This window comes from Centruroides vittatus, unplaced genomic scaffold (genome assembly GCF_030686945.1).
Source record: "Centruroides vittatus isolate TY-2023 unplaced genomic scaffold, ASM3068694v2 contig_620, whole genome shotgun sequence".
NCBI classification, from domain to species: Eukaryota; Metazoa; Arthropoda; class Arachnida; order Scorpiones; family Buthidae; genus Centruroides; species Centruroides vittatus.
Window position 1 is genome coordinate 1,577,576 of NW_027122381.1, and position 121,529 is coordinate 1,699,104.

General features: G+C 32.4%; 4 protein-coding genes across 8 annotated transcripts; 3 read left to right on the forward strand and 1 right to left on the reverse strand.

The window, feature by feature from the left end:
- Positions 1-2,757: 2,757 nt before the first annotated feature.
- Positions 2,758-9,984, forward strand: LOC136979365 (uncharacterized). The gene is made up of 4 exons (XM_067275306.1): positions 2,758-2,974; positions 4,562-4,809; positions 8,366-8,440; positions 8,523-9,984. Exons 1-4 carry the CDS (start codon positions 2,914-2,916, stop codon positions 8,895-8,897), a joined length of 759 nt encoding a protein of 252 aa, XP_067131407.1. The 5' UTR covers positions 2,758-2,913; the 3' UTR covers positions 8,898-9,984.
- A 4,412-nt stretch (positions 9,985-14,396) lies between these two features.
- On the reverse strand, positions 14,397-43,729 carry LOC136979435 (uncharacterized). Of its 4 annotated transcripts, none has more exons than XM_067275419.1 (4): positions 42,703-43,729; positions 19,008-19,258; positions 15,491-15,601; positions 14,397-14,829 (listed from the first exon to the last, which is right to left on the reverse strand). In XM_067275419.1, exons 1-4 carry the CDS (start codon positions 42,884-42,886, stop codon positions 14,482-14,484), a joined length of 894 nt encoding a protein of 297 aa, XP_067131520.1. In that variant the 5' UTR covers positions 42,887-43,729; the 3' UTR covers positions 14,397-14,481. The 4 variants fall into 4 exon arrangements, with proteins under 4 accessions (XP_067131520.1, XP_067131522.1, XP_067131523.1 ...); XM_067275421.1 differs by having other exon boundaries at positions 42,490-43,728; XM_067275422.1 differs by lacking the exon at positions 42,703-43,729 and adding an exon at positions 31,849-31,903.
- LOC136979437 (fucose mutarotase-like) lies at positions 25,201-63,091 on the forward strand. The gene is made up of 6 exons (XM_067275429.1): positions 25,201-25,282; positions 58,648-58,716; positions 59,186-59,256; positions 60,947-61,081; positions 61,166-61,242; positions 62,842-63,091. Exons 1-6 carry the CDS (start codon positions 25,201-25,203, stop codon positions 62,939-62,941), a joined length of 534 nt encoding a protein of 177 aa, XP_067131530.1. The 3' UTR covers positions 62,942-63,091.
- A 5,923-nt stretch (positions 63,092-69,014) lies between these two features.
- On the forward strand, positions 69,015-114,651 carry Slu7 (Pre-mRNA-splicing factor Slu7). 2 transcript variants are annotated; one of them, XM_067275415.1, is made up of 15 exons: positions 69,015-69,118; positions 73,486-73,644; positions 81,416-81,563; positions 86,555-86,635; positions 87,906-88,070; positions 89,263-89,341; positions 89,763-89,878; positions 89,964-90,058; positions 93,225-93,292; positions 98,145-98,341; positions 101,533-101,637; positions 103,194-103,304; positions 106,139-106,261; positions 112,401-112,583; positions 114,327-114,651. In XM_067275415.1, exons 2-15 carry the CDS (start codon positions 73,490-73,492, stop codon positions 114,507-114,509), a joined length of 1,809 nt encoding a protein of 602 aa, XP_067131516.1. In that variant the 5' UTR covers positions 69,015-69,118; positions 73,486-73,489; the 3' UTR covers positions 114,510-114,651. The 2 variants fall into 2 exon arrangements, with proteins under 2 accessions (XP_067131516.1, XP_067131515.1); XM_067275414.1 differs by having other exon boundaries at positions 89,263-89,337; positions 89,744-89,878.
- The last annotated feature ends 6,878 nt before the right edge of the window (positions 114,652-121,529 follow it).

A 121,529-nucleotide genomic window follows, 5' to 3' on the forward strand; every position in this document is an offset into this window, starting at 1 on the left:
ATACACAAAAGAGGGGATTTACCTGTATCATATTTGGTAGACTGAAACAAAAATAAAACGAGGAAGTTTAATTTATATGAAAATGATGTGAGAAAGGCCATCAAAAATGATTTCAAAGTGTTTAAAATCAACATTAAAAATTCGAAAATAAGTTAAATACAATAATATAAAATTCTAAAGTAAAATATCAAGATTTGAAGCTCAAATTTTAAATTTTATCCACGTGTTCTGTTAATAAAACAAGAACTGAACTAAAAAATAATAATTTTTGAAATATTCAGATTATTATTTATTGTATTGGAGGCCTTACGTAAGAAGAAGGCCTCTATACGAGCCAGGAAAGACATGTGTCGAAGGGGACTAGGATCTGAAACCCTTGAGGCCCCGGGCCCTTCGATACAGGTACAGTGGAAGTTCCATTACGGGCCAAGGAAAGCTACCTATCCCTATAAGAGTCGTCTTTATTATTCCTCTATATAAGTCATGTATATTATTATTATAATTGTGGAAGGAACAGAAGGATAATGCTATACACGTGATCTATAAATTTATATTCGGCATTGGCACATAAGGTAAACGAGTTGAAACTGAGGGCCTCACGTTACGGGTCTGTAGATACACGTATCATTATTTGATGGAGGGGAAGGGCCTTTTATATTTTATAGCTTAGAACCTGGCTTAGAACAAGTCTAAATCCATTCCTACTTATACAATTGTTATTAATAGATATGATTCATGGATCATTCTTAAGTCGAAATCAAAAGTTGTTTCGATTTCATTTATTTTACGTTAGATATGTTAATGAATCATAATCAAGTAGAAATGTCGATTAAAAGCGTAACAATTGACAAGTTCCACATCAAAACTGTAGAAAATTAGAAAATTTTAATCAAATTCCAGTCGAAATATCCATCCAAATTATATTATTAATATAATTTCTTAATATTTTCTTTAGAAAAATAAGTTAATTTGAATTAATATTTATAAAAATTAACTTAAAGAAGACAAAATTCCTTTATAACTTTCGCAGGAAAGCCCGCTTACAGGCGCCATTTAACACGATGTATCGCGGTTTTAGACATATACGAATTATCTGCCACTAAAAAGTGTATTTTTGAATAGAAAACTAATAAAAAAGAAATATTTTCGGATAAAGATTTACCGAATTATACTGTAAATTTTACGTTTATACGTGTGTTTAAACGGATAAATTCAAGCAAATCTATGAAAATGGATTGCTTTAGTGCGTAGTTTGTATATAAAATTCAATTCACTAATGAAAAATCTTGTTGAAGTAGAAAAAGTTATTGATTTAAAGCCATATCTTGTATAGAAGATAGAGATTAACTGTCAAAGTATCAGATAACATTCTATTCACTGTTGAATGACACATCAAAAACAAAACAGTAAAGAAAACCAATCTTATAATTTTCCTTAAGTTTAAATTGTTTAAAAATTAATTAAAATTTTAAATAATTATACAAAAATAATTTCATAATAATAAAATTAAGTTAGAAATGTAAGAAAAAAATACAGAAGATAGAAAGAAAATTTTGTTAAAAATATAGAAAATAAAATTTATAACAAATAAAAAACAAGTAGAAAATATAAATTACAGTCAAAGATTTAAAAAAATTTTTTTTAATTACAAAAAATATTAAAAATTAAATTAAAATATAAGAAAACAGAAAATATTTTAAAAAATGTAAAAACGCACAGAAAATTATTTAAAAAAATACAAAGGCAGAATGGAAAAGATAAATCAATTGTTTATGATACAAAGTAAAATGTAAGTAAAGTTCACTAACAGAATCATTCTAAAACCGAACACAGATTTGGGTATTTTAAACTCGAACGATCAGTTCCTGCTCCCGTATTTCGGGTGGGGAAGTAAACACCAGGAAAGATATTATGTTACGTCGATCAAAAATTATGAAGCCACTATTCACAGAATGACAAGACACATAATAATAATTAAAAAATATTTTACTTTAGGTTATTCCTTCGTATTTACAGAACAATTCTTCGTCGCGAAGTACGAATGACAACCACAAATTTGTATTATTCTGCGTTAAAAGTTTATTTAGGCTATACTTGATCATTTCCTATTTAAAAGTATTAATTTTGCTAAATAATCCTTAATTTTTAACAATAATTCCGTTAAAACGTTACACTAATATAATTCAATTATTGTGTTAATCTCTTTATAAAAGAGTTTTTTTTGGTACAATAAATAAACAAAGGCAAAAAAGTGTATTAAAAAATAAATAAAACGAAATTTTACTTCTTTTTAAGTAAAATTTTTGCGGTTATATAACGTTGAATTTATTATTTGTACGAATATTTATTACCAAGAAAAAGAAATTAAAATAGACGAAAAAAATTAATAATAATATAAATATACATAAAAAAAAGTTTTATTTTAATTAGAAAAATCACAAAATAAAATTCCACTAATGGGATATACATCAATACCGAGAATAATAACGATTACTATATGAGCTAGCAAACATTTACACAAGTAATCCTATAGAATTCTGTATGTAATTTCCACATTACATCATTCGCTACAGGCCTACATATTTTTTTTATTTTTTATTTTTTTCTATATACCGGTCCTTTTTTTTGTTCTTTTCTCTGCAGTTCGCTAAATGATCCGAAAGAGGCGTGGAACTAATGTACGTCGTCACTAAACATCCTCTGACGTCACCGGGTGACGTCACTACTCGAGGTACTTGTTAGGATTGCGGTCTGTTATCAGTATAACAGCCGTGCTGGAGAACATATAAAAGGTTGGAGTGGCGAGTGAAGGGGTCAATCGGGACCGAAAAACCCCGCTCGTGACTCTACAAAAGTTAATATTAAAATATACGAAATCTACGGGAAGTTTTTTTTTTAAATTATATATCGACCATGGATAGTCGCCTATCAAGGACAATAACGGAATGGCCTTGTAAACAACTGCCTGTTACCGGTAAGTGTTTGCCCACATTCAAATTGATCATAGGTATAAACCCCACACGAAATTTTTGGAGCGAAATTTCGGTTAGGGACCGCGTTAAATAGGGAGACGGGGAGAGGAGGAGTCGAAGGTAAAACGCTCCCGGTATAACGTATACCCAACAACGTGGTTAGTTTCGTGCCACGTGCTCTATATCGATCTGTTGGTTCGTCTAGTGTCGTTTTACTGTGTTAGAAAGTAACTTGAACTAATTTTAAAAAGTTCACGGACCGATTACTCTATTCGCTTTAACACTACTAACTTGTTTTCTAGTGTTTTTCCTATCGAGTTTTGTCTTAAGTCGACAAGTGTTTCGTTAACGCACGCTTATTTTTTATTTTTTTCGTCTTTTTCTTCCTTCCGTTGTTGCAAAATTGGCGCGAATTATAAAGGTGAGTGTGTTGAATTTCAAACTAAATGAAAATTTTGGAATTTCCCCACTTACTTTATTTTATATTCGTGTGTTTTTCTATCTAAAATCCGGCTTCCTTTCCTATATTTACCTTGTGTAAAACTATTGGAAAATCCCAATGGGCTCGAAAAAAGTGCGTAGAATGGTGTTTAAACGTGTAAATATTTTCGAGAATTTCTTTATTTTTAATTTTTTTTAAAAAAAAATGCGCTATTTTTTAGTGTTAAAACCTGTATTGATTTAGGCGTTAGATATATAAATTCTAAATAATAAAAAATTAGAAGAGTTTAGAAGAAAATAAAACGTTTTTTATTTATAATATTTAATTATTTTTATTTATTTAAAAACTTCGTTAAATTGCAGTGATTTAACTCGTTTTGTGGGCATATTTATAAGTTTTTTTAAAAAGTAATTGATTAAAATAAATTTGTAGATTATAATTAACTTGCTTTAATTAATTTTTAAACTCTTTAATTGCATTTTTATTCATATAAAATAATTGAAAGATGACATTTTAATTATCAAATTAAATCTGATACGTATCATAACCTGTAAGTAGGTTACATTTTACGCATTTTTAAGTATCAAATTACAAATGTTAGTAATTTAATAATTTTTATATTATTTGAAATTATTATTATTTAAGGAATATTATTATTATTGTAACCTTAAAAATGTAAATAATTTACACACAGACGGGTTAAAGAAAACCATTTTAATAATTACGTGCTTTTAGAGTTGGTAATTTAATTATAATTAATACTTTTTTATTAATTATTATTAATTAATTGTAATTAATACTTTAATATATAGCTGAATCAGTTTTTTAATATTATCTTAATCTAAAAACACGCGAATTTTGCCAGTTGCAAGAGTTTAAAATGAACGTTTTTTTAAAGCGATTTTAAGTTAAATTTTTCCAATTTTAGTCGATTAAATAATATTTTAAACGATATTTAATTATATTTTAAAATTTAATTGCATAATATTGAATTGTAAGCTACATAATTCATCTTAAAAGTAGGTAGTTTTTGAAGCAGAGTTAGGCTTTGAAGTATTGTTTTGATAATTAAATTTCCATGTTGTATTAAGAGAATAAGGGTTTTAACTCGTAAATTAATTGTTTTTTTATTTGTTTTTTCTTGCAGTAGTTTTTGTAGCACTAATTTTATCGTCGCTATCGAGGTGTAACCCCATCTCGACGTGTGTCGAAGAAGACGTTTTAGTAAGGAATCAAGCGTTTAAAGATAGAATAGTTGATACGTATAATCGCAAATTTTATATACTTTCACAAACGACAGAAGAACAACTGGAAAGTTGGCGTAACGAAACACTGAATATTCTACTTGCGAATATCCAACAACAAAGAAGTGTTGCAGAAACAATAATCAACGAGGTGAGTATCCTATAAGCTTACATTATATATACACACACAGTATAGAGATAAATGTATAAAAATCCATTCAGATAATGGGATTTTTAACCATAACAAAACATATTTTCGAATTCTTTTGTTGTATGTTTGGTTAAAACGTTACGACATCCGTAAAATTCAAATTTATGTCCCTGTGAAGAACATAATGTACAGTATTAAAAAAATAATAACCTTTTAAGTAGGTTGTTGGCTTTTTAGTGCGCAGATTTATACACAAAAACACTAGAACGTAACACGGTTTTTTCAGAATTAATTTATTATTCGTGGATTTTTAGTGTTTACCATACCGTCTTAGGGATTAAATGCCGCACGACGTCACTACTTTTATCAATTGTCCGGGAATTTGAATTGGCGACGAGAATACTTTCGATTTGGCATAATTTATGAAGTGGCGAAGTGTATTTTTAACACCGAAGTCGAAGATCGTGTCAATGAAGCAGCACATTGAAGAAAAACGAAAATAATGGATTAAGTTACCTCATCAATCAAACATAAACCCGCAGTTCGACAATAATCACGCCGACCAGTCACGAGATCAGGCATACGTGGGTGTCACAATCACGTGAACCGGCATAAAGAATAGATCAGAACTCATCCCCGCTGGAAACAAGAATGAGAAGGACAAAATACCAACCCCCTTCTCGTTGATGGCCAGACATGACGCCAGCCACAAAATTTTTGCTTCTTTAAAAAGGCAGAGAACAATGAAAAAAAGAAAAAAGAAAGAAAAAAAGAAGGCCTTCACTAGTCAAACGAGTTTCTCTTTCGAGGGTATATTTGAACGAACGCGCCGAAAAGTACATTCAGAAAGTTGTAAAGGTCCAAGATAATATTCATTATGGCTTCTAACACTTTAAAAATTGCGTAATTTTTCAAAAGTTACTCTTTCTTGCCGGACAACAATCGTGGCACACTGCCAACTTGTGCGTGTTTGTGCGTGCGTGTGTCCGTCCGAGAGGTGCAATGGACCCTTCCGTGCCATAGAGATGGCACAGACAAAATGATCGTCACTCCTAAACAAAGAAAATTTACCGATGAGTCAACACTCCCCATTGGTTTAAAGTTATACCATTTGGAATTTTGTGTAGCATCCGCCTGTACTTTTTAGGCATTTAGCCGGAAATCCATTTTCGGGGGGTGATTTTGCATCGCGTGCTACGATGCAATGTCCACTTCCTGATGACATGTTGCATGCGGTCGGATTGTTTCTGTAGCGTACGATGTTTTATTCCGAGCGCGACTTGTGTGAGAACGATGTTTTGTACGTCACGCGATCCGGCAAAAAATATGCGTAATTGCTCAAACAAATAGCGTATGCTAATAACTATTTAAATATTTAGCATTTAGATGCTTGCCATTAATCTGTAGCATTCATTTCGCTGATAATCAGCTGAAACTCTATTGTTACGTCGCCTAGATTGATGCTGTTAGGAAAAAACAAGCGGACTTGAAAACTTACTCTTTCTATTATTCACCGTTAATTATGTCGCAATACAATTAAAAAATGCCGTTAAAATTCTTTTCCATTGTTAAATAGGCCTACACACCGTTAGTCGGTCACGTGTTACTGTTTACCATTTTCATTAACTTTCTATTTAACTAATCACCTTTAAATGAATTCGATTGCTACGTTACGTTCTATTTAAAAACATATTCCTGCTGAATTTTCTTATATTAAGTGGAGTAACAATACTAAAATTTAAAAACAAATTCCAATTTTCTAACGTTAAGTGACGTATAACAATGCTAAAATTTATTAATAGAAACGAAACTGAATTTTTTAACATTAAATGGCGTAATAATTCTAAAATTAGAAACAAGAAAATTAGTAATGTACTGTACATCATTTTAAAATTTTGCTGTTTATAGGAACAAAATAAGCAGTCGTTGAAAATAAAATTAGCGCCAAATGTTTTGATTTTTATATGAAAAAAATACAAATAACAATTGTATTTTTTAAAAATTAAAAACAATATTTGCAACTAATTTATTATTATTTACAGATTTATAAATTTTATTTTAAACTAAAGGGGGCATTTTAGGAATTTAAAACATTTAAACATAATAAAACATAAATAAAATTAACTTAACTATAATTAATCATTAAATTTTTTACAAAATTAATTAATAATTAATAAACATTAAAAAGTGTGAATAAAGTAACAAAAAAGGAGTAAAAATATTAATAAAAGGAATTAATTTCAAGAAAAATCTTTTTAAAATTTATATACATAGAGCAAATTTTAAAGCGATTAAAATAGATAAAAAGCGCTATTGATGTATAATTCACGATTTATTTTTAGCTGGTATAATCGGAAAGAGTTTAATTTAATGTTCACATTGTCCAAAAATTTAAAATAAAAATGTATCGTGACGTCACATCCCGCAATTATTTCCGGTTTTGACAGGTGAAACGGACAAGCGACAAAATTGTGACGTTAAACCACGAAGCAACAATATTTCGACAGTATGCTGCAAACAGGAACCGCGGGTTACTGAACTCGTTACACCTATACTAATACTGTATATGCCTTTTGATTATCATCAAAAAAACTACATAAGAATTACACGTGTTCAATATACACATAAAATCGAAGAAATGCGCCGAAAAATCTTCTGTTTTTATGTAGTATTTATATTATTTTGTGGTAAAAAATCACTTGTTTAAGTTAGTTAAAGGGTAAAGTCATTTCTAAAACACTCTCTGTATTTGCAAGTATGATACATTGTAAAGATACTTGCGAGTGCCTCAGAAATAGAAAATTCCTTTAAGGAAAGTAGTGGACTTGCAACTTTCTGCCTTTATACTGCCTTCTGTTAAGATATAGCGTATCAAATTATGCCTTAACAGGTGCCGTAATATGCCTTAAAGCATCGATAATATATTTATACTATTGAAATTTTAGGGTACAAATAATCTTTAATACATAACAATTTATATAATATTTAATAATAAGATATAAATATTATAAAATTTAAATACTGTGCCTTATTTATGTTACTTTATAAAAGTAAAATAAATATACAAGAAAGGCGAAAGGATACATAAATGTTTATAATGCACACGAAATTGTTTTTATGCAGTTATGACACTCGTAAACCTTCAAAATAATCTTTAATTGCTGTGAAAAACGAACGAAAACTTGCCGAACTTGTAATTTTTTAAACATAATTTTGATATATTTTATTTATTAATCATTTTTACTCTTATTACTGATACCATTGTCCATATAGACCCTTGCTTCTGAACTGACACATAATTTAATCAGATTATTCATCGAGTGTCACTTCTGAAGCAATGGTGCGATATATAGGGGTGGTCCATTTAGAAATTTAAGAAAATGTGTTAAAAACGTAGTAATTTATTGAATAAGCATTTCGGTTTGAACAAGTTTGTAAGTAATTTAGGCCCTAAACCAGTCGTTGCAACGGTTTTGAGTCGCGGATTACATTTATAAATATTCGTAGGCAATTTTTCAACGCCGTAAATTAATTAATTAATTATTATTTTTTCTAGATGACGAGGAGAGAATTTTGTTCTTCATCGGACTATGGGAATTTATCGAACACACCAACAACAGACAGCCTTCTGGTAGGTACAGTACAGTACATTTCGAATGTTTTACAGATTTTTTTAAGCGGCAAATTTCACTAAATTCTCTTACATCTTGCAGAATTTAGCAAAGGATGCAGCTTTGTTGAAACTTCACATTTCATTAGTCAAACATTCGTCCAACGTATTCTTTACAAGTCAACAAGTTAAACCATTGATCCAAGAAGATTCGGACACGATAAACTCGAACACCAACGAGAAAATCGAACAGCTCGCTGCAAACCTACTGGAAAGCGCTCACAGCCTTCAAAATGTGATCAAGACAATGAACAATGAGACAAACTTTACAGAAATGTTGAACAGCGCGTTAGACCAGAGTCTGACTAAACATTGTTCTCCCTCCAAGAAGTTTCTACGTTTATGCCAGACAGTCAAAAGCAGCTATAAATTATTACAAACGGTTTCAGATTATGTCAAAGGTAATTTTGTGTTGTGATCCATTTTTTTTAAATTATTAATATATATATACGTATACATTACAAGAATGCGCACAATACTTAAGAAAAACAACACGAAACATAAATTGTGTTCTTCCTTCACACGAGGAAATTACGTAATTGTGATATACAAATGTATATTTATATATATATATATTTTTATATATAGACTAATACAGTCTATATGTACTGTACGTATATAAAAATGTCAGCCAAGCGGATTTTATATTTATATACATATATATATATTATTTTTTTAATCAAAAAAGATATACCTTTGACTTGTTTCATAAACCCAATTCGAGTAATTTTGATACACCGGAATATTCATTTTTTTAATTTAAGAAAAGAAAAAGAAAAAAAAACACTACCCACCCCCGTGTCTAGTTCCTTTGTACGTCAACAGATGGCAGAAAAGATGTAAAGGTTATGCCAAAGAATACACTTGAAAAATTCGCGGGAAATGGTGCCTTTTTCAAAATGGCGGATATTTTTTACTCTGTGATTTTGTAGTACACAGTTAGGCCCACTTTTCTTTTGTTTTTTTTAATGTACATTAATTTTTTTTTTAAATGCCCACTTCTTCATTGTGTTTGTCTGCATCTCTTAATGTTGTTGACGTCCATTAGAGATGCGGAAAATAGTTCCTAAGAAAATCGAATTGTTGTTGATATTTCTGTACTTAGAAATTGAAACAAAGTAGATTTTAAAAAAGAAACTAGTCTATCGACAATCAACACCGAATTTGTATTAATTACAATTAATTAATTTAATAATAACAATTAATAATTATGGCATTATTCATCCGTCCTTGGACTATGCAAAAAAAGTTGTTCTTGTTTTTATATATATTATATATATAAAACAGGAATCATTTTATTCATCTTTCATCGAAATACACGAAGAAAAAGAAAGTTTAAAGTATGCTTAATTGAAGAAAAACAAAATGTCAATGACAAATTATTTATCACCACGTCATTTATTTATTTTTAATTTATTTTTTCATCATTGATGCTCGTTCTTTTTATAATTGTCCGACGACTTTTTACTAGAAAAATAAAAAAAAGGTCGTTATTTTTGTAACGTGTGCAATTTTCAATTTTGTAAATAAATTTTTATAATATTTAAATTATTATTATTGTTGTTTTTTGGTCTTCTTTTTTTTACACGCAACCGAGTGCATTCGCGGGTTTGCGCTGGCCACGTGCAGCTTCCCGAGTTTTTTTTCACGTGTCGAACACTCGAATAGGGGACAACGTCCGTTAGAAAGCCCATCCGGAATGCATTCGATCTCCACGTGTTGCCTTGCCTTACCCTATCCATTCTCTCCCGTAAGAGCTCGTGTAGGCCCACACTAGGGGTTTTAAGGGCATTGGCGCGTTAAGGCTTCGTGGGGCCAAGGAAAATTTGAATTAGAATTGACTGCAGACATTTGGCACCATTGCAATCCCAGATATGACTCCAAATTATACAGTAATAATGGTTCTGTAAAGAAATACAGAATATTTTAGGTTAAGTTAGCTCGGAAGCGTGGGATTTTGGATGAAATGTGTTATTGAGGAAATAATATAGAATTTCATTATGATAAAGTATAAAACTTATAAACGCTCTACTTCTGAAATTCTTGAATAAGTGTTGTATATAAACAACGTGCATTCTCATTTAAAAACCTCTGTTTGTGAAGTCAACTCATGTTACAAGAAAACTGTTTTAGAGAAGAAATTCCTTTCTGTGAGAAAATTTGGAAATATAATTTATGAAATAGTTTCAACATGTTTTAATTTTAATTTTTGAAGTAAAATTCTATATCTAAGGCTTAAAATGGCAATATTTAGCCTCTAAGACAGAAATAAAACAATATTTAGCTGTGATTTAAGAATATAGAAGTTTGATACAATTTTGCTATATACAGAGCTTGAAGTATATGAATACAAAAGTAGAAGGCTTTTTAAGATAAAATCTGTTTCATCATTAAGAAAAATCATAAAATATTAGCAGAAAATAGTAAATTCTAATTATGAACAGTGCAAAATACGTTATCTTTGACTAGAAACATTAAAGTAGAAACATTTAGAAAAAAAGACAAAAATTTACTTGTAATTTTCTAATAAAAATATAAAAAAAAGTCCATAAATATGGAAAGAAATTGCGTAAATCATGAGTTTTATTGAATTTATAGACATTTAATTGTTAAAAAAATGAATTATATCTCCAATTTTAACACTATTGACACTATCCATTCCAATTTTACAAAAATATGTCTACTGTTAACTACGGACCAACCTGTATAGTATCTATATATTATTTATATAAAACACTACAATTTATTTATTATAATTTAGCTTACATTTTTTTTACATAATTAGACTCTACATGAATATACTGGAATGACGGCGTATAAACATAGTACTACATTGTTTCAGTTAATGTCCAGCACGTTCGTACCTGTAAGCAGGTGACAAAACACCGTTTTAAAAGTACAAACAACGCCTATAGATTAAGTATCGTGTGTTATATGGAAAAAAATCTAACACGAATAAAATAAAATATGTGGAAAAAAATCACAACTCGATACATGGGATACACGAATTGTTTTACGATTTTTCGGTGTAAACCTGAATGAGTACAGGTAGAAAGGAAAACCAGTTAAAAATCTATCGTGTTTATGTTTGCTCTGACACTAACTGCCGTCATTTCCTGTCTAGGTATGTTGTTAATAGTAAGTTAACAATTGTGACCACCGACTCCACCCAAATAACACAATGAATAAAAATAAAAATAAAAAATATTTCGGGTCGGTCCACTAAACGACGTATGAAACTAGAATATTTGAAATTATATAAATAGTTACTTATCTTTTATTATATAAGTGTGTTGAAGTCTGCTGGTAAACAGTATCGAAATCCCAGTAGTCCTTCTGCTTAATATATGATACTAAACTGGTTATGAAACTATTACTTAACTTACAAAGAGGCTCTTTCATTGACTTGAATGTCGACCTAGATATTGTCTAGACGAAAGTTTGACCAAGGATAATTTTAAACTAGGGATTAAATTACTGAATAATTTGATTAATGTAAGCCTACCTACGCTTAACTCTATACTTTTTTCCCTGTGATGTACTCTGATTTTTTCTAAATTCCGCTTTAAATGTTCGTTAACCTTGCAGCCTACGAATTTCCAAGGTAGTTATATAATCTAAGTACAGTACCTTATTAAATTCATTTATGTAGCTATGACAAGTATCGAAAATTATGTACGAGATGAAATGACCAGTCCAGACAATTTTGACTTTGATTTTTCACTCTCGCGTACTACAAAAAAATTATTTGTAAACTATTAATAACTCGTAGATTGATGACAATTATGTGTAAACTGTCGATTATCCATTACATGATCGTTTGTAAACTATTAATTAATCAATAGGTTAATGACGATTACGTGTCAAATAGTTAACAATCCGATAGGTTAAAGGCAAGTGTGTGTTAAACAATCAATGACCCAATAGGCTAATGACAATTATGCGTTAAAAGTTAACAACCCAATGGGTTAATGGTAATTGTGTTAAACAATCTCAGTAGGTTAATGACAATTGTGTTAAACAGTTAACAACCCAATGGATTAATGACAATTATCTGTAAAATGATAATTGAGTTATTATTGTGTAAATTATTGATTATCCATTACACGATTATTTATAAACTATTAACAGCCCAATAGGTTAATGGAAATTATATGTTAAAAAGTTAAGAACTCAATAGATTAATGTAATTATATATTAAAGAGCTAATAACCTACTCTCATAGATTAATTCCTAAATTATCAAAACACCAGCAAACTTTGTAATTTGTAAACTGTCAAAATAACAATACCCTTTATATTATTTGATTGTTAAATAAGTCTGTAGATTCTTTAGTGATAAGCATAAATTTTGCTCAACAGAACTAATCACACAGGGAACACACCAGTAATTGACTATGCCAACTTTATCATACAAGGAAATGCATTTTTTCGGCCTTCTGTTCCTCTTCAATTTCTTATTACAAATCTACTTAATGAAACAACAAATTCTATTATATAATTACACTGAGTACATAATTCACGCATTTACTGTATTTAAAACTTTTAATGCGTATGTTATATATTCAGTGTGATGTATTAGAATTATATAATAGAATTTATTGTTTAATTGAGTAGATCTATAATAGAGGATTGAAGAGGGGCAGAAGGCCCATTTCGGACTTTCTGCCCCTCTTCAATCCTTTATTATATGCTATTATATTAGTCGCACGATTTGGTAATAATGTCCTTTACAATGAAGAATTTGGTAACTCGATCCGTTCACGAGCATCGATTGGGGGTAGCGCTATAGAAAAGGCCGTTACATCGAGGTTCGACCGTTGTAAATTGTTATTAAAGTAGAAATAAAAAAAAACAGGTTTAAAAATAATCATTTTTATTGTTATTTAATGAATTTTTCGAAAAAAATTCGAAAGTAAAACACTTTTTTAGACCAATTCTCGTTTTATTGTTATTTAAATATATATAAGAGAATGAGCGCTTTTTTAAAAATTTTTTCGATAACCGATTTTTTTTTACTACAAAAAATATGTTACACGTCACTTCATCGCTTACAATTAATTACTCTTTGGTATAACACCATCAAAAAATACTGGAATAATAGGAAAAAAAATCATTAAACATAACATCGTAGGAACTTTTCATTTAAGTTGGTGTAACCTTCTAAAAATCTTCTACACTTTAAAAATTATTGCTTTGTTTTTTGGAGATTATAATTATGGGAAGAAAAAGTCGTGACTCTTAACTTATAAACGCGAATACTTAAAAAAATAATGTTCCGCAAATTACACGTAACGAACGTAACTTGTATACACGAGACAGACGATGTAAAGTATATGACTCGAAGATAAAAAAAATATAAGTTATATATAATTAACGATGAACTCAACTGGCCACAGTTGTTAAAAAAGACATCAACACAACCTGAACGTAACTCATTGGTCTCGAGTTGCACTTGTTTGAATCTTCAAAAAAATGCAGTTGAGAAGAGGTAGGCAAATATCGTTAAGATCGTGTGAATTTTTACAAAGTTTGTTCTTTATTTTACATTGTCTTTGGTAGTCTCTTCGTGTCGACGATTGTTAAAAATTAAATTTATTTGGAAGAGTTATCATCTACGTCGAGTGTTGTTGGCAGTTTACACGCACGTAGCCGTATACCACTTTGGTCCTTTTCACTACTAAGCCACGTGTCTTGGCTTTAAATAATATACTCTTTACACTACTTGGTCTTCGTAACACCTTATTTCACAACTTTGGTCTTCGTTACTACTTCATTACACAACTTTCTCTTCGTTACTGTGTTCGTTACACAACTTCGGTCTTCGGTATCATGTTGGTTTACACGACGCAATGTGATTTTAAATACAATATTCGTCACGCAATTTGGTACTCGTCCTATTATTTGCGTACTTTTTTAAATAAATAAATTAAGAAAATAAATAATGTGTATATTACGGATCACAGAGTTTCCTTTTGTACACAGATTAATAGTTTTTTTCAATTAATTACTTTCGTGGGTAGATTTTAGATAATCGAATACACTAACAACGAAGTCGACAGCTTTGATATAGTCCCGCAATATAAGATAATCCCTCAAATTACGATGGGTTTCTACTGTAATGTTTCTGCGGGTTTGTTTCATTATTTTTCTTTCCACGTCTGCATTTGGTTTGATTCCGAGGATGATCATGCTTCTTTGAAGTTCGCATAAAACTTGTACCAATTCATTTTCAGCATTTCTGAACAGTTGTAGATACATTTTCTGATCCAGTTGATCCAAAATTGCTTGCTCCAAACCAACTGCAAAATATTGAAGAGTTTGGTACGATGTTCTAAACGCTTCGTCTCTCTGAAAAAACAAGGAAACGTTCAGTTCGGTTCGTATATTACGCTTATAATTAGAAGTAGACCCCCGCTTTTACACTATGAAATGTCTTATTTGGGACCGTTTAAGTATTACGTCGGCGGTTTATGTTTGTGTCTGACAATGAGGAGGAATGATAACGTAAGATTTCACCCCGGTCGTTACAGAATTAGAAATAATTCCTGTGTATTTGCGAATAGTTTAGACTTCTGCCTGATGACGTGATCGGGAAGAGGAGTATTTTGATTTCTGATGATTGATGGAGAGGATCAAAAAACAGCGAATTTTTGCTGACGTAATTCTTGAACAGTGTTTAATACGATGAAACCTCCATTAACGAACACTCGCGAATAGTAGACACCTCTACTTTAACGGACATTTTTACAATACCCAGACCTTTCTAATAGGACATTTATTATATTTACCTCTAAATAGCGCACGAATGTCTCGGTCTACATTCACCCCTGTAACACTGTATTTACAGTGTTACAGGGGTGAATGTAGGTTTGCAAGTTCTAATTTGGGCTTCCCCCGTTAAGCTACTGTCAATTTATATTAAGTTTATGGGAATATGGTTGTTCGGTAACAAGATATAAAAGCAGGATCTACATTATATAATTAAATTAATTTAGAAATTAATACTAACTTTTAATTGCTTCAGATACTCGAAAGTTAATTTAGGTATATCTGGGAGCCAGACTTCTTTTTGATATTCCACCGATAGTTCGAATTCTGGTTCGTTGAATACTTTGTTCAACTAAAATATAAATAAATAAATTAATTAATTAATTAATTTTACATCTATAATTTTAATTCTATTTTTACAAAATTCTAGAGTTTGTGACATTTTAAAAAAAGGTAAAACCGTTATTTTGGAGTATAAATTTTATGTAACATTCATTCTTTACAAATATACTTAAAAATATTTGATATTAGATTGTTGGAACGGTTGAACAGGCAGACAAACTAACCGATTTAAAAAAAATTAAGAACTTTCATTATTTTCACTACAAAAAAAACTTTTTAAGAAAGTTGTAAAAACTATTTATAAATACTTTTGTTAAATAGCCCTATATATTTAACCATACGTCAGTTTGTATACGAATTTTTATTATGAAACTAATTTGAGGATTTTATAAAAATAATACAAAGTTTTTAGATTATTAATCTTACTAAAGGTAGCATTAGTTTATGCACACGAGAATTTATACAAATAATGTTTTCTATCAGAAATATTATTAAATTTTAAAAAGTGCAAAAATATTAATTATAACATAAATTATATAAACAGAGGCCCAGAAGCCAAATAACCACTGTAAAGACCGATTTGTTGTCTTATTTAAATTCTTTATTTACGTACAAACAACGCTTTTCGCTAATTGCTGAATCGATTGTAAAAATATACAACACTAACCCAACTTTTCGGCTACCCCATAAAGAATACGAAGATTTGTTTATCTGATATCTCTAGAATGTAATTTTTGGAATATAAATCAGGAATTTCACACGAAATTTTTGGAAAGTTTTCAAGGTAAAGAATAATTTACAAAGTGGAACAATTAATTAGATTTCGGTTTCCTTTAATAATAAAGTAAACATTTCACGTAGTAACTTACATAAGTGTAATTTATTCAAGATTCATAGAAGGATTTCCCTAAAGAAATGTTAAAGATGTTAAAACATATACTGTATATATATATTTTTAAAAAGTCAAAAAATTCCCTAATAGTTTGTATGGACGAAACTTACTTTTTTCTAATTTATTAACGATTTATAACAATCAAAAAATTACGAAAGAAGGCCAAGGATATCTAAAAATATCACAGAATAATTGTGTAATGTCTTTATTTCCTTTCGACAGATGGAGCTGAGCTTCTGATTTCAAAAAAAAAAAAAAAATACTTGACGATGACCTCACGGGGTCGGGGGCAAGGTCACTCGCACTCTTTCTACTTAAATAACTCGATCGAGTGAATAATTAATTTTATTCGTTTAAATATTCGTTTTGTTAGAATATAAAGCGAGTGAACGGACTTAACACTACAGAAAAATATAATTGTATATATCCCGTGTTGAATGTAGTGTTATTTTGTAGTGCTATTGTGAAAGCGTTGGGATATTCGGAAATTGTGCAGTTGTAAGCAGTAAACAATGCCGTAATACGGGGGGAATTCTAAAGAAAATCATAAGTGTAATGTGCAAAACGTCGTCTGAGAGAAAAACAGAGAGAAGAGGGGAGGACGCGTGTGACGTATAAGAAGATACGATAACAATTATCTTGGATATATTACTTCGTGCAGACTTTAATTGTTTTGTTGTGACTGTGCATCGGGGAGGAACATCTCTACGTATTTTATGAATATGCGTAGGAGTATTTTGTACTTTTTCTCACGGTAACCTTGGAAAATGCCCACCAATGTCTATCCGAATCTAATCGCTTCGCGTTTTTAACGCCCACCATTTTTGTGAATCTTCTTCTAAGTCATTGGTCTGGGACTTCTTCTCTTTGCGGGTTCTCTATGCGCCCTTCGCCTTTAATAATAATAATAATAATAATAAACCATATCTTGCGCTATATTACAACTATAGCATTACGTCACGGATCTCGCGTGAAATTTCCTGAATATTAAAATACGCTGGCTTAACACGAGAGTCCGTAACACCGGTTTAAAATGGTTACTCTGCCAATTTTTCACAAAGCTCCTCTCAATTCTTAAGAGCTTCAGAAACTGATTTTTAGAAGGCTTTTCTTAGGCTCTAAGGCATTGAGAAATTAACGGACCCTACCGAATTTTAGAAGGGATTATTAGCTTTAAGAATGTTACTTTTTTATGAAGTTCCAAGTGTATCGTGTGTTGCATATTGCATATTATGGGCGTTAAAAATGATCCCACTTAATTAATTTTTTACAGTCGTAATTTTATAGGGCTTATGTAATGATGAATAATGCTTTATAATTAGAATATACGGGATTTATAATTAATACACATTAAATTATTTTAATTTTAAAAAAGGCCTGAATTATTAGTAGGATTTCTATGTAATTTGATGGCTTCTGGTAAAAATTAATTGTTATACGATGTTCTAGAGTTCTGGAATTTATTCTAAAGCAAAAACAAAAAAAATTATTCAGTGAACGTGTCTATAGCATACGAGGGTTATAATGCTTTGTTATAGCCAAATCTGCATCTATGGGGTGTTATTTTTAGAAGCGTAACAACTACAGGCGTAACTGTTACAAAAGTTTGATAGATTAATGCCTTAATTTAGACGAATTTACACCTTTCTAAACTCATCTTTCGCTCTAAAAATGCATTTCAGAAAGTCTGGAATACTTTAAAACTTTGTCACTGTTCTTATCTGTATAAAAATATTAAGCAATAGCAGTGTCAGAAAGCAGCTCTCGTCATAAAATAACACGTGTTTTTTTTAATTTATAAACAAAAAAATGAGCCGTAGTATTAAAATCCCGCGCCGAAACTAAATTTACAAGGCAGAAAGAAAAATAGAAACGGAATAAAAGATCAAGTTCTTCTTTTCTGCGCCGGAAAATAGGGTTTAAAAACGGGTTGTAAAAACAGTAAAATCATAAATAAACTTCTAAAAACGTTAACGAGATAAGAAACGAATATTTGAGTAGTCGGCTAACCTCAACTCTCAGGGTTAACATCGTTAATGACACCTGTTCAAAAGACGTACAGTTTTTTCCTAGTCTCCACAACGCATGGTGGAGATAAACCCTAAGGCCAATTTCTATTGTGTACAAAACTGTATTCCCCTGTGTTTACCCACCCCCTTTCGCATTATATCGAGGTCGTTTCCATGTGTCTTTTTCTCGCTTCGGCCTCACACAACTAGAGCAGAAAAGAAAGCTGCTGGAAGAAAGAACTTCTTTATTTTTATTTAGCATTTTTTTAATGTTGTAGAATGGCGTACGCACGTACGCTTTGTTATTATTTGTCTCTACTTATACACACAAGCGCAGGTTATGACGCTTAGATAAACCCTTATCCTTTCACGATAAACGTACGGTTTCCTCTTTTCTGGATATTCATTTCGACATAGCGAGTGTTTCTGTTTGATATTCGAGTTTTTAGAAAGGAAGACGAGACGGTAACACCAGAAAGGTGTTAAAAATAAATAATTAAAAAAACACTACTTACGAATGCGTCTTTGGTCCTCATTCCGTTCTGCCTTGCCACTTTGGCGGCGTGGAGGATGTCGTCGAATAACTGTTGGACTGTGGCGGGGGGTGCTCCTACCAAGTCTTCTTTTGCATTGAACACGTGACCGGGGATGCCGCACGGGTTCTTCCATCGTGGCTTGTTCGTTGGACGTAAGGGATTTTTCATCGGTGCTGCCGTAACGAAACTCGTCAAGACGGCTGCCACTATCCAGACACCGAGACGACATTCTGAGAAAGAGAAAGTTTATCAGAAACAGACAGACAGACAGATGCGTTATCTGTTGCTATTAAAAGCATCACACACGCGCGCATTCGTATACACCGTATACTCGGACACCTACTTGTTAAACAATGTGAGTAGCGACTAGACAGCATCAGTAAACGTTGGATATCCACAACCATTCTCTGAGGTAGCGTAATAGGTAAAACAACCCAACTAGTGCACGTGAAGGTAGTGACTGACCACGCTCCACCACGACCATTAAATACATATGGCCACTTCGAGATATATAATGAGTTACTAGTGGGAATTACCTATAGTGTGTCCATTTCTCGGATTTACCCCCCTCGGCAATATTTGTATCGGCTTCAATGAGTGGTAGACGACTTGTGTATCAACTCGGTTCGAGGCGGCGATTGGCTAACCGGATAAGTGACGAATGCGTGACGTCAAAAGAAGTGAAGACGTAGCCTACGGTTCATTCATAATTTCTTGAGAGAAACAGGGGATCGTCCAGTGGCTAAACGCATCTTTTACTATTTTCTAAAGAACCGATTGACAGTTGTGGGCTAAAAATTGCTCAATATTATAAAATCGTACGTGTATACACACACATATACGTACATAAACACACGAAAATTCGTTCGTGTCAACGTCGTCCTTGAAAAGATCTGAACGATCGTTAATACCTCGGTACATTCTTCCGAAAAGGATGACTACTCGCAGGTGTGCCGCTTCTTCCTTATAAATATTATAAGTTAAATATTATATACAAAGAAATTAAAAGGGGGGATTATCGTTTATGACGTAACAATATTAATCTATCGATCTGTATATTACAAATGAGAGTTCTTGTAATTGTTTCCACACCAGAAATGTCATTCTGACACTTAGAATATTTAGTCTTTTATTGATTTTTCTTTTATGAATTACATTAAAGTTCAATATTTTAGGCGATGAGGTCATCCAAAATAGGAACTCTGCCTACGTCTGTGGTCAGTTTTTTCATTGTTTAGTTCGTTTTTCTTAGAACTATATTCTGATAATGTCTAACTAGATTAAGGTGGAGAAATAAATGTCAAACTAGGTCATTTATAATAAGCTTAAGCTATAACATTGTTATAAATAGATAAACAATGTTTTCGGTCGTGTTGCCTGCATTGTTATGCAGTCGCTCAGAAACTTTTTTACTATCATATTATGTTTTAACCTCTTCAATATCGACATTTTTCCGTTTCTGCATCCTTAAACTCTTCAATTTTAACATTGTTTTTATTTTTTATACCTAAAAGTACTTTAATATCACGGTCTTTGCTATTATATCCTTATAAAAGCCCTTTAATATTAAGATAATCGTTCATTTTCGTATCCATAAACCTCCTGGGAGCCCTTTAAAATCATTTTATTCGCGATTTAAATATCAAAAGTTTTGTTTTTTTTTAAATATACATAAACCTTATTAAAATCCCATAATATTAAAATTTTCACTATTTTATAATCATAGATCGGTTAAAATTACGCTCTTCGCTATATATAAACACAAATTATTGCGCGTAACTTCTGTTTATAAACAATATCAACAAGCCTCAATGTCAAAGATCTAACATTATAATAATCTTCAATATCAAAGCTATTTTTATAGCGTATTTCCTATTCATAGGTTAATATCAGGAAAGTCCAAGACACATATTTTACTTATGTGTTGTGGCATTTCACAATTACTAGGTTTACGTAAGGGAATAATTTATAAGTACGTTAACACTTTCGTTTCTTGTTTATAAAACACAATTCTGCACCAACACAATGTTGAAAAAGTAAATATTTTTTAAAATTTATTACTTTACAAATCTGGAAACGTCGAAAATAGATAAGGTTACGTGGGTGTTTCGATTCTATAAAGATTGTTCAATGTTTACTTGTGCCTATAATGGATAGAGATGGGTCCTACCTGTCTCTGCATTCCTCTTACTAGTTAATAGATTGATTGACTGCCCGGGAGTTTGGAAGTGTGCCTCTGGGCCTGAGGAACCAGTGTCAAAAACATTGGACACGTGGTTTGATGTTATAATACACGCGGGCATTAAAAGAAACACCGGGGAGATTTTTGCGTAGTACACTTAACTAAAACTGTTTATTTTATGATGATTTTCTGTAAGTGGGAAATAACTCGGTTTTGTTTAAAACCAATCTTCCATTCGTCAGTGTTGACAGGCATTTGCTTTGAACAGGATGTGTCTAGATGTTATCTTTTTAAATATGATCGCTATGCAACCGTGTAAAAGCAGTTAACGGATATACCACAAGCTATTAAGTGTATTTTATAATATGCAATTAACGGTTAGTTACTTTGTCTTGGCGGCATGGAACTGCTGCATCCAGTTTCTACTTAAGTATAATCCAATAGCTAATCCGCATTAGCTAAGTAGAGCTGAAATCTTTTGTTTACTTATCTTTAGGGCTTTGCTAAATTAGTCTGCGCTTCAATACTTTTCTACGCCTTCAGCTGGCCTTCTTTAAAGTATTTTCGAAGTTCAAATACCTTTTTACGTCGATATACTTACACAAATTTCACTATAGGTTAAGAAAGTGGCGCAATTCACTGGATAAACCTACAAGTATGACCTATAAATTGACCCGTTTTAATGCCAGACGAAGGAAAATATCGAAAACGCGTAGAGATACACGTAATCTACCGGATATGACCTTGGTTTCCTTTGAAGTTTAACGATTTCTCACAAGTATAGGGGAGAAATGACGTCAAAATTATATCGTAGATCTACAGTATAGTGTTTTCCGTAACGGCTTATATCAACACCTTTATTTTCTCGAACGATTAAACTATATCCTGTAGCTCAAACTTTGTAAAGTTTCCACTCTCTTTATTAATTAATAATTATATATTAAACAATACGGTATATAATTTACTGCACGAGGTCATTAGGTATGCAAGGATACAAAGTCGTGTGTCTTGCTATCCCGTAATACGGGAATTTTATATAGGATTATTTCATACCTTATAGAATCTTTACAAATGAATCGAATGAAGATATGAAGATGTTATATGTCTTATGAGCTTACATAGAAATCATTACAACTCAATGTAATAAGTTACATCACATGTGTGTTATATGCAGGACCAAGAAGAAGAAGGTGAAGCAAGAGCTGTAGGGGCTCGGAGACGAATCTATATAATAAAATTTTAAATATAAGATCTAGAAAATCAGTTTAAATAATTTGCAGGTGCATAAAGGGACAGGAAGAAGAAACGCGATAAACCAAGCGAGGCTTGGACTTCAGACGTTGCCTGACACGTACACGTCGGAAGTCCCATCCCTAAGGCCCTATTACTCTCCATGTCTTATGGCCCTCCTATAGACCTATACAATTCAATAAAACTTTATTATACATATGGATGGCCTAAGGGGTAACCCATACTAAATACGCTTCTATCAGATTAAACTGGGATGGGCATTAAGCTTATGCATCAACTGTAGTTTCATAAACAATAGCAATAAAAGTGTTAAACAACTCATAAATACCGAAAAGATGACGTATAAAATTACCGTGTATACTAATTTAGTACCGATACGAGAAATAAAAAATGAAGGAGGAAAATAACAATTCATAAATTTCCACCCCACTTACAACGTCACACTAACTTATTATTATTTCGAACACATTCTCATTTTGATACCAGCCACACAAACTTAGTATGCAAATTATGTGTTTGCTATTTGTGGGCGAGAACTTCTCGTTCGCTTCCTAAAATAAAAACTAAACTGTGATTTAGTTTTGAATATTAATGTATCTCGTTCCAAGGTTATCATTATCGGAAGTTTCGATAGGGAAATTAGGTTAGTAAGGGAAGACACATCGAAATATATCAGATAAATATGCCTGATAATATTGTCTAAATATCTCATACACTCGTAAACGAGCCTTTAATTATGTTATGTACATCCTAATTAATATTGTACGCAATTTTTTCAAGCTTTATGATAAATATTTTACGAATAAATAACAGTTGTACTCAAGGTTAGTTGCTCGAAATGCATCTTTTAATGGTCATTAAACATATTTATAATTAATTCTAATGCTGTTATATACTTAAAATGGTAGCATTTATATAAAAATTTCAATTTTACCTCGTATTCTTCCAATATAATTGAATGTAATTTATTTCGAGTTCGTTTCCTTGTTTATTTGTTTGTTTAATTTACTCATTTTAAACAAGATTTTATGATAAAAATCATTCTAAAGTATTGTAAATTTAATTAATTATTATCAGAGGCAAATTTATTATTAACTTGTGAACTAATGGGAGTGTACCGCAGTAGTTCTCTAGATCAGGGGTTTCCAAAGTGTGCGTTACCACCCCCTTGTGGGCGGTGGTAAATCTAGAGGCAGGGTACTGAACGGTGATCAAAGACAAAAGTTGGGGTCACTGATGGGTTAGGGGCGTTGGTTATGACTTTATGGAACAAAAGGGGCAATGGATCGAAAAAACCCCTGCTCTAGACAAATTTACTTCTCTAAACTAAATTGTCATTAGTGGGTCTGTTCCGGTAAGGGCAACACCACTAATTACAACAAATCAATCGTAAAATCGTCTGTCATGAGAGGATTTTAACTCAGGGGTCTGACCTCCATCGAAATGAAGCCTGTCAGGGTGTGTTAATTTCACAGGAAGTGTCATAGACTTACTTTACTACGTGAAGTTTACGCTTTAACACTATAATACAGTTCCCCTGTGGAGCGCCCACCCAGTCAGTATTAGGGTAATTAATGTGTGTAGGATCTTACGTTAAGTAAGTGAGGATCTTTATTATTAAATAGGTCAATCTAGCATTAGAATGAATATAAATTCGGACGAATATTTAGTCATTGAGATGAGTGTTGTTCCCTTAACGAGAAGACGAGGTGAAATAAACCTCGCTTCTAAAAAAATTACACAATCCTTTAATGAAACGACACTTATCTGATCTCATAAAACCGCATAAACTCATAGATTCTGCAGATTTAAGAAGAATTAAATTAGTGTAATGCACTTACACCCTATCAGAGAAGACACGTAGCGCAATAGAGATCCTAAACTAACTTTAATTATTAATATACACAGGACCGAATCCAAGATTATTGTATTCAATTACAAGTGTAAAACTGCCCTTCATAGACTTACATCCGTCATTATCTTCTCCGGTGTTCTAGATAGATAGATGTCTTTATAAAAGTCAGTTTACATTTATAGTTAAATACAATAATCCTACACCAGCTAAGGACCGTAAGTATTAAGGATTTACACACGTTGTAGTGTTAAATTCACATGTCCTAATAGCAAAGGATCCTACGCCGTGTGAGCCATCCTTGGCATATTTTTTAATTCACTGTTTTATAAGCTAAGAAACAAGACGGTAGAGTAAACTTGATTTGAAAAATAAGCCAAGAAAGTATTTTAAAAAATTGTTAATTATTCGAGTGTATCTCATTGCTATTTTTGAACGATAAAGGTACATAATTCCGTACATAACTTGGGAATTATGACGATAAATCAACAGGTAGGCGAACGAAGGAAGTCTTGACCTCTTTTCACCAACTTTCATTTATCCTTCAACACATTAAACGAGTTACGACAACAGAAGCATTTACTTATTTATCTGTTTATTTATTTAAATAATTTTTCTCCAATTATATTTTCTAATTTCGGTTAAACACAAACGGAAAAGAAGCCAAAGACGACGTAAACAATTAAAAGTAATAATAAAAAAAATAAATTCCGATTTCATCCAGAGATGGCGCTATTAATTTTTCGTTTTATTAAAATTTAACGACAAATCTATCAATGACTTTTTATTATTAATTCGGACGTTGAAGGGGTTATTAATACCTCGAGTAACGGAAGGGACGGTGAAGTGGTGGGTCACTTCGGTCACGTGATTGGCGTAAGAGAAACATGGGACTGATCGGCATATCGACGATTCTATCTCCGGATTTACTGCACGCTTTGTGTTCAATGGGGCACGGTGACGAAATAGGTAAGTATATATTAATCGTAGATGCGTGAATTGTATATTAGTAACCAGATCTACGGCTTCATCCCTCAAGGTAAACTACAAACCGTTCATAAGCCACGTTAGCTGCCTGCAACGTGCCACGTCACGTGTCTAGTTCACTTTTCGATGTAGGGGGAGCGGCTGTTCGGGAGGGGGATTCGAGTAATGGATTAATAATTTCGCCAGAGTCATCCAATAAACAAGCGAAGGCGGCGTGACGTGTGGGAGAGACACCAGAACGCGCGCGCGCGTGTGTAGGACTGTTTATGAAATACTTTCATTCACGAACTTATCGAATATTCTTTAGTGAAATCATCGCCGCACGGATTTCCTTCATACAACAGGATGTTTAAAATAAAATTTATATATTCTGGGGGTCCTTTAAGCGTGGGCGATAAGATAATGGCTTATATTTTCCACCCTTTCACGCTATCGCTACTGTATTTCCAATTTTGCAATTCATTCGAGTATCCGACGAATTTTTAAATTAGCGAATCGGCGTCACGTGATCCAATGCACGAGTGAACTCGGTGTCCCAGAATATACGTGTGGCCCCTATAAATTGTCACATTTGTTGCGCGACAAAAGTGACAATAAAATTGTTTCCTTGACTGAGTCACTGTTTTTCGACGTTAATTTGCACCCTGAAATACCATTTTTTCAAATAATTTTCCTGAGTCACGTATATTTTCCACTGTTATTTTGCAAAATTTAGTCTTAATCTACCTTTTACTCGAAAAATATGCTCTTATTTTGGGCCAAAACACGATTTTTTTTTGGATAAATCTATTTACGTTTAAACGGATGACGAGTGACGTTATTTAACTTATCTTTGTGTTATGTCATCTCTATTATCATATTTAAGTTGTTAGATTACAGATTTACGTTTTTGTATGTATATAATATTTTATAAATAATAAATTATCTAAAAATATACTTTATAAAGTTTGTGAAGAAGATAGAAATTCGTTGAAGAAGCTAATCGTTGATGATAAATTGAACAGGATCTTCTGGTGTATTTTTTTTATACGTGATTTACTCGCCTTTATTGTTTAACTTCTTTAAATTACTTGGGTTTTATTAATTATTTTTATGTTTTACGCAACGTTTTTGCATCTTTATCTTTCTATAAAGGTAGACAAATATTCAGAAATTGACCGTTATTATTGAATCTGATGAAAATGGTGTTGTAGTGCTGGGTGTGGTATTGGAAATGGTGTTGGTGCGGCGCTGCAAGTAGTGTAGTAATGTTGAGTGTGATGCTGGAAATGGCGTTACAGTGTTTGGTGTTAAGCAGTGGTGTTTACAGTTCTCAGTGTGAAGCGATGGTGTTACGATGCTGGAAATGGTGAAGCATTGCTGACGATGAAAATGGATTAGTAATAATGTTAGAAATTTCATAGCTATGCTGATTGTGATGATTCTTGTGCTAACTTCAAACTCAGATTTTAAATTTATGATAATTTTCACGTATTTTTTTAATCAAATTCACTAGATTTTCGAGCAGAATTTAAATAGAAGAAAGTGTAATTTTACAGACGTTTAAGTAAATTGTTAAATTGAGACACAATACGAAGAAACATGTCCCTAGACAACTAGTTTTGTGAAAAATTATTTAAAAAATGCACCAATAACAGAAAAATGACCGAAATTATTTTACATAAAGACTTTAAAAAAAAAGCCAGACAAAAATAAAACTATACGTAGCAAAAGTTTATGAGCAATACAGGGTGGCTCAGAAGTCAGTTAACCATGGTAAAACAAAATGACCGTCTTAGTAAATAGTACAAAAACACGCTGTTTTAACAATTCGTACTTACAGATGCATACGAAACGCAAAAAACCGGTTAATTGACTTTGGCCCACCCTGTAGATAAGTTTTAGATTATCAGTTTTAGGCCTATGTTTTAAGTAAAAAGTAAGTAAATTTTGAAATTGTAATTGCAAAAGCGTGTTATTTGAGTCGTAATTAGCTTTGCAAGTGGCAAATTACCAGAAAATTATTTCATTGGTTCTGTTTTATGTCCTTTTGTATATTTTTACAAGATAATTTATCAAATTCATCCAAAGGCTAACTCTTGTAATTTCTTGCACATTTTGCAACTGTAATCTGAAGAATGTTTTCTTAAATTCTACAGAAATGTTCGTTTTGTTTATTGCTCTGGAAGATAAAATCAAGTTTATTTTTTAGCAATTTTCCATTATTTATTTTCGTTTCTAAATGTTTATTTTGTTTCGTTTCGTGAATATGATGACTCTTCAAAGTAGTGTTTGCGCTGCTTAAACTGTATTTTACAGTTTATTAAGGTCCCCTCACCTCTTACATTAAGTTTCATAGGCATGGGTTTACTCTGGTGTTTTCTTTATTGATTTTAACTAAAAAATAAGCTTGTCCATTGTTTTTGTATTGACAAAAATAGATGTGAAATAATAGAACTTATTAGAAATTGATGAGGGAATTGATACTTGTATGAGGATTTTTGTCTTTCTGGCATTTTTCTTCACAGAATTTGTTTTACTGTATTTTCGTAGTGGTACCTTATATTTCGTGCATTGTGATACTTACTTTTCTGTGTGGTCTTTTTTGTATTTTTAGTAGTAGTCTATTTGTTTCTCTGATATTTTTAAAAAGAATATGTATGTCTTTTTATTATTTTTTATAGTGTTATCTATATTCCTCTGTTAGTGGTGTATATCTATGGTTTTGTATTAGTTTCTCAGTGGCACCTACTACCCTATTCTGCCATTTCTCTGTGGCACGTACCATGTTTGTCTGCCATTTTTCTTACTGGCATATACTGTTTTCTCAGTTCTATTACTGTATCTTTTCGATCGTATCCACATTTGCCTACTATTTTCTAGTGATATTTATGTCTTTTCTATTTTCATACTTTGTTTCTCCGGTGTGTTTTTTTCTAATGCTTATCGTTTTAACGCTTTGTTTGTATTCTTAATATGCTGTCTATTGCCCACATCTATCTTCTTAAACAATCCTCGAATTTTCATTTTGTTAACTAGTAATGTGTAATAGTCTGCAGAGTTTTTTATAGTCAGAACATGATTTTTTAACGTTACGCGTACGCTTATTACATAAGCACTCTATAGGCTTTCCTTAACGATTTGTTTAAGCTTATAACTTCCCTATTGTTTTAACATTAATAATAAAAATTCACTTACAGAAAAAACTAGGAAAACAATGTTAAAAGTCTGCATTGTCGGTGGTAAAAAAAATACAAATTTCTCATTTCGAATCTTTGTAATTAGGAAATGCTTTTATGTGAACAATAAGGTATTCTATTAATTTAAAAGCTTAATCAAGGCGATAAAAATCTATCTTATTGTTTGCAAACCGTGTAAATTGTTGTACGATGCAAAATGTATCACGGTTTGGATTTGTATACGCGCAGGAGAATTTACTTTTCATTCGTATGTTGTGTTGGAGGAAACAAACAATTGTAATGGAACAATGGCGATTTATTCGGTCAGTGAAAGAGAAGGAGACGATAAACTTCCTTATCTTCTTCCCTTGACCTACATCGAGTCGCAAGTTCAACGAATTATAAACATCAAACGATGACCCACAAACTTTTCCTCGTCATCTGACAATCATTTCATTTAATAGAACGTATACGTCGTCCTTGCTCCCAAACAATTCATGCTTTTCGCGCGATTTTTACAATGTATCGACGTTAACAGTACAAGGACTATTGTAATTAATGGTGTAATCTTCGCCATAACTCTCCTTCTTACACCATTACTAATTATTGGATATTATGAAGCTGTAACGTCGTCTCTAACTGTATCACGGTGATCGCTTAGTTTATAGTTATCATCATTGTATGCTATAGGCTATAGCGCATCATCTATATTACACCAATATTGTTGTGTAATACACCTGTGTAGTGTAGTTTAAGCCGACAATATATGTCATTAAAGCATATATTGATTTAACTGTATATTACTGGTATATGGTAATACCGTTGTATTATATCTGTGCATTATACCTTTATTATCTAGTCTGTGGCAATAATGTTTTGCATTATTATTTAAAACTTAGTTTACGGTAGCATATTTGTATATATTATGGCTTAATCACTGGCAACACTTCGTGTATTGTCTATTTACTGTACACTCGTAGGGCCTATATGGCACGTAGCAATAAGCTGTAACTGTCTACTGTACTTCAATACCACTGCATATTACACCATTATAATTTATTCTATAGCAACATACTATAATCTTTCGGTAATTTAAGTCACAATATAAAACACGAACCTTAAACTTATCCAGTTAATTTAAACAAGTTGCCCACTGCTAGTTCCTAAAATATGTTCACACAATTAAAGATATTGTGTGTAGGAGGAGGTGTAATCATTTTAAAAATAGATTTCGAATAATTATTTAAGTAAAAGGTAATAATGTAATTTAGTGAAAATTGGGTTGTAAACGAAGTGAATTTAATATCTCATATTACTTCATTTATAGTAATAAGATCCATTAAAAATAGGTGTGTTACAATAGAAGGCATTTAGCACAAATCTAATAAAATAAACGTGATATGGGCATATCTGTTTACCCAATATTGGGTTAAAAATAGTTGATTATTATCAGAGCGTGCCTGAATAATGTCGAAAGTGTAAATGTGTTTATGATCCGTTTAGGTACACGAAAAGGCAATTCGATTCGAATTTTCGACTTGCTTCGTTTGTCTGTCTTCTTGTTTGCTGGAGTATAAATAAGTGAAATTTGTTTAGATTTCTCGAGGAAGAAAAATAAAAAGTATTAAATTTTCCTAAATTTCCGTACAAAAAGTTCAATTTTTTACAGTTAAAGTGTGTATAATATTGGAAAAACGAGGTAGAAATTTTCTAAAAATTCAAATTTTAAAGTGCAGAGTGCACAGAAATTCGAGCGCTTTCTGTTATTCAAGGATACAACTGTCTAATAATAGAATATAATTTATTAAATTCTTTTTTATAAATCATGTTCTATTTATATAAATGTATATAAATATATGTACAAAGGCTGTATAATAGCATAATGCGGGCATAATTGCCAGTTATAACCTAAATTACGTGTTAAATAGGAGTCAAACTATAATGGTAAGTATGGACATAAGTTCACTTGCATAGCTGTGTAACTAGTTATATCTACACTACATAATTTTGGACAAAGACTGTGTTCTATATATATATAAATTCAGGCTTTAATTGTAGTTCTATAAAACATCTACCACCTACCACGAGTTTAATTTAGCTCCACGTAGCTGTATAATGTTAAGCTATACACAAGAATATCCTATAGGTCTATCCATATACTTTTCTAAATATAATTTTATATAGACTATCCAAATACCTAAATAGATATAAACTACATGATCAATAAAATAAGTGGTTCTAATCACAAATAAATAAGATTGTATGTAAAACCCAGACGTGTATACAAGCGGATCCAAATACCCGAAGCTATAGAACCAATAAATAAGTGGATCCAAATACCTGAAGCTATAGAACCAATAAATAAGTGGATCCAAATACCTGAAGCTATACAGAACCAATAATTAAGTGGAACCAAGCACTGAAATAAGGATAGGTGTAAGATTGTATATAATTGGTGTACAAACGGATCCAAGTAGCCTATCTAATTAGGTATAAAATTATATAGGGCCAAACTCGAATACAAGTGGTTCTAATCTAAGAAAGGAATGTAAATTTTTATAGAAGCAGACAAGTAGGGCTACATAAGCGAAAGATTATACCCAACTCAGCTTCTAATTAAAGACGATTGTAATATACCCACTTACATTTTAGGGAGTTAATTTTAAAAAATAAAAAAATGACTTAAAATATATATTACAACAATCTAAAAATATTTATCGCTAGCTGATGCAATTTGTCTCGATTCTTTCAATTGTCCCCATTCTTTAACAGAACAGAAATGGGCAGCCTTTTTAATTCAGTTCCTTCCCCATCATCATCATCATTGTTATATATATTATAACAAAAGTTAAATTCATTAAACTTCTCTATACAAATTTCCCTATACACTACTTAAGTCAGGCTTTAATAAAACAGGGAAAATACTTTAAAACTATTTTCATTAAAAAAAATAATTTAAATCTATTTTATAAGAAATCAGTTCAACTTTTTATTATTATATTATTATTTATTTATATATATTTTAAACACTAAACTAAGTTAAATAATCCGTTAAAAAATACTTGACGCGTTAACCTATATTTCACAGTACATTGCTTTCACCCATGCTATAAATTGGCTTACCTTCCCTATTTATATAAACCATGTATACTACTATACATACATACATATGTATATGTTTTTTTAACCTGAAAAATTAACATTATACCTTAAAAATACTTACAACTTTTCCCTATTTTTAAGGCTTGTAAATTAAAAAAAAACACTCGAATCGTTACAAAGTAGTGTTAAAAGTTTCTGTATTAAGTATGCGGTACTGTAAACCGATATTTTTATTATTTATTTACTTTTACACATGGCGCGTAGCGTAAAAAGGAGGTTTTTTTTTACCTGTTGATGACATAATCGATGTTCTTTGTGACGATTCCCCCTCTTTAAAAAAGTACCTTTGCCTCCCGAACTACAGTCAAAGTCCTCGTCTCTGCAAACGTAAACAAACACCTTCTTGTAAAACGAGACTAGCAGCTACTTTCTAGCAGCATTTACACCACAACTTTTATATGTGACTGCCTCGATGTGCCGGGGGCGACGGACCCTTTCGCGCATTTACACCTCTTATAACCTCTCACGTTCTTTTATTCTTTGGGGCCTAGCGCTAATTTTTATATATTTTCAAAGCGTATTAAATTCGCCTTACTCTTCTTGCCTAAATTTTCACTAAAGTAGAGACTTTCGTGGAGGAGGGGGAGCAGACGAAACTTGATTGATCGGTGTCGGAACACCTAGAATATACTTCTGATTTGGTGGTGTTTTGAACCCCGATAGCGTGCTATGTCACGATTTCAAAATTTAAAATTGACTGCGAAATTTAACGAATTTCGATAATTTCTACAAGCATCGCTATTTTCGTAACGTGACACATTAATTTTGTTAATTGAAAACATGTTTACCTGTATTATGCTTTTTTTCTTTCGTGTTCTTGAATACGAGGATTTGAGACTCGAAAATTCAAGTTTTAAACGTGATTATTGTAAAAGGAGCGCGTTACATTGAAAGGTTTTAAACTTGGACTAAACTTCGATTTAGCGTCTGCGAAATTGGCGCTAAATCGAGTATGCGCTAAATCGAAATATCGGCAGAGCTTGGAAGTAGCGTGATTTGATAGTAAAAAATGTCGCGTAACAACGTTTTGGTTTAAGATTTAGCAAATTTGCAGCACCGTCTTTTGAAATCTTTTCCTCCAAATTAGTTTATTGGTGCTTTTGGAAAGTCCTATGGAGGCTGCGCGAGCGGATGACTGCTTGAGAACAAGTTAAGCAAATTATCATTTCCAAATAATGAAGGTGATTTGAGGGGAAAAAGTACTATCAGCCCTATTTTTAGTAAATATTATCAAGAGTGGCCTTTTTTCTTCTGCAAATCACCTTCCTGCTGCTAGAAGTCAATGGGCAGTGAAGTAAGTGGTTTGGAATTTAACGATCAACCTTTTTTAAATTTTTAAATAAGAAAAAATTACACAAATGACTCTACATTTAAATCTTTATTTTTGTAACGTACCTTACTCCAAATACCATAAAAGTATAAGAATAAAATTAATAAAATAAACAAGAACAGACATTTCACCACTTGTGACGTATATTACCTATGACAAAAAATTTTGGGGCTCCTTCTACCCGGGACTCGAGCCAAATTCTCCTATAGCCCCTGTATATCTGGGCCTGGCTATGGCTTTATATAATTTTATGTAATTCTTTAAAAAAAACTCTACACAGAAAACTGTTTATAATTTTATTATGTGTAGAACAATACAAGAGTTGCTTTCCTATACAAGAGAAGAGACGATGCCCATTTCTTTGCTTAAAAATTAGTCTGTGGAAATATAAATTCCCACTGACACTAATATTTTGCGTGTTTTTAAATTCCAATTTGGCACTATTTATTGCTTTTTTCATCCCTATTTAATTCTTATTTTTCAACTCGAGCAGTAGCTTTTGCATTTTGGGTGCCCATTGGCAGTAACTCTTTCGTTTTTGAACACATTCGACACTAAATCTTGCATGTTAGACCCCCATTTGACACCGGTCTGGACAATTTTCCACCCCTACTTGAAAAAAAGAATGCCTACTTCTTCACAAAGTTGACGAACTCCTGCGAACAAGATGCTGTAACTGACTGATTGAACAGGGAAAGAGGACAGTTTCCAAACTCCGAAAATTCCTCTAAAAATTCGGATGGGGGCTAGTTTTTCGATAAAATGCCAGAAAAGTTCCCACCGTAAAGCATCCCACTGTAATTCCAGAAGGATTTTCGAACGTAGTGTGGGGGGGGGGTTAGACGGCGGAGGAAAGGGGAGCGTTAGAAGCCAACCAAATTACCAGGGTAATTAACTTATGTGTATTTTCGCTTGGACGATTCTTCCATTGTGAAGTCCAACCGTTTAGACAATTGTAAGCTAACAAATAGAGACATTATTGCTATAGTCAAAAGAATGCCGCGCGACCCGACGAACAAATTACAACTTTTCCCACCGACCTTGAACTGGTCGGTCGACTGTTATTTTTGAAAGTGAAACTAGCGGGTCCGACGGTTACTAACTTTTGATGGAGCACGTGCAAATCGATGACATTCCTTCCACCACAATCGGTCGTAACACTTAAAAAAAAGAAGGTAACCTACGGCATTGGTTGGAACACTCCCTTCACTATGAGTAAATGTTCGGGAGGTTTTTTGAAATTATTCCTTGTTTTTTATTGCCGAAACTGGATTTTTATAATAATAATTTGTCTGCAAATTTTTATTCTTGCGATTAAATCGAGAGTAAAGCGCTCGACAATGTGAAAATGGAGTTCAAATATGCGAAAAATGCCCTAAACTGTTCATAAGTGGATAAGCTGTTAGAAATGTTGGGGAAATGTTTTTTGTTTACTTAATGCTAGGGAAAAATTGGAGAAATTTAAGATTTCTTTACTTAAATGTTAGGGAAATTTGGGGACATTTAAGTAAAATCTTTCTTTAATATTTACGTAAAAATGGCGATATCTGTAATTGTCATCACTCCAATATCACGAGTCAAGGAAATTAGTCTTTTCTTTTATGTAAAAGGATTTATAAGCAGTTTTCGTCAATATTAAGTGAGTATAAGTTGAAAACATTACAGGGATATTTTTAGATGCATAAAACGTTAGGGAAAATGTGGAAAAGTTTAATAAATAGGTACAAAAGAGCCTGGCGCATTCTTGCAGCAGTAATGTTATTTATGTTAATGCTACAAATTTATGCTACAAATGTTAATTTTGTGTTAATTTTGTACTTTCCTTCTCATAAAAATATGCCTTGTGTTACACGATGTAATACAATATACAAAGTGAGTCAAGTCTCCATGATAAGCGCAGACCACCCGAAGGGATGTAGTGTATGCGTGCGTAATATCAGATATGTTAACACGTATGTATACGCGCACGTAGGTCGTATTCTATGACTTATAAGTGACTGCATAACGTGAACAATTTGCCAGTGTATGCAACTATTGAATCACCCTGTACAAGAAGATAATGGAAGGATGGTTTTGTGTGTAATGAAGAGGAATATTACAGGGAAGCGTTGTATCGACAGGAAGACGATTTTATGCTAGTGATGAAAGCTGTATAGTCCTACAAGAGGATTTAGAATCCCGAAATTCCTTTGTACACAGTTTTGTAACAGGCATTCTCCCGTTCTAAAGTTATTCGAGTAGAAAGTGTGACCTAGAAACAATATAATACCTCATAAAAAATGAAAATAATAGAAATAATTATTGTTATATATTGAATAAAAATAGATTTTAAAATAATTTTTAATAATTCATATCGAATTACTTGAATTCTTTTTTGTTAACAGAACATGTGCAGCATCTCCACAGACTTGCATTCCAAACATGTGATACTCGATATAGAATATCGTGTGACAGATAAGGATATAAAAATATTTCTCCCTGTTAAGAATGATTACTTCCAAATGTTCCAGACATTTTCAAGACAAATAAATTTCCTAAACATTTAAAATTATTTAATGAACGTGTTTCTGCCCTTGCAGAACGGAAACTTGCCTTATTAATCTAATTAGCATAGTAACAGCAATAATTGTAGGCTATAGGCGCAATGTAAGTAATGTTTAATGCTATAACTATAATATTATCCACTCTAATTATGTGTATATTGCATACCGTACAAATATATTTACATATAGAAAACACACCGCTGTCAATTCTAGTGCAAAAACTAGTATCTCAAGTGTGGCCCGAACCAGTCTGATATAATGCTAAATACCTAAACACACTTTCTTCTTGAGACTCTCCTCCCCTATTCGGATGTCATACACCTGAAAAGTGGAACAATAAGTTAATTAACCTGCTATTTTGAAAATCTTTGTATCAGATTCTGTAATACAATACAGGAAAATCCTGATAATTCAGAACTTTAAATGTTTGCGATGTATAAATGAACCCTTCATACAGGACTACTTGTATACACTCATTATTATTGTATGTACAGTAATAGATATAACCCCGTACTCTGTAGAGGAATAATCATATACTATCCTCCTGTATATACACACAGTACTATCATGTATACTCATTATTGCGATAGTGGTATAGCATGAGTACTTCATATAATAATACTCGTTCTGTTCTTGTATGTAAAATACTACCTAGTTATTTCATATATTATATTAATGATTTTATACGCATACTTTTACTTCACACTTTTCCTGTAAAGAAAATTAATGAAGTAGACTACTTAACTTTTCAATTGATGATTAATAGACATCCTCATAATGGTCTTACTTAACACCCAATAGCACTACTATGTTCGTTGTATTGTAATAAGTCATTAATTAAGAAGAAAAAGAATTTATTACACACTCCTACACATTCCTTGTAAGTTAAATATACATTTTTACTGTTTACTGGTGTAAAAATATAGAATATTAAGCTTAATTCGATGATTAAAACACATATTTTAAGTTAGAATCTAAGAATCGAGCGTGATATACCCGGAGGGGGTGCTTGAATCCCTCAAAAAAAGTGAAACTCGTGTCCTTGTGTTGTACAGGTGTGGACCTAGCACAATCGAGTCTGCCTCTATATAATGTCGAATCAAGGTTACTTCGATAGTTGGATTAGGTCCAGGTCTACTCAGGTAAATTATCTCACGTGGCACGTACGTTTCGGGGGTGTAAACTTGTGTTACTCGTGTTACAATTGCGTGCGTTAAGTAAGGATAAAGTTGCGACATTTTCAGACAACAATACATAAATATGCATCATATATTATGTATATGCAAGTGACACGTCGACGTTATTTTTAGAAATTTCTCCTACCCCAAAAAACACGCTTCGAGAAACTTTACACACGAACGACACTTAACACATAAGACAAAAGTTAAGGTAAAGAGATTTTAATGAATTTGCACTTCTAAAATTATAAAAATATAAATATTTTTTATTTTAATACCTGATCTATTCCAACTGCATTGTCGGGAACTTTGGTGCAACTTTCTGAACTGGGCACGATGTTAAAACTAGTCTTTCTAGCTTATCCCTTCTACCATTGGTCGGTGCGCGTCACGTGAGTGTGGGCCAACGATTCTCAGAAATGCCGTGTAACCAGCTGACTGCGTGCACAAAACGCGTGCCACACCATCAGCTGACAAATAGTTTTTTTTTTCTTTCTTCTTACTCTCCCATCATCTCTGTCACCCCTCTTGACGTCACGGTGTGTTTACAAACACATCAGGGTTGAATGCACCCCAACCAACGGTTTACCTCTAAACATAACACGTGCTTTCGGTCGATTTTTCTGTGGTTAAATTTAAAAATGTAATCGATTTTTGATCGATCACCACTAGTGTATGAATAATAAATGAAAGGTATGAAAAAAATCATTCTTCTAAGAAATATCCCCATGGGGTTATTTCGTAAACTATCCCTCGAAAATTGTACGTAAAGACCTAAGAGTTGTTGGGGTTTTCCATTTTATACACGTGAAATTCTTGAATGACATCATTCAATCTGAAAGCAATATCCCTTCCGGGAAATAAAAATTTGTTCTGTGTTAAAAGGTGTGTCTCGTCTATCGATCCCATTTCGTAGATATCGCTTAGCCTAATTTTCATTTAATTAAACTTATTGCTAAATCCTAACTCGTTACGTTGCAATCGTTAGTGTGGTTTTACGCACTGGTGTGTGTGTAACTCGTACAATACATAAACACAACTTAAGTATTCAGATGACGAACAATAACGTAACGTGTTGATTCTGGTGTTAGCGTATCGAAACTAGTGTTTATTACATCGAAGTCGCGTTCATTTTTTCCCTAAAGAAGCCTGTGCTCATTGATAACACACCAAAACTTGTGTCGGTTGTCTGAATTAACACTTGTTAAGAACAATGCCGAACGCTTATGCTTACCACAGTAAAAAGTAAATGGAAACAGTGTTATTGAACTTCAGCTTCTGTCCTTGAAAGTAGTTATAGAACTCCTTTTAGGATCGATATCTGTAATTGTAATCTCGTCATCACGAATGCCGCCATCATTTAAAAAACGCACTAAATTATCTTTCCTTATCATCTCTCATGACTTACAATTGACACGCTTCAATGCGTTAATTCGCCTTCTTCTATTGATACATTATTATGATAATAAAGTAACTCAACTACGTGAATCGATTTATCTCGTAGACTAATATATAAAATCAATAGGTTAATCGCAAAGATGGCGCCCGATTTTTGACATTATTTCAATTATATTTTTTATATTATTTATCCTTGTCTGACCTTCTGCAACATTTCCTTCTCTGTCTACCGTGTTTTACCCCCATACAAAAGGGGGTTGTGTAATATCGCGCAAATATCATCATCTTCCTGGTTTTCTAAATGAATAAATAGCACGTTCGAGTGTCTGAACGGCATTAAATCTGACTTTACATTATTTTTGATTTTTATACGGGATTCAAACGTAATATTCAAAAATTAGTGGACCAAGATGGAATAAATGAGCATTTTATTAAATATTGTAAAAAAACTTTAGCTTTTGATCCAGTTTCTTAAAAAAACAACCATATTTTCCTGTATGGGTAACCTCTATATGACTTTTATAACCTTTATCCGTATTGAAATCACGTAACGAAGATAAAAAAATAATTGACGATTGCTGCATGTAAATGAAAAAATGTTTACGTTTCTCCCTTAAAATCCTTATCTCACCTTCCAAATTCGTGATTAATGTTAGTTTGATATCATCTTAGCACTAATTAATTATGGAAATTTTCCTGGTTTGATTTGTTTAACCGCCATTAAATTCTCTACCTCGTAAAATGCTCGTCATTATTCTCTCTCCCTTCCAACCTACATACCTACTTACCTGGTTATTCACCTGGCTTAGATGCCACTCGACCTCCATCCCACCTGTGTTAAGGTCACAGAATTTCGTGTTATTTTGCGTCTCTATGCGTTAGTCTGTCGTAACGGAAAATTCAAACGGAGAAGAAACCAATCGGGAAGATTTAAACGAACGAGTAACCAATCAGGAGACTTATATGGACTGGTTTGTAAATTAACCAATCAGGAGAGTTTTAAAAAGATGAATAACCGCTTTATAAGTTTAAATGAACCAGTCAGAAAGTTTTACAATGGAGCAACCAATCAAAAATCTCAAATGACGTAAAAACTGTTGCAATATTTAAACGAACCAATTAAAAAGCAGGTAAATCAAAGGAAAAAATTTAAACCAATGGGCATTCGAGAAACAATGTAAGAAGTGAACAACTGTCAAAGATAAAGTAAAATTGCCAAAAATATATTTTTAAAAAATAAACGAAAAATATAAAAATTACAGAGAAAACTCCATTAAAAAAGAATTAAAAAACTAATAAACAAGAATAAAAAAGTTTAAAAAAAGGAAACGACCCGGAACGAGTTTCTGAACGCACCGCTAAAACGATTGTATTACTTTACACCAAAGCGGAATGACGTCACGGAGGGGGGAAGGAGAGAGAAACTCACCTGCGGTTATCGAACGTGTAATCATATCTGGAACGGAGTAAGAAGGAGAGAAATATGCACGAGACAGAAAAGAACCGGCGACTGAGACTCGTCCACACATCGCACGAGCCAAATACTTCTTCGAAATCCATGACTCACACCTCACCGGACTATACGAAAGGGGAGGACACGGACCACAAACGCGTTCGTGTCCAAGGAAAAACAAAGAGGAACGTTCCGTTACCATAGAGAAGGCTAATGCCACTTCCTCTCTTACCTGGTCGAGTGTCTACGCGTCCACACGTCACGAACTTTCGGGAATTTCGAAAATTCAATTCGTGACCTTGAAAGAAAATGGGAGAGGGCAAAATTACAATCGATTCTTGTTTAAAAAATCAAATTCTTGGTAATTTTTTTATAATATTTCCAACGCGAGAGGTGTGCTTTTTCTTTAACAAGTCACGCGAGAGGATGGAGTTCGAGATTCGAGAATTTCGCGCTTCCATCCCTCGGAAAAAGAAGATTTTTACGCCTTTGGCGTAACCGAAATCAAACCCGTATCTCGTGTCTTCGTCGCACGCAACGTTGCGTAGTCGATGACGCGTAACGCCATCCGTGACGCGTTAATTTAAGCGATTTTTTCTCGTCACGTGATCCGTAGAGTATCGTGTTTACCTTGATTCGATAATTGAGTAGCGCATAAGGAAAGTCTGTTAAATTTCCGTAATTATCGGTTTGTTTTGTGGTTTCTAGTGTTAGAAAGTTATTCTTCTGCAGGCATTTTAAGTTGAGTTCGTAACCTTAAAATGTGATTGATCTTTCTGTGGGCTATGCAATGTTGGAGTTGATACGGTTTATACGTGAGAAGTGGATTTCGTCAAGGCTTATGGCATTGATGGATTTTCTAAATGCTCGTGGAGTTGGTGAGTTTCATAAAGGCTCAAGAAATTTGCGGTTTTATAAAGGTTTATGGACTTATGGGGGTTTAAAGGCTTATAGCGTTGATGGATTATCTAAAAGCTCGTGGAATTGGTGGGTTTCGTAAAGGCTCAGAAAATTTGCTAGTTTTAAAAGGCTTAGGACGTTAAAAAATCCACAGAGTTAGTGGATTTGAGAAAGGATCATAGAGCTAGTGAATTTCACAAAGGCTCACAAAATCGATGGATTTTATAAAACTTACGAAGCTGACGGAACCTGTAAAGGTTTGTATAAATTGGCACATGGCGATTTGATGGTTTTATAAAGGCTCACAGGTTTTACAGAAGTTCACATTTAATGGATTATGTAACGGTCCACGTATTTTCACACATCAACTTACGTTGGTAGATTTTATGGATTTTATAAAGGTTGCACAAATGAAAATTCATGGCTTTATGAAAGCTGGTCGAGTTGATGGGAGCGAAGGGAAAATGTTAAATCTCATGCATTAAACCCCAATTTTTGATGTTTAATTATACTTTTTTAATAAATGAAGAAAATCCGGATCAAATGCGAATCATCCCGAACCGGAGCAGCCATAACAAATGAAGTGGGGAGCAATTTATATTCTAAGTATCCTCGAATTGTTACATCATAAAAAGTTAATGACCAATATGACAAATGTTCTGACGAATGCTGCCACATCATGCTCGTTACAAAGAATACCAAAGCGAGTATCAAACAATATTAAATAAAAAATAAAAAAGAAATAAAAGCATTAATCACGAGAAGATTCAAAAAGGCAAAACGTCAAGATTTTGATCACCTGTCTTGTAAAGAAAGGTATATATTTTTATGTTTATTGGTCCTACTCAGACTAGTGGCATGCAGGTGCAGTCTGGTACCTCATTCTAGACTACATCCGACCTCTCGACCTCTCAACTATCCGAAGCAGACTGCCCTACCACACCCCGTGTCGCTTTTTTTTTTCGTTAGCGCATGTTCTTTGTAATGGCGGCTTAAACTACTCTTTTAATAGTTAAAATAGTTGTTAGTTTAAGTCGTTAAGTCGCATTCTGTACGTGACTAGTTTGCAGATTTTTAAGAGAAATACGGCACGAGTTCGTTCACACGTACAGACATACTTACGCTTGAAGAAAGAATGAAAAAAAAGGCATTTATGCTATTGTTAATATGTAAAATACCGAGTACGTTTCTGCTCGTAGTAACGCATTTAAAACACGTTTGATATATTAATCTTTTGGGAAATTGTGGAAATTGTTCGGCGGATAGACAGGCAGACGTTCTCGCTATATATTTATCCAAGGTTAGTTTACCATGGATGAATTTTAAGCTGAGCAAAACTTCCTGAAGTTCGCTAGTCGTCGCCTATCAATCAACGTTATGTACCACAGGATTTTTTGCATTGAATTAGCATAAAGTCTGGCAACTTTACCGACATTTTAAAGAAATTATATGTTAATTTAGTTTATTTTAATGCCGTTAAACTCGAAACTAATTTAAATTGAACATTATTAAGCATGTAAATTCACATCTTTTCGAGTGCGTATGCGTTATAAACAAAGAGCACGTTTAATTAGTTGACAAAAATACCCTTCAAAACGGGAAGACAAAGTTTAAAGTATAAAAGGCAAGATTGCTTCTAATTAAAACTTATATTTAATCTTTTAAAAATATCAAAATTGCATCAATTTTTTAATGTAACTTTTTAAGAAGAGAAATTCTTTTCTCGAGTTCTTGTTTCTGTTCACTGAAGCATAATGTTTTAACATTAATTAAATAAAATAAAATTTTAAAATAGTCGAATTTATTTATTTGAAAAATTCTTTTAAAAATAACCTCCGAATTTATTTTTTTAAAATAATTATAATTATTTTTAAATAAATAACTTAAAAATTAAAGCGAAATGTCACAATTCGGAAACTATACTTCCGCATCTCTTACACGAAAAGGTGAGCCAAAAGGTTAATGGTAATTAACTTTTAACGAGTATAATTAAGTTTAGAAGATGTAAAGCTTAATTAAAGTAGATGAAAAAGCTCGCGTGATCCCTTAAGCATTCGATAGAAATACCTGATAAGAGCCAGTAGATCATCGTCATCATCCATACCAGAGCACACATCATCGAGGGTACTTCAGAGCGCGTGAGAAGGTGTAACGATAGAAGTGATTTAAACGCGATATCACACTTCTCTTATTACCTTTATGATAAACTGACATGGATATTGTATATCTGAATATATCCTTACGCGTGTATCATCTTCCACCGAGGGGTAGAACACTTACCCAATGCTGTAGCATTCGGAGACATGGCAAATTGCTGTGATGATGATGAGACTTGCTGCAAAGAAGTGGAGGCGTCGAGACCGATACGCCCACAAACAAGGGACCATCCATTGTTTTTGAAAATCCGGTCAGGTGGGTGGAACCATTGTTCGTACCGACAACTCAGTACCAATAATTTATCCATGCAACGGCGCTTCTTATATGTTGACGTCAGAATTTCTTGTTGTTAATGTTGTTAAATTTAGAAAGGGGATGCGTTTATATGTGTACTCGCTGCTCCGAAACATCTAAAAAACTCTGCATCCCACTGTTCTCAGAAGACATTACTGTTACTCACTCCAAGAATCGTCACGAATGCTCGAAAGTTTTGCCAATGTTTGGCATGTTGTAGCTCTCTATCGATCGTGATTTTTTGGGGTTTTCCAATGATGGGATCTTCTAGGGGCGACAACGTGTCGTGAATGAGTTAAATATGAATTTTTTCATTAAAATTCCCTAAAAAATGACAAAAATCGTACTCGAGGTGAGTGATGTTGCGTGGTCGAAACTGATGATGTTCATCTGCTGTTCTTAGAAAATGCTTTAGTAATTCTTTATTTTTTCGATTTAATTTATTTTTTTTTTATTTTTTAAAAGTTTTTTTTTTGATGTAGTTTCGACTCATTAATCACTTAAGACCAGAAATATTCAGCTCGACCTACACACTTCAATTATAAATCTATCAATCAAAATCTTCGAAAGATATTTATCAGCTTGTAAATTTATTTATTTATTTATTTTTTAATAGATTATAAAACAATAAACAACCGGTCGAGAAATTGTTTGTGTCAGGTCATGTGATCGAGTGGGTCCGAGGTATTTTTTATTATTTACCTTTTGGGTCAGGTGATGTAGACGTCCCTCCAACTGGCCACACCTACTTTACGAATTTATTTGTGTACTTAGGTTATCGACCCACGTGAAAAGACGTGGTTTGCTTTGAATAATAACAAAATGGCGATCTTTTCGGAGGATAAATGTAAACTTTTGACACTTCTGACACTTCTTTAGTTAATAATCTTTTGACGAAAATGAGCACTCCGCTCATTGTATCTGGCGTGTCTTGTAAGATTAATTCTTCCAATTCTGGAGTAATTTGTGCATAAGAGAAGTGTAACTTACGTGTAACATTCGTTATGTATAAGTTACGCTTACATTACGCGCAGCCAAGCTTGCGTAAGGTAAGCATAATACGTGTTTGACAGTCAAAACACACGTTAATTAACATACATCGCGCGCGTAACGTGTAAGTAACGCATAACTCGTAAATTATGCGTAACGACGAATAAATTCGATAAAGATCCACGCGAGAATACAAAAACAAAACCATAATTAGAACACAAAAAATGGAAATTTCGAACAAATGTTTTTTGAATTTTACGTAAAGTTTTTGGAAAAAATTAATGTTTTAATTTAATTTTTAGTCGCAACGTTTTGTAAGTTATAATAATAATAATAACCTTACTCGATTAAGAGAATGAGTCAACTTCTTGGAAAAATTAATTTATAAATTGCGGTAATGATATCACTTGATTAAGGATGGGATACGTTGATCTACTTCGAAAATTTTCTTAGTACTCTATATTAACCACTCGATATATTCTAAAAAAGCTCTAGATTTGATTTGGGTACGATATATTTCATGGATTCGGGTTCTTAATATTAGTGAAAATTATGTTTATTGGATTTTATATTATAAATCCAAGTAAATTTCAACTAAAATGGTGTCTAAACGTATAGGTTTCAGGCACAAAACACAGTCATACAGGCTACGGCGTGACGCACGTACACATGACACTCAACGTGATGTATTTAGCACAATAGTAGAACGCGTGGCACATCCACAGACCCACAACACGAATATAGACAAAGCGTAACGCACGCGACATAAATACAGCACGCTACGTAACTTGGATCTATATAGCATAAGCAATATACTTCGATGCATAACAGCATTCGTCTAGATTATATGCAAATGGTAAATTGCGGCTTAAAGTATAGAAAAAAATGTGCAAAGTACTCGCCATCATTTATTTACGATCAGGCGGAGTGCAGACGTGCTCATTGTGTTTCACACCGAACCACCTAAATCTATTAAGTGTCAGTAGATGGAAAGGACCACATCCGGTTGATAATTTGAATAAGTGACCAAGAATCACGCTTCTTACATTTCGTGAACGTCTTCTCTCCACTCGTCTCTCCTATGCCTACGAGTACTTAACATAGGACACAATTAATTTCGTTTCTTTCATTGTTATATTATTTAGAAAATCATTTATAAACACAATTTTTGAAGTAAGAAATTTAATATAATTAATTAAAATATCTGTATTGTGAAATTCTTACGCGCTATGAACATGTGTAACTTAATGTGAAATCCATACAACACGTATACAATAGTAACGGCGCCCAAAACAAATCGACACACACCATGTACTGTACACTCCATAATTTATTGTTTCTGAATGAATTTCATGTAAAATCTATAATAAATTACGTAATTTAAGTGTAGGATTGTTAATTCTTCGTTCTAGAAGCTTCCAATTTATCAATACCTTCCTTTCGAAAAGCGAATACCGTGCAGCAAAAGATTCTCATGTTTAGAGGCACGAATAATATCAATAATTTTTAAATTAATATAAAAAATAAGTATAATTATTTAAAAAATATGTTTTAGATGTTAGTTACGGTGCATAATTCCTGGTATAATCATTGCATGATTCATAATGCAATGTTGCAATATGCGGAGAGTTCAGAGCACGATAATACTTTTGCACTTCGTTTACATCTGAAAAAACCATATATTTTTTTTAATGTCATACTTTTGTGTGTTTAAATCAATATGGAGTAACGTAAAGACACCCACGAAACGATCAATTTGGAAAAATTCATTTATATTTTTTCTTTTGTTGAACGCCCACAAGTACTTATAACTGATTGTTGCAAAGGGGACCACCAAAAAAAAAAAAAATAAAAAAAGCTTTGCTTGAAGTTATTTATATTGATTTAACTATATAAAAAATGGTTCGCATACAAAATATTTAGAAGAAATTTTCTAATTAAAACTTTCGTGATGCAAATGGAATAATCGATAATCCAATTGGTAGCGTGAAGAACTTACTGTACCATAGAATTCGATGAAAAAAAAATGCAATTTTTGGAAGAATAAATAGGGCTGAACACTCATTTTGAGTGTATTTTGGCCGCAATTATATAAAGGAAGATTTAAGATGTACAAATTAACATTTAACTTTGATTAGAGTGACTTAAATAGAATTGGACAAGACGACGATCGCGATTAGAGGAAGTGTGACTCAGTGGAAATTTCGTATAGGTACTCCCAGCTGATTCTCTTCTCAATCATTAGTTGTTTTTGAAGGATCCTAGTCACATCGTCTCCATCATATTTAGGATTTATCACGTGACACTGCAGATACTCGATCTAATAATTTGGATATGATCGATTCTTTGGATACGATGATGTATCTGGATTATTCACGATGGATACACTTCTTAACGGAGTAAGTTCGAGTAATTACCATTATTCATTGCTATAAATTTATAAATTTTATTGAATATAATATTTAATTGTGTTATAGTTCAGGAGATATCCTCTCGAATAATTTAATTAATTAAGTATTCTAGCGCGTGAGCTGTTGATCATTCCTTGTTTGGCATGAGTAATGCTCACGCGATATATCCAAAAAATTTAGTATTTTCGATAATTTTTATGCCAGAATTTATTTATTTAGCATTAAAAAATCAAGAATGTATGTAAATGAACTGCATACTTATTTTTTCTCATAAAATTAAGCATATAATTGCTACTTTTCCCAGACAATGAGTAAATTAAGTAGACTGAGTGCGTGACGTTGAAGAGTTTCGTGAGTGATTGTCGAGTGTGTAAATAAGGTCTTTCGTCAATTAAAATGAAATCTAAACCCAATTAAAACTAAAAAACATCAATCAATTTAATGAACATCACGTAAAGATATCCTTTCTTGCTCTTTAAATATTGTAGAGTTTAATCGATTCTTCATAATTTAGTAAGTGGTGTAGTTTAAATCGATCAGTTTTTTAAGTCCTTCTTGTAAGGATACTTTCAAAATTAAGTTTAAATTAAATTGAAATAAAGCCCACCAAGCCGAGTGGATAAAACCACTGAACACTAGTCACTGGTTCGCGAGTTGGCCACGAAATTTTCTGGGTTTTCTTCACGTTTCTAGCAGCTAAATAGGAGCAAGTTTCCCATAAGGAGAGTCCTCCCGGAGGCACCACCCTTGGCAAATTGCCTACGTGTCGAGCGACAATTCAGATTATAGAAGCGATTTTCTGTGGCGTCTTGCAAATTTCTTCAAGCCTTCATAATATGGGATAAGTCTAAAAGGAATTTTGCACTCAGGATTAGAAGAAATGGTCAATCTTGTCCTAAAACTTTCACTTTGATTTGGCTTTGGAGGATCAATTGAAGATCAGTTTCTGTCTCGTCATTTGGCTGGAAGCAGCAATTCAAAAATCAGTTTTTCTTGATAGTTGTGTGGAAGAATGACCAAAAGATGGGCTTTTCTCATTGTTTGACATTCAGGATCGATCAAAGATCGATTTCTCTTGTTGCTAGGTTGGGGATAATCGATAAAAGACCAATTTTTATCTTATATGACTGGAAGGGTCCATTAAAGATCAATTTCTGTCTCACCATTCCCTTCGTGAGTGCTTTCTATCAATCAGAGATCAATCTTGTCTGGTTTTTTGGCAGGAAGGATCGATCAAAGATCAATCTCTGTCTTATCATTTGACAGAGAATATCGATCAAAGATCAATGCTTATCTTCCCATTTGGATAGAAACGTCTGTTTAAAATCAATTTCTGTCGCGTCATTGTAGTCAGGATCATCTGATCGATTTCTGTCGATACGGATCAATCCTATTTGATCATTTGGCAGCGAGGATTGATCAACGAGCCATTTTTATTATTATTTATCGAGAAATATTAATCAGAGAACAGTTTGGCTTAGAACATTGATTAAAGATCAATTTATATCACTGGAAGAATTGATTAAAGAGCAATTTTTTCATTATTTGGCTCTCAGCATCGATTTAAAATCGATTTTTATAGAATCACTTTTGAATTTAGTTTCATTTTATCATTTTTGATACGTTATTCAGCGTTAAAGATGGCGGATACTGACGATTTTGGCTTCTTATGCTCTTACATTTTTCTTTTAATGTGAATAAAACAGTATAATTCCATAAAAATAATTCAAAAAACTGCAATTTAAAACAGGACTTTTTTCACTGGAAACGTCCGACAAATCGACCCGACTATTATAACGGATTGCGTTTAACCCATGATACATTGCGAATACGATGCATTCTGGGAATAACGAAACGGACCAATAGCGTTCGAGTTTCGCAAAATTTAAAAATTTAAACTTGTTTCGCATGCTTTGCTTATAAAATCGAACTCTTTCGATATAAAAGCGAACGAATACCGCGAGTTCTTTTGTATATTTAAATGTACCAAAAAGATAAGTTTTATTTATTATTGATATGATAATCCTTTTTAGATAAGATAAAATAGCTTTCTACCTGCATTATTAATTACTACATCGATGGTAAATTTATCGCGACCAACTCTAAACGTGACGCGTCCAATCACATGACTATCGAAATTCCGTGACGTGACACTAAAAGTCACGTCACGCGCCATATTTCTGGCTCGATTTTAAGTAACGATTTAAAAATTCTTTAAATTAACTCGTTTTTAAAGTATTCCCTAATGAAGTTGTTAAAAAAAAATCGAAACAAATTTACAATTTCAGATTAGTTTCAACTGATGGAACAGGTGGGCATGCCTGACATCAAATTAAGTCCAGTCACGTTACTGACGATTCCTGACATGTGATCGTTAACGTTTTTGATAAAAATGAACTCACTAATCGAGCATTCACTTACACAACGTGTTCGTTAATTTTGTTCCGTTTGCTCCGAATGAACTTGAAAATCCGTTAGTATAAACCGTAATAAAATGATTACTCGATAAATTTCAATATATCAGCTTTAACAGACATTTTTATTTATTATTAGTCTGATTATTTTTTGTTCAGATAAGATTTTTTTTTTTTTAAAAGCATATTTTTCAAACTACGAGACCCAATCTTGTACGGTGTAATTTGTATACAAATTACCTGCCTGCAGTTATATCGGATTAAATTTATATCGGATATTTTTAATTTATCATCATTATCATCGTTGTTAGGATGATCGGGACTAAGTTTGTGCATAAGCAATCTTTTAGACTTATCCACAAAAAGAGATTCAGAGTAGACGTATGTTCCCTCAGCTTCCCTAAATATGCCTCTGATCTTCGTCATCATCATCATTATCGTTAAAATGTAGGCTTGTGCATAAATTTCTTTTTGTAAGTGGATATAAAATACCAAAGTTAAGAAGTTCTTCGCCCCTCCCTGAATACACTTCTAATCATCACCATCATCATCAAGTGTGTTGCTTACATACAATATCCTTTTCCATGGTGATCTCTTGTATATTCTTTAGATCCAGACTTACGTATGTTATCAGGCAGGCAATAGTTGAAACATAGAAAAATAAACAAAAAATAAAAAAAATCGTTTTTCACCCGGATCATATGCGGAATCAAAATATAGATACCGACATTCGTCTGACGTCATTTAACATTCCATATATATATATATATATATTCTCATTAGGGAAGATAGTCCTTATCATATTTACTATTTATTTAACTCAAGTTTTCTGTTTAGATTATTTTCAATTGCAAAATTTTCACTGATAACTAGTAAAAAATATAATAACATTAAGATTTATATATATATCCGAGTGTATATTTATAGAATTATATAACATAATTCTTGCACGTTCGCTTCTAATTAATTAACACTAGTAAACATAAATGCTTTAATTAAACCTGTGTTAACACTTACAAAAACGTTTATTCTCAGTAAATCACTTGTATATCAGTTCCCGTTTACAATAATAATTTTATTTAATTATTATAAACGATTACTTTCTCGAAATTAGTTCTTAAATTCGTTTATACACGTATACACGCCGCGAATAGTAGCTCTATAATATCGAATAGAAAAGTATTATTAAAGAATATAAAACCCCCCAAAAAAAAGAAAAGCATATTTGGAGCAAATGTTATTTTTAAACTTATAAAAATAAATAGATTACATAAAAACCAGGAATTTCTATTTGTGATTCAAAGGCTTCTTCATAATGAATCTTATCTATTATGAAAGTTTATTTAACAATATTGCGAAAGAAACATAAACATATCTGTGAACATGTCTAGAATAATTGTCGAAAGAGTTAAAAAAAACGTAAGAAAGAAAGAAAAGAATGACCTCAAGTTCAAAATCTTATCTTGTTTTTCCTACTTTATTCGTGTCGAGATAAAAACGAAATTATGTTATAAATTAATAAGGAAAGGAAGTTTAATCTAGCAAAATATTCTCCTTTCATTTATCTACAGCTTTTAAAATATGTAAACAAACAGATTATTTATTTATTTATTTATTTATTTAATTTATTTTTTTTATATAAAGCAGTGGAGTGGGAGTTTGATTTTTAACCCCCCGCCATGTTTAGTTTTCGAATAACAAGTTTACAAGAAAATTGTTTCTCTTTACGACTCGAAATTTATGATTTAATTTTTGTTCGAAAATATTTTGCTAAAATGTTGTGCGAATTTGTCATAAACATATATTTTATACTTGATTTATATAATAGTTGTTTTTTAAATTTTGAATTATAATTTTCTTAATAAATTCTATAGATTTACGTATATGAAACATTTCCTTCTATAAAATTACATTGTTACGTAATTTTATAAATATGACGTAATAATGAAATGTATAAAATAAAAATTCATTGTTATGATCGACGATGTAAAGTTGCATTGTTACGCTTATTGTAAATAAACTATTACCAACGAATATTTATAAAATTCGTTATAAACATCGTTAAAAATAAAAGTTATAACAATGAATTTTGTTAGAAAATTATAACAATTTGTTTCGTCCAGATTGTAATTTGATAATTTTTTTATAGTTACATTGTTACGTAAATATGAAGTCATATTACTCACTTATTATTATTAATTTTTTCACGAATGTTACATTATTAAAGTTGCATTGTTACGTTTGTTACAAATTTGTTACATTATTACGATGTTATAATTTTTTTCATTGTTATGCTTACCTCTCTTTTGACATGCTATGATTAATTGTTATAAAATTACATTGTTGCGTCATTGTAAACGAGCAGTTTTTTTGAGGTAAGAAACTGAAAGAAACGGAACTATGAAACGGATTAAAATCAAATGTTTCTCGACGTAACAAATGATGCCGTATAAGGAAAAACAAATCAGAAAAATTCATTTTCAGTTGACGTAAATATAAAAAATAAAATTGCGTGGGTTAGGAGAAAAAATATTAAAGTATTGTAGAATCAATTCTACACAATATTTTAAAAATATTAAGAATAAAACAATAAATTTCTCTTAAGACATTTTTAAGAATAAATTCTTTGTGTATGTCATCGTAGAAAACTGAAACGTGCTCAATTAATGGAGAAGTTATTCAATTTTCTTTATATAAAAATTCCATTTAGAACAGTTGCCTTTTTAGTCAAGTATCAAAACTCGACAATGGTTAAAGGTCACGTGGAGGATAAACGGGCTACAAACGAGTCTAATCAGAGAATAGCGTGACCCACTCTATATATAATATCTTTTATCTTATTTTTTTCAGTCCTTTTCTTTGCAACTTACACTGCCATCTTTAAGGTCTTTGTCATTCGAGGTCAAAGGTCAAGGTGAGAAATATGATGGCTATAGCCACAAATGAATTTAACTTCTTATATAACCGTGCATTATTTTATTTCTGTTTGTTTGTTTATTGAAACGTGAGAAGGTGATGTGACAACTTTGCAGGGTGGCCATATTTGGTATATTACGAATCGGTTTAATGTACCGCAGTTCCGGGTCACTTAACAGCGCGATAAGAGCGATCTGCTGAATCTTCTGACACAAGTAATTATGAAAATTTACATTTTACTCCCCTTAACACGTAGCGCCATCTGTGAGCGATCGGATGAATTATGCACGTAAGGGATTTCTTTATTTTTCTTTTTAAACACCAATTTTTAACGTTTGTTTCTAATTGATTCTTGCGTTATTTTGGAGATTTTAAGTTAAAATTTAATGAATGTGTTAATGGATTTTATGTTTGTATTGTTCCAGAAAAGTTATTTTAAGTGAAACTAATTATGGACGAGATAAAGTTACTTTAAAGATAAGGATCTTTCGTTTTGTTATCTTTTCGAAAATCCCTCATTAAAGCATTTCACTTCATTAACTGATAAACGAACAATAAAGCATAATCGGTAAAGACGAAAGAAAAGGGGAAAAGAAGACAAGTGACAGGAATCTGTTTACTTTGGTGATTCACACCCAAAATACTTTAAGCCCTAACAATCCGGCTCGGGAGCCTTCAGGCTATGCCAAATGGTGTCCGGGTGGTCTGCTGACGTCACTTCCGCTTGCATTTTTCCCACGCGACTTACAAGAGAACGAACGGCGAGAAGAAAAACTATAGAAGGCTGGCAAAGAAAGAAAAAAAAAAAAAAAAATCCCGGCAGAGGCGACCTCCCCACACACAAGCGCACCTGCAGACACCTGTGCACACCTGTGCGACCCGGCACTGAGGTAAATTGGAGGCGCGATGTGTAATGACGGAGCACATCCAGGACGTTAAATATACTGTTGTCCACCCTTTCTTTGACGGACTAGTGTAGAATGATTTGGGTGTTAGTGCTCTCGATCGTATCTTGCTAATCACAGAGGAGGTACCGTCAGCTAGTCCTTTCCTTTTGTTCTCCTCCCCGCTTTCGTACAAGGCGATTTCATTAATGGTGGCTCGTAGACCTAAGTAGGTTTAAATAAAGGGGAGTTAGTTTTTCGTCTTCTCCCCCAACTATCCCAAGGCTGACATCGTCTGACAGCATTTGTGGCCGTTTTTCTTAATAAACGGTTACATCATTTTGAAATCAGAATCTGCTTATGCTGACACCATGAATGTTAAAGAGCTGTTAAGATTCTCTACGAATTTATAAGGCGATAACAAGATAATTATTCTCTACATGGCAATCTATAATGAGGTCTGATTGACGTCTGAACATTGCCAGGCTTTCCTACGATGGCCTACTTTTAAGGACATAAACAAACGAAAAAAACGAAACAAAATATTAATATAATTATATTGCAATTAATTAAACTTTTAAAGTGATTTTTTGAAAGAATGTTTAAATATTAATTTTGAAACTTGAATTAAATTAAATTTTTAATAAATTAGTTTAATACAATTTATTTTCTGAAATTACGTTTAAATTTAGCTTAGTTTTAATTACAAGAATTTTAATCAGAATAAAAAACTAATATACAGTTTTTTAAAATTTTATATACACTGTATTATCAATATCGGCAGCTGATTAAAAAATTCAGACTTTTTATTATTGAAATGGCATTGATCAAAATAAAATGTAACCCAATTTCACCGACGAGAAATTGATTTTTTAAATCAACTGTTTATATTGATCGAAACGAAACAATAAATTTAGCAGCCAATTCAAAAAGTTAATTTGTCATTTCTGAAATTGAAGGCATTATTTTATTTTGATCAATTCCAACAGCTGTTTTAAAATCCAATCAATAACATTGAAACTGAGATTTTTATTTGAAATCAGCTGTTGATCAAAATAAAATAACGCCTTCAATTTCAACAGCTGACGTAAAATGTTCAGTTTCCAATTATTAAAATTGAACACTTAAAATAAAACTTAATAATGTGAAATTAAGAATTTATATCAGCTGTTACGAAACTGAAGCAAAAAATATTGATGTCGTTTTCTGGCTATTTTGTTTATGCAACAGAAATCGAACATAAATACCGATTTGAATGGCGATGTCAAAAGAGTTAAGAGTATAGTACCATTTAGAAGCGGGTGAACCCCCGTGGTGTTTTGTAACTCGGCGGTGCCTCCCAAGAAGAACCTCATATGGGAAAAAAAATACTGCAGAGCGAAAAGTTGTGCCGATCCCCTTAAGAAACGTGAATCGGGGTGGTCGGAACAGGGAGTTTACGACAGGTACTGTCAATGATTCATTTCTGTAGAAGCTCGTGAATGGACTGTGACAGTCAACCGGTCCAACTTTGACAGCTCAATTTTCGGCACTTTCGCGTAGCTTGAGGTCAGCAGTGACTTTTCTTTTCACCGCCTCCCGCTAAGGCGTGACTGACATTCCAGCGGCTACGAGGACTGCCCACTGAGACCGATTGATTGAAGTTAACGGTATTCATCAGTCATTACACATTTTCACGGTCTTGTATCTGTTAACAGTACCCGGCACACTACTTTTCCACATTCTCCTTCTCCTATAAACTCCTATTGATACTTTACCCGGCCGCTTACTATTATCTCATTGGATTCTTTGGTTAAGCCGCTTTCGCACACAAACGAAAACACACACGACGGGGGGAGGGTTACTTTGGGTTATTGCCATAGGGACAATGTTTAAGTCATTAGGAGTAGGGGCAACCGTAGTTTACGATTTAGTGTAGTAGGTGGGTTGGGTTGTGATGGGTTTATTAAGTCCGCTTCGATTGGTTTAAAACATTATTTGTGAATTGTTCTCGTCTAGTTAATTTTCACTTCGGTTAAATTATCGTTTCTCTCCGGTGACGACCCACTTAAACGTCAAAATTAAAGCCATTTTTCTCCAATAAATTTTAATTTTATTTTAAAAATTTAATTGATTTCTTTATATTTATAATGTTATTTTATAGTTGTATATATTTTATTGCGGATTTATTATTGTTGTATTTTTAAGAGGTATTTCATCACAGACGGCAAGCCAAATGCAATGTTTTTGCATGTGTTTGCTCTTAAAATCTGCACGGAATTTAGTCGTTTCTGAAACTTTTTTAAACGTTAACAAAAGCGCAAAGATTACACCATTTCTAGGAATTAAATTAATGAAAAATATATACAAATTTTTTTAAATTATAGAATGCGAAAATGTGCATTATTGTTTATTATTTTCTAGAATTAAAACGTTCTTAGAAATCCTGTACGAACTGTAATTTTGCGAGTAAATAAAACAAGAAACGAGAAAAATAATTTACAAGTAATTATAACCAGGATATTCTCTTTAAAACAAACTGAATGAAACGGGAAAAAATTTACAATTTTCATACCGGAAACACGTCGCACGACAACATTCCATACGTGATGTCACGTGCGATGCGATTGACCTATGGCATTCGGTGACTCACGTTGACGTAACCATCGTGTGACGTTCTGTCACGTGTTAGTCGTCCGTATTTAAATTTAATGACGTTTATTTGCATGTAACAACATCGTTTTCCATTCGACATTTTTTTTTTCTAGAAGAAGAAACAAAATTTTAAGTATCCATCGATATAGTGTCGAGGAATACCTTTATTAAGAGTCATTACTCGTTTCAAATAAAAGAAAGTTGAAGTGGACCTTGTCACGTGACTAATTCAAATATTTTTAGCTTTGTTCATTCATTAAAGCAATAAAAAAAATTATGACTCCGCAGTCAAAATACCTGTGCAAATTAGTGTCGTAAATTAGTGTACAATGGGGAAATTCATAAAAGAATGTTGCGAACCGTTAAATATTTAAATTTTTTTTAACGTTTCTTAAAGTAAATTGAAATCATTTTAAACAAATTACTTAAAATTTTATAACATTTTAATTATATTTAAAAATTATTTTTAAAATGTTTAAAATATTAAATTAAATATCCAATAAAATTAATTTTTATTAATTATTATTTAATTTTTAAATTAAATCTCGATTTTCTTAATTTTCTTCCGCAGAATTTTTGTCATTTTAAATATTTAGGCTAATTTTTTTGCCATTTTTGAATAAGTTTTTTTTAAAATTTATTTTTTCTTTCTTAAAAAATAATTTTAAAACAATAAATACATTAAAACGTGTTAAAATACCGTATTAAAATGCTTAAAATTGATTAAAAATGCAGAAGAAAATCTCTCTTAAATGTTTTTTGTAACGAAAAATACCTTAAGTGCCTTAAAAGGTAGTTTTTTAAAGGGCCAATTTTAAAAATATCTTTTTATGTATGTATATAATAACGTAGTAAGCGGGAAGGTGCTCGAAGGTCTGTCGATTAAAGCTACAAGAAATTGCTTGACAGCTCGAAGTGAGACACGAAAGTTATCGCTAACAAAAGCATCGTCGGTAAACATGTAAAGAAATTTCAAATGCGGTAAATAGACAGGTCGGGTGGTATAGAATGGTTTTTGGAACGGACAGACAGATAGGTGAATAAGGGCTCTGTAGATAAAAGAGGGACACATAAATCACAAGCAGCGGGACAGTTGTAAATACGCTCGAGATGTCCCTTCGGGCTGAGTCGCTTCCGTAAGATAACTAGACAAGGTAAAGAACCATGAGAAAAATTACTTGACTCCGCATCCGCCCCCACTCCGAAACTTGTTACAGGCTCCTTAAAACATTCCACGCATAGCTGTCACTTTTTGCTTTAATTGCACCAACGCTTTCACTTAGCCTATACATTAGCAAAGTATTGTATGGGAATAGCAGTAAAATTCATCTTAATTTGTAAAAAGAATTGCCATTTTTTTGTGTCTATGCAACAATAGGAAGACGGTTAAACACACGACAAAACAATTACTGTAGTGTAGTTTTACGTAATAAAATTTTACTATTGTGTAATATAGAAAAATCGCGTTAACCATACTACTGTAATTAACACTACAGTAATTATTCAACTGCATTGTTGTGTCGTTTACTTAACACATACTACTGTACTGTACTTAACACACTACTAACAGTAGGCGTAATAGATGAATAAGTTTGTAAGTTACAACAATGCTTACGTTGTTAAAAGTGTAATATACAGAAAATTGTATTATTTTATTCATAATATAGAACAACTGAAACAACAAACTGGAAGGATTTTGTATCTAGTTAGAACTTTAGTAAGCGAACAGATTGCGAGGGTGTTGAAAGATATGAAGAGTCGCATCCCCGTATTACATTTGTGTGATGCTGACAAAACTTCATTTCCTTTCTCTCCTTAATAGCACACGAATCCAATATCCTGAATATTGCGAAGAGAAAAAAAAAGAAAATTCGAAAAAAATCTATTCGGTGACGTCATCTAGGTGTTGTATACCTTACTAATGAAGTAATTATCGATTCGCAGAATTTAAAGGGTCACAGCTATATTCATTTCCGTCCTAATTTGGTTTAAAATTCTTAATACGGGAAGGGATATTGTGTGAGGTTTCTCACTTTTTTCTTTAAATATTTAAAAAAAATAAATAAATTCATTGATTAATTTAGTCAGAATCGATGTTGATTTAGAGAAAGAAGAAATTCGTTGAAAATTATAAAAAATTCCACGATTTTCCGTATTTTTCATCTTTCTTTCTGTAGAAATATGTAATTACTTGAACACGATTATCCTATCGCGTGCTCTCATTTGATTTCATTATCTTCTTAATAACAATAAATTGTTCAAAGATTCAAAAAATACTTTTATGTATTTGAATAATTAAAAAGTAAAGTTTGCTTTTTTTACTTAATTAAAAAATTAATATCGAACGTAAAATTAATTTCTCTAATATAAACTGGAAGTCAGTTAATTGAAATGTAAAAAGTCAATTACTTCGGTTAACCGACTTTTAGGCCACCCTGTATATTGATTACGTAATTATTAATCCAATTAAAATCATTTAAATTTACTTTTTTTTAAAAAATAAAAGAATTTATTCCACTTATACGGAAATTAATTGATCAAGAGACTTGTATTGTTACGTATAATGTATTGTTAGATATGTAAAAATTTACTCGTTTTTTATATCTATATGCCGTATAATCATATAGTAAATGTACGTAATTTTATAAAAAGTCAGGCTGTTGTATGTTGTAGGTCTCAAATATTAAGGCCATAGACTTAGATTATATACAGTAATTATGTATATCAGAGTATTTAATAACCAATTAATTATACAGAACAACTTAGTAGTACGTAAGGCCCGAGAGATAAAAAAGGGGGAGGAGGCTACTTCTTCTTCAAAAGCGATTAAAATATATGATTTTTTTAATCTAATCGAAACTTTATCATGTGTTTTGAAATAAAAGACTAAATTTTAGGGTCTTATCTGTACAACGAGCTCCAAAATTAACCTTTTTTCCATATAAAATACGTTAAATGTGCCCTGCCGATTTCCTATCCGAATCTAATTAATTGAGACTTTTAAATTGTGTGTTTATTTATATGAAAGACTAAATTTTGAGGGGCCTTTGATGCCAGGAACCCCAAAATTTAATTTTATATAAGTTATGTACAGCGTATGAATATACAAAGCTCTATTGACCTGTCTTCGATCGTAGCCTTATTAATTAGCGCTGATAAGTATCCCAAATGATCTCCACCCCCAAAATATTAAGGTTTGTTGTTATATAGAATAATTTCTCGAAAAGCCTACAGTATTGCGCAGTTTAACCTACATATACTATAAATAACTCATCTATCTACAAAAATAGGTAATGTTTAAGATGAGCAGGATGATAAGGAGAGAAGGAAATCCTGCAACATCATGTTATCGATAGGAAATCTAATGATTAAAGACTAGAATTGTGTGTGTGTGGGTATTTACTTTATTTACTACTTATTATCTTCGTTTTCCTTAATTCTACAATAGGATTTTATCTTTTATACTTTTGATAAAGTTAGAAAATTTGTTCAAAGCTCGTAAACGTTAATTTTATACGTTTTCAGTTCTTGCGGATGTCCACTTTCCTACCTCAAGTCTGTGTAGAAATGGTCCTAAAGAGATACGTCTTGATGGTAAGCATTAAATGCACGTGAATTTATGTTAATTGTGCGTATTGTGCTTCAAAATTCATTAAATAAAGCTTAAATTAAAGTAGAAGTAATTTTTGTTCAAAAAATTGGATTGTCAAGTTACTGAAACTGCTAGATATATAGAACAACGCTTTCGGGTACGGTGCCGCCATATTTAGTCCTTTTTTGCCGTATTGTGTTCCCAAGTAGGAAAGCAAATAGACATTCTAAAATAATATTTGGTCCCATTTAATACGACAACTAGGCATTTTATTAATATAAATTAAAGTAATCTATAATAAACAATGAATAAAATACTAACAACTGGAATAAATATGGAGGATCAGTTATCGGAATGCGCTATTCTCTAAGTCTAGACTAGAAATCGATTTGACAATGCCATCTGCTGGACGAAATAGAAACTAATCACAGTTTATTTTTATTAATTTGTAAATAAATTTTTAATGACAAGGACAAGAAATTCCCGAGTTGCTTCGAGCTATATTGAAATTAATGCCATTAGATACATACGTGAAGGAACCGGTAAGTAGTTAGTAATTTTTATTTATAATTTTATTTATATGTGTAATTTGTACAGAACGAGCTATATAAAAGCGTATTAACTAAGCATTATTTTATCACACACAACTGGATAAATACAGCTACATTCTTCAATCTTCATTAACTAAACATTAGTTTTTTTGTGGTAGAAAATTGCATGTGGAATTTGATTGCAGCTTGACGTTTGTATAGGAAACTACATCAAATATCGATGTAGAAAATCATAAATTTTAGATTGATTATTCGTAAATCTAGTAATATATTTTTCTCTGTAATTTCCATCATTTGTTTCGTGTTCCACGTAGTTTCCTATCCATGAATATCGACGAGTGAAATTTGAATTTTAATAAATTCCATTTCTTATAACAAATGAATAAATAAAAGTAACAATTTCTTTTTGAAAGAATTAACAAAAAAATATACTAGAAATTTCTTGGAATTAAAGTATAATACGTGTAAGATTTTTTAAAAGTTTTCTCGTAAATTTTGTGTGCGCTAATGTAAAAAGTCGTGCAGGCGAATCGTAATAGTTCTCTTAAATATGGCCATTTTTAAAACTTATCTTAAACGCTGATTGATGGAAAATATGGTTATCTTAAACGTGATTTGCTGAAAATTATAACTTGTCATAACGGATTTGTTAAAAGTTTTTCATTATAGATAATTTCTACATTAGTGAGATGTTTTCGTATATTTGTTTTTATTATCCGTAAAAAACATTTAAGCTGTGTATTCCGTATATTATTTTTATAAACACAGTATGCGCAAAATTCAGTTAATCGTGCAATAGTGAATTGAATGAATCTTACAGAATCATTGATAAAGCCCAATAATTTGTACACGTATACCGAATAAGAATGGTTTCATTTTGATCAATTTTTGTAAAGTTTGTAAGTAGTCAAGTATTTGAATAAGATAGGCAATTAGGCTTTATCGTGGTTAACTGATTTTTGGACTAGATTTTACTCTACTGATGTTAAATGAGTATCCGTAAGCTGCTCAATTTATCAGACATGCTGATACGAGTACAATATCTGATACACAGTACGATGCATAATTCGAATGATACGTTTAGTCGAAAATCAATGCGAGGTTGAATGCAACATTTGAATCTATAAAATCCCAATTTCTGTATTTTATACGGTTTAAATAGACACAAGTTTAAAAGTACTACATCACTGTTTTTTTCAAAGATTTAATGTTTGATGATCGAATACTACTTTTCCAATTTTCGAGCGCATATTAATTCTTTCTCACTGTGGACACTAAGACCGCGCTTATCATGGGCTCTGTCAGACCCGCAATGTGTCGTCGGATGGTATGGAACTAAGCCCGAGAACCCATTCATAAACCTTCTGAATCTATCTAAACCGGCCGATCCCATTTTGGGCCTAGTCTTACCCACAATGTGTAGGGATAAAAAGGCTCTCTTAGTGTCCACAAGGCAGAGAGAATCAAAAATGAAAAAACACGTACTATAGAAAATGACTTACATAAAGAGAACAAAATTACCATAAATGTTATTGCATTATTATTGAAAACTACAGTGTATATAATAGATGTGGTATTGTTTAAATTTCAATCTCAACCTGTGCCAAAACTTGGTTTAAGGATTTAACGTAAAGAAAAAATTAATTACTAAAATATATTTTTTTCATTTTTAATATTCCAGATTTGTCTTATGAAATTGGAAAGCCAAGACGAAAATGTATTTTTGAAAACCGATCTAATTTGGAGAAATTATTACGAAATAATAGAACAGTTGTGTCCCGAGGTCATTAGAGGCGATTTAACGGATTTGATAATGGTATGCGCTTTCTCTTATAATATACTTCATTACGTAATTGGCAATAGTCGATGACATTTTCATTTTCTCTTTCGATTTGCTTAGCAAGAAGGAGTCGAATACATCAATAGAATCGATTTCTACAATAAAGCTTCAAAAGCTTTTGCCATTGTCCATACCGGGTAAGTTCTGTAATTGATCTTCGTTGATTCTCATCTCGGAACGTCTTCGTTTATTGTAAATTTCGATTTTGCCCCGCGGATGGTGCCGGATTGCCTATTTGGCGGTGAAGCATACGCCTAGGGGCTCGGGTGTGGGGCCCCGAAATTGAAATACTGTATATATATATAATTGTAATGGTAAAATTTCTTTATAATTTATAAACTGTAGTATCGATGAGATAAGGCCATGCAACATGTGGGCTAATTGTACAGTACAAGGCCGTCGTCAATTAAGATTAATATTTTTTCTTGGTTAAGATTGGTATTGTTATTAATCTTACCAAGAAGAAATAGATCTTGCCGAAGCTATTGAAATAGTCAATAGCGTTAATATCGACTATTGACTATTTCAATAGGTTCGGCAGGACCTAATTTTTCTTGTGATATACTGTGTTAATACAATGGATACACTGTGTTGACAAGGGCGCGGCCTACAGCTTTGGAGGAGCCGGGATCGAGTTCGGATAAGCACCCCAGAATTTTTCGTAAACGGTCTCTCCCGGATATGTCGGGCCCCGTCCTCCATACGCCCCATTGTAAGCTTGGTCGAACCTACGATGATATGGAAAAAAGCTCTCTTGGGGAGAAAAGGAAAAAAATGAAAATGTACACAAAATTCTTCCATTTTCCCCAATTGTAAAATTATCATAAACACTGCTGGATCTATACTCGAATACACCCAAATTAATTTAGACGAATGTATTAAATTACTTTTATATTTTGAGCAGTTTCTTCGGTTTCAAATCCACATTGTGTCTCAACGAAAGTCACAAAAATTACCTTAATTTTCATATATAACACGAAACTGAAGATGCATTTTATGATAGGACTAATGAAGCGGTGATTCCAAACACTTCAGAAAGACTTCAGTGTTTTGATTCGTCACTTGATCTTTGTTTTCTTTTTCGATTTTTCCTTCGTACTCTACGAAAGTCAATTCATTGGAAATCCCTTCGTTGTCGGACAATGTCACTCGGAAACCATTGCCTATCGAAACTTGAAACAAATTAGCAAATTTCTCTCGTAATCTCATTATGAAGCAAGTTCTTAGAAAAATCACAATATCAGTTTTTACAGCTTTACGAGCAATAGATTTTGTTAAATGATGGTCATCGGTATCGAGATTTCATAGCCTTAAACCAGATGATCCTATAATCCGATACACTCCATTCTTAATCGCATTATCACAAACTATTAAAAAATATTAAAGAATTCGCATCCCCTATCTGCCGTGATCGGATGAACAAAGGAAGGCCCGCAGTAACCAAGTGGCTAAATCCACTAAACATTGGGAGTTGATCGCGGGATCGTGTCTGACCAACGTGGAGTTTTACAGATTTTCTTTACTTATGTAACATCTAAAAGGAGGCCATAGAAAGTTCTCCGGCGAGGCATCTCCCTTTGGCACATCTCTCACGTGTTGCGTTGCCGTACTCATCAAATCAACGGAACAAGGAAATTTATGCAAACGATTTTCGACAACCGTGCTATATAGACAATAATTTAATAATGTTTATTATGTTTGAATTTATATATATATTTATTTATTTATTTTTATAGTGAGACTGCTCAATACAGCAATATCATTTTAACAAAAGGAGTTGTAAAGTACTGTACTACTGAATTTAAAGAAACTTTCTGCAGTCCTTTCCAGTTTTAGTAAGAGTTTTTCAGCTGACAGACGAATTTATACAGATGAATGTTTTCTACTGAAATATTGGCTAATTTCCCCTTTGATTTTTAATAATTACACGAGTCTATTGTACTTTTTATATGGGAATAAATTTTGAAATTTTGAATTGCACTAAAAGTTATTATTTATTCTTAGTTTCTTACCTGTAAGAATACACCCGAGGAAAGAACGTTAAGGAATTTGTTTCCATAGGCAAATAATTTAATGAATAATTCGCAATATGTAATCATTTACACATTGTATAGACGACTCGAGATGTTTAAGTTATAAAGTATAAAAAAATTATTTTACAATTACAGTTATGATTTCACGCGCTACAAATAAACAAATAAAAACTTGGCGTCTAAGAAGTTTGAGTTAAATTATGCCATTATTACATATAATTAGACTCCCATTTATTAGAAAGGAAGACGGGTAGTTATTAGAAGAGAAAAATTAAAACCTGCAAGGATCTGTACTTTGTCAGCAAACAGTTTACTGCGGATTCTTATGAATATAAATTACATTTTGAAAAAAAAATGCTCAGAAATGCAACGTCGCAGTCTATTTTGATTATTTCAAGTATTTAACCAAACAATTCAGAAAAAGAAAGCTTATTCATCCCATTATAATTCTTCCACAAAAAAGTAAGGCCGCGACTCCACTAGCCGTAAAAGGGCCGTAAAACCCCTCACCGTAAAAGCTTTTAATCACGTGACCATGATATTTTACGCCTGAGCAGGTCGTAAAACCAACGTAAAAGCGAGTTGAACACTGCTCAACTCGCTTTTACGTTGGTTTTACGACTTGCTCAGGCGTAAAATATCATGGTCACGTGATTAAAAGCTTTTACGGTGAGGGGTTTTACGGCCCTTTTACGGCTAGTGGAGTCGCGGCCTAAGTTTTTAAATTTGATGCTATCGATAAACCTTACACTAGCAATAAATTTATTCATTACTCTACAACTTTTTACTGTTTAAGTTACTAGAGCCACATTTTCTAATTCACATGAGCTTAATTGGTTTCGATTTTCAAATTGTAGACCTATAAATTTCCACTTTCTTTCCTTAATCCCGAGAACGGAGTTAGATAGACGAAAGCTCCGAGACTAAATATGGGAACCTTAGGTGCAAGAAGCCCCGACTAACTATGTAAGAACTTCCAATGCAAACCGGAAGTCACGTTATTTTTTATTTCAAAAATATTTCCTCGAAAGGTATTAGATCAGTGTTTCCCAACTTTTTTTGTGCTCTGCCCCACCTAAGCCTTTCTAAAGTTCTTATGCCCCCCAACATATACGTTGAACTCTTTTGAAAGGTATCTCGTTGTCGTGTTCGTTGAAGTTTTTCTTGCACTTAATTGCCACACTGTTTTATTGTAACCACAATAAAACCCAATCCTTTCATCAGTCTTTTGCACTTTCTAGTCATCACCAAACGTGACCTGGAACACCACAACTCACGTCTGCCCACCTTGAGGTCTGGGCAAAGAATGTCCTTTCTCCTCTTTCACTGGCCTCAGGGCTTTGTTCATCTATTTGTTTTCAGTGGTTCCCAGAATTGTTGATCCCACTCCAAGGGAAAAGGGTTATAACGGGAAGTTCTAGAAGGAAAGGGAAACAAAGAACAAATAAAATTAAAACTAACTTAAATCAATATTTACAATAACTATGGCATACAGGCAGCTATACAGTTAACTTAAACTCTACATGAGTCCATTTTCAAATTGCCCCCTTAACAATCAAATTGCCCTTCTGTGGGGCGTGGGCCCCACGTTGGGAAACACTGTATTAGATAGATGACCGGCACGACTCCATTACTAACGGAAAAGTATGATGTACGGGGAAAGCCGTTACTAATTTGACGTGAAGAGCATATATTTTAAATTAAATAAATTAAAAATACGATTAAAAATTGCAGCCCGGCATTGTGACTACGTCACAATAAATAATTACAACTGTCGTCAAGCTGGCAATTACAATCGTACTGATGTCAAGCTGGCATTGATATTTTTTGTTGATAGAAGAGTTTAAACATATTATTCGTATTATTTTTATTAAATTTGTATTATTTGTTTAGCTTTAAAGATGTTTATGCGTGCTTAAGTTTTAGACTTCGCACAAGGATATTTAAACAAATGAAACGAACATGTTTTAGATAGAATAAATGTAAAAAAACCAGATCGAAGAAAGTATGATTAAGTGATAAAGCAAAAGAATGATTGAAAAAGACATATGATAAATCGAAATCGTATGATAGTATGATATGTTACCTGCTAGATGATTTCTGCTTGCGTGCCACTTTGAGCACTAGTGCCATTGGTTCGCCACTCTGCTCTAAACCATCGATATATATATAAATATATTAATTAATCTCTTTATATTTTAAATGCTTCTTTAAATGACCGTAATGCACCGGGACATCCAAATCGGCTTTATATATTTAACCAAACATTTTCGTTTTCGCGAATATGACATTTATTTACTTTTATTTCTTTTCTATCGCGAGTCAAGTTTTTTATCGTTTTGTGACGATCCTTGTCCAATTTTAAAAAATAATTTGTATAAAAACATTTCACGTTCTCGTATGTCTGGCAACATTGCCAAATCTTTTTATTTTCGTTAGCTTTTGTTAAGTTTGCCAGATGTCATGCTAAATCGTGACGTCTGGCAACACTAAACAACATGCTTAAAAGCTGTTCGGTCTCCGGAGGACATTTCAAATAAACTGCTGACAATCAGCAATGTTCATTACGCGGACGACCTCTTTCTTCTCGTAACGAGTACCAGCTCCACTCAGGTCAACATCCGCACGCAAAGTTCGCTTGACCATTTGACCCACTGGGCGGCCAGATGGAGCCTCTCTTTCTCCGCAACGAAAAGCGCTGTCATGGACCTGTCACCCAAACATAACCGCCCGCCAATAGCGCTGACACTGTCTTCGGGAAGAATCCCGCAACGCACCACCATACGAGTCCTGGGCATGCATTTTTCTCATACATTCACGTGGACGGCTCACGAGACTTTCACACGCACAAAACTGACCAGAGCAGGATCTTTCCTCAAATACTTCGCATCCCGCCGTAACGGTGCTCGTACAGCGGAGCTCCTCAGGCTTTTCTTTGCGGTTCTCAGCCCAATGGCCGAATTTGGAGCACCGCTCCTGGATGGCGCTCCATCCACCTCCATCAATCGCATTGAGAAACCCCTCAACGCCGCACTCCGCACGGCGCTGGGCGTGCCCAGGACGACCCCTCTCTTATCACTCTACACAGAGACTGGTTATGTGCCGTTACGGCCGAGGCTACGTCTCAGAACACTCTCCCATGCGGCGGCTCAAATATCGAGCGGCAGCTTTAGCCCACTATACGACCTCTACCAAAACGCCTCAAGTCTAGACTTTTATCGTTGGCGCCGTCACCAGGAACCTTACGTGTACCGGGTCTTTTCCCGTTACTGTCGGGAAGGCCAACTCATGTCACTCATCTATCGCCAGCGTTGCGTGCCACCAAGCACTGCCAGCGTCCACCCACACATCAGTCTAGACGACTACCCCACTTCGTCCATCGACCCACCAGTCGTCACGAGCGTCCGTTTCCGGGAGACTGTCGCAGCTAAATGGCCGGGCTGGCTCTGCCTAGGCGCGGATGCATCCAAATCCAGTACTCGGACCGCCATTGGCGTAGTCTTCTCGAACACAAACAAAACAGAGGCCTGGTCCCTGCACAATTACTGCAGCGTCTTCGGGGAAAAGCCCAGGGCATCCTGCGCGCAATCCACATCAGCGCCTCGCTGGCCAAACCCACTGTCATCTTCTCTGGTCGTTTCGCTTAGCAACCGGCAACGTCGGTCGGAGAAAGAGCCGCAAAGGCTATAATCTCCATATAAAACTGTGAAAGAAGAAGAAGCAATGTTCATTTCAGCCTGATTCTGAATAAAATATTTGCGCTTAATGTGTGCATTTTACATTGCGTTTTTAATAGAATTTTATTTTTCATTTTTACAAAGTTTCTTTCAATTGAAACGTTTTTGATCAGAGAATTTCATACAAATTTGTATTTGACAAAAAGTTAATTTGTTTAGCTATGACATTACGTAAATTTACACGCGTATTGGCGCAATCAAGAAAGAGACAAAGAACGAGCGCCTTCTTTAAAAAAATTTAAAAAATGTCAAATTTAAAAAGTGGTAAAGAAATAGTAAAGGGATCAATGGTTGCGTTCAGCAGACTCAACAGTTCCGGAGCTGTTGAGCATTTTTATGTCGAACGCCTTCTACAGTAGCGTTCTTTCGGAACCACGTTTGGTGTTTTGACGTCACATTTGGTGGCGTCTTTCGTATCGCTATCTGAAACTGACCAATGAGGCTTTTTGTTCCAACGCATACGTCACTTATCGTTCAGCAGATCCAGGTTGCTACGTAACAGCTACCGGTTTGCTCAGTTACAACTATTGAATCTGCCGAACGCAGCCAATATAATTGCCAAGAATAAAAAAAAAATTAGAAATAGTATTATATAAATACTCAACAACGAGTTTGATAACTTTCCTGGTAAACAAATTTAAAATTAAATATAGTACCATCTGTTACGATATTTTATTTAAAAATTTTTTATATTATTAATTAATATAAAATAGCAAAAAGGTTAATTTTGAGGGTAGTGGTGAGTTTTATAAAAAGTTGTAAATCCTAATAACGAGTAAATTCGTCATTAAGTCCGACCCCGCTCGAGATATGATATAGGATTCCCTCTATCTCCCCATCCGTAAGCTTTGACTACCAAAATTTACTAGCATCGATACCCCTTAGGGCTGTTTCACACTGTCACCGACTGGTCCGACCGGTCCGACCCGACCGATCCTATAATCGGACCGACTAGTAGTAAAAGAATTCACACTGAGTACGATTATGTCGATGGCCGACTCGTAAGGACCAATCGGAACGCGTCTTACAGATCAGAACCTGGTAAGTTAGAATCGTAGTAAGTTCGTGGTAAGTTTTTCAATTTAAACAGAAAACATGGCCGTCTTTATAAGGTTGTCGTGTGTTCGCGGGCTAACGACACCATTTTAGCATTTTTAATGTCGCTTTCTCTTGTAAATGAAATGTATTATGGTGAATTAAAGTAATTCGTTTTGTTAATATCGATGAGTGCCTGCGTATTTCTTAATAAAGTTGTTCTTAAACGAAGCAAATAGACGGAAATAAAAAATTGTTCGTAACTTTTAAACGGTTGATCGTAAGTAATATTTTTTTAATACCAATCGATTCAGCGTATCAAATTACATTTAGATATGTCTACGTCTATTCGTTAATATGAAGTTTAAGACTATTTTTTTAGCTGGATACCTTTCGCTTTACTCTAACCAATTATTTTTTTCAATGTCGCCTTTATAATCGGCTCGCCGAATATCATAAAGCCATGGATATTTTCTAACTTCGTTTATTAAAGCTTCCGAGAAACTTTACCTTCCGCCATTTTCTAACTTCGGATAAATCTAAACTCTGATTGGTTATAGCTTCGAAGCTCTCATTGGCTGTAGCTCACCGACTGCTCCGACGCGACTACAAATATTTAACTTTTTAAATCTGTCCGACTGGAACGACCAGTTTGTCGACCGACTGCTGTTGCCATGGCAATACGACTAGCAGTCGGACCGGTCGGCCCAGTCGGTCATAGTGTGAAACAGCCCTTATACGCAAGCTCCCGTGTCAAATTTCGTTTTTAAATTTTTACCCCAGGCCGAAATATTAAATGAAATAGATGCCAACACAAACACACAGCTATTGAAATTTTACGTTTTTTTTTTTTTTTTTTTTTTTTTGACTTTTTGGATTTAAGAGGTCTCAAAACGTGAAGAGATTTGCAGAAAAACCCGTAAGTTTAAATTTGACACGATTCCAATACTTTCTCGTGTTACGTACATCATAAGCCAAGAAAATAAAAAAATAATTGATTTTGTTATAAATTTTATAATAATAAATCGGCAAAAATTTTTATCCTTTATTTGTAGTTTACGGTTATGCCACCGGGGGCAGCTCATTAGTTATTACGATTTTTTTCGGCTTCTCGTCCGGCAACACTGCTGCTCCTCCAGACGACGTTTTCGTAATCGTTACAGTTGTTTGTTTTTACGTCTTTTGAAGTTTACGAAAGGAAAGAAAAGGTTAGTAAATTCGTGAGTTGTTTGATGTAAGTAATAAAGATTAATGTTACCTATGGTAGCGAACATGGCGGCTCGTCTCTGAAACAGTGGGGACGCACGTTCTAACCTAAACTAACCTATTCTAATAAATTACCTCTATTCTAATTATTTGGTTGGCAATAATTATGGTAATTTATTACAATAGGGTAGGTTCCCTTGAATCAGAGACGAGCCGCCATTTTGGCACCATACGTAACATTAACCTAAACGAAGAGATATTATCACTTTTATCCTTCCAATCGGCGTTTTACAAATGTCCTATGATTTATTTATGTGCACTTACATGACAAATTGTTATATGTATATTGATGTGTGACCAAGAGTGTATGAAAAGATAAATGCGTAAGGATGTACTTGGAAGTTATAAGCTTACCGCTTATATACGGTAGACTCCACTTACAAAGAATGAGTGGTAGAAGGGCATCAATGTAGTCCCCGTGGCGGTACTTCCAAGATCATGGTGTTCCATTATTTAGCCCATGTGACTGTGCTGACTTCGAGTGGCCTACTTGGCTGTTCGTGGAGTACTTGATATTATATAGTTTTAGGGGGTGTCTGAGCTCGCCTCCACCCAGGCACATGTCTATGTGCTTTGCATGTAGACTAGGTGGTAGACTGATGTGTTAAAAACTGACTCTCGTGCCGTAGGAGCTACCTAAGTGCAATTTTACCGAATGGACCTAGCCGTTCCTCAAAACTTTGAAACTGGTCTGGTTTCAAACCAACTCTGTGTTGATTTTTGGGCAGAAAGTTGAAGGGTGGAAGTCTTGTCGTTGGTTGCCCATATAAATATCTGTTAAAAAAGTTGTACCATTTAATTTCTTTCTCTTTCCCGATTACTCCTCCTGTTTCAAGTATGTTTTCAACTTCTTTTGATCTGTCAATTTTTTTGGAAACTGGGCAAATTGAATTTCCTCTCCATGAAGTTTTTGAATGTTCTGAACTTTACCCAGTTTGGTTTTATTTGACGTGTGCCACTGTGACGTGTGAATGATCTGCCGAGGGGAAAATGCATTTGCCCATGCATCACGGTGCATTTCGAGAGGTCTTTTATGGGAAACTGGCCCCTATTTAAGTGTTACCGACGTGAATTAAACTTGGAAAAAACTGCTTGGTCCGTCCGTTGGTTGGGTACAAACTTGCCGTCGGCTGCTGGCATTCGGTAGTTTTATTTGCTTGGATGCCGGTGGGCCCAAACTTTACTTTCCAAGAACTGTTAGCTGTTGGATATTTTGCTTGCAGTAAACTATTCTAGCTAGTTGTGTGACTGTCTCTCCAACATATAAGGACGGCACACGACGGTATGATTTTTCTCGGCTGGATTTAATATTTTCTGGATGCAAATATTGTGTCCAGCTGAGAAAAATCATGTTGTTTTGTGCTGTCCTTATACTTTTGGACAAGTCTTAAAATTGACTTTTGTCATTTTTTATGATCTCTTGCAAACTGTGTAAATATTGTGACATTAAAGTGAAATGTCACTTCTTCAGAACTCTCACATTTCATTTAAGTGCATTTTAGCTGTAATTAGAGCTAACACAAAATTGGTGGGTTCTTTATAGTTGAGTGGAGTATACGAACACTTTGTCTTATCCAAATTGATTACTATTGTTAAAACTATAGAAGGTGCTAAATTTTAATGCTTTGCACATGCTGCTCACCTAATTTGATGCATTGAATCAATTCTATTTTTTGTTTGAAGAGAGAGAGAGCAAGCCTGAATTTTTATTTTTGTCTTCTTGAATATGTACTGTCTGTATAAAATGTAAAAAAAAAAAGGAATGTTTGCAAGTGAATAAAAATAGTTACTAGTTTTTTTCACCAAAATATTGTTAAAATTTTTTAACAATAGCAATTCTATGCTGCCAAAATATTGCATTTACACTTTTGTTTTTGTCTTTCATTTTCTTTTGTTTAATTTTTGACTGTTTGCTGTTCATTTTGAAATGTTTGTTAATGTCAATCTTTCTAAAAAGAAACTTAAGACACAACCTTACTGTATTTACATCATAAAACATATAAATTACCATAACATCACTAATGGATGTTAAAGCAGATTATAAAGCTAATAAAATGTATCTTTTTATTATTATAATTATAATTCATCAGGCCAACACAATTCAAAGGGACCGTACATAAATTACGTAAGGTACTTTAGGGTGGGTGGGGGTCAAGGATTTCTTACGATTTCTCACTCTGGTAGAGGGTAATAGATCTCGTCTTATGTAATATTCTTATTTTTATTTTTTGATCTTATTGAGTGGTGGAGTTTTCAATTTTGCTTTAATTTGGTGGTTTCTATTAAGAATGCTTATTGTACTAACGCTATCAAGTGTGATGTGATAAAATAATAACGCTAGCAGACACATTTTTTATCATGGGAGAAAGACCATGTAGTTGTCGCTCTCATTTTTTTTTTATTATTTGAATAAGTGCATTACTCTTGTGGGTACTATGGAACACTAAGAATACATGATACAAAATAAACACAAATTAGTATTTGGTTTTTAGTGAGAACTAAAATGTAAAACTAGAAATTATAAATAGTCTTATCTTCCATATTTTTTGAACATAATTGTAAAAAGCATCAAACAGTGGCTTCCGAACAAGCTTATTGAATGGATGTGGCCACCTGAAACCAAGCGTAAAGATTTCTAATTTCAGAATAAGTCTATCTTGATCGTAAATTGGACAATAATAGATCATATGGTTGACAGTGTCTAGGTTTTCTGTAGAGCAAAAGCGAGAGGTGGTTTCTGTGCGGTTATACATGCTCAGTAAGCAGTTGAGCAATAGCAAACGTTAAATCTCTGAGTGGTGACGAGAACCTGCATTCAACACTAGGAAAATAAAGTCTTCTAATGTTATTCTACCAGTTTTATTGCTCAACTATTGTTGATTCCACTTTTACGTAGTGTTGTAATAAATATAACTTTTAAGGCTGCTGTGAGAGAGAGGGATGTGAGTGCAGTCCTTTGCAGCTGACATAGCCTCAAAGTCGGCTTTTTCATTTCTTAGTATGCCAGTATGGCTACGAACAAACATAAAAGTTATCTTATTTACAAGATTTTTAATATGGTGCTGGATATATGTGATTTTATTGCTTTTGTAATTAGGATTTAATAGAGCTATTCGGACAGACTAAGAATCACTGTAAATGTTGATAGACAGAGTTTTGTTTGGTAGTGAAGTGGTCCACTGAACAGCTTGGTAGACAGCATCTTCTTCAGCTTGGTATGTGGAGGTATCTGTACCTTCTAACATATTTTGGGCAAAATATGTCAGTTTGGAGGATGATACAGGTACTTGGGCAGACATGAAGGGGGCTTTTGGACCCATCTGTGTAGATATTAATGTCTGCATGGTTATCCATGGAGGAAGCAGATGACACCAAATGTACCCTGGGGATGATTGAATGAGGGATGTTTACAGGGTGATGATCATAGATAGGAGTAGAGACTGTTGTCGAGTCTTGATGTAGTAGTTTAGAACCTTTTCTACAATACATAGTGGCAAAGGAAGGAGCTCTGCTAGAATAAGAGAGGCATTAGTAGAAACAGTTCTGCAGCACTTTGAAATTCTGATGGCAAACTGTCCTTGAAGAGAGAGTAATTTACTTGCTACTGAATTTTTACTAGTTACGTGACCTCAGCTGGAGGCTGCATAAAGTAGCATTGGTTGTATTGCCCCATTATATAGAGTTTTATAAGCTTTATGATTTAGTCCCCCGGTGCACCTAGCACATTTTAGCAGCATGTAGTTTATTTTCTTGGCCGTAGTCAAGATGTAATTAATATGGCAACGGAATGTGGTTTCTATTCTCTCTTGTTTTAATTTGTATGACGTTTCTGTTTACACGTGCTAGTCTATCTGCCAAAGTATTTTGCATCCTTTTGTGAAAATTAATATAAAAATGAATATTATGACGTTGATTAATGATGATAATAAAAAGATTATTAATAATTAAAAAATAAAGTTCTTAAAATAAATTGTTCATTCGAATTCATTAAATTTTTATATTTTTAAATTTGTTAACATAATATGTACTATTATTTATAAAAGACTAATTAACTAATTAATAATTATATATTTTGGATCTTAGGTTTTAGGGTTTCATTAAAAAATTTATTTTAGTTAAAATCTTTCTATAAAATTATGCCTAAATATTACGTAAGATAGTGAAGGAGAGGGGGGGATCAAAGAAAATATTACGGTTTCTTACACGGGTGGGTGGTGTCTAGAATGACCGAAATCGCCCTTATGTAATTTATGGACGGCCCCAAAGAACTACTTATCTTAATTCTAATACTGATTTTGAATTTTAACAGCAAGATGAATCCAAACAACAGACCAATTTCGGAGATAATTAAAAACAGAGACATGGAGGAACCAAAAAAGAGAAGTAGAGAGGATTGGAGAAAAGCTAAAGAATTAGAAGAAGCCAGGAAAGCTGGTACTGCTCCAGCTGCTGTTGATGAAGAAGGAAGGTGTGTTTGGAGAAATTTATATTTTTTTTGTAAGAGTTATAAAAAGAGTGATTAATTTAATTGGTTAGTTATTTAATGATCAAAGGTTAAAAATGGTAGCTATATCATTCACAATGAATGATCATTAAACAAATAAAACATTCAAAGAAATAATTTAATTTCTATAATTATTTACATGTTATATCTATTAAATTTCTAATAATTCACAATTTTCTTGAATTTTTTTGCCACAAAAAGTAGCTAATTAAACAAGATTCTACTATATGAATATGTAATAAATAATGGATATATAAACAATCAATTCATTAACTCAATTTTTAAGTAATGCCAAATAATCTGTTGTGTTATCAGGCTACAATAAGGCTGATTTAATAATTAGTTATAAAGTAATTTGGATCTAGGCAGTTAAGCTGCCATTTCATGATAATTTTAATAACTATGAGAAATTAATTTTTAACTTAGAATTTCTGGAAGAAAAGAATTGACCCATCTGTGCGAGAGTTGTGGATTTGAGTACAGATGGGATCCAGTTATGTTACCCAGACCTCTAACTGACCATTGCTTCCAGAGCTATTAAATTCTAAATTAAAAATTAATTTTATTGTAATTATTAAAATTATTATGAGATAGTGGCCTAACCACCTACCTCTAGATAAATTACTTTATAACTGATTACAGAATTAGCCCAATAATACAGCAGATCATTTGACATTAATAAATAATAGATATTGACAATCACTGAAAAGACTCCATGTACTTTTTTGGTAATGGTCTAGCTCAGATATGTTGCCATTCTCCATTGTGGATCAAACTCGCAGTGTGCTTGGGAAAAAAAGGCCTTTTTGGTGCCCTTAGGGCAGAAAGTTTTAAAAATGTACATTATAACAGATGCTCTGTTCTTGATATCAAATGAATAAATCTATTACTAAATTCATTCATTCACTATCAAGCTCGTATATGTTTTGCTATTAGGATTTAATTTCAAAAAGTTTGTCACAATGAATTAATAATTAAATTTTTCTTAGTTTAAATTATGAACTCCTTCAAAAATATTTTATGCTATTGTCTGATTGTCAAAGATGATTTAAGTAACTTACTTTTCATTAATCTAAAATTAACTCCAAGGACATTACTTTATTTTAATGTTTTGCTTGATCAAAATTGAAGAGAAAGCCCATTAAAACAGATATCTTTTTATATTTACTGTCATATTCTGGAATACATTTCACAATGACCCAATCTTTTCCTTTAAACCAGAGGTGTCTAAACTATGGCCCGTGAGCCAGCCCTGGCCTGGCAGGTGATTTTATCTGGCCCGTGCAGGGTTTTGAAAAATACTGATTTTTTCATGCGAATCCATTTGATTTTCAAAAATGTACAAAGGATATTTTTTAAATAAGGTCCGTTTTTTGATAAGAAGAAAAATACTGTAAATATCGTTAAAATATATTTTTTTTCCATGTTCTACATACTTTTATCTACTTTTCTACATAATTTCCATTTTTGTTCAAACATTTGTCATACCGCTCAAAAATTTTTAAAATTCCGACTTCAAAGAAATCTGCCGCCTGCCGCTGGAAGACATTAGGCCACGCCACTTGTCTTGTATGGCATGGCAGAGTTTTCTTAAGGTCACACAATAAGCATCAGAATTGATTGTTGTGCCTCTTGGCATAAAATCCACTAACAAAGTCCCTTTCCTGTCCCAAAAGACAGTTATCGTGATCTTTCATGCTGAAATTGAATAACGGATTGTATCTTACAGTCGGCGGGCGACTCAATTTTCTTAAACATTATAAACTTTTACAGCTCGGCACACAGACAGATGATTTGACTGAAAATGGCATCTAAACACGTGCAAAGCATGCTGAAAGCAGATGCTCGTGCACACTGCTGCAATTGAGCATCATTCTCATTATCATTCACAAACGGACCTTATTTAAAAAATAGCCCTTGTATATTGAAAATTGAAAAAAATGCAAAAATCATATTTGATAAAAAAAGGATTTTTAATTTTTAAAAATAATAACAATGAAAAAATATATACATAAAATTTTACTTAAATTTACAATCGTAAAAATATTGTTTTGGGCTCTTGTTCGGTAACTACCGAATTAATACGAAGGCAGGTGAATAATTGAGGTACACTTATACACAGATTCTGTGGGCTGTCTTTGTATTATTGAGTAGAGGGGGAAAAAGAAAGAATCGAGAGCATTGTATGTGGCATCTCTGTAGTTGACCTCGGGATTGCCTTCTGTTGTCTTCTGTTGCGTATGACTCATTTGTAAATTGGTATGTTTAAGTTCATATTTAATGTATTACAAATTAATTATTTTGAAGTTTAATATTATTTTAAGGTTTAAACATGGAAAGAATAAAAAGAAAAGTTGATGACGAGTTCAGTGTTTTTAATGAAGAATGGGGAGTAAAATACTTTTTTGTGCAATTGCAGTCAAAGTATCGCAAAGCTGTATGTGTAATTTGCAATGACACTGTTGCTGTAATGAAGGAATATAATTTATGTCGACATTATGAAACAAAACATGCTTCAACCTACTCACAATTTAAGGACAAGCAGCATACTGAAAAATTTGAAACAATATGTTGTAGTTTGTGTACTTGGCAAAATTTATTTAGAAAGGCAAACTCAGAAAATGAAGCATTGACCATAGCTTGAAAGTTATTTATTTGTTGGCGAAAGAAGAAAAACCCTTTATGGATGGATCGTTAAAGAGGGTATGATGGAAGCTGTTGGTGAGTTGTGCCCAGAAAAGTTGAAACTTTTCAAAATGATCAGTTTTTCTCGTAATACTGTTGCTCGTCAAATTGACAATATTGGAAACAATATTCTCTACCAGATTACTGGTAAAGTGCAGTGTTTCACTTGGCATTCTCTCGTGATGGATGAATCAACTGATGTTAGTGACACCTCACAACTTTTAGTTTTCTTTGTGGAGTTGACGACAAACTTAATGTCACACAAGAATTAGCCTCCATTAACAGCATGCACAGCATTACAACTGGAGAAGATATCTTCAGAGAAGTACAGAAAATGTTGACAAAGTACAACTTGCACTGGAATTGACTCCAAAGTGTGACAATTGATGGAGGAAGAAACATGTCTCGTGCAAACATCGGTGTGGTTGGACAAATTAGAAAAGCTTGTAAAGGTGCAGGAGCATTGGTACCAATTTTTCTGCACTGTATTATCCATCAACAAGCACTATGTGTAAAACATGTTGATATGAGCTGTGTTTTGAAACTAGTTATTTCTGTCGTAAATTTTATTTGATCACATGCACTCAATCATTGCTAATTTCGATCTTTTCTTGAACAAATTGAATCCGAGTCTGTTGACTTGTCGTATTATACTGCAGTTCGATGGCTTAGCTGTGGTAAAGTGCTCTTGCAGTTCTTTAAGCTTAGAAATGAAATTAATTTATTTCTTGTGGAGAAAAATTATGCCAAACCACTTTTATCAGATGCTGAGTGGCTCTGGAAGTTGGCTTATTTTTGCAGATGTTCTGACACACGTGAATAACTTGAACTTAAAGCTCCAAGATAAAAACAACTTAATTTGTGATTTATTTGCGAAAATCAAAGCATTCAGGGCAAAGCTGATATTGCTCGAAAGTCAGATGAATGAATGTATTATAATTTTACCCATTTCCCATGCTGTTAAGAATTGATTACAGAAACTGATTAACAATTTCCAACCAGATTTGCAGTAAAAGTCTGCAGATTTAAAAACAAGAATTTCAAAAACGGTTTACTGATCTTGACACAAATTCAAAGGAAATTCGGTTGTTTCAAAATCCATTTGACTGCAACGTTGCTGATGTTTCAAGTCAGTTTCAAATGGAAATTATTGCTCTTTAAGGTAACAATCAAATTAAAGATAAATACAAGAAAGGAAACTTGGTTGAACTTCACAAATTTTTGAGTGCAAAAGAGTTTCCAAATTTAAAGTAATTTGCTTTTAAATTTATTTCTATGTTTGGGACTGACTACCTATATGTGCATACAAACTTTCCAGGATGAAGTATCTGAAATCAAAGTATAGGGCAAATTTATTGGATGATCATTTGCAATCATTGCTTATAATTGGTGTTTCAGATTTTAATCCCAACTTTAAAGAAATTCTTCAGCAAAAAACACGGTTCCATCATTCCAATTAAAAGTTGCATGAAATAATTTTTAATTATGTATAATTTAGCCATGTTTGTTTAGTATTGGTATATCTGTAATTAACTGTAAAAAATAAAATTCAATTCTGTCTTAATCATAATGAGGTTTTTTAATTCACATATTCACGTGGCCTGTCACAAATGTATTTAAATCCCAATCTGGCCCTTGTGGCAAAAAGTTTGGACACCCCTGCTTTAAACCAATTGATTGTCAAAGGAAAGATCAGCTTGTCATGGGATGTGTTCTAGAACATAAGAGTGAATATGAATAAAAAGGTGACTGTTTCAATAGGCTTTGTCTTAAATTTTAATTAATTAATATGGAAATTACTATGTTGTGATTATTATTACTATTATTTTTTTAAATTAGTACTTTGATTACAAAATTTAAAATTACAATACCCAATAAAAATTAAATATTGTGTAGTAACATCTGAATAGAATTAGCTGTGTCAATATAAGTATCATAGAAAATAATAAACAATCAAGAATAAGAAAGTTAACTGGCTTTTAAAAATGAAATTTCAATTAAGAAAACATGAATTTTACAGATATTTACATACTGAATTATGGAATGTTTTTAATATATATTAACACTAATTTCATAAGAGTATTGCTTTTGACAAATATCTTCTTGAACATCCATTTGTTTATGTAATTCATATTATTTTTCTTTCTGAAATTGTAGTTACGAAAGATAACACAGTCACTCTTGATAACTTGATTTTCCCTAACTCATATTTTAGTTTTGTCCCAACTTAATTTCCATAGACTCAATGCATTCTCCATTCTACTCGTACAAGTCAAAGTAGTTTTGAGATCATGCATTGCTAGCTTAAAATTTAAATCCAGCAACTTTATTTCTTGTCTAATTTTGTGTGCTTTCTTTTGCATTTTCAAGGGATAGATGATATCATGAAGTCGAAGATTGATATTGTGTAGAATTATGCCTCTAATTGAATAGCATAAAGGTAAAATTTTAAGGTATTTTGTGCTTAAAGAAACCATCTTTTATTTTTTTTAAATGCCAATTGACCAATCAAATCTTTGAATTTTAAAATAATTATTTTTTAAATTTTCAAAATTTGACAATGTAACAAATACACCTATGACTTGATGACTGAATTGTTGGCCAATCAGATTTGAGTTTGGCTACGTGTATCTTATCTGGAACTAAACATTTATGCTGTATAAATTTTGCTGTAAAATTTGAATTGTATGTTGACATTTTCATTGTTGATAGGGACCAGTTAATTGGTATGTTGACTGTTTTCATTTTGAAGTAAGTAAAAATGGCACACAAAAGAAAACTAAAATTTGGCAATAGCAGAAAATGTATTCATAAAAAAAGACTGCAGAGAAAGCAAAAAAAAAAAAAAACTAAAGTTGTGAAAGACTGGCAATCCTTTAAATACTTGCTGTACCTAGCTGAAAAATATGGAGAGAATTGAATAGAAAAGAATGCATAAATCTGAGCATCTGGATGCCAAAATGTGCATGCTGACCTGATTTGTATAGTGTAGAGACAAGAATATTCTTGTTGATGAAAATCATCTTAGAGAAAAAGCCAAACACTTTGAACAATAGTTGGGTCTTATGAGATTCAACACACACGTGAGAAGATGCACAGAATAGTTTTTAATAAAACCTTTGATGAAAATGCAGAAGTATAAGATGAGGACTATGCAAAATAGTTTTGCCATAGAATGTACTGGACAATAGGCTGTTTTCAACACAGATGGATGGGCTTATTTTTTTAAATGTCTGTCAGACAAAACAGTGATGTTCAAAGATGATTCATGTCAATGGGAAAATGGCAAAAGATATGTAGCTCTTGTTAAAATAATTTGTTTTCAAAAATTTCTTGTGAATAATTTCAAACAGTGTAAAAATATTCAGAGAAAACATATTTCTTGTTAAATATACCTTTTGAATGATCCATTACACTGTTATAAAAATTAAACATTTTTAATGAGGTGCAAATGCACGGTCTTGTGATCTAGATTTAGAAAATCAGACTAGAAAGAGCTATTGGGTTGTTCGGAAAGTAATTTCGTTTTTTTATTACTAGAGGAATTAGATGTATTCTTACCAGCCAGTTTTATTTTAAACCACATTTTCATTATATACTTTAACAGCTGACATTTTAAGGCTTATTTGTAAAAAATTTTGTTTGATTCTGTACAATTGTTTTTTTTTCGGTGACCTGTCAAATATGGAAAATTGAAAGCATCATTTTTGGCATATTTTGCTTTTTTATAACTAAAAAATCAAAATGCTGTTCAAACAAGAAAAAACTTGTGGTACATGTTTGGAGAAGACGTGTCGAGAGAAAGACAGTGCCAAAACTGGTTTACAAAATTGCGTTCTGGCAATTTTAATATCGAAGATACGCCACATTCTGGATGGCCATTTGAAGCCAATGAAAACAAAATAAAGGTACTGATCGAAGCAATCTGCCATATAACAATACGTGAAATCACTAAGAGATTAAATTTGTTAAATTGAACCGTTTATGATTACTTAAAACAAATTGGTTTTGTTTCAAAGCTCGATATATGGGTTCCATACGTTATTAACGAGAGATGCTCTCGGTGGTTGGATTTTAAAGAAATTTTTTTTGAGCTGTTACCAGACAATTTAACAGTTGATTTGAAAGTGCACTGCCATCAAGTAAACAATTTGAGTAATATCATCAAACAGAAAAGGTCAGAATTGATCAACAAACAAAGTGTAGTGTTTTACCACGATAATGCCAAATTTCACACAAGTTTGGTAACTCGTCAGAAACTGTTATAGCTTAGATGGGATGTGTTATCACACCAATCATATTCGCCAGATTGGGCACACTCAGATTATTACTTGTTCTGGTCTATACAAATTTTTTTTTAACTGTAAGACATTTACTTGAAATGACAATGTCAAAAATCACTTGGATCAGTTTTTTGTAAACAAAGATCAAAATTTTTATGAATGTGAAATCATGCTACTACCAGAAACAATGACAACAGGTATTTGACCAAAATGGTCAATATATAATTCAATAAAATATTTATTTATTATAAGAATATCGCGTTTATTTTTCTATGGAAAAAACGAAATACTTTCCGAACAATCCAATAATATATGTCAATTATATTTTTTACAAATCAAATTGAATGAGGCTTGTTTAATTCAAGTGAATTAGGGAAGAGTCTCTGAAAATAGAGAAAAGAATGCAATACAATACAGTTTGCTTCATAAATCTTGGCTGGACAATGTATAGTATTTGAAAAAGCACTCTAGATGTCATAAAAAGATTTTACACAAGTGACCTTTTGTATTTAAAAAAAAAACATTTTTTTTTAAAATTAATATTAATTATGATATTAAAACAGACAAAAATATTGTTATGAAATCACTCACTTAAAACCAAACATTCTGTATTATCAGAATGTTTGATTATTCAAGCTGACCTTGATCCACATTAACTTTGGTAATCAGGATTCTACTGTAGTATTAATTTTTAATAACTTAATTTTTTTTTTCTAAAGTTTAAAATTCTAAAACAAAGTTTTATAATGGGAATTTTATTATTTCAGAGACATTAATCCTCATATTCCACAATATATAGCAACTGCTCCTTGGTACTTTGGTTCTTCCTGTCCCACTCTCAAACATCAGCGACCTCAGCCGGAAAGACAACAAAGTTATACCAAAATTGAAGAACATTTTGTTAGGGGACTAAAGGTTTGTCAAATATAGAATATAGAAACTATTTGTATTTATTTATGATTTATCTATTGCTTCTATTTGGTTTCTTTAACCTTAATATGTAACCGGTTCAAACACTGTAATTTTCTAGGAATTATTACATCCACGGACTTCATAATTACTAGCCAATCAACAGCTTTACCCAGTCTAATAACTGACTTCAATATTATTTTCTAACTGTCTTCATATTGTATTTTTGCATGACATTCTTGATATTTTCTGGTAATGTTAACATGGGTAACGTAATTCCCTCTCTCATACATACTCTAAAGTACCATATGTCTGTCCTTAATTTAGCTGCAGTTGTTTTATATTGGTTTGAACTCTGTGGAGATATAGGCATAGCTATTCTTACAATTTAGTTACGATTTATCCTTTTCTTCTATTCTGTTTCTTGGGTAAAATAAAGTTGTTCATTGGCTAATAATTACAAAGTCTGTGGATATGATAATTCTTAGAAAATAGTGGTGTTTGAACTTGTTACATATTGAGATATTTGTATTTATTTTTGTAAAATGTAGTTTTTATTTTGGATATTATGATTCTTTTAATTAAAAAGAATTTAATTATCATAAATGTTTAAAGTGAGTTATTTAAATAACATTAAGAGAAAGAATCAGAAACACTCTTAATAATATGGTCAGACTTCCACATAATGTAGAGTATTACAAATTTCTATTTACATCTATAAAATGTTGAATTTACATTTTTTGTTTTGTATTGAAAATGGCACTATTTAATGAAATTTAATTTCTGGTGAACAGTTGAAAATACAAGTAGAGCAAATTTAAATTTCTCCATTGAGAAAACTGTGTACTTTTGTACAAAGTAGATTATAAGATTCTGCAGACACACATCTGCCATGATACAAATGGATGACAGTGTTTCTTAGGCTGAGGAACTTAGTCCATTTGCATAATGGCAATTGTTTGTCCACAGAATCTTATAATTTGTTTTGTAGCACACTGTGAAAATTTGGACTTGGTCTACTTGTATTTTAGCCACTCAAATAATAAATTTTGTAAGCTGGATAAATAAAAAAAATCTTATTTTTTACACTGCTAAATATTAAAATTGGTTAAAATCTTGATTTATTTCTGCAATTGACACCTTTAGGGTTTGTCTTATGGTACCTTTACTATGCTGTATTAAAAATTGATGAATGATTGAGATATTCTGAGGATAGTTTCAAATAATAACCTTTTTAACATATTCCCAATTGTAAGAAATGGCTTGTGTCAACAAGAAAACATTATTGACAATAATAAAGTTAGAATTAGTCATTGAAAGTGTAAAACAGTTTAAGTAATATAAAAAGACTAGCAGACCTGGCCATGCATTGTTGTGGCTAAAAATGTATCTATTATAAATGTATAACACTTCCCTATGGGAGGAATTTCAAAAAATCCCTTCTTAGTGTACATTTTCTTGACATACCTTATTAAAACACAATCAAAAACGCAAAAAACCACATCTAAAATAGTATAATAGAAGCAGAGTTCTTCACGGTAAGCCTTAATCCTGTCCATCTCCCCCCAGTGGGGGGAATTTTGACACGTATATTATATAAAAACACGTGTGTATTCGAATGCAACATTGTGTCAAAATTTCAAAGGAATTGGTAGGAACAAACAAACATTACATTTTTATTTATATAGATCAGGGGTGAGCAACCTTTTTAATCAACGGGCCAATTTAAATTTTAAAATTTTTTGGCGGGCCGCACATAAAGTAACACTTAATAATTTACAAAACTTTATTTTTAATAAATATTAGAATAAAAAATATAAAATTTAAAAAAAAGTAAAGATTTCATATACAAATTTTAATGCAAAATAAAAACAAACAAGAAAAGAACAGAAAAACGAATTTACTTGAAATTTTTAATGAGACATTTGTCACTGTTTTTTCGATACAAGCTGATCAATATCAGCCGGAATTGATGAGGTAGCTACACGTACACAGCTTTCTAATCGTGCTTCACTCAGTCTTGATCGGTGGTCATTTTTGATTAATTTCGTGGTTGAAAATAATTGTTCGCAAACATACGTACTTCCGAACAGAGACATCATTTGCTTTGCATTTTTTGTCAAAAGCAGAAATTTCTCAGGGCTCGCGTAAGATTTATAAAAATTTTCGATGTTTACTGAGAAAAATACATTTTTTAAATCGGTATTATTCTGTATGTCAATCACTTCCATTTTAAAGTCTTCAGGAACTGTATCCACATCGATATTAAATGGCGAGGAAAACATTTTCGTGGAAACCGCTGTCTTCTCAGCTTTGAACATTTGGAATCGTAATTGAAATTCGTTGATTAAAATGTCTATATATTGTGCGTATTTTTGAGAAGTAGTAACGTTTTCTTTTTCTAAATGTGGAAAGTGAGACACATTATTCTGCAAAAGATGCTGTTTCCACAATTTTAATTTGCACTCAAAGCCCTGAATTTTATCATACAAATTGTGAATAAACTGTCCTTTGCCTTGAAGTTCCACATTAAGATCATTGAGATGCTGAGTCATGTCGATAAGAAACCCAAAATCGCACATCCATTCTTTATTACCAAAATGAGGAAAGGCATATCCCTTCATATCCAAGAACAATTGTATTTCGCTTTTTAAGTTGTATACTCTTTTTAGCATTGCACCTCTACTAAGCCAACGTACTTCGGTATTAAAAACCACGTCGCCATATTCAGTTTCTAAATCTTTCGGGAATTCTTTAAATTCACGGTGATTTAACGCACGCGACTTTATAAAATTGATTAGTTTAATTATTGGTACTGTGACATTTGGCAAACTCAATCTTTTCGCACACAAATTTTCCTGGTGAATTATGCAGTGGTTAACGAATATTTCCCTTCCTGTGACCTTCTTAATGTCTTGAAATAGCCTTCCCGATACTCCTACCTCCATGCTTGACATTGCTCGTGCTCCATCTGTCGATATACCAATAATCTTTTCTAATAAAATTGAAAAATTTTCCAACACAGACTTTAGTTCATCGTACAGGTCTTTGCCGGTTGTAGTCCCTTGCATTGGAATCAGTGAACACAATTCTTCGGTAATATTAAATTTGGTGTCAATACCACGTAAAAATATAGCCAGTTGTGCTGTATCGCTAATATCGCAACTCTCATCAAGTGCCAAAGAACAGTATTCGAATTTTGCAATGCGTTCACGAAGCGTTGTTGCTATGTTCTCGGACAAGTCTTCAATTCTCCTTGCAATGGTGAATCTTGATAAACTAATGTTTGAAATAATATTTATTTTATCAGGAAATGCTATTTCTGCAACAGCAGTCAGACATTCTTTTATCATCTCTCCATCTGCAAAGGGTTTCATTTTTTTTGCCAGTATTTGACTGACAACAAAACTAGCCTTTACTGCCGTATTTGATAAAATAGCTTGATTTTTAAAAATAGCCTGTTGGCTTTCCCAAGTTTTTCTCCATTTGATTAAACTTATCTATCCGGAGTTGTCCTGTTAAGTTTTTATATTGTTGTTCATGTTTTGTATCGTAATGCATTTTTATGTTATATTCTTTTAATGTCGACACAGTCTCTGAGCATATTAAGCATACAGCTTTATCTTTGACGAAAGTGAAAAAATAATCAAATTTCCACTTTTCTTGGAAATGCCTGTGCTCATCCGCAACCTTCCGTTTTTTTGTTTGCTTTTCCGACATGCTATTATGGATTAAAAATTTGAAAGTTAAAAAAATTTGTAGGAAAACTTAATTTTGAATAAAAAAAAACTCTAATATTACCTTTTTGACAATAATATTGCACTCGCGCCTTTCAAGAAACACAAGAATTGCTAAAATTGCTAGTTAACAGCTTACCAGTCTGACTGATTGTGTGACAGAAGCAAACACAAACAAGCACAGACGCGGCGCGTTCGTATTGCATGTTTGAACAAGTCGCCGACAAGTGAGTAACTCACCACAAAAAATTGTTTCGGTTTAGTATGTACTACCATTTTATTATAATTAATTTTATAACAATATATTGATGGGAGAAAGTCAATAAAATAAATTCAATTTTAGAAATGCTTGGTGGGCCACATAAACATGTTTAACGGGCCGTAAGCATTCCGCGGGCCGCGTGTTGTTCATCCCTGATATAGATAGATAGATGATGATCTGCTTTAGTTCATCCTCACAGAAAAGCAAACTTAGGTCGTTGTACTCGCGGAGTTAGTGCCATCTGTTGAACATAAAAGCCTTAATCTTAGATGATATTTTTTTAAAATTTATACGAATGTTTAACTGAATAATATACAGCCTATGTCCACCCTGAAGGTCCATTCTAAATATTGGTGAAAGAATTTTTGAAATTGGATGAGTACTTTTGGAGATTATCTGCTACATCCAAAACACTTATCTCTTTATAATATTAGTATAGATGAGTGTCTTTTAGCATTAAAACTTTTTAATAGAGATGGAAGTTTATTATAAAGGAAAAAAACACCGGAGTGAAACTAAATTAGATTCAACAACTGAACTGCGATTTACAGAGAAAGAGAGAAGAAGCACACCGGTCAAAGGCACTTCAGTTGTTGAATCTAATGAAAGTTTATTATGCATTGTTCATATTTTCAGAAAATATGGTATTACACTGCCCGTTAAATAGCAATTATCCTTTAAAATAATAATCCAGGATGTTAAAGTTCATTAAAATCACCAATGTAGACTATTCATAATGGTATCTTCACTTGTCTTTTTAGAAATTCCAAGCATAAATTTTAATAAAATATTTTGTTATGTTGGAGTAAATGAGTTGTAAATGAAAGACATACAAATATTAAACATATAAACAATGTTTCACTGTTTATTTGTTGCATAACTGTATTTTTTGTTCACTTTGCTGAAAAAAATTTATATAATTTTATTCAAAATGAATTTAATATTCATAATAATTTTTAATTATCGTACAGATTTATTATAAAATTTAAATTTTTCAGGCAAAGACAGCCACCAAATACAGAAAAGGAGCTTGTGAAAACTGTGGTGCCTTAACTCATACAAAGAAAAACTGTTTTGAGGTATTAACTTCACTTATTGAATTATTAAATGAAACTAATGTATAATAATTATGCAATAACAATAACAGTAGTTTCTTCACTAGTCATCACCTTGTCAAGATGATTGTACTCGATAGTTCCAATAACCCATAATGATACCAGCAAGAGTGCATCACAGACAAAATAATCCATCACATTTATTGATGGTTAGTTGTGATGGATTATTCATTGTCACATTCATTGATGGCACTCGGCAATTGCTAAAGTTATATGCCATTGGCACCGTGTTGTCTCCAGTCAGTACTATGAGTAACCAGTATGATTATATCTAAATTAATAATTCTGGAAATGAAAGGATGGATGGAGATCCAGTTAATGTAACTGGCAATGCAATCACACGGTATGCGGGAGTTGCAAGTTTGAGTCCCACTTTGGACCAATTTGTTTCTTCCAGAACCCTTTAAATTAATTATTAAATTTATCAAGAGATGGTGTGTAATACCTACCTCTAGGCTAAATTTAATTATTAATAGTAGCATTAATAAAGTCTGATAAAATCCTACAATCATTTGTATTTATTCTGTATGATACACTGTTATTTGTTCTTATCAATTACAATATGAGCATTATAAGCAGACTCAGAAATCAAGATTGTATTTGAAAAAAATGTTATATTTTCTTTTCCTATTTTATTTTATTTTTGACATGCTTATTTTTTAAGATGTTTTGATTTTCTTTGGAAGCTGATTAATAATATAATTGAGATGTATTCTCTTCTATATTATGAAAAGTTATGTACTCATACATTTAATGCAGATAATTGCCTAAGTGATCTTTATATTAAAAGAGCATTTTATTATTGTTTTTTGTGGATGATTTCCTTTAACTTAAATATACCTGTTTCTTACAATTGTAACTTTTATTAAATTTGTTGTTAAGAAAAATTTAATTATAATAAAGTCATTACACTATGTTTTATAATAATTAGTAATATAATTTAATAGTATCATATATTTTCTTGATAGAAACTACTACTAAATTGTAAATTTTAGTACGTAATGACTCAATACTCAGAAAAATAAATTTATACTTGCTTTGTTAACATCAACAGGAATCGAATGATTCTTTTGTTATAAATATGAATAAAGTAATGAAAGTTTTAATTATTATCCATTGAATTATAAATTACTTATAATTTCGTATTGATTAGCTTTTAATATAAACCTTTGAATTTCAATAATGTGGGTGTATATATAAATGCATGTGTCTAATTTTTTTTCTTCTGTTTTAGCGGCCAAGAAAAATTGGTGCCAAATTCACAAACGAAGATATTGCCGAAGATGAAGTTATATTACCAGATTTAAATTTGGACTACGATGGAAAGAGAGATCGATGGAATGGCTACGACCCTGCAAATTATCAAGCTATTGTGGAAGAATTTGCAAAAGTCGAAGAGGTAAATTTATAGAAATATTATATCATTACAAGCTTAAAAAGTTAAAAGAAGAATCCGACATTAACTAAAAATGTGTAGTTTTATTACTTTTAATTTTCTGAAATTATTATATATTAAATATGGAAATCAATAATTGTTGCAAGAAATGATTGATGTGTAAACTTTCTTAAAATTTCATTTATATGTCTATTGATATAGAAGTACAGTACATTTAAACAAAAAATATATGTGAAGAAGGTAAACAAAGATTATACAGTAAACTACTTAAATTTGGAAATTCATAATTTTTTCTGAGAAAGACATATCTGTAGTAAAATCAATGGCCTATGATGATTCAGAAATAAAAATGATAAAAAAAAAAAGCATCTATTATTGTAAAATTGCCATATCACATGTAAAAAGCTCTAAATTTTTAGTAGTGATAATTTGACAAATGTGAAGGTTATAAAGAAAACAATAAAGATAATGGTTAGATGGTATGAGACAAGTTTTTATGTGGTATTCCATGTAATCTAATTTCTCTTTAAGATAATTAAACATTTATAATCTTTATTTTTCTTAAAATGATTGATTCTTGATGATTGTTTGGTGAAGATTCTAACACAGTTTGATGGACTGAATAGCAATACATAATAATTAAAACTGAAATTAAGTGATATTTTCTAGAAAAATTTGTTATTTGTATGGAATGCTTGCTTTAAATTTATGTAATTAAATTGTTTAAAGAGCAAAAACAGAAGCGTTTGAATATATATTTCTAAAGATATTGATGATTACCATGTTTAAATTTGTGAAGTTATGAATTAAAACAGATTCAAAAAAATTCAACAGATATAAATTAGAATAATTTAATCTGATTATACTAAAATTAGTCTGCCTGTAAGTATATCAGTCTGACTAGTAGAATTATAAGCTATGATTTATGATAGGTAGTTTTGTATAATTATACAAAACTACCTATCATCCAATTAATATGAATCATCCTTTCCTATTAGAAATCAGAAATTTTTACATTTGTTTGATGATAATTTTAAAATGTAATTGTAGAGAAAAAAGTTTAATTTTTAAAGTCAAAATAGTTTCATTATAATTGATTTGAATTAAATTATTATATAATTTTCAATAAATTAAGTATTTGAGGAATTTGAGAAGATTCTATATTATTATTTATTGATTATTCATTTTAAAACAGGCTAAAAGGCAATTAAAAGAGGAAAAATTAAAGCAAGATCTTTTATCTGGTGAAGTTAGCACTATAAAGGAAACAGTAAGTAATAAACAATTTTACTTTAGTTATTAAGTTTTACAGAATGTACATTTTTTATTCAACAGAAAATGAAATGCTTTTGGTATATTGAAAATCTTTAATATCAAAATTAAATTTTATTAGAACTTTTTAAAATCTCATACATAAAATAAGATTTTTATACTTTAAAATGTATAATAATAGGCTGTTAGGCTACCATCTTGTATTAAATTTTTTAATAACTGCATTAATTTTAAATTAAACGATTAGACTATATAGTACAATTGCCTAATTGCCTACCTTTAGTGCAAATTATTTATATTATAGTGATTAGCTAGGTTATAGTTTAAAAGTTAATCCAGCCTTATCTTTTTCTTTAATAATAATAATGAATTAATAATTAACCGGCCATAATTTCATTTGACAGAATAATGACGGTGATACAGATGACGACGAAGACGAAGAAAAATACGCCGATAATGCAGACATGCCGGGTACAAAAGTTGACAGTAAACAACGAATTACTGTTCGTAATTTACGTATAAGAGAAGATATTGCAAAAGTAAGGTTAATTTAAATATAGAATACTGTATAGTTAAACGATACACGTAGAAAGATAAATTTGAAAAATTATTTTCAATTTTTAGTATTTGAGAAACTTAGATCCAAATTCTGCATATTATGATCCAAAAACAAGAGCCATGAGAGATAATCCTTATCAAGGAAGAAAAAATCCAGAAGAGTAAGTATGCTCAGATTATTTATATTTGATACTGTTCAAAATTTTGAAATACAAAGTCTTGGAGGTGCAAAAATTCCATTGTTGACTTGATTCAGAAATGTTGAAATTTCGATATGAAGTCTAATATGAAAATAATTCTTAAAGCAATTTCTTGACTTGAAAAAATCTTAGAACAATTATCAATAATGAACAGCAGATTTAACAACCATAACCTGACATCTCAAAAAATGTTTAATTTGTTAATGAAAGTTATTTCTAGGCTCCTTGAAAATTTGTTTTTAATGACGGTGTTGTTTGATTTATGTTATGGAATCAAATATCATGAAGGTCACTGTCAATAATGGTGTTAATAGAATGTCTGTGTTGTCATTTTAACAAGTCAAGATTTGAAATTTCAGGATTTCAAAATGGATCTATTCATTTGATATATGTTAAAAAATATCAATTTTAGAAATCTTTAATGATAATGCATTTGTTAAAAATAAACATTATAAAAATTAAAATAGTAATAATAATAATACATTTATGAAGATATATAAAATACATTTATTTCAACTAATAGTAAGGAATGCATGGAACAAGATTGAAACAATTTTATTGGTTAAATTTAACACAACCCATGTCAATATGCAAATTTTTGAAGTAACTGCAGAAACTACATTTTAATTTGTTCAAGAAAATCTTAGTAGTAATTAAGTTCAAGTAACATGTTCAAAATTCCAGGTCTTGTTTCAATTGGTGATAGAAATGAAATTATATGATTTTATAATTTTCATGTCAACAGAAGCAAAATGCCATTGTCAGATATTTTAAAAATCAAAAACATTGATATAGACCAAAATTTTGGAAAGGTGGTCTGAAGAAAAAAGTGAAAAGAACAAAAGGAAGGTTTAGACGAAGTTTGCAAAGAAGCCAGACGTTTCTATCTGTAGGCTGCTCTAGAACTGAAACTTACAAAATCAATGGTGTAAGAAATAAAGCAGAAAGACTTTTGATTGACTGATTATAACAAAAAATCAGCTTCAAAATACAAAAACAATCAAACAATTTGGGCAAAACATAATTATTGTAAAATTTACAAACTATTGCTACCATCCAATAGTGGATTAAAACTTACCATGGATGATGAGTCATACTTTCTCTTGGATTCAAATCTTTGTGAGGCCATAATGTACTGTTATTCAGCTTTCTCCAATTCTGTTCCATTCAGATTCAGAATTCAAGTGAAAGAAAAATTTTCTGCATAATACAATGAGGTGACATAACATGGACAAAGAGATACATATCAAAATCAGCATTTTTACAATGAAGTGTGAGTGGTTTGATTTATTTATATTGATGCATAAATAAAATTCTGATCACACTCATCAGGCATTATTAACAAATACATGATGATTTATTATGGTTTGATTTGGCATAAATAAAATGACATTTTATTTAGGGAAACAAAATTAATCACTTTGAATTGTTATTTTGGGTCTAAACCCCTCTTCATTTCTTGCAATTCTTTAGAAAACTGGTCCTGAGTAAAGTCACATGGAAAAGTTTTTTAAAGAAGTTAAACTCAGGACCAGTTTTTCCAAAGAATTGTCAAGAGAGGTTTAGACCAAAATGCATACAAAAGCAACAATTCAAAGTGATTAATTTTGCCACGTTCTTCTAAACACATCCTGTATGATAAGTCCTACATTTGTCAAGTTGTGAGATTTAAAAAGTACAAGAAGCAGCTTTGAACACGACATAATTTTAGTTAACGTCTGTATTAATTCACTTAAAATTCTTATGACATCATGTGATGTGTTTGCCAGGGTAACCAAAACAAAGAGGCCATGTGTTGTGAGTTACATTTTACTATAGCCTGCCAAAATCAAAACTGGTCAGTTTCAAAAATAGCCAATTTTTTGGTAATTTTGGATTTCTGGAAGTCGAATATTTGATCTGTGTTATAAAATAAATTAAAAGTTGGCATCAGTTGCAATCAAGATAGAATGTTTACACATCATTCATTTTTTTCCTATTAGTTATAAAAGACAAAAATTAAATATTGTATAGTATTTGATAATTGGAGTAAATTTGAGTAATAAATATATTACTGTTAATGATCTGAAGGTAAGTGTCTTGATGACAGTAAATGAACGAGCTTAAAAATTACTACAAAAGACAAAATTCTATTTTAAAATCTGCTTGTAAATATTTTAAAACAATCTTCATAGAAATCTGAAACAGATCAATCATGACCTATTTTTGATACTAATGAAGTATGGTTTATTGATTTCTATCATCATGCAGAATTTGTTCAAATTTTAAAATTGAAAAATTTGTGGTTATTTAACAATATTGTGAAAGTCTCTACACTACTTGAAATACACATAATAATGATAGGCTTTTTCCATTTATACAAATATAATATTGGCTGTTGATAAAAAGAGTTGTAATGTAATAATGTGCTTAATTTAAAAATTGAGCATTTATTTTAAGTATTTAAGATAGTATAATTCTAAATGATTGGTTATCAATTTTTGTTAATGGGATGAAACATTTTTCTTAGTGCCAAAAGATTACATTCTACAAGATATTTTTAATATATAAATATTTGTAGATTTTTGTCTGATGGCTATTGTTATAGTTAAATATCTGAAGACAAAATCCGCCCAAATAGGGACCACCATTTAATAGGTGTTCCAGACTACACATTCTTGGCAACTGACCTATTTTTTAGGCTACTGGCCACCAAAAATCTAAAAAGTCTTTTTAAAAAAACAAGAAATATATCCAATTAAAAATACAAAGATTTTTCTAAAAAGGAACTGGTGACATACGGACGTCTTCTAGTTTCCATTCATACCTTCTTGGGGCTGTTTTGGCTTTTTATCTATGAGGAAATGAGCGCTGGAAAATGTAGATTGGAAAAGCTGCCCTCTGGTAACGATACTTTATAAACTTTAGTTTGTAGATTTTCATCTGATGGCTATTATGTGGTAATCTGGAACATGACATTAATAAATGGTGGTCCCTATTTGGGCAGACTTTGTCTTCAGATATTTAAATATAAATATTAATTTTAAAACAAATTATAGTTTTTTTAAATTTAGTCTAAAAACACAATATTTTAAGGAAAACATGATGATAATATTTAAAAATAATGTTTAATTTTTTTTATTTTCAGGTTACAGTATGCTGGAGATAATTTTGTTAGAGTTACCGGAGATACAGAAAAACATTCTCGAACACAGGGTAAATTCTCTCTCCCTTTCTCTCTCTTTTAGTTTAAGTGAATTAAAGTTTAATTTCAAGCAAAAGTAAGTCATATTCATTTCTATTTGTATAAAATACAATCTGAATTGAAAAACAAAGACAGAATTAATTTCATAATTTTTGTTTATTTAATCAATAAGTTACATTTACAAGTTATTTAATAATACATGACTTATTGAAATATTGTAATTCATAGGAAAACAAAATATGACATTGATAAGGACCTACTTCATTTTTCTTTTGCTTTAGGTACAGAATAACTACATTCAAATTATATTCCTTTATGACTTTTGCAAAACACACACTCACTTTTTTTACACGCAAGAAAAATTGTTTCTTCTACCTGGATATATGAATACAGTATTTACTGAAAAATGATATTTTGAGATCTGTATTCAGAAATAGTGAGCAAAAAACACTGTGTACACTTATACAGTCAAACCTGTTTTTATGCGCTCTTTTTTATGTGCGATTTTTATTTGTGCGATTTTTTTAATGCGAATTTTTAATTTATGCGGTTTTTTTTGTGCGATTTTTTATTTGTGCGGTATAGTTGGCGACTAGTCTCGTGCAATTCGTTATGTCTTACGTTGACTTATTATAGCTAAATAAACTTATTATAGCATAAATGCACTTATTATAGTAATATTATTGCATGAATATGCGAAAAATGAAATAATTTACTTTTTAAGTCAACAAAACACCACCTGGACAAAAATATGTAAAACAGACGATAGACCAGACGATGCAGTCAAGTGCTGACATCTGTTGTCAATAAATTCTATTTCGTACGGTTTTGAGTTATTTTCTATGTGAGACTTTTTTTATGCGGTCCCTGTTGACCGCATAAAAAAATATTTTTTAATTGTGTTGTGAAAACTATTTTTTACAGCCATTCGTGAAGTTTCGTGCTATTTTTTTTAATGCGTCTTTTTTAATGCGGTCCCTATCCCCCGCATAAAAACAGGTTTGACTGTATATACACACACACATACTTATATATATACGTGGTACGATCCAAAAGTTCGGGGACTGCAGTAGTCTATGACAACAAAAGCATGTATTTGAAGTTACAGAGTATGAAATGGATTCTATCAAACTATCTCTACGTGTTCAGGTTAATTTCACCCATGTCATGTGATTAAACTGCAAGCGCTGCTGTTTTTTTCCAGAGATAGTTACCTTTGTTCTGCGACGTAATAAAAGTGCAGTTTCAAGAACAACCTCCAACATTAAATTTTGTCAGCATTTAGGTAAAACACCTATGGAGACTTTAAAGTTGCTAAGAAAGGTGTACAGTGATTCTACCACGGCATAGTCGAAATGTTGGAGGTTGTTCTTGAAACTCCACTTTTATTACATTGCAGAACAAAGATAACTATCTCCGGAAAAAAACAGCAGCGGTCACGGTTTAATCACATGACATGGGTGAAATTAACCTGAACACGTAGAGGTGGTTTGGTAGAATCCATTTCATATGCTGTAACTTCAAATACATGCTTTTGTTGTCATAGATTACTGCAGTCCCCAAACTTTTGGATCGTACCTCATATATATATATATATATATATATATATATCTATTTGTAACAAATAAACAAACTTTATGGTAACAACTAGAAACTGCAACAGTAGATGTTTAGACACTACAAACAATCTCTATGCAGCAAAACCTTTTAATTACCAACTTTTTTGATTATTTTTAATGATCATCTTCAGGTAATATACAAAATTGAATTATGCATAAAATGGAATGCTTACAGAGGACTAATGTTCCATTTTACATATTGTTTGATTTTGTAACTGTAACAGAGTAATAGTAAAAGGGCATCTTTGGCCAAATGTTGCTCAGTTCTATCCAATGCAGCCAATACTCGTATTTGTTTTTGTTTGTTTGTCAGATTCATAATGGAGCTTTTCTGGGCTAAACCTCTCAAAGTACTCTGCAGCTCTCCAGGGAAACTGTGGAGTGGGGAAGAAAGCTGGAAAACAATCCAAACTGAGGCCATCAATACAGTTTATTACCTTCAGTTTTTGTACCATAATGTCATCATTTGTATTTAGAGTAAACCTACTTTTATCTCCAGACTATTTGAGGATTTTGCAACTTCAAAGAAATTAAATAAAACTAACTTTTTTACAGAAAGTTTGCATTAAAATGTTTTTCATTTCAAAGGACTATGTAGGGCCCACATTTCAAGTTTGCCTTTCACTCATAATGCACTCCAACCAGTATAATAATTTGGGGTCAACTGTAAAAAAATTATGGTTTCATTCCATAATTTTATGCTAATTACACACCTTAGATCATTAAAGGGTTAATTTTTCCATCATAGTACATCTTGGTACATACAGCATATGCTGGACATGATAGAGTGCATAGTTTTTATTCTTTTTCTTATTAAGTTGGATACCTTTTTCTTCTCAGAGTATTGACGTCCAGAATATGTTGTTATTTTGTATTAATTAGTCTCATACTGGGCTCATAACATTAAACTAGTCACTGTAATAGGGTTCATAAAGTTATGTATAGTTATTGTCTATATTGAACATAAACGTACTCAGCAAAAAACATAAACTCCAATAACCACCACCTTATAAGTTGCTGAGGGAATTTTTAATTAAGAAAACAAACGTTTTCGATCTATTCCATAGATCATCTTCAGGTTTAAACTGACGAACAAAAATAATTCCAAAGAATGGAACACAAAATATTTAAATTCAAAAAACCCGACAACGGAGCAACTAATTAAAATTAGAATTAAAGCGCAAAAAATACCCAAATGTAAATTAACAAACACATAACAATATTAAAGTTATTAGTACACGCTAAAAATCATTTAACAGATAATAAAATATTAAGGTTCTCCAAATACGAAACACATCGCAAATCATGAGCCATTTGTAAGTCTCTTAATTGCAAATTTCCAAGCTGACGGTAATCCCTCAGCGTCCCTGGCGTTAATGCATCTATTCTCGAGTCTACTCTTGTAAATTTCTATTTTTTCCGCCGTCTTTGCTAAAGTTGGAGAATATATTTGTTTGACGATTTCCGCCTCTTCCCATCCAACGACGGATCCTTCGGCCTGGGCCATCTGGGCCAGAACAGTTGCGTTAGAACTTTTCCTTACATCATATTTATGCTCTTTGATTCTTACACCTAGGTTCCTTGTTGTAACCCCTATATACTCGTGTTTTAGTCCTAATTGCTGATTTTCATAAGGGATCCTATAGACCCCAGCTCTATCCTCTTTCTTAATCTTCCTTTTATCAGTTCTCAGAATTTTGTAGAGGTTCGGGGCTCGTTTGAGGTTATATAGGGGTTACAACAAGGAACCTAGGTGTAAGAATCAAAGAGCATAAATATGATGTAAGGAAAAGTTCTAACGCAACTGTTCTGGCCCAGATGGCCCAGGCCGAAGGATCCGTCGTTGGATGGGAAGAGGCGGAAATCGTCAAACAAATATATTCTCCAACTTTAGCAAAGACGGCGGAAAAAATAGAAATTTACAAGAGTAGACTCGAGAATAGATGCATTAACGCCAGGGACGCTGAGGGATTACCGTCAGCTTGGAAATTTGCAATTAAGAGACTTACAAATGGCTCATGATTTGCGATGTGTTTCGTATTTGGAGAACCTTAATATTTTATTATCTGTTAAATGATTTTTAGCGTGTACTAATAACTTTAATATTGTTATGTGTTTGTTAATTTACATTTGGGTATTTTTTGCGCTTTAATTCTAATTTTAATTAGTTGCTCCGTTGTCGGGTTTTTTGAATTTAAATATTTTGTGTTCCATTCTTTGGAATTATTTTTGTTCGTCAGTTTAAACCTGAAGATGATCTATGGAATAGATCGAAAACGTTTGTTTTCTTAATTAAAAATTCCCTCAGCAACTTATAAGGTGGTGGTTATTGGAGTTATTGTCTATATTTATTTTATTAGGGTGAGGATGATACTTACCATAATTTTTAATGTTATTTTTACATTAAACACACACATAGGAGACTAGTGTGTTAGTAAATAACCAAATCCAACTTTCTAGTTTGTCCAAGGTTGCAGAAGAAAGGAGAGTAACTGTAGCTAAATCAGTGATAGATAGTTGATTTTTAACATTTAACATGCCTCAATTTCATGTTACATATAGAAGTTACAAAAATTTCTAAGCCATGAAGTTTAAAATTTAAAATATATATCATTACAAATTGTTTAAATATCACATGAGTTTACCTCGTCACTTGGTATAACTTTTTGTAACAGCTTGTTTGTTGTATAAATCTGTAATAAACTCCAAAAAATTATTTGTTAGAAATATCAGTTTTATTTAATTACCACAAAACAGAGTTTTCAATCTTTGAAAAATGATTTTATACCTGAAAAATGACTGTAGAAAATCATTTTTCAAGAATAGAGAGCAATAACATAAAATGATTAAGATAGCAAATAAGTCATTTCTTTTTCTTCAGGTCACTACCAATATTTTCTGTCATATTTAGCAATTTCTGAACTAGATAGCATGACAAACATTAAATAAATTTAAAATAATAATGGTAAAATTTATTAAAAAGCAATTATCTTTAGATTTAATTAATTTATATTCTGTACAATCAAATTAAAAAATCTTTTAGATATATGAATATGTAGAGTACTATATAATTAATTATTAATGCTATTTGCAAGGATCATTTAAATATTTAAATTATTTATGATTAATACTTAATTTTAAAACATGTATTGACAAGAATTTCTAACAAGGTTTTTTAAAAGTCTTTTAGTAATTATAAGAAAAGCTCTGAAGTTTAATTTATAAACATTTGTAATTTTTCTAGTGTTTGCTTGGCAAGCTTATGAAAAAGGTGTGGACGTCCACCTCCAGTCCGAACCTACAAAAGCCGAACTTTTATATAAAGAGTTCCAGGTGAAAAAAGAGGAATTTAAACATAGTATGAAAGATAATATTTTGGATAAATATGGTGGAGGAGAACATTTGCAAGTCCCTCCAAAGGAACTTATCTTTGCACAAACGGTAATTATTTTAATATTATTTTTGTATTAGCACAGAATATATTTTAAGTCTATTGATGATATAAAAAATTATAATTTGCACTGATACAATAATGATAAACACACAAAAATGTAGATATAATATTCTTCTAATGCAGCATTGGCATTTTTCACAGAACTACTAAGCTTTCCCTAAACTTCAAAAATAAAATGTTTGTATGTAATTCTTATAAGCTGAGTAAATATGAAGAACCATTGGATTGGTCTAATAATTTGATTTTATTATTACTTCACATTTCATCAATAGTACTATAAGGTTGCAAATCTTAACCTTATATCTAGTTTTAGATAGATAAAGTTTCAAAATTTGACAAAACAAACTTGTTAACAATGAAAAATTTAATGTCTACAAAATTTACAATATTTAGTTTATAATTAGCAAATTTTTGTTAAAGTTGAGTTAATACTAATGTGTTAGGTGATACAAAAGTAAATATAGGGAGAAAAAATGTACTTAGTTCTAACAGAATTATTTTTAAACATACAAAGCAAAAGGATTTAAACTTTATCTGACAAAAAAATGCTTCTTAACTTCTAAGTTAACTATACCTTATAATTACATCTTTTCTCAAACCGGTCACCTACATTTTCCAATTGGTGTAGACTAGGATTTACACTTTGGCTCTGCTTTTTCAGTCTTTTAAGCACCAAATGTGATATCACATTTGTAAATTAACTATGTGCTCACCTGCATACTTATTTTCTAACAATTGCTTAACCAACAATTCTTCATGATAATTTTACAAAATTATTCTTAATATTTGGTTGATTAAACTATCCTGTGACATATGATTTAATTGACCATTTTCTTTTATTCACCAAGTTGTAAATGCCATTTTTTGACTGGAACCCGCTGACATAAACAACAATAAGCAAGGCAGCTATCAGTTTTTAAATGGAGGTTAATTTTGAGTGGAAGGAATAGGATTTTTGCCCTTCTAACAAAAATTTCCCAAAATAAGGAAAGAACTGAAACAAAATATAATGACCCCAAAAAATAAAATAGAATGTTTGGGCTCAATTCCTCACACTATCTCAATTATGAGACTTGGAAAGTATAATTTACTAGCAGATGTGCTGAGTCCAGGCAAAAAGTGACAACAAAAAACATTAAAATGAAAACCATATTAAGAGTTTGGTTATTTTAGAGAAAAGTTGGATGCCTTGAATTATGTTCTTATGCAGGCAGAAGTCAACAACTATTGTCTGTTGAAAAACATCAATTTCTCTCTACCTGACCAATGAAATCGTGCTGCTCTGTACCATCTGAGTATTGTTTTCTTAGCAAGTTGATATCTGATTGCTTGTTTGTTTTTATTTTTATTATAAGAATTTAAATAAGATCCATTTTTTCCTTCTTCAAAATAGAATTTTTCTCATATTTATTCTATTTTTTTTTTAGTGTTTTCTTTTCTCTTACTATAATTAATTTATTTACTACTTTGTGATAAACAGGACAATGGTAGGCTAATGTTAACACCATTGTCCTGCAGCATCTCACTCTGCACCCTCAAACTTCTAGAAACATACTCTGTGCTTGCCGGTAACTTTGTGTAAGGTAATTTTCTTATTTGAATGTCACCATCTCACCGGTCATATAGAAAGGGCTGGTGATTTGTGGATGGTGATTAATTCAACCAAACCTTTGCCCTAAAAAGTTTTATTGCATTTGCTCAAAGTATATTGAAATGTATAGAGAACAAACTAACAAACTTTCTTCTTTATATATTAGATAACACTACTTATAAGATTAGTTTCTTGATATTGAATTTTATCTTCAAAAGTTGTTAATGATTTTATGTATTGATGTTAGAAATGCCATCTCTCTAGTTAAAAAAAGGAATGAAAAAATTTACTGATTATGAGGTGAATTTCGATTGATATTGTTTTATTTCCAGTTTAAGCAAGGTTTTTTTTTGTCATATATTCCTATTTTAATTTACAACAAAAAATATTTTTTAATAATAATTTATTTAGTTTGGTGATTTGCTTTCTATCCTTATGTTGCAATATGAGTCTGATCATTAAGTTTTTGGCTCTATGAAGTTCTTATCACACTATTGACATTGTCAGAGTAATCATGCCAAAGTGGATAGACACAGGTTGATTATGACGACGGTATGCGTTTCAGACAGGTTGTCTGTCTCTCTTTGGCTGTATTTACTACAATTTGACAGATTTATGGGCATCTACAAAAATACAAGTGGATTTTGTTACAAACATTTGCGTTTATAATTAAAATAGTTTGAAATTATGGTTTTTTTGTACATACTTAAAAGGTATGTTTTATTTTGTTGGTAATGTGCGGATGACTTCATTTTCAGGATTTTTCACAGATGTTATGTTTCCATACAAATAGCAACCAGAGATTATAATTGTTACGTAATGAAATTAACTTGCAGTAAACAAACTATGAAAATGAACATAATACAAAGTTATAAACAAGATTACAGTTAAAAAAGAGATGCAGTTAAGAGCTGTTTTAAGAAAGGTTACATATGTTTTTGCAGCTAGTTGGCTCTTACAAACAGTGTTTTCTACTACAGAAGTGATGTTACTATAGGGTGGTAGCCTGTTCTGGTGATACAAGTATTACCTGTTGTCTAACAGGTTTCAAATGTTTAAGTAAGGATGCCAGATGAGATCTAGTTGTACATGTGTTTTTGTTTATTCTTACGTTATCATGGATTTTGATATTTTCTATACATTCATATAATTTATGTTTGGTAGTATTTCTTTTGGATTAAATATTTTAAACAAATTTATTATTGCAATTATTGAATACACAGTGTTTAGTGACAATGGAGTTTTCAAGGTTGTATTTTATAGCACTGATGTGTTCTTTAAAGTGTATTTTCAATTTTTTTTTGTTTCATCAATGTAAGTATGGTTACAACTACATGAAAACTTATAAATCACATTGTTTTTCTCTGAAATGTTGATAATAGTATTATTGTTGCTTAATCTTTTTTCTCTGTTCAAATTTATTTAGTGTTACTGTGGCTATACTTTTATTGGTATGTCAGCAGGAAAACACATTTAGAGTATAAAAGAATCAAATATTAAAAATATATATAATTTACTGGTATTAATTTCTTATATAAAAATTTTACATAATTTATTAAATATTAATGTTTTTGATAAATATTTCAGGAGGATTATGTAGAATATTCTCGGCATGGTGTCATTTTGAAAGGAACTGAGAAACCGATAGTTCGATCTAAATATGAAGAAGATGTTTTTATCAATAATCATACAGTAAGTAGGTCTGTTTTATATTTCAAATTACAGAAATACCTTTTAATTTTTCATACAGAAAATTAAAATAAAATGTAATATTCCATATGCAACATTGCAATTACCTAATCTTTGATTAAGAGACTAATGTTTATATGGGAAAATATGGAATCTTGGAACCTATTTCCCTATTTACAACATATTTGATTTATGCAAAACTCACCAAACCAACTAACCTTTGTAAATGAAGAGCTAGGTTTGTATCACTATTTTATATTTTATAGTATAATGTAAAATTATATAATTAATATATAGATAAAATATATCAAAATAAAATATAAATTAGCACCTTAATTTGTGAATTTTAAAATAAACAATTTTTTGTTTCTAGATCAATTGTTTTTGGCTTTCTTGAGTTAGTAGTACAATCAACAATACCATATTTTGGTGGCACATTGACAAGTTACTGTCACATCAGATCTATATATATATATATAAAATAAAATTTTTATATATATAAAAAAAATGTACAAATAATAATAGATGAAAAAATCAGTATCTAAATGATTTTATGGCATCTCTAGGAGTAGTTCATAGCATTCTAAGGACCACTGTTCCAGATGATTGATTGAAACTACTAAAAAAGAATTACCTTTATAAGAGTAGAATGCAAAATAATACAGATCTTACAATTACATCTTACACAAAAATCATAAGTGTAATTCAAATTTAGGTATTTAGTTTTTTTTATGTTAAATGATGCCAAGAAGATTGTTTTGTTTCCATGGATCACAAATACTTTCATTCAACAACAAGAATAAAAATATGTATTTGCTGACCAATTAAGAACTTCTTAAATTTTGCCATTGGCTAATTAATCATGCATAAATTAGAAATAGATTATCATATTTCTTAAATTACAATCACACTCTGGAATTGTAACACCTCCAGTTTAGAAACACATAATTAGATAGATGAAAAAATAAAAGTACTTCCTGAAGCTGATTAGATATTATGATAGAAAAATACAAATTCTAAGATATCTGCTTTAAAAAAAAAAAAATACAAAATCTTATAAAATTTCTGAGAAATTAGAAATCATAAATTATGTTAAAGTGTATAATAATGTTTTTGCTGCAAGATGTTACAAAATGGACTAAATACAAGTATGGAAATGGGGATAAAATTGTATTTGAAAAAGCTACTAGAAACTGCTCACACCACCATATGGCTAAAAATGGTGAAAAAGATGGAAAAATGTAGAAATTTTGTAACTAAAGTTATATAAGATATTAAAAAAACCACAATAAAATTTTATTAAAATTATTTTTAAATAAAATAAATAAACAAGCATCTATAAAATAGAAATGTCGTACTTTTATTAAAAAATAAAATAAATCTTGTGCTTCTAAAAAAATACAGTAATTGATTATTATTAGTTTTCTGTAAGTATAAATATGTTCTCTGGAAAAATAAATTTTATAATTTGTTTTCATAAATTACAAAATTAATTACTCTGAAATTTAATTATTAAGGAATTTTTTTTCTAACATCTAACTTTTTACTCTTTTAAACAGTCTGTCTGGGGTTCGTATTGGTGTGACGGTCTTTGGGGATATAAATGTTGTCATTTGTTCATCAAGAATTCTTACTGCACTGGAAATAGTGGAAAAGAAGCTGCTGAACAGGTAATGCAATTTCTTTGATTAGTAAAGTAGGATAATTTTGTATAATGCCTACCATATATATTGTACAATACATTTATTAATATGTCTGCTAAATATTCTGCTTACTCAAATTTGAACAGGAATCTAAAGGCATATCTACATGATCGAATTTTTTGCATCAAAAAATGGAAATCAAGAAAGTTTTGAAAACGATGTTCGTTTACACGATTATAGAGTACTTTTGAGATTTAGTAAATGAACATTGACAAACTTGTCTACACTGTGCAATAGATATTTTCAGGTGCAATATAAGTTATGAGAATCAACACCACTTAATTGATATACTACTGATGCCATTGTTTCATTTTTATGGTATTTTGAAATTTTGAAATATTCAACCAAATATTGTTCTTGATGTATGTAATTTTTATTTTAATGTCATTGATGTTGCATGAGAATGCTTGTACCAATTCTATGAGCTATACCATATGTTTATTTCTCTTGTAATAATAACTGGAAGCCATATTTCAAAGATTAGACCATGACCAATACGCAGTTTTCCATATTCTTTGCCCAAATTGCCATTTTGTTACAAGACAAAAATGCTTTATCTCGATTTGGTTGGAAGTTTTAAGATCTTGAATCTAGTAGAATAGCATTCTATTTTAGAATTCTCAAATTCAAGAACTTTGAAAAGATAAATAGTCTGCTCCACATTATCAAAGTAGCTTGAATATGATTTTTGCATTTCAGAAATTTGATTGAATGGGTGCACCTTAAGAGAAAGTTTCAAAACTATTGTGCCTAATCATTTTTTATTGAGACAGAATGTACAGGGTGTGTGAAAAGTTCTGTCAATTTTTTGAAATACTTCAACAGTATAAAAATACTGTACAAATAAATAAATTTACAAAACTAAACAAATAATAAGTTTTATTTAAAGAATAACAATAAGCAAAAAAATATACAACAAATGCTCAAAATGCCTCCTTGGGCTTCAATGCCTTTACGTAATTGCTTGCGAAAAGTTCCAATGATGGTCGTGCATTCTTCCACTGAAATTTGGTTCCAGGCATGTGTCAACACTGCTTTCAGCTGGTCCATGGTGGCGTATTGTGTTCCCAAGATTTTTTGCTTCAGGATCAACCACACCAAGTAGTCCAGCAGGTTAAGATCCGGCAAGTTAGGCAGCCAAACGTCTTTGCCGCAAAAGCCCGGAAACAGCTCTTCACAGATGGTAATTGTTGATTGGGCAGAATGCGCCGGGGCCCAGTCTTGCTGAAGTGTGAATCCTTCTGGGCTGAAGTGCTGTGAGGCCCACGGCTCCAATATGTCACGTAGGACCCGTTGCTGGTAGATGGCGGCGTTGATTTTGACATTCCTCTCGATGAAGACCAGTGGCGTCTTTCCAGTGGCGCAGATGCCAGCCCACTCCATGATTGAGGCCAGAAAATGGCTGCGACCAATGGTTTTTGCAGCGGCAGTCTTCTGTTGACCCTTCTTGAGCAGCTGTCGATGGTTTTGGCGGTTTTGAAGCAGCTTCAGGGTGAAAATCTTTTCGTCTGTGAAGAGCACCTTGTTCAAGCGACCAGTGCTGACCAGCCGACACACTCGGCTAGTTTTCTTGAGCCTCTTCGCCTTTGTCGCTTCATTTAAGAAGTGGACGCGGGCAATCTTGTAGCTGTGATATCCCAGCTTCCTCTTGATGATATTACAGTCTTGCTCCTCGTTGATTTCGAGCTCCTTGGCCGTTTTGCCCCTGACACCTTTGGATTGTGACAAATCCGGCATCGCACCTTGTTGATGTACTCTGGAGTGGTTGCGATGGTTGGACGACTGCTCCAAGGATGGTCTACAGTCCCTCCAGTCTCTTTGAAACATTTCACGATCCTGTAGACGGTCCTCTGTTGGAAACCAGTCGCGCGAACAATGTCGGCTGTCTTCATTCCCAACTTGTGCAACTCGACGACGATGATATGTTCATTTTCACGAGACATAATGTTAATACAACTAAATATAAAAAAATGATTAGAGCACTTTCTTGATCAAAATTGCACTGTACAATCCAATAAAATCATAAAAATTAACAAAAAATGCAATGACAAATGCCAAAAACACACAAAAATAAAATTGACAAGACTTTTCACGCATCCTGTATTTATAAATGAAAATTAGTTATTTAGTGTTGATTGAATTTTTTCCGTTGTATGGATTTTTGCATTAGCATTATCCATTCTTCTTTCATTATGCCATTCTTAATGGTTATTTGAAGAAAAGAGACTATTATTGAGTCTCTCATCAGTTCATTTTGGATAAATTCTAGAAATTTATGACTTTTATAAAATTAACCAAAATTGGAGAATTATAATGGTTTTTTCTCCAAAATATTATATATAGCCCATAATCTTAGTAAATATATAAGATTATTAAAGAAATGAAACCGATCAATTTTATTTAATCGTCATAAGTGAAATTGGAGTTAATTATTCATATATTTCAATTTAAAAGTATGAAAATTATTGCAAATTTACTGTTACAGTAGTACTCCAATTATTTGAATGCCAATCATAAAACCTCCAGTATCAGGTCATGTTTTTTCTCCCTTCAAAAAGTTCTTGACAGATATCCCAGGCCACGAGAATAGTAAATATGTACCCATCATCACTCCTGTAAACAAAAGTATATCTATTCATGCAAAAGAAGATATATAATTTAGTATCTTGTTACATGCATTAAGAACTTCACTTTTGATTGTTTAACAAAAATGTCTGAAATAAGTTTTTAATTTGGATTAATTATGTAACTGTTGTTGTTCAAGTTTTATTGCTTGAAAACTGACAAAATATTTTTTCCAGGCCTCGCGTGTAGTCATCTTGCCACCAGACAATGACGACGACTTAATAGAGCAAGTAAATGAAGAAACTCCCAAGGAGCAAGATGTACCAATAACTACTACTAAACCTAAAGCATTAATTGAGGTTTGTAACTCACTTTCTTTTAAATATAAATATTGATAGTCTAGGACAGTGCTCCTCAACCTTTTCTTGTGCATGGCACACCTAGGTACTTCCCAGAATTCCATGGCACAATACAAGTAAAAGTGTAAAAAAAAAATATAGATGTTAAAAATTACATACCAAAAAAAAAATTATTGATTTGCTGTTCTTTACATGTTAGGATATAAAAATATTTAAAATTAGTTTATAATTGATTTTTTATTTTGATTTTATTTCTTCACAACCCCAAAATTACCCCGAACAAAGTGTCATGCAGTCCTAGTGTGAAAAGCATGTGATTGGTGTCTCAACTCTGTGATCATATGTACTGTACTGTACATACCACAGAGACATCACATACTTGTCACTTCACCAAAATCAAGATTGTAACTGTGACATACACTTGCCAAATTTGTGTGTGTACAAATTCTGTGAAATATGAATGCAAAGGTTTAAAAGTTTGAAGCTTGTTAAAATTCCTTCTGTCACAAATGTCAGTAACAATAAATATGTAATAGGCAATCATTTACCTTTTGAAACATACTTATATTCACTTGTTCACCATAAACTCTGTACTTTTTCTACTTTGGAGACATTGGGCCATGGCACACTAATTGTGGAGCTCTGGTATAATGTATCTCTAACTCAACTAACTCATTCTGCAGTCCAGATTTTGAGTGCAGAATGGTTTTGTCTGAATCACCAATTCCAGTATCTAAACCTTTTACTTTTGTATTTATGGCTAATGAGTTTTCTATCAATATTATATTTTCTCCTAATATAGCCCTTATTGGTGGTTGTGAAAACACACAAATTGTAACACTTATTTCCCTAACTGTATTTTTGGGATTTGGTTCATAACATGTTATATCAAACCTATTTTACCTTGTAATTTATCCCCAGGCAATATTCAAAAGTTTGATAGTAATCTACAGATGAAATATTTCTGATGACTATGATATCAAAAAGTTTTAACAGCAATCCTATAAAAATACACTTCTATGCACTGACTTGATAAACAGTAATTAAAAAGCACAACCACATTACTCATTCTTGAACATCTATATGAAATAAAAACTTCCAATATTAAAGGTTAAGTGTGGGACACTTCATCAAATCAGGTGGCAAATCATCATTCATCTTTCAATTGGACTTCTAACATACTATGTATGGTGTCATACTAGCATGAATCAGTGTGCCTTCCTTTATTTAAATTTATATTGTTTTCATGCTTCCAAATTTCCACATGTTCTTTAAATTTCCTTTTAAATTGTTCATTTTCTTTGTGAAGAACTTTAATTTCATCTAAATCTGGGTGCAAAGACACTCCTTTACATGCTGAAACCATGGAAAATTTCTATACTTTTATCATATAGCAGTTAGGTGGTCCTTCATTCTTGTGTTTAATTTTCTCTTTTTTCTCCTCTATAAACTTTAGATGGTTGTCAAACTTTTCAATATTTCCTGAGGTAAATTAGATATGTATAATTGTGAGTGGCAAAATAATTTTACTTTGTTAGTGTTTAATTCTACATAAAATTTACTTATCGAGCATATTGTATTATTTAGACGTATTGCTGAAGAGGAATCACTAATGTATTGTGGTTCAAAATGCATTTAATTTTATTCTAGCCTAAAAATAAATTTGTTAATATAAGCATTGAATGTGAGTTTGCAGTGGTTCTAGACAAGTGACAACACGGCAGAAGATTAGTATCAAAATTATCATTAATTTGGTTTACAAGCTAAAAGAAATGGGTTTGATGTAACTTATTTTCCTATTTTTCACCTTATTATTCTCTTGCATTGGATGAGCCAAGTGATTCTACTGACACTCCTTGATTGGCCATTTTTTTAGGATTATTTAATGGTGATGAATTTGTGCAAAACTTTCACAATATGCTTACTTGGAGAGAGAACAAGAATAGAAAATATTCAAGCCCTCAACACAGTGCCGGGGCAAGACCTAAATTTGATGTGGGCAAGGTACATTTTGCGAGGCCCTCTGATGGTGCAAGAAGACGGATTTTATAAAATAAAAAGCAATTGAAACTGTCAAAGTTTTATTCATAAAAATGCAAACTATATTCTTTGACTAACATTAAAGAAAAATTTTAAAAAAAAAGAATTAAAGAAACAGAAATTTCCTGCTTTTAGCCTTACTGAACTCTTTTAATAATTGTATTGTAATTCAGCTTAGATGCTATATATGCTTCAATAGATAAAACTGCCAAAGCTGAAAGTCTTTCCTGACCCATTGTATTTCTTAAATAATTTTTTATTAGTTTTAATTTTGAAAAGCTCCTTTCAGGATAGGCAGTACTTACCGGTATTGTTAACAAAATTCAAACCACAATGTAAATATTTAGATAAATTTCTTTCAAGTTATTTTCTGTTATGTGTTGGAGCAGCTGTTTCCCATCTTTAATGAAGTTGGATAAATTTGGGATCATTGTAATTCTTCATATAATTCGTAAGGTTGGAAGTCACTGCTCTCACCCACTCCCAGGACTGAGTGTACAGTACATCTTGATAATTGTTTAATATTTGCTCTTTTGGAATATTTTTTAACTTGCTTAGATCATACAGAAAACCAAAATGTTCAAAATGTTGATTTAAAGACATAAATCTTGAATCCATATTGCTTATTATAGAATCAATCATGATGTTAAAAAAATCTGTTTCATACCGGCTTTTGGGAGACTGTATAGGTTCATTGCTGCCTTCATAATTGAACATCCTTTTCTTGTTGACTACCCTTTCATTTATAAAGTCTTTTGGCAGTTCATAACTGCTATTCTAAATAAATTGATAAGAGTCAGATGGGCATTTTTCGAATCCAGCGTGAAAGTAATGTAAACAGAATGGGAAATCCCCAGGCTCTGGCTGGCGGGGATTCCCCACGATAGCAGTGCAACACCAGCAAATGTTGCTAGACTAAAAAACAAATTCGGTATGTCAATATATTTATCGTTTTATGACGAGTAAAATTTTTTTGTTGCATTCGTGGCTTTTAAGTAATGCATAAACCTTCAGTGCGCGAGGCCCCTCGGACTGCGAGGTTGTAGGCGGTGGCCCACGTTGCCCACGCCTTACGCCATCTCTGCCTCAACATCTTCAATTCTTTTGTCTCGAGTGTGAAAGAAACTGATATCTGTGGCAATTGATGATGCTTCTGCACTGTCTGATCATGAACTATGTGGGCTTGTCAAAATCAAAAATCACAGTGATGTATTTTCTCACTGTTTTATCCATCAAACAGTTCTTTGTGCTAGGCTTTCAGAAGAATTATCTGTAATCAATGATAATGCTACATTCTTTAGTCCATTTGCTGTAACTTCACATATGAAATGTGTTAGGATCATTGACCTCTAATATATTTATTCTCATTCAGTCTAATTACAATGAAATAAAAGTTTAGTGGTTACGATGGTCTGGACTGGATTCTGGTCCATCCTACATCCTACTCAACTGACCAACCTCAAAGATGTACCTGAATCGCACATGTAGAGGTGACCCAACCAGATCCCTGGTCGTTAGGTTATCATATGTGCAAAAACAACCAACACAACAAAAGGAAGGAGCAAAGTGGCCACTTCATCATTGCATACTACAAAGTGTATCCTTCCGCATTACCCGTCTCATTGTAGAAGCAACATTCACTCTCTCTCTGAAAAAACTGTGTGCAATTTTACATCATCATCTGAGTTTTGCTTTGTATCATTTTTCCTTTCAATCTACATCATTATCTGTACTTCCTAAAACAGCTGCTATTTCTGAACTGTTTTCAGAACAAAGAAGAAAGGCAATGTTTACTCTCAGCCAATCACAACTACCCTTCACATAGGACACTTTTTTACAAGCTAAAATCTTTTAAATTGTCATCTAAAAACTGTCAATTTAATAACTATGATTTAAAGTCTATTAATTTAATGATGATAATTGTTGAACTTTCAATCCTAGATAACTGAGTACTGCTTTTGCTAACTAATTTTTACAGAAGCATGCATGAAGTTACAGCAAACAGACTATAGCTAACTTTGTTTCCTGCAAAGTCTTCACTGCATTCCTGTAAAAAAGATCTCAGAAGGTGAGATCTTTTTCACAGGAATGTGAAGTCAAAAATACTAATCTGTGCTGCATAGCAATGTCCTTTGGCTAAGAAAAAGATTGGATTGATGGGATAAAACAACATGGCACTTGAGCAATCTGCCAAGGGAGATGTTGCCCGGGAGGATTTTTATTGGAAACTGACCCCTAGTTAGGTGTCAGAAACATGAAAAAAACCCAGAGAACTCCAAGCAGCTAGACTGTTGATGAGGCACAAACTTATCTACCATCTTTTGATAGAAAAATTTCCTGACAAATAAGTATTTAAACCTAGAAAATTTATAAAAAAAAGTTTCCTATAAGAGACAATACTTCATCCTTTTCACACATCAGGAATTAACAGTCTTCTGGGCAGAGTTGACCTTTCTTTAGAGGTTTGTCATCTGCCTCAATATGTAAAATGTGTTTTACATATTTTAACATTTACATATGTAAACTTTTTTAATCAATTGTATAATTTTTAATTGATTGTGCCATTGCCATAAGGTAGATTTTAATGTTTTGTGTATTGAGGCGGACGAATAGCCTCTAAAGAAAGGTCGATTCCACCCGGAAGACTATTAATTCCCAACGTGTGTGAAAAGAATGAAGTTTAAGGACACATTTTATGTATTGTTTGTTACAGGAAATTTTTTAAATAAATTTTTTAGTTCATTTACTAGCATTAAGTGATTTTATCCACTCAGTTACTAGTGAGCTGCTAATCATTTTGGTATTCTATTCTGTTACATTATTTAAAGGGAATTTTAGTTCTGGGCTACAAATTTATACTCCTACCCATAAAATTCCAGATTGTTCTTACTTACTACTGGTAGTCTTAAAGAATAACATTAAGCGTACAACAACAATAATTCAGACAATCGAATTAAGAAAAAGTTAAAAAAATCATAGCCATATACTAAATATTCTTAAGCAATTCATTACACTTCTAGAGATTATTGCAAGCAGCAAATAAAGTTTAGTATCAATAAATGTAAGCGAGACGGGCAGAACATAATTTGTAATGCCACTTTATGCCGTTCGGAATAAAAGTAGACGAGAACCAAACGGACGGTCGAGACGGCGCACGATAGCGGCTCCAGGCGATCGGTCTCGTCTCGAGTAACGAGTATTCAAAAAAAAAAAAAAAAAAACGAGTTTAATTAATTTTAAAATCTAAGAAACAATTATTATTATTGCTAAAAAATTTAACAACGACATTAATCTTTGTTGCTGTTATTAATACACGGAGCAATTGTCAACCCACGCTGGAATTAATTGAAAATAATGTATAAAGATAGTGATGAATGATCTGAAAGATTAAGATTCCATTATAATTATTCTTGTTGACTGAATTTATGTAAGTGATTGATATATCTTATGTGGGTAGAATCAGGATGAATTAATCACATATGGAGGTTCAGTTATAAAGTGAGTAGACTTTATGCAAACCCTTTGAGATAGTGAGCTATTTAGGAATTATTATTTTAATTTATAAAAGAAATCAAAATACACTAATGGGTACTATGTATATTTAATGCATTATATAACTTATCATCTTTCAAAACATAAAATGCAGAAATATTACAAATAATTTCTTTTTATCATCTACATTGCATTTAAATTAGATATTTTGGGTAATTATATATTTCCCGATTAGAAGTTCAAGTGAAAAAGAAAACTTGCGCGAAGTGCATTGAAATATCTTAATTAGCAATTTAAGAAATGTTATTAAATAGTTAAATCAAATTTAGAACAAATTAATTAAAAATTAACAATACAACTTGAAATACACAGGTTAATCAAATCTCATGTTAAGCAAGGGGACCTGTATTTTTATTTATTAAATATCGGCGATTTAGTCTATCTTTTACTGACGGCCAATGCAGATGTTATATTAAGGCACATCTTTTTATCCAAAAGAATTACACCATTAAACAACTTAACACAAATCAAAAATAAAATTTTCCTTTTGAGTAGTTACTGTGTTTTAACTTTTAAAATATTTGTGTTTTTTTAAATTTAATTTTAGCTGTATCAAGAACAGATGCTAGAGAAAAAGAGACAGAAACGCTTGAAGAAGAAGCGACGTCAGAGAGAGAGTGCCAAAAGAAAAGCGGCAAAGAAGAGTGAAAGTTCGGAGAGCGAATCCATCGATTCGGACACTTCGGACGAGGAAAAATTAAATAGAAAGAAAACCAAGAAACTGAAAAAGGTATTTATCGTTTATAATTTTAAATAATGAAACAAAATTTCTCCCGTATAATTTGATGGGATAGTTTGTGGCGTCCACCAATATCGTCTTTTCTCTAGACTTTTTTTGGGAAAATTTTTCTGTAAGTACTTTCTTACAAATCCATTCTGCAAATTTTTCCATAAAATACGACAGATATTCCAAGTTGAAACGAGGAATTAGACGTCGCGACTTACAATGCCTTTTATTTCGCATTTGTTATTTCCATTTTGACTAATAATTAACCGGTTACTGTTCCTTTGCCCAAATACTAGTAATTTACTTTATCATTTTGGACATAAAACCCGATTATACATTAATAATAAATACTTTCAAAATATTCTTTTCCGCCAATTGATACTTTCAATAAGATTTCTTAATGTTTCTTAGAGATACATAATTTAAAGTGATATATTGCTCTGCCAAGGTTTAAGATGGGATTCCTAAGTATCGGAAATACTAAGTTTTATTATTATTTTTTTTTGTGGGAGTGATTGATGGATAGCTATTTTTAGATTAGCATTGTTTTATTTAATGGGGTTTGATATTTTCTATTAAATTAGATCATTCTCATATTTTTTACTCATTCCGCCCTCATTTGTTTATCTGTATTACTGCCTGCCTAAACTTAATTACACATTTGACCACTCCAGTGCTTTCCGGCTACTCCAAGACAAGACATTTTTATAACACCTACCCGTACTTATAGCAAAATCAAACTGATTGGTTTTGTATTAATTTATAGTGTTTATTTTTATCCCTCACGTCGAAGATTCTTTGTACGTTATACTAAATCTTAAAACGTCTTACTTCTATTATCTTTGTGCTTGGGAGAAAGGAGAAAAATGTACGTATTACTGCAGAACTACCGTTTATTTATTGTAAATGTCACCACAGAACTAATGCTCTATAGACTATGCGTAATGTTGCACTACTTTTTCTGTGCTGGAAAGATCACTCGTGCCCGAATAAATGTTAAAGTTTTTTCCTTTGGTAGGAAACTAGAACGAAAGGATTCCGCAACCGAGTCATTACGGTGATTGTCGTATTAGTTTTTGAATTAATTGGTCGGGAAGTGACTTGTTACCGAGGGAACACTGTTCTTTCTACACCAGCGGAGTCGACCTTCCTTTAAAGGTTCTTTGTCTAATTAAGTGTGGGCAAAGAAGATTTTCTAAAGAAATATCGACTTTTTTAATGTAAAATTTGTATTCCGGCAGTTGCAAAGGCTACTTGTAAGATTTTGAATTTTATTTATAACTTGTTTTCCACTAATAAATGAAGATTATATATTAGAAACTGTCGTCCTGAATTAAAAAAAAAATGTCAATTGGAATTTTTTCAAGTGGTTTCATAATTCGGACCAAGATAAAATTTGATTAAGCAAGTTTTCTTACGCAGTTAAGATGCTTTAATAGACAAATATTCCCCCAAAACTGCGTGTAAACGCTTCTCGAGCTACGATTGTGAGGAGAACATTACCACCGACGTAAATGTTACGATGTTTCTCAATTATGTACGATGTTTCAATTATTGTTTGTGTAAGAAACTACGCATTAATATAATTTTCTCTCTCATTTGTCTTTCTATTGTCGCTCGATTTGTTGGAAGTTTTCTATTACCGTTTTTTTTACGACCCGAGTCCAAATTGCACTATATTTAAGGAACATTTCTGTTGTTTACAGGATAAGTAGAAAACGTTTACCTCTTTATTTTCTTAAACAGGCTCTGGAAGAAGAGGAAGAATCTAAAAGAAAAGCGGATCGGCTGTTGGCCATGGACGAAAGGAAGAGACCGTACAACAGTATGTACGAAAGCAAAGCACCCACCGAAGAACAGATGGAAGCCTATTACATAAAACGGCAAAGACCCGACGATCCCATGGCCGCATTCCTGACCAAAGACTAATACGTACAGTACAGTACATATTGAATGTTTTTGTACGTAACTATTTGTACATAATATATGCCGTGTTTGTCTCTGTTTAATAAACATCGTAGTCGATTATTAATAAAGTATTATTCTTCGCTAAAGAATAAATTATAGTGTCTGCCAAGACTCGTTTTTGTCACGAAACTAGAAATTCCTTCGTCGTCCGTTATATAAATTTAAATGCGGTACGACCAGATTATCCGCGGTAGTTCGAACACGCTGCACCTCGGTTTTGGATTAAATATAGATTTAAAAGGGCACTTTTAAGCCTCCGTTTGTACGTTAAACTTTCTTTTCTTATTGTTCGTATACGGTCATTCATAAAAGTGGAGTATTCGTTTACGGGCTCGTCTCTGATAATCGGGGTTCCGTTTTTGTTTAAAGCGAGGGAGGTTATAATAACGACAAACTCCAGAAAATGCCTACGTTGACCTTAAAATTATTAAAAGTACATTTTTCCCTCCACTGCTTCAATAACATGTATTTGGTGATGAAGTGCATTCTTGCACTTTTATCGATAGATGGCATTTAAAAAATTTCAATACTTGCTGCAGTTACTGTCAACTTGTTTTTATTTACAGTTGTTTAGGCTGATTGAAATTGAATTTCATAAGTATTACTTTAATGTGGGTCTTTTTAATTATTGGGCGCAATTGGAGCAAAAATAAATTTTACGTCGTCCGCCGTTTTTTTCCCGCTGGGAGTCGAGAAGACGTCGCTTTCGTCGGCTCGTGCTTTCCAACACGCCCTAGCCGTCTCGTATTCACATTAGACGACGAGAAAATTTTTAACTCGCTTGGATCTTCTCTTTGTTTTGTGCTTTTTGCATCTAGCGTAAATCAAGTTTAAGTGGTGTGGTCGTAGTCAGTTATACGGGAATGCAAAATGTGGGAGAGGTAACAAGACTTATCGGGTATGCCGAAACAGGAAGCAAAATGCCGATGTTGTAACCGAGGAGAACGAAAGTATGGATAAGTTTGTGGACGAAATGTGAACAAGTAGCAAGACCGAAGTGGGCAAACAACAGTAAATGTTTTTGAGTAAAAGGATCCCTTGTCCGTAAGAAAAATAACGTGTGCTAGATCGTCTTTGGTTTCAGTGGCGTGCCGTGGCATTTGATGATAGGGAAGCCGTGTTTCTGTAAGAAGCCGACTTCCAGGGGCAATCAGTTAATTGCGCGTCAGTGATGGCCTAGGGTCCATTCGTACGTGCGTGGTGGCGGAAGAGACGTATCTGACAAAAACAGACAAAAAAGAAACATAAAATAAACATATACTGTGTACAAAATAGTTTGCTTTAGGACAATCAGCCGTTCGGACATCCTGGACGTCGATGTGGTTCTTAATTTAAAGAATTAAAACAAGCTTGGAAAAATTGTTTTTCATAATATTAAAATTATTAACATCTAAAAGTGATAAAAATTCTAAAGATTTTATGTCTGAAAATCTGTCAATATAATTACAGTATAATTAAAAGAATATTATAATTAAATATAACTTTACAAAAAAACGTACATAAAAATACGAGTAACATTAAATACTCTTTACTTTTTAAATCTTAAACAATTCACTTAGTCAGAGAGCTTCCTACCCAGTGGCTAAGGGATAGAATCGTTGGAAGCGTTAAACGTGTGTAGCTTCCACCAGCTAAACCGGCTGAGGTTGGTGCTCTGTAAAGCGCATGCGCCAACGCCTTCTGGCTGCTTTACACCATTCAGTTATTCTCACCGTGGAAACTGTCTCGTAAGCGCTTCCATTCCGCCATTGATATTCGAATATACAATTACAATAGAATTTTTCACACGTAGTATAGAAATTTGTAATAAGGTACATAATGCAGTTATAATAAAATATTAATTTTAATTAATTCAAAGTACGTTAAAATATGAAAATTTATATTTTATAAAATACAAGGGAAGGTCATTGGAAGGTGGAAGCGGCGCTTCCACCGCTTCCAATGACGGCACGCCACTGTTTGGTTTACAATGTTACCGAACACGTAAACAAACCTTCAGATCGGTACGCATCTGTGGTTATAATCCCCGATTCAAAATAAGGTGAAAGACGATTGAATAAGATCGTACATCGACTTAACCAGCTAAATGAAAACATAAGAGCCCTTTCCGGTATACGAAAACAACATCGGGCCAATTGGACGAAGCACGTGTTTTTTACCAAAATTGGCGTAAACAATGGGTTCTGGCAAATCTCATTATCCAAAAAATGCACAAACTTGGCAACTTTTTTCGTATTGGGGAGGTTTCCCCTTTGGACCGAGTGCCGTTCCCGAGATATTCCAAAAACAAGTTAGTCGGTTATTACAAGGGTTGACATTATGGTGATGTTATAATACAGTACGTAATCGGTTAACAAACATAATCCGTTCCAAGATTTTGTTCGTTAACCGGTAATCGATTTACCATAGGTTTTTATGGGAATCTGATTAATTCGTTTCGGAGACTCCAAAAATAAAAAAAAAATAAAAAAATGTATACTTTCTTACTACGTTTATTTATATGTAATAATAAAAATACATATAGGCCTATACGCAGTCTTGCATTTTTATTAGTCATGTTTTTTCCGTTTGTGGGGGTTAAAGAATCTGTAATGTCCATTGCTTTTCTCTCTCCGGGATTTTCCAGAAGTAATTAATAGCATTGTTATTGTAGAGATCCCAAGCCTATTAACCTCAACCTGCTTTGGATGCCACTCTCAGACCCGTTCTTCCGACATCCTCCCACTTCTTCAAAAGATCTTTAATAGCAGATATCGGCATTAATCCTGTTTTTCAGAAGAAAACACATCTCGCCGCGTTTCTTGGTGTTCATTCGAGAGTTCTCGGCGTTCTTCTCTCGTCAGATCCGTTGCAGGTTCCATTATGAGCTCTTCAAAGTTCTTTATTTCTTAGATATGATTTTTGTTACTCCTTTAGCTGCTCGAGTTTTCTTGATTATACTGTATCTTTCTTAGATAAGATTGAATTGCGGCCTACTTAGCCCTGTTCGAGCCATACTGCTCGGCAACATCGGACATCTTCCGCCCACTTTCTACCTTTTTTTTTTTTTTTAACTCTTTCCGCCCAGTGGGCACTAAGAGGGCCTCTTATAGCAAGCCCATTATGGGTTCGGCCAGGCCCACAATGGGGTGGCCGGGTGGTGAGAGACGGGGATCGACATATTCGGACGGACCACCCCCGAAAAATTTCTGGGGATTTTTCGACCCGCCCGGATTCGATCCCGGATCCCCAGGTCGGCAGGCTGCTAACCTTGACCGCTCGGCCATCCGGCCGCTCACTTTCTACCTTTGCTATTATACTCTCACTTTTCGAAAATAAAAACCCACGCAAAAACTTAAGGAGCGCCCGCCCGACAGTCTCGCGAATACTATAAAAGAATTGTTCCTGTCAGAAAAATAGAAGGCTGGAATTACGGGGGAGAGTTTCAAAGTTCGGAGGAATACTATCCGATCGGGATATACCGGGTTGAGCGTCGATGTCGTCGTCTCCCGCGCTTCGAAAATTTTCGAATTGTTTCCCGAAGACGAGGGAAGATCAATCGGTATTCGTTATTTTACGTCGCTTCTTCTGGTGTTTGTTCTGACACGAACACATGTTCAGGTTCATGTGTTCGTTGTCCGAACATAAAAAATCTTCCGCGAAAGTGATCGTTATCCGATTTGTTCGTTAACCGATCACCCACTGTATTATAAACAGATTGAGAAGGAACACGATGTAGTATGAAATTGTGATAAATTCTCAAATTTATATTGAAAAACTACGCATACAGAGTGATCGTAAGCTCCTCGTCTCCACACCTGGGCAAAAGGACCTAGACAGTCTCACACCTAGGATGCAATGAATAAAACCGTGTCTCGTGAATTAGTATTAACATAAAATACAAACGTGGCAAGCAACTATTGGTTGTCGACATCCCTCAAGAAACCCAGTAATGTCTGCCAAGAACTACGGGAAGAGATATTTGCACTTGTACTGTACAATTATCATTGTACACTGCAAGTGGTGAAAAATTAGTAAAAATAATAAACAAGCAAAAGACTTCATTTGTTTAGAACTGACAGATACTGCAAACACGGTTGACTCAGCGTAAGTTGTATCCAAGTATACTAATCAAAACGCCGACAATACAACAAATTATTTCATGTAAATTTGACAAACTTTTTCGATCTTACATTAAATTATTTACTGGATTTTCAAGATTTTGATTGATATACAGTACTTAGGCATCGGAAAAAAGTTAATTTCTGTAATTTGTATCGGCAGGCCATGCCATTTTGGGAACATCAAAACACCATCACTACAAAAAGGAATCATCCGAAGGACAGCCGAGTCATAATCTCACAGAAAATGAAAACAAACATGTTTGAGAAACTGCATACAGGACACCAATTAATTAATAAATGCGGATCACTAACCGGACAATTGTCTGGTGGCCAGGGATATCGGCTCGGGTTGAACAGATGATTAAGAATTGTATCGCTAGTACACGAACCAAATCCTAGTGGTGCGCTATAGCTTCGTGAAGCCCGGACAAATTTGAATAGGGATTCCATCTACAGTGTTGACGTCAGACATTATTCTTCGGGGAAATATTAGGGATCCCCTCCACCAACCGGGATCCCCGTTGGTGGAGACGGCAATTGCCCTTTCTGCCCACAGAAAAATGCCCGACTGTCAAATCGAATAGTACCACCAGTTTTTTCAGAATTTCCTCAGTGGCCTTGGCAAGTTGTGGATACTTGCCGACTCGAATTTAATCGTCTGATTATTACTCTAAATATATGGAAATTTCAAAACTAGAAAGACGTATTGTACAGCTCTGTACAGTACAAAACCAGGTTTTACTGTATTTTTACGTGTTACTTCTGTGAAACATTCTTAGAATTTAGAATTTTTTGTATTTAAATAAATAAAAAGGAAATGTAACGTAGATGTAATTAAAAATGCCAACGAAATTTACTTATTAATTAAACACGAATGTAAAGCATAAAAGTAAATCAAATAAGAGAAAAAAAAGTAAATTCCGGAATTCCCCGGAGGAAAGTTAACATATTTTCATCGATAATTTAACATTAATACGTTTATAAAATTATTTTTCAATCGCCGGAAACCATTCGAGAAATTCGTTTCTCACGCCACATTAACGTATAATAAGTGGCATTCCAAGGCGTAAATAATTTCTATGAATTTTCATATATATTACACGTCACGGTCCATTTGCACCCACCTTATCAATGGGATTTGTCACCGGGAAATTGTAACGAATTTGATCATTTCTATGATTTATAGTAAACGTTACAGCGGAATACAGTTTATAGTATTAAACGCCCTTGTTTAGTAGCGTTAGAAACAGTTAAAATCTAGAAGAAGAGTAAATTTATGCATTTTTCTCCTCCTAATTGGTGATTAAGCGGTCGATCGTATTGTTAATATTTGTAAGTACGGTATATATATATTCTTATGATAATTAGGTCGGAAAACGGCAAGTAATGGCAATACTATGATAATCACCTCACGGAAATTAAACGTAATTACTACATTTAGAACTTTTCTCTTGCAAATATTTGTTTCTTCTCGTTGACAAATTCCAAAATAATGTTTCATACTTAAAAACTTGGCAAATTAATTAACGGTATACAAAATAAACATAATTCTAATCAAATAATCTAAATAATAATTGAATAATGTTTATAAATTAGCAATTTGCACATTATATTTCGCAATTGTTTGGTGGATACAATGCTCGTTTCTTATGTCAACATTATCCGAAAGCAACGGTGTTAAATGATAATTAACTGGAGTTTAAGGTGTTAAATTGTGCATCTAGGACAAATATTGAATTTTTGAAAACAAATATCTTTAATTAATAAGATAATTAAATGTTTAGGTAATTAAGTATAGAGCTGTGCTTAATTATTTTAAAAAAAGGTTATGTACGCGAGTAATAATTAAAATATGACCCGATTCATTGTGAAGCCCATTATCTCGCGATACTTGATTTTGTACTGTACAAGGATCCTAGTTTGGATTGGTATCAACATGCATATACAGTTTGTAGCGTGTCCAGGCCCTAAAAGCGCGAGGTCCTAGGCAAAGGTCTAGACGTCTACGCATAAAGTCGCCATTGTACTGAATATAAAATAACTCCAAGGTTGCCACCCCAACCGCTCCGGGTCCCTCGGAACGGTTAGGGTGGCAGCCTATCGCTCTGAGGAACCCGGGATAGAATCCACACGGGTCGAAAAATTCCTGGGTTTTCGACCCGTATGGACTCTATCCCACGGATCGAAAGGTGATGAGGGATGGAGTCCTCTGGATAAGTCGGGCCTCGTCTCTCACCACCCGGCTCCATTGTGAGTCCGGCCAAATCCATACAGAGCTTGCTAAAAAGTCCCTCGGTGCCAACAGGACGAAAAGTTTTAAAAAATACAGTCTATAGAAATGAATAAATATAGAAACTTTCTTAACGTTTCTTTCTGTTTTCTAATTTGTAGTTATTAAGGGTTACGGGCTTCAGGAAGATGATTCCAGGAACAAAATCCCAAGAGAAGAATTTTGATTCGTGTAATAAAATAAATGAACATTAGGGCCTAATTATAACTATAATTATTATAGAAAAGTTTGCCGTTCTTCACGCTTCATTTCTTTCAATTCAAGCCAAAGAAAAACCGGATTCGGTCGGTTTGGATTAACCGAATGAAGCAACGCAACACGAGGACGAATTGCCAAGGGGAAGTCACACGAAAGGGCTTTCTATGGGATTAGATTAAGGATTGGCGGTATAAGATAGCCCACTCCAAGAGTCTATCTCCCGGGAGGACTTTCATGGAAAACTGGACTGCATTTAGTCGTAATACGGAGCCGGCTTAACTATTAGGCGATGGCCTAGGGGCACCGAGATACGAGGGCGCCAGCCTTACTCATAAATAAAGATCATTAATTGGTGTCAATTAATAAACATTTTTTAAAGTTTTCGTAATA

Excerpts from the sequence above, each read along its gene's own strand:
- LOC136979365 (XM_067275306.1), top strand. The coding sequence starts at position 2,914 with ATGGATAGTCGCCTATCAAGGACAATAACGGAATGGCCTTGTAAACAA. Across the intron at positions 2,975-4,561 it reads TAAACAACTGCCTGTTACCG|TAGTTTTTGTAGCACTAATT; the intron begins GTAAGTGTTTGC and ends TTTTTCTTGCAG. Across the intron at positions 8,441-8,522 it reads CAACAACAGACAGCCTTCTG|AATTTAGCAAAGGATGCAGC; the intron begins GTAGGTACAGTA and ends TACATCTTGCAG.
- LOC136979435 (XM_067275419.1), bottom strand. The coding sequence starts at position 42,886 with ATGGATAAATTATTGGTACTGAGTTGTCGGTACGAACAATGGTTCCAC. Across the intron at positions 15,602-19,007 it reads TGAGGACCAAAGACGCATTC|TTGAACAAAGTATTCAACGA; the intron begins GTAAGTAGTGTT and ends TTTATATTTTAG. Across the intron at positions 14,830-15,490 it reads AGTATCTGAAGCAATTAAAA|AGAGACGAAGCGTTTAGAAC; the intron begins GTTAGTATTAAT and ends TTGTTTTTTCAG.
- LOC136979437 (XM_067275429.1), top strand. The coding sequence starts at position 25,201 with ATGGGACTGATCGGCATATCGACGATTCTATCTCCGGATTTACTGCAC. Across the intron at positions 61,082-61,165 it reads ATTTAACGGATTTGATAATG|CAAGAAGGAGTCGAATACAT; the intron begins GTATGCGCTTTC and ends CGATTTGCTTAG. Across the intron at positions 61,243-62,841 it reads TTTGCCATTGTCCATACCGG|TGAGACTGCTCAATACAGCA; the intron begins GTAAGTTCTGTA and ends TTATTTTTATAG.
- Slu7 (XM_067275414.1), top strand. The coding sequence starts at position 73,490 with ATGAATCCAAACAACAGACCAATTTCGGAGATAATTAAAAACAGAGAC. Across the intron at positions 89,879-89,963 it reads TAAGAGAAGATATTGCAAAA|TATTTGAGAAACTTAGATCC; the intron begins GTAAGGTTAATT and ends TTCAATTTTTAG. Across the intron at positions 103,305-106,138 it reads GAAAAGAAGCTGCTGAACAG|GCCTCGCGTGTAGTCATCTT; the intron begins GTAATGCAATTT and ends TATTTTTTCCAG.